The 144,179-nt window shown below is 37.3% G+C and overlaps 1 protein-coding gene across 5 annotated transcripts; it reads right to left on the reverse strand.

Annotated features, from left to right (window-relative positions):
- Positions 1 to 43,797: 43,797 nt before the first annotated feature.
- Positions 43,798 to 102,537, reverse strand: LOC105045240 (DNA polymerase zeta catalytic subunit). 5 transcript variants are annotated; one of them, XM_073257828.1, is made up of 24 exons: positions 102,110 to 102,537; positions 101,931 to 102,013; positions 91,731 to 91,788; positions 86,882 to 86,931; positions 86,652 to 86,764; positions 83,780 to 83,822; positions 69,274 to 69,342; positions 67,264 to 67,371; positions 66,978 to 67,146; positions 66,779 to 66,870; positions 66,223 to 66,669; positions 62,881 to 64,174; positions 61,202 to 61,456; positions 60,697 to 61,121; positions 60,346 to 60,491; positions 54,543 to 54,715; positions 54,127 to 54,434; positions 52,739 to 52,885; positions 47,490 to 47,765; positions 46,627 to 46,734; positions 45,858 to 46,063; positions 45,465 to 45,768; positions 44,586 to 45,257; positions 43,798 to 44,130 (listed from the first exon to the last, which is right to left on the reverse strand). In XM_073257828.1, the coding sequence occupies exons 1-24, from the start codon at positions 102,222 to 102,224 to the stop codon at positions 43,957 to 43,959; spliced, it is 5,835 nt and encodes a 1,944-aa protein (XP_073113929.1). In that variant the 5' UTR covers positions 102,225 to 102,537; the 3' UTR covers positions 43,798 to 43,956. The 5 variants fall into 5 exon arrangements, with proteins under 5 accessions (XP_073113929.1, XP_073113928.1, XP_073113931.1 ...); XM_073257827.1 differs by having other exon boundaries at positions 54,127 to 54,715; XM_073257830.1 differs by lacking the exon at positions 60,346 to 60,491 and having other exon boundaries at positions 54,127 to 54,715; positions 61,040 to 61,121; positions 102,110 to 102,536.
- Positions 102,538 to 144,179: the final 41,642 nt, after the last annotated feature.

Genomic DNA, 144,179 nt, shown 5'->3' on the forward strand with positions numbered 1-144,179 from the left:
AGAGAAACAATCTTCTCTCTTACCTTTTGTCTCTACAAGACATCAACTTTTGATGTCTCGATAGAAGACTCTCCTCCAAGGAAACTGGTGCCTCAAAACACCCATGCCATCCTCTTTCTTCTCTGCCTTTTTTATGAAAAAATCACAGATTTCTGACTCCCACCTACAATCTTCTCTCTTACCATTTGTCTCTACAAGACATCAACTTTTGATGTCTTGATAGAAGACTCTCCTCCAAGAAAACTGGTGCCTCAAAACACCCATGCCATCCTCTTTCTTTCTGCCTTTTTTATGAAAAAATCATAGATTTCTGACTCCACCTACTATCATATAGGAGGCACCACTAGATAAGGTAGACTAGATCAAATGACAAGTCAAACAAGAAAACCATGGGGCGTCCAACTCTTGGATCCCCTTTCCTTATTATGTGCATGGAGATCAAAAAACCATGCACAAAAGAGGTGACAAAAAGAAAAGGTAGGCATGGAGAAAGTTGGCGCAAGAGAGGGGAGAGGAGTTTTTGTCAAGAGAGACTTTTTCAAAAGAAATAAACCCAAACCACTTTCCATAATGAACCAAATCAAATCTGATTCAAATCTCTAGAATAAGTAGTATGAGATAACATTCCTTAGACATAGATATCATAGAAAAAATATCTGAAAATAAATATGTGGATGTGGGCTTTCTTAGGTGGCGTAAGGGAGAAGATGGAATCCTAGTCTAACTAGGATTCTCATGTAGACTAGGTCAAACTCTTTGAACCCAATCCAGATTAATTGCAACCTAATTAAAGATGATCCTAGTCCAACTAGGAGCCCAATTAAATTAGATTAAACTATATTTAATTCTGATTTAAATCCTAACTTAATTAAAAATTAGGTGCATACAAGTCCTAGTCGAATAGGGACTTGTTCTCCCTCGCAACTGGCTTATCCAATAAACCAATTAGACTTAATCTAATTAAGTCCAAACTAATTCTAATTGAATCAAATTCAATTAGACTTGATCTCAGCCAATTGCTCAATCAGATTGAGCCAAGTAGCAATCTAATTGCTAATTGATCCTCCTGCAACACTTGCATCAGGTCAAACATCAATCACATTGATCATTTAACCTTAGAACAATTCTCAATCATCGATTAACCATCTGATTAGGTTACAACTCTTATGTGTATGACCTTATAGGTTCGAACCTAAACCGATAGCATAGAAATCAATTTTGTACCAGTCGAAGTAACCATCTAGCAATGGTTCCCGACGTCCAGATAGGTTGAATGTATGCAAAGCAACATTCTAAGAACCCTAACCCATGATTATCGTATAATTCATCCCTTTGATCAATAATGCTCAAGATGACTTCGAGTATGCTGTCAACACTCATACAAGTCATCTCTATTATGTCTCAAAATTTTGCAAATCTCGTGACTCCTTACGAGGATTACCCAGGCCTAGGTTTTGCTAAATTGAAACACAGCGAGACATTCTCTTCCTAAAGTTAATCAGGAGTGGTCAATCCCATCTTGACTCACACACTGACTTTACAAGTACTTGACTGTATCCAGAAACCTTTCGAACCTATATTAAAAATACAGGCAGTCCGACATCAAAGTACAGTGAGTTACTTGCAAGTCACCGTGGTGATCTCAGGTCGAAGGGACACTTATACCATTGGCCTTAGCTAGCTACTCTTGACAGTAGAATATTATATTGGTCAGTTCAGTCAGATGTACTCCTACATCTCACTTGGATGCCATACCAGTGTCTCCACATCACTTGGTTATGAGGACAATTAACGCATATGGCATACAGCGACCTACACTTGAAAAGTTATCATCCTTGTTAATAACTTATCATTTGGTCGTGAACAATTTAAGAACCATCCGATAAATCCTCTTTTATCGATTGATTGTGGTTCTAAGGACTTCATCATAATTTAAGAGTTCATTTAAGGAAGATAGAATTTTTATGATGAAAATGTCAAATAACTATTATTATTAGATAATTCATATACTAATTCAATCATCTACCACTTAGATGATTGACTTTAGGATATATTTTTCAACAACTCACACTTGTACTAAAGCCAATCAGAATGATATCAAATATCCTATCTTCTACTTGAGTTCGTAGAATGCTTAGTTTCGAGGCCTTAGCAAATGGGTCGGTCAAGTTCTCCTTTTTCATCGATCTTCCAAAGATCGATGTCACCCTGATCTAAAATCAAAGGTGATAGAATACAGAGTATGCTGGTCCTTCGATTCTTTAGCCAGAGCTTTGGCTCCAGTGCTACATAGGATTGGACCATCGGTGAAGGGTGCCACTCCCAACCTGCTAATGAAGCTCAGCAACTACACAGCTTACATGGCAGCATCATATGCTACGATATACTCTACATCACTAACTGAGTAGGCTAAAGTATCTTGCTTGAAACCTTTCCAGTAGATTACTCCTACAATTAGGGTATGATCTGACACTTTCTTATTGTCATTTGATCTGACTGAAATCGAAACATCCACATGTTTAAAGTCAGTATTTTTATATTTGAGTCACTGGACCTTAGTATTTCTCAAATACTTAAGGATTGTCTATACAATCTTCAGTAGTTTTTACTTAGATCAGACTGGTATCTGCTCACTACCATTAGTGAGTATACCATATCTGATCTTGAACATGAAGAAATTAGATGACACCCAAACTTTTATTCCTTACAATGCTGGAATGCCATTTCCGAATAAGAGAATTTCATCCACAGATAACACAAGAAATAATACTACAGAATATTTTGTCTACTTATAAATGCAGGATTCTTCTTTATTCATAACAAAGATATATGTTCAAAACGTATGTTCCAACTCTGGGATAATAGTGAAACGGCTTTATAGATCTCACCTTTCCGTCTACGCAACTCTGATCCTTTTAAAAAATTTATTTATACCCAATGGGTTTTATCCCTTTAGGTGAATCATCTCGTGTCTATACACTATTGATTTTCATAGACTTCAATTTGAATTTAATGGCTCCAAGCCACTTCTCAAAGTTAGAACACTGCATTGCATCCCTACAGGTGATCGGATCCTTGTTAATCTCATCGAGCTCAAAAGGATCGCCGTCCCAGACCTAGACACTGAAGTGTCTGTCCAGCTAACGCGGTACTCTACCAGATCTCTTTAAAGGTGTTACTTTAATGGGCTCTGAGTTTGATCTAATCAAATCTAGTTCTATAGGTTTACTAGATTATGTCGGTTCATTTTTTATCAGTCAAACTTTCAAGTTCAACTTGATAGGCATCAGTTCCTTCTCTAAAAAACTCCTTTTCAAAAGGAATGCCCTACTGCTGATGAGCATCTTATGTTCTTCAGCATGTTAGAATTAGTAACCCTTAAATACCTATTGGACCAAGAACAAGTTTATCTGTATGCAAACTTTTGACATAGGCCGATCAACTCCAAACCCAAAGGTGAGAGAGTCTAGGTCTATGTCCAATCCATATCTCATATGGAATCTGCACAACAGACTTACTCAGTATATTTTCAGAGTAAAACAGGTAGTCACACAAGAGCACAATCTTGAAACAGGCTGAGAAGTGAACCCTATCGTGGATTGAACCATGTCTAACAAAGTTCAACTTCTCCTTTCAGATACACTGTGTTCCAAAAAGAAATCCACTGAGAGAGAATTAATTCTCTCCTAGATATGTCACAAACTCACTGGATAAGTATTCACCTCCTCGATCTGATCGAAGAGTTCTAACACTTTATCCAGTTTGTTTCTATCTTTCATTATTGAATCATTCGAACATTTCAAATGATTCAGGCTAGATGCACCCATGCCTAGATAGGTTGTCTATAATGAAATATTAATATCTTCCTCTGGCACTTAAGTTACAGGTCCATATACATCACTATGTATGAGACTTAGAACTTTATCAGCTCCTTCATCTTTTTCATTAAAAGGTGACTTTGTCATCTTTCCAAGAAGAAAGACTCACAGGCTATCAATGATTCACAATCATTGATGTCAAGATTTTCCTCTCAAGCTAATCTATTTATCCTATTCTTGTCAAGGTGACTAAGCCCATAATGCCAAAGATAGACATCCATGATATTATTTAACTTGGATGTGTACATTACACTTAACAGACTGTGTAAATATTAAATATTATTTTCTTATTATCATATATTATTGTAACATTATTCATAATAATATCATAATAATCTTTCTTTATTAATGAATGATGATCATCTTTGGCCAAAAGGCCAACAAAGATTACATTCATCATAAACAATGGACAATAGTAACAATTACTCTAAATGATAATATTTGAAAATAAGCTCTACAATTCCTAAAGTTAGGATTGGAATAAGACTTCCATCCCTAACATTCAAGAATCTCTCACCATTTTCAAACATTCTACTTACTTGTAGTCCTAGCAATAAATTACATAAGACCAATACCTAGGTAGTAGAATTACATAGAGAAACTTTAAGGTGTTATCATATAACATCTTTGATGAGCAACTCTTGCTCCTTTCTCTTGTTCAACCTATTATGATCAAGAAAACAAGACAATTCTTCCTATGACCCTGCTTCTAATAGTAGAAGCAACATGCCTAATTTGGATCAATTTTGGACTAATTGTTTTGACTGGACTAAGAAGCCCCAATACAAACCCATTCATACTACTGAACCAAATTCAACTTTCGATACTAATTATCGAAGTTGGGACCTATAAGTCATCACTATCTAACAACGATTGGAGCAATTAAGGTTTAGCCTTATTTTGAGAAAAGAAAACAATGACATAAAGTATATGAATTATTTTAAGCCTAGAGACTTGGATTTTAGTCTCAAGATTCTTCCACTATTTTATTCAAATTGGTAGCCTCTACCTTCAATTTGGAGAATTACTTTAATTTTCTAGTAGGTACTAGAATCCACATAGACTACACACAAGCCCGACTTTGGTCGGCCAACCCATCTGTATCTACGGGTAGGTTTATTAACCAATTATTTCTCCAAACAACTTCTAGTAATTTAATTTTAACCCAAAAACCTAATCAGTAGGCTTTGGCCTCTACTGTAAGGATCCGTTAGGTCTAACCATTAACATGACCATACTTGGTGCATCTAACCAACGAATGATTAAGTCCAACTTTGGTTGGCCAACCTAACCACCATTAGAGAGACACTTCTAAGTCATCATATGATGAGTGATAATTCTATTAGTCAACAAGCACCAGGCTTTGGATCTGCAATGATTATTAAGTTAGTGGACCCATTATCAAACACCTTAATGGGAGGCTATGACTTAGTTATCTCCGTAACTTTATCATTTTAAGGACCTAATAATTTTAGAGGATTTAAAACTATTAGTGATTTAAGGATAGAAAGGATATGGATCAATTTGCTCCCACTGACTTCACCAAGTCAAGTCCTCCCACTGACTTCTCAAGTCATTAACAAGGATTAGGATCAAATTTGGTCCATGGGCACCTAGATCAGTCCCACTGAATGAAATCAACTCACTGATTTTTATGTGACATGGGTTAGCATGAATCAATGAGCGACCTAATTAAGACCTGATTAACCACATTGGCCAGGTAAGTATGATCGATGGGAGGGTCTGCCAAAGCTTGCCTTAGACACCATAAGAAATGGCCAGGTAAGCGGGCTGCCAATTAAAATCCATCAGTCTGGTTTATCTTAGACACCAACTAGTTTATCAGTTTTGATTTGGTCTGCCTAAAGACTCGACTCAGCGCTGAGCCATGATCAATGCCTATTTGCTAGATATATGGACTTTGATTAACTACAACTATTGAAGTGATCTATAGAAATGACCTAATCCTAATTAACTTTTAATTAGGTTGGATCAATTTCTTAACTTAGGCCATATTTAATCTAACCCTAGGTCTAACCCAGTTAATGACCTGATCAAAGCTAACCCATTATCCTTTAACCCATGTTTTATGAAATTATCTTAGGATCTTTAAATCACAAACCTAGATTCTAAACAATCACTTAATTCTTTTAATTAAGTTCATGACTGAGGGTTGGGGTTTGGTATTTCAAAATTATTTTCAACTTTTGTAAGGTTTAATACAATCTAATATTGTTTCACTAAATAGGTCGACCCATTTCAAAAATGGGTTGGCTTATTTCACCAACAAATATTAATTGTAGGTTAAAATAATTAAAATTAGTCAGAAAAATAATTCAGCCAATTTTTCAGTCGAGCTGGCTCGGATCCTATCCGAGTCGGCCCAATTTTCAAGCGAGCCGGCTCGATTCCTAATCGAGCTGGCCCAAGTAGCATTCTACAATGTTGTTTCAAGCTGGCATGCTGGTCGAGCCGGCCCGATTCCTGAGAGCGCCGGCTCGATCAGCAAACAGAACCTTCGTAAGATCTGTTCTTGGCTGATTTTAATCTATGTACATTACATAAAAATTTATGAAATAAAATAGACCTAATCTAAAACATTCATGACAAATTTATTTAAACTTTTTTTAATTTTTTAGATCGCAACATACCAGGACAACCTTTGCACTGTAAGGGGTAAACCTTACAGCAAGACAACCTACAGTCCGTGCGATCATTATTTTATTTTTTAGATTTATTTTAATGCAATCATGAACATGTTATAGAAGAACCTAGATGCTCTGATATCACTGAAGAAAAAAAGTGCAGGGTTTCATGCATGAATTTCAAAATATTTTTGAAATGTAACGCAGTGACATATATAAATTAAATAATTTAATCTACAAATGCATGTAATCGATTACTAAATCCTACCCTATAACATGTCATATTGCATTTATAAGTTAGAAAATAAATGCTTTGGTATTGATCAAATCAATACCCTAGATCTAAAACAGTTTTAGATCTAAAACCTAGATCACATCTAGGTAAGAGAAGAGATCAGATCTCTTACCTTCGCGTGGGTCGAAAACTCCATGATTGATTTTCTTTGTTATCATTGAGCCGCACACACGTCCGACCTCTACAGGAGATCCACACGAGGCTACAACAAAATTAAAAATTTATCGAACGAATATCCGCTCGAAGTGCTAGCTTCTTGCGGATCCTTCCAGATGGTTCATCTAAAAATATTCTTCGGATCTCTTGGACATTTTAAGAGATGAAGAATATGAGGAGGAATGAGGGAGAAGTCAAATCCTTGGACCTCTTTAAAATCAAAATAATATATAATAGAAAAAGTTCTAAGAGAAGACAGATCTTTCCTTTCAGGACATCAATGATTGATGTCCTGAGAAATCTCTATGCTAGGACATGAGGAGACCTTCTCCTCTAGATGTTTCTCAAACTTCTAGATCTTATGTTATCTGATTTTTCTCATAAAAAAATCTCATGATTGATGGAGAAGAAGGTTCTAAAAGAAACCTTAAGAGATGACTTTCTTTTCTTCTTCTTCTCTCATAAGGACATGATCAGATCATGTCCAAAATCAGATCATCATGCCCCAACTCATTGAAGCATAGATCCACCACGCCACCCCTCTTTCTCTCTTACCTTTTGTCTCTACAAGACATCAACTTTTGATGTCCTGATAGAAGACTCTTCTCCAAGAAACTGGTGCCTCAAAACACCCATGTCATCCTCTTTCTTCTTTGCCTTTTCTATAAAAAAACCATAGATTTCTGACTCCCACCTACTATCATATTGGAGGCACCAGTAGATAAGGTAGACTAGGTCAAATGACCTAGTCAAACAAGGAAACCATGGGGCATCCAACTCTTGGATGCCCCTTCCCTTATTATCTGCATGGAGATCAGGAAACCACACACAAAAGAGGTGATAAAAAGAAAAAGTAGGCAGGGAGAAAGTTGGCGCAAGAGAGGAGAGAGGAGTTTTTGTCAAGAGAGACTTTTTCAAAAGAAATAAACCCAAACCACTTCATAATGAACCAAATCAAATCTGATTCAAATCTCTAGAATAAGTGGTGTGAGATAACATTCCTTAGATGTGGATTTGCAAAGAAAAAATATCTGAAAATAAATATGTGGGCGTGGGCTTTCTTAGATGGCACAAGGAGAAGATGAATCCTAGTCTAATAGGATTCTCATGTAGACTAGGTCAAACTCTTTGAACTAATCCAGATTAATTATAACCTAATTAAGGGTGATCCTAGTCTAACTAGGAGTTCAATTAAATCAATTAAATTATATTTAATTTTGATTTAAATTCTAACTTAATTAGGAATTAGGTGCATACAAGTCCTAGTCGAATAGGACTTGTTCTCTCTTGCAACTGGCTTATCTAATAAATCAATTAGACTTAATCCAATTAAGTTCAAACTAATTCTAATTGAATCAAATTCAATTAAACTTGATCTCAGTCTAATTGCTCAATCAGATTGAGCCAATTAGCAATCCAATTACTAATTGATCCTCTTGCAACACTTGCATTAGGTCAAACATCAATCACATTGATCGTTTAACCTTAGAATGATTCTCAATCATCGATTAACCATCTGATTAGGTTACAATCTCTTATGTGTGTAACCCTATAGGTTTGAACCTAAGTCAATAGCACAGAAACTAATTTCTGTACCAGTCGAAGTAACCATCTAGCAATGATTTCCGACGTCCAGATAGATCGAATGTATGCAAAGCAACATTCTAAGAATCCTGACGCATGGTTATCGTATAATTATCTCTTTGACCAATAATGCTTAAGACAACTTCGAGTATGCTGTCAGCACTCATACAAGTCATCTCTATTGTGTCTCAAAATTTTACAAATCTCATGACTCCTCACGAGGATTACCTAGACCTAGATTTTGCTAAATTGAAACACAACGAGACATTCTCTTCCTGAAGTTAATCAGAAGTGGTCAATCCCATCTTGACTCTCACACCAACTTCATAAGTACTTAACTATATTCAAAAATCTTTCAAACTTATATTAAAAATACAGGCAGTCCGGCATCAAAGTATAGTGAGTTGCTTGCAAGTCACCGTAGTGATCTCAGATCGGAGGGACACTTATACCTATTGGCCTTAGCTAGCTACTCTTGACAGTAGAGTGTTATATTGGTCATGTTCAGTACAGATGTACTCTACATCTCACTGGATGCCATACCAGTATCTCCACACCACTTGATTACGAGGACAACCAACGCATATGGCATACACGACCTACACTTGATAAGTTATCATCCTTGTTAATAACTTATCATTTGATAATGAACAATTAAAGAACCATCCAATAAATCCTCTTTTATTGATTGATTGTGGTTCTAAGGACTTCATCATAATTTAGAAATTTATTTAAGGAAGATAGAACTTTTATGATAAACCTGCCAAATAACTATTATTATTAGATAATTCATATACTAATTTCAATTATCTATCACTTAGATGATTGACTTTAGAACATATTTTCCAACACAGACTATATAGCTATTTCTTCAACCATTGCTTATTCATCATTTTCTTCTCCATGTATGTGTTTTTCAATCTCATCCAAAGCCCTTTTGCTATGGTCTTTGCACAAATCTCGGGCAACACCTAGTCAGTGAAGTAAAGAATTAGTGCTGAGGATTAGGAAGAGTTGAAAAAAATTACTAAACCAGCAAATCCTTTATCCTTTGCTGCCATAGAGTAAAGTTCTCCTTGCCATCAAATTTTTTGAAGTCTACCTTGAATCCGCTTGAAGCCATCACCACAAACTAGTGAAATTTGCATCCTAACACTCTTCTGCAATCACACACCAAAATCCTCTTTGTTGTAGATCAATCTGACCTAGATCTACCTTCCAACCTTCTCTTTCACCTCTTCCACGCATAGAACCACTCCACCTCAATCAGGAGATCATCACGAAGAAGACAAGAGGAGTTAGTGATAAAACTTGATGCGCAAAACTTGGATGCAGAAAATCCTAGGCACCTTCTTTCTTTCCTCCACATAACCTCCATTCTGATACCAAATGTTGGAGATGTTAGATGAGTGCCCTAAAAGCCAATTATTGGCTAACACATTTTATATTTTTAGGATTTAGCTTTGTACTTGTAATATTAATAAAGGATATTTTATTTCAATCATGTTTATGTGTCCATGATTTGTCCTAAAAATTAATAAAGATGATTTTGTATATTTCAAAGATGTTGAGAATTTGAGACATATATTATTAGTGGTTAATTTCTAAATACTTTCAATCAAAAGATCGTCACGAAGGATAGTGATCAATCCATTTAAGATTGGTGCACTATTCATTTCTCTTATGGGCGTATAAGTCTTGAGTTTGTAGTGTAGAGATACTGAAGTAAGAGTGCGGATGGTTGTTAGAGAATAATTTACACTGACCGTGACCAACACAAAAAACTATTTGAATGTCTACTTACTCATCAGTGGTTATCTTGATGCTGTAGTGGTGTGAGTGGTCTTTTGACCTACAGTGTCATCGACTATTCACAGCGAGGCTACTGAGTTTGACTGCATATTTTTTTAGCCCCTATCCATTCAGATTCTTGCTGTGTATGTTGGCTACAGTAGGTTCAGATTCACTGTTAGGAGTAGGATGCATCTAGAATAAATCTATCGGCTTTGATTGAAAAGAAGAAGTCCTATGCGATTTATGAGACTGAGTTCAGAAAGTTTTTGATCAAAATAAATGTAAATACTGAAAAAAAGTTTTCACGGGATTCACAAGTGAACTCAAGTCGAGTCAATCTAGTATATGACTGATGATGGGATCTGATAAATTTTTTATAACCTCTATCAAGTCGAGACTCATGATAGAAGGACTGAATCATACGATAACTATACTTAGAGTTCATATTTTTATTTTACTAGATTGTCACTGCATATTGCTAGATGTTACTGGTGGATTATGAGACTCATCGGATGTCATCTTGATGATCGATGACCCTCGAAGGATAGAGTTGAAATTATTCCGATCCACTGAAAGGAGTTTCGATGATATGGTGATGGAGATCACAATATATCTCACTACGACATAGAATGAATATATGGAGTCACACATTAAGAGATTTAATCTTGATTTTAATCAATTAGACTTGTAAAGTTTTAATTAGGTTAGGATTTAGTGAAATCTTATTGAATTTAGGAGAATAATGCTAGCATATGGTTAAACCTAATTCTTCTCAAAATTTTGATTTCTTATTAGATAAGAATTGGATCAAGTCCATATCCTTGAACCTAATCTAAATTTATTTTTATTTGGATTTAGCTAGGCACCTATTTGTGGACCCAAAAAGATTGCATCAAACCAATTAGTTGGCAAACAAATCTCCTTATCTTCTCTCTTGATTTTTCTTTTTGTAGCGAGGATTAATTGGAAAGCAAGAGGAGGTGCATGCCTCCCTTTTTGGAAAGATCAAGGGCGCATATTCTTGGAGTGGGTGAATGAAAGAAAGAGAGGCCCACCCCTTTTTTGTTTGGGCATGGAAAGAGAGAGAGAGAGGGGCCACACCCCCTCTCTTGTGCACTTAAAACCCTAAGGGGGCACCAAGAGTTGGCACCCCAACTAGCAGCCTTAAACATCATGTAGCACCTCCTCATCTTGCCTTATAAGATAAGGGGGCCACATCCACTTGACTTTTGAGGCAAAGATCTTTCCAATTATATCTGATTTTCTTAGAAAGAAAATCAGATTAAAAGACAAGTGATCTTATGAGATAAGAACTAATCTTTTTAGCTTGATTGGATAATGATTTAGAATCAAGAAAAGGCCTATTTAAGAAGATAGTCTCTTAGGATTTTAAAAAAAATAATTTTTTATGATTTTAGCTCTCTCTCTCCTTCTCCATGCCATCTCCCCTTCTTCCTCTCTTTTCAATGCCCAAGTGTTGGGTGTCCTATCTTCTCACATGTCCAAAGTTGAGGGTGATTGCTTCTACATCAAGAATGAGGAGAAAGGCTGCTGTTCAAGTGTTGAGTTCACAGTCAAAGATCAAAAGTTGATCAAAGATTTAAAAGACTGAGATCCTACTAGAGAAGAAGGATCTATAATGAGAAAAAAAGGTTCAAAATTGATTTCGATGAATATCTGTAGAAGTCGGATACGTATGCGACTTAAGAATCTTCAGATCCAAGATTATCGATTGTCATGTATTCCAACCCACGCAAGGTATTGAGATCTGATCTTAATTTTAATTTTTAATTTTTAGATTATATGCATGCCTTAGTTTTAGGCTCCGGGTAGATGTAGATTAGATCTATAGCATGTGGGGTTAAAAGATTTAACCTAGATCTATTTTTTCTGCTATTTTAAAATATTTTAAAATCTATGCATGCTAGTCTATTCGATTTTCTAACAGGTGAAACTAGGACCGGCGTGAGAACCTGATGATTAGCCAGCAACCAAAGAGATAACACCTAGATGCAGAAGCACAAACAATGAAGATCAAGGGCAATCAATGATGCCCTAGCTTCGAGAGAAAAGAGGGAGAAGAGAGTTCTTAGGAGAAAGAGCTTTTATTGATTTATGGTATTCAGCATACATCAAATCCTTCACCTAATTACATGTATACATACCTATATAAAAAAGGGTCAAGCCCAAAGCTCAACAAAACTCTCAATAGCTAACTCAATATGATTGCACACCCCAAGCCCATGTACACCTATGTCTTGCCATGCACTCACCCCCTTGGACTTAATCCCAGTCCAAATCATGAATTAGCTCCTTAAGACCTCTTTAACCCAGACCTTAAATCACCTAAAATCAAACCAGACCCTAGCCCCAAATAGAAATTTGATACAGCTTCTGCCCGAAAATTGAGTCGACTCTTACTGAGATCGAGTCGACTCGACTAGAATGAGTTGACTCATACTAAGATCAAGTCCGCTCGACAGCGTGCCAGCCATAGGTTTTCAAAACATAGCTCTCTGTCTGGTTGCTTCTTTGAGATTATGAGTCGACTTTTATTGAGACCGAATTGACTCGTCTAGAACAAAGTCGACTCTTACTAAGATCGAGTCAACTCGGATAACCCCTTTGGCTGAACCTTCTGCTAGCTGGCTCTCTTGACCCCTTGGTCTCTTTCTAACTGTTTCTAAGATTTGGGAGTGCCACACCTGAGCTCACAAATATCAAGATTCTTTTCTTAATATTCAATCAATTATACATTATAGATCTAAAGTTTATCATTAAGTGTATTAAAATATGTCAAATATCATACAATAAAAATTCTTCATATACTTATAAAAGTGTACTACATATGTCTAAAATATCAAATATCTAATCAATTAGCAATTGAAGGACCGTTGCCATCAAAAGGGGGAGGCAAAAATTGGTCTGAAGGTGGTACCTCTGTACCCCTTGAACGTGCCTAAACTTCAAACAAGTGAAGAATCTAGGCCATCATCGAATTGCAACTCGTGCCTTAACTCATGACTCTATCCCGACAATCTTTATCTACAAGTGCTCTACCCGTTTATTAAGCAACTCCTCAAATTACTTTGGTGTCCAATTAGGCTGTGGAATGAAGAGCTATCTGACTGCATGCAGGAGTAGGATGCGGAGGACCTGTAACTATAGATGTTGCTTTTGTTATGGACCCAAAGCCATATAATCGATTCTTATTAGGGCCCTTAGTTGTTTTCACCAATGCATCAGCATAAAAAAATGGATGCAACTAGATATCATCACCATACTTGGCCGACTATCATCATCATACTTGGTCAAAATAGTCGGTGCATAAGACTTTTACAAGTATAATAAATATATAAATTTTTAAGTATTAAGTAGCGTATTGTATGTGGATTGGGCCTTATTAGTTAAGATAGTGGTTAGGTTATCCAAAAATTTGGAGTTTAAATTTTTTTATCCTTTTATTATATATATATATATTAATTTTTATAAAAATATATATATAATCAAGTTCGGGTAGCAAGGAACTCCTTATGCATGATAGAGCGTAGGATACCTAAAATAAGAGAATGGTTGATTCCATTATTTTTTTTGTTTATTAAGTAAAATATTAATTAGAGGTAGGAGTGCGGATATAAATTTTTTTTTATGTATATGGTTTTAAGATTGGCTAACATTAATATATATTTATAGCTAATATTTTCATTTCATATCAGCTAAATATAGTATGTATTTCTCATTTATCGACCTCTCCAGCAACAATATCTATGAACTTGTATTTAGCATTTTATCATAAATATGGGACAAATATAATTTTATAGTAGTTTTAGAAAATATGGCTAAATTAATGTCACAGAAAAATTTATACCCAATATTTTATTACAAATGCGGGGAAAAATGTAATTTTTCAGTATTTTTTAGAAATGTGGTTGAATTAATGTCACAAAAATTTTTTGTGGTATTTTATCATAAATGCTGGGCAAAATCAAATTTTTCAATATTTTCAAAAATATGGCTAAATTAATGGTGTAGAAAATAGAATTTCTTGTAGTGCTTTCATTAGGTTTGAGGATTTTTTACTTTAGGATTTGAAAAAAAAAAAGCACAAAAAAGAAAGACATTCAAACTCTAATACCAAATATTTCCATTGATGAAACCCCTAAGAATGAGAACTTTGAGAGGATGAAAATCTCATTCAGAGGAAAAAAAACAAAGAAAAAGTTTTGAGAAAGGTCTTGTCTTTTAATTTTTCTTATCCTTGTTTTCCTTTAAATTTTTCAAATTTTTTCTCTGATTTTTCTAGAGTTTTTCACTATTTTTTCTCTATTTCTTCTATTCTCAATATCCTTAATCAAGTGTAGTTGGTGTGGCCAAATAGGAAACATGGTGGCCGAATAGGGAAGCTTAGTCAGTGGGGTAAGGGTTTTGAGTTGGATTTTTATGTAAGGGTTTAAATGGTATAAATAGTTTGTCAACCATCACATAAATAAGGCATGGTTAGGCTTGGGTGGCTAAAGTAGCAGATAGGTTATTCAAGGATTTAGAGTTCAAATCGTTCAATCCATATATTATAAATTAATTTTATAAAAAATTAGAAAAAATATCTTAGATTTTATTTTTAAAGTTGTGACATCAATTTTTGACAGATTATCCATCATAAAATCTACTCCTATTTGTTAAAATATTTTTGACAATCTTTCCATCTAAAACAACTATTCCAATAATTTAAAAATTATTGAAATTATGCTTCTGATGGAAGTTTTTGTCAAAAAAGTTACTGACAAATAATTTATCACAAAATCAGTCACAAATATTCTTTTATATTTTTAATTTATTTTAAAAAAGTTTCTAACAGATTTTCTAACGGAGTTGCTTCTGACAAATAATTCATTAGCAAATTGCCAGGGATTTTGAAACATATCAATTATGTTTTGTTGCTTCTTTTTTGATGGAAATCTGTTGGTGATTTGTCAAAATTTCTGATGGATCACATCTATTAGAAAATTTCATCAGTGAAGTCCTTATTTTTAGTAGTGCTTGGGAATGTGATGCAATAATATAGTGCACTATCACAGGTATTCCTGCCTACATAAATGAGACACTTATTTGGCATTGTGGAGGTTATCTACCAACCTAATATTCTCTCCTCGGATTACAACTGAGTGCTCATCGATGGGACGCCTCAAAGATAAAAAAAAGATCCAAAGAGTCATGACAAAGCCACAGTATGTCATCAACTTTCATCCAATCTTTGGATCAAACATTTGTCAACCTCGAGATTGGGATCCATCCGATGATAGAGAATGGTGCTCAATGGACTATGTAGGCATTGGTGTGTTCAAGCCAGAGCATCAGTCCTCCTCCAACCTCAGGCCATCGTCCTATTTGGTCATGTGGATAATCCTTGAAATCTTTCAGAAACTTGCAGAACATGGGCATGACCTGCAACTGCCGCCCATAACTAACAAACCTAATCGATAGATATGACTTGCTACTGACATCCACAACTAATAATCCTGATCATCGAGTTAGTGGGCGAACCTCTCACCCCAACGGCCTATCAGATCGTGGCCTAGCAACCTCAGGGGTTAGGGGCTGAATAACCTACCAGGTTCTGGCATGATAATTTATTACACCATCCCCATATAAAAAGAGGTAACAAGGGGATCCTTGGATAAGCTAAACTCTAGAGAATATCTCGATGCTCTTGTTCTTCCACTCTTCTTTCTCCACTATTCTCAAGCTCTGGTTGACTTAAGCATTGAAGGATTCTTCCATCAAAAAAATCTCGATGAGTGTGGACTTCTCCTCCAAATTTTTCTTTGGTGCTTTGATCCTCGGATGATGCCCGACCCTAGCTGCATTTATTTTGAACCAGAGCCTTACAGCAACAGATTGGCATTAGAGGAAAGGTCACCAACTTGATCAAAGAGGAAAGAGAGCATGGAAAGAATAGGAGTACACAACTTTGCCACCTCCTATCGATGATCCTCTCCTCACAACCAATGTGGCACCGCTCGAGAATCTGCCTTTGTGCAACCCCCTGCCACGATCAATCCCAACCATTAGAGGCCCTAGCCCAATAGATCCAAATGCTGACCTATGCAATGCAGTAGCTCCAATAAGTGGTGGAGTGGCCTCGATCCCTAGAGCTGCCACTCAAAAAGTTTTTTCTTGGCATAGTCGCCAATCATGCCTTGAGAGCTCAGCGTTGGCTCCCTAACATGCCCTCCCCTCCACCCTTGCCTTTGCACCCCATCAATCACCTTCCCATCATAACCTGAGGGAGGAACACCAACACTAATGATCCTCCTTCTTCAATAGAGCTTCCACCTGGAGCTACTCCCCACCTCTCGAAAAGTCTCATCGAAAAAAGGACCTCAAGCAGAAGGTCTAGGATATTGGGAGCTATCTTAGCAAAGTCTACAAGGGGAATCAGTAAAATGACGATGGTCCCAGCTTCAATTTCCAAACCACCTTCTCCCTCAACATCCTGAGAGAATCGATTCTGAGTTGGTTCAACATGCCTCAGGTTGAGCCATATGATAGCTCTTCGGACCTTCTTGATCATCTAGAAGGTAATAAAGTCCTCATGATGCTCCAGGGTGCCTTCGACATCCTTCTCTATCTCGCCTTCATAGCCACACTCAAGAAGTCAGTGTGCATGTGGTATTTGGGACTCCAGCCAAAGTCCGTCTACTTCTTTTAATAGCTTGAAAGGCTATTCCTCACCTACTTCAGCAATAATCGAGCCCCACCAAAAATATTGATAGTCTTTTCTCGATCCAATAGAAAGAGGGTGAGTCACAGTGCAACTATATGCTACACTTTAATACTGCCATGCTTAAGGTGTGCAATCTCGACATGTTGGTGGTGACGTCGGTGCTCAACTGGAGATCACAAAATGAGCACCTTATCTTCTCTCTTGACAAAACATTCCCAAGGGACTATCTCGACTTGTTCTTGTGAGCCCAAAAATATGCATAGACAGAAGAAGCCTAGGCCGTGTAGAAGCAAGCCAAGGGGAAGAAGACCCTCAATAAGAAGGTCAGGAAGAACCTCGTGCAGACCAACTGGATTCTTCCCAGCTGATGAAGAGCTCCAGGATGACGAGTCCCCCTTAGTGCTTCAATAACTATACTCTCCTATCTATTCTCTGGGCCTAGATCTTGATAGAAATCGAGGGCCCAAGATATCTTCATCGACCCCAACTAATGAAGGCCTTGCTGATGAAGAGGAGCAAGAAGAAATAGTGTCACTTCCACCATAACCATGATCACAATACCAAAGAATACCTCCAACTTGAGGATGAGATTGAAGATCTAATTTGAAGAGGCTACCTCAGAAAGTATGTATAGGGGTGACAGGTCCAAGCGCCCGAAGAGCCACTTCAGCACTAGCCTGATGAGAAGAATATCAATAACCGACCCATGGCTGGTGTCATCAACATGATCTCTGGATCCACAAGTAGTTGGGGGTTAGAAGATCTGTCAGGCGTGCAAAGGAATGATGTGTAGGAAACTCCATTTCCCCCTCCAATGAAAAATACCCCCAATAAGTCCGACACCTTTTGGTTATATTAATAAAGATATTTTTTCTTTAGACCCTACTACAAGTTTTCTGTTAAAGCAAACACACAAAATGTTCAATTGATAACGGCAATTGAGAACAACCAAAAATGTCACGAGGAGTATATCTGAGACAATCGAGTCCAGCCTCAACCCTTGGGATGACTATTGGAGGAAATCCAATGTAGGATATTTGGGCCCTAGCGACTAGGTTGGAAAGCACCGATCTCATGGAGATATCTCAGCTATGGCTAAGATCTCCATAATGGTGATCAGCAAGGCTCCAGTCACACTACAACAAAATTGATTATTAGCGATAACTAAATATCATCGTTAATATTCAAAAAGTTGTTGCTAATTATTTAGCGATGGACCATCGTCACCAATAAACCATCAAAAAATGTTAGACGCTGAAAACCATTATTAGCAATGGCAGAAACAACAGTCGCTAATAGTCATATTAGCAATGGGAAGTCTGTCGCTTATAATATTTTTTTTGATTATTTTTAATTTAAATTAAAAAATATATTAGGAATGAAATATCATCACTAGTGAATCATACACCATCACTAATAATTGGGACACATGTCAATTGTCTATGGTTTTAAGTTTTAGCGACTGCGTAGCTCGATCGCTAATAATTCTAGTTGTCGCTAATAGTAGCTTTAGCGATGGAGTTGCTGTTAGCATTATCATCGCTAATAATAGATTTTTTTTAAAAAAATTAGTAATTATATTTGTTAAAATCTATTTAATTATATTAATAAGTAATTATATTTACTAAAATCTATTATAACTAAATTAACAAGCAACATATATTTACAGATACTATAATAACTAACAATTAACTATCACCATCATAAATAAAAAATTAATATTATATGAAAAATATGAATTATCCAATTGTATAAGATAACACTACTTAAATATCAAAATTAAATACATTACATCAAAACTAAAAATAATCAACGGAGATCATCGTCCTCCTCCCCTTGTACGTCATCTACAGCAGCAAGTGGATGAGAGTCGGATGTCCCAGCATCCTATAATGAAAAAATAAAATATTATTAATAACTTTAGAATTAAATTTTAATATTTAATATGGAGGGATATATTTGATATACTCCTCTGATTCTCAGATGGATTATTTCTATATATTTTATTTGATGATATGGAGTTATAAATACTCCTGATCCATCTATCAAATAGTTAGATTGAATTTTGATTCTTTAGATCTCCTTTCTCCATCTAAAGCCTAACTATATGAAGCTTCTAAATATAAAAATTTAAAACAAGTAAAAAAATTTATTAATACTGCTTGATTTATCTAATGTGATGGCTGTGACAATGAGCTCAACTGATTGTGTATATGCGGATCTCGAAGAATCTCAACAACCATATCATGGATGGTATCTCGAAAGCTCAAAGGTCACTAGCAAAAAAGCCTCTATACGACCTCCTCGACATGTGCATCACACCACGTCTAGATCATTAAAACCCAGAGAAGGACATCGACGACCAGCGAGCTGCTGAGAGTCGAAGCTATGCGCAAACCCTATGATCCGACTCTTACTCACCTCTTTGGTGGCCTTGAACCATCCTTTAAGGTCAAAGAGGGACTGAGAGGATGGATCCTCACCATGCTACGCTATGATGTACTCTGCATAATCTATCTATATAGTTAAAAATTTATTAGTACTATTATACATATCAATATATATAAAAATTTAATAAATAATATTTTAAGTTACTGCAATCCATTTGGATCTAGAATCTAAGCAATCATCAGTCCTCCTAAACTGGTATGTGGCCTCTCACAACTGCAGCTATCTTGGTACATGATCGAGCTGTCATGTCTATAATAAATAATAAAATTAAGTTAATAAAAATATATATATGATCAATTCGATATGAGATTAATATAAGTTTAAAATTTTAATCAATCTATCTATATAACATGTGTGCCAATGGAGCCGTCAGTATGCTTGATCAGATTCTACTAGATGATTCGATTCTACCATGTTCTCTGCCGCCTATCAGAGTAGTCCTCACTGCTCCACTGGTCATAAAGAGCCTCTTATACGTCCCCCCGCATCTAGTGATCCATGAAAGACCTCCAATCTGATAGTGATTCAAAACTGAAGAACTCTATGGTAGATTACCTAATGTTGTACAGCCCATCTCGGAACCTACGTGTGGCCACCTCCTCGAAGATCCAACAGTCAGCCTCCTCATCTTGAGGTGTCTCGAATTAGTAGTACTCCTATAATTAAAGCAAGCATGTATTAATAAATAGAATATAAATATATTATCAATTTAAAAATTAAATACCTTTACTTATCAGAAACATCTTCCAGGTTGCGTCACAAGCCCCTAACAGCCAACTGGAGAACTCATTCACTGGTCTTGGCATTAATCATCGGATGATCCTGATAACCACATGGGACATCCTAGACTCCCTAAATGTGCTGTAAAATTAATTTTAAGCAATAAATATTGATTCTAAAATGGCTAAACTGTAAATAAATTTTATGAAGATCTAGTATTTACCAACAGCTCTGAATGTGGATGAGCTCTCTATCCTCCGATCGAGTCAAAGGTGCTGTGAGTTGGGCGGATCCTCTATCATGGCACTGAGGCTAAGAGCTAGTCATTGCTCCATGTGACTGTAGGGTCAATGGTGAGTAATCATTGCATGAAGATATGGCAGTCATGGCTCTTTAGCCCATAAAATCTGCAATCTTTGATATTGACGTATCGAGCTAGATTACTTGTATAACTATCTAAAAATTTAAGCCTTTTATACCATTCACATATGTCTTTCAACTACTCCCTCGTTAAGGTATAACATGTTTTCAGCTTTAGAAATTTCTTTCATGACACCTCAACCAGCTCTACAGAGGATGCTTACATATGTTCTTCATATTTGCTTGGGCTTTGAGGTTGTCCTTCAAATTATCCTTGACATCCATAATAGTGTAGAAAATATTATTGAATACATTCTTCTCAATATGCATGACGTCAAGATTATGATAGATCAAATTGGTAGACTAGTATGGTAATTTTCAAAAGATGTTGCACTTCACCCAGTTATGAGTACTACCGAATCTATGAGATTTCTGTTTGTCAAATAGTATGCCAAACTAGACTTCATCCAATTGGATATCCTTTAAAACACTTCATACCACTGAGTTGTGGGGGTGCATGATTCTTCTCTATTTTATTCCTCTTGAAATTGTTCTCCTGCTTTTGAAAAGGATGACGCTTGGGGAGAAATTGATGATGATAATTGAACCAGCAGGACTTACGACCATGCTCAAGTTGAAATGATTATGTATTCTTCATGCAATAGGGATATGCTAGCTTTCCAAGTGCTCCATCCTGATAGCATCTCATAAGTAAAAAAATTGCTAATGGTCTACATCAATGCAGCCTTGATTACAAAATTCTACTTCTTAAATACATCAAAAGTACATGTGCCATCAAATCATAAAAATTTTAACTCATCAATAAGAGGCCTTAGATATACATCAATGCTTCTACCAGGATATCATAATCCAGAAATGACTAATGTAAGAAAGATATTATGTTCTTTCATGCACATTCCAGACACCAAATTATATGGAGTAATAAAGATTGACCAACATACATAAGGGGCTGCTGCATGACTGAACGGTGTAAACCCATCGATAGATAGATCCAATCAGGCATTGCGTGATCCTTGAGAAAATAAAGAGTGGCAAGCATCAAATTTTTTCTATGCCTCATTGTCCGATGAATGACTCATCTCTTTGGAGTACTTACGAATCTTTTTTTTTATGCCATCTCATCTGTCTAACAGTACTCTTGGATAAATAGAGCCTTCGAAGCCTAGAAGTGAGGGAAAGGTATTGAAGAACCTTGTATAGTATGTTTTTCAGATTTCTACCCTTTTGCCTCGACTTAAATTGGCTTTCACCGCATACATCACATGAGCTTTTTAGTTGGCCCTCCTCATAAAAAAGCATGCAATCATTACGACATGCATCTACCTTCTTGTATCCCATGCCTAATCTTTTTACCATTTTTTTTGAAGCGTAGATGCTCCCAACAAGCTTCTCATCCTTCGATAGTATTTTCTTTATGATTGCTACCATCCTATCATAACAACTGACCATCATATTAAACTCGACCTTCAAATTCAATGACTCTGACATAGCTAATAATATAATGAGTGTTTCATATCCCAACTATAGTGGTTCATCAGTATCTTTCAGCATACGATAGAAATCATCGCTGTCATCTTCTAGATCATCCTTCACATCCCAATTAAATTCAGGACCAGCCACATCAATAACCATATCTACCATTCATCTGTGTCCCTGTCCTGCTTACTTCTAATCCTTATAACTATCTCCCACATCTCTCCATGTAGGTACCAATGCTTGTAGTCGGACAAAAATCTACTGCTATATAAATGGATAGTCATTGTATTCCTATCAAGCATTTTTCTATTGCCACATCTCTTACAAAGATAATGAGTCCATCCTTGATGTAACATTGTCATATTTCTAAAGACATAATCACAAAAGTACTCTACACCCTCTCTATATTCAATAGATATCATCTCATCGACTACTCGACGATCCATCCAACTATAGTCTATAGAACACTACCTAAGGATTCTGCATATACAAATGCAAGATAATTACTAAATAATTATTTTATCATTTTCAATGGCTTATATCATAAATACATCTTACCATCAACTAATAGGCATAGAAGGTTTTATTTTATTAAAAATTATATTAATTCTATAGATCAATTATAGTAATCAAACGATATACAATAGGACTAAAAAAAATTTTGATAGTATTTTTTCTTAGTTCTCCATATATGACTTAAGATATGTGAGAAAAACTAAAGATAAATACTGTTCAAAAATTTTTTGAACCCTTAACATACCGTTTGATTACTGTAATGACTCATAGAATTAATTATATTTTTCAAACTATCCACACTGAAAATCAATTGATCAATATACATAATTCTTCCATTTATATAAAAATATATAAATGTATAGATATCGTAGAATATGTATATTAATCAAAAAATAGATCTATGGTTCTATGCAATGTAATATTTTTAAAATTTTTAAATTAGAAGATTCCAAAGTATCAAGCAGTATTGCAAATGGGAAGGGTCGAGACATGTGTCCCACACATGCGAACTTGGGGAGCCAGACAATTAGGCTGCACACCTGCGCACCAAGGATTGCCGTCAAGACAACCGGGTCATAAATCCCATACTGATGGGTCGAGCTGGGGCAACTGCGGAGGTAGCCCCGTAGCACCCTAGCAGGGCATCCTAGCAAATTCCACCCCAGGGGTTCCAAAATAGCGAGCAGCTTTGCAAATGAGGAGGATCGGAACGCACATCCCAAACATGTAGGCTTCGACCACAAGATGATCAGACCATGTGACTCACACACAAGGGACTGTTGCCCAAGGCAACCAGGTCATGCATCCCATGCCGATGGGCCACGTTGGGGCATCCATGGAGGTGGCACTCCTACCACCCTAGCAGAGCATCCAGGCAAATTCCATCTCGAGGGTTTCAAAGTATCGAGCAGTATTGCAAATGGAGAGGGTCAGGCATGCATCTCGTGCATGTGGCCTTGAGGCATCGGATGATCGAGTAGCACTGTAAATTAAATTCAAACATCATAAATTAAAATAAACATCAATATATGTTAAATAAACATCTATATCACAAATTTAAATGAATGTCTACATGTTAAAGAAATAGCTAATTAATCTTAATTAATTAAGCTTAATTAGCAACAACATGTGCCAAAGCTCTATCGCGTCGATGCCGCCATCACTACTACTCACCAGAGGATGGGAAAAGAGGAGGGAACAGCAAGGGAAAATGTTGATCTGGTGCGGGGATGGTGGTAGTAGGGGAACCATCATGATGGGAGAAGAAGAGGGGAGGCTGGGGTGTGGGGATGGCAGATCTGATGGGGAAGGAAGGGGGAGGTGGTGGGGACAGTGAGGAACTATCATGTGGAAGAAGAGGGGAGATGAGGGTGCAAGGGATGATAGATCCAGCATGGGGACAGTGGATCCGATGTGGGAATGGGGGCGGTGGGAAAGAAGAGAGGAGGCAGGGGCACGAGGATGATGGTGCAAGGATGAGGGTGCGGGGATGGCGAATCCAGTGGGGGAAGAAGGGGGGAGGTGGTGGGGATACTGGATCTGGCGGGGGAAGAAGGGGGAGATGGCAGGGACTGCAGATCCGACAGGAGAAGAAGGGGGGAGGCGCTGGGGTAAGAATGGGGAGGCGGTGGCAAAAAGTGATGACTGGAAAGGGATTTCGAATTTTAGGGCACCTATTAGCGACGATAATCAGTTGCACCGCTAATAAGGATTACATCATTACCAACATATTTTTTAAAATAAATAAATAATAAATAAATAAAATTTAAGATTTTTAACGATGGCGTTACGAAATATTCCATCGCTAATAGTTGTCTAAACTTTAACAACTGGTTTCTTATCCATCGTAATAAGTTATCGTTACATATAGTTATTAGTGATGGCTAATGGCCGTCACTAATAGTGAATATTCTTGTAATGTCATAAGGAGATATCCTAACATAATTGGAACCTCCATAATGAGACCTCGTCGAGATCTTCCTGAACATCCCCCTAAAAATTGGGTAAAGACGATGATGGTGACTTGACAAAAATTATCACAGATCGACTTGGCATTAACTGCAGATGAGACCTTATCGAGATCTTCCCAAACATCCCCCAGGGATTGGGTTAAGATGATGATAGTGACTTGACAAAATTTATCATGGATCAACTTGGTATCAACTTCAGATGAGATTTGTCGAGATCTTCCTGAACATCCCCCCAAGGATCAGGTTAAGACGATGATGGCGACTTGATGACAAAATTTTCCATAGATTGACTTGGCATCGACTTCGTAACAAACCTCATCGAGATCTCCCCCCAAGGTTCGGATTAAGATGATGAAGGTGACTTAGCAAAAATGGCCATGGATCGATTTGGCATTGACTTCGGATGAGATCTCGTTGGGATTTCTCCGAACATCTCTACAGGGATCGGGTTAAGATGACAATGGCGATCTGACAAAAATTACAATAGATCAACTTGGCATCAACTTCAGACAAGACCTCATTGAAATCTTCCTGGACATTTCTTAAGAAATGTGTTAAGAGGATGATGGTGACTTGGCAATAATGCTGCCATCGAATGACTTCGGATCGACTACTGATAACACAACTCTAGACCAACTCCAAGCACCAAGGCCTTAGACTGCGATCCCAACTAAGGACCCCTGCCTCATGGGTAGTCAACCAAAGCTACGACTATGCCGGCCAAGATTCAAGCCCTACACCATCAAATTCTAACACGTGGCACACATCAGAGCCATTGAGTCGCATGACTCTTCATCACACCTCTTCTAGATCGAGTTGTGTAGGCTAATCTGTGGGATGCAATGTGGGACCAACCAACATATGACATGTCGCAGTCCCCGACAAGCCCAAAGATGATTTTTGAATCCCCTTTTTTGGCTCATTATGGTGTGACACCTCGAGCTGACCATCTCTCATAAATGCAGCAAGATTCACAAAACAGTACATTCATGACATCTCGAGATTTTCTCCACCAAATGCTACCAAATAAATATCTAAGAGAAAAGATTGGGTCAGCAATTGAAGACCAGTCCAAAGATCGGCTACTCCCTTATCCCAAAGAGACAAGGCCACTTTAGACTTGAGAGTGGGGGACAAGTATTGTGAATGTTATCTGCCACCCAACTTGATATCCTCTCCTCAAATTACAATTGAGCACTTGCTGGTGGGACAGCCTCAAAGACCAAAGAAAGATCCAAGGAACCATGGCGAAGCCACCGTACATCATCAACTTTCACCTGATCTCCAGATCGGATATTTACTGACCTCAAGAATGGGATCCATCCGACGATAGAGAACTATGCTCAACGGACTGCATAGGCATTGGTATTCTCGAGGTAGAGCCTCAATCCTCTCTCAAGCCTAGGTTGTCGACCTATTCGGCCATGTGGATGATCCTTGAAATCTTCCACAAACTTGCAAAATGTAGGCACAACCTACAACTGCCACCCACAACTAACAAACTTGATCCATGAGCATGACTCACTACTGACACCCATGACTAACAACCCTGATCTCCAAATTAGTGGGTGGACCTCTCACCCCAATGCCCTATCAGATCATGGCCTAACAACCTAAAGGATTAGGGGCTGAATGACTTACTAGATTCTAGTGTGACAACTTATCGCACCACCTCCGCCTCCATATAAAAAGAGATAACAAGGGGATCCTTAGGTAAGCTAAACTCCAAAGAGCATCCTAATGCTCTTGTTCTCTCACTCTTTTTTTTCACTGTTCTTAAGCTCTAATTGACTTAGGCATCAGATGGTCCCCCATCGGAGAAACTCCGATAAGTGTAGAATTCTCTTGCAGGTTTCTTTTTGGCACTTCAATCATTGGATGATGCCCGATTTCAATCGTATTTGCTTTGAGCTAAAGCCTTGTAGCAACAGATTAGCACTAGAGGAAGGATCACCAACCTAATCAAAGAGGAAAGAGAGCATGGCAAGAATGGAAAAATATGATTACGCCACCTCTTGCCAACAATCCTGTTGCCATAGCCAAAGTGGTGCTGCCTGAGAATTTGCCATTGCACAATCCCCTGCAATGGCTGATCCCCAACCGTTAGAGTCCCTAGCCAAGCAAATCCAAACACTGACCTACATGGTGAGCAACTCCAACAAGTGATGGAGCAGCCTCGATCCCCAGAGCTACCACCTTGGATGGCTCCTTCTCAGCATAGTCTCTGATTACACCCTAAGAGCCCGAAGTTGGCTCCCCAGTGTACCCTCCATGCTGCCCTTGCCTCTACCCCCTTGGTCACCTTTCCATCAGAGCCTGAGGGAGAAGTCCGATGCCAACGATCCTCCTCCAACTTTGATTACACCCTGAGCTACTCCCCACCTCTTGGAAAGTCTCGTTGGAAAAAGGGCCTCAAGAGGAAGGTTGGGACATTGAGTGCTGTCTTGATGAAGTCCGGAGTGAGAGTCATCAAAATGATGATGGTCTTAACTTCAGTTCTCAACCACACTTCTCCTACAACATTATGAGAGAACCGATTTCGAATCAGTTCAAGATGCCTTAGGAGGAGCCATATGATGGCTCTTTGATCTCTCTAGATCATCTGGAGGGCTATAAAGCACTCATGATGCTCTAGGATGCCTCCAACACCCCTCTCTGCCTCTCCTTCCTGGCAACACTCAAGAAATTGGCATGGGCCCAAATCTTAATGAAAATCAAGGATCTAGGATATGTTCGCTGACCCAAACCGATGAAGGCCCTACCGACGAAGAGCAAGGAGAAATATTGCTGCTTCCATCGTGACTATGGTCATGATACCATGGAATGCCTCCAGCTCAAGAATGAGATCAAAGCTCTATCTAGAGAGGTTACATCAAAAAGTATGTATGGGGGCGATAGATCTAAGCACCTAAAGAGCCGCTTCAGCCTAGACCAATGAGGAAAACAACAACAACCAACCCATGATTGGTGTCATCAATATGATCTCTGAATTTGTAGGTAGTTGGGGATAGAATATCTGCTAGGAGTGTAGAGGAATGGCATTGGAGAAATTCCATTTTTCCCCTCTAGTGAAAATGTACCCCCACTGAGTTCGACATCTTTTGGTTGCATCATTAAAGATGCTTTTTCTAAACCCTACTGTAGGTTTTCTGTTAAAATGAACACATGAAATATTTGACTGAAAACGGCTACTGGGAATGATCAAAAACTTCACAAGGAGTATATCCAAGACAACCGAGTCCAGCCTCAATCCTTGGGATGACTAGCGGAGGAAATCCGATGCGAGATATTTGGACCTCGATCTGAAACTCGACGGTTAGGTCGGAAAGCACCGACCTTATGGAGATATCTCAACTATGGCTAAGACCTCCATAACAATGATCAACAAGTATTACAAGAATTTGTAATACTAGCGACGATTTTAGCAACAAAAAACAAATCCATCGCTAATAATAGTCTTTAATCATCAAAAAAATGATCTAAAAAATTAGTCGTCGCTAATACTACTAGTGACAGAATTCTGACAATTAGCGACGACAAAAGCCATCGCTAATAAATTTAAATTTTTTTAAAAAAATTAGTTATAATTATAATTAAATTAATTACCGACTGCTATTAGCGATGAAAAGAATTACTGTCACTAATAATTTTGAAAAAAATATTTTAAAAATTATGAAAAAATATTTTTTCTGATAACAGTATTGGCGCGGTGACTAATTTTTAGAGACGGAAGATTGTCGTCACTAATACCCTGACCAAAACTATGATATACCGATGGCATTAGCGATGGACACCTTTGCAGTTGCTAATAGTCTGCCAAAAATACCCTTCCGGTCTGTGGGAGAAAAAAAAATTTTTGCGCCTCATCCCCTCCCCTTCCCGCTATTCCCCCCTCACCGGCGGCTCCTCCTTCCTGGCTTCCACCCCTCACCGATGCCTCCTTCTCGATGGTTCCCCCCTCCCTAGCACCACCTTCCCGATGGTTCCCCCCTCTCTATGCCCCGACATCTTGCGGCCCCGAGCTCACACTTTGGCCATGCTCGCGGCCACCCCAACCCTGCCAGCCTCAACCTCGCCACCCTGGCCCCACTGGCCTGACCCCGCAGCCTCGACCTACCACCCCCAGCCCCGACCCTATGGCCCTTGCCCTGCCGGCTCGATCCCACAGCCCCGACCCACACTGCCTTCCCGCGGTCCTATCCCCATGCCTTCGTCTTCATGGCCGCATACCAAGCCGGCATCCCATCCCCGAGCCATCCCCTCGTGCCTCAGTCCCGTTCCCCCCTCCCTGGTGCCTCCTTCCTGACGGTTCTCCCCTCTCAACGCTTTGGCATCCCGCAGCCCTGAGCCCGCATGGCTTTTCCCCTCCTCACCATGCCTCCTTCCTGACGGTTCCCCCCTCCCTACTCTCTGGCATCTCATAGCCCCGAGCCCATGCTTCGGCCACCGACCCCAACCTCGCCGCCTCGGCCCACTAGCCCGACCCCGTGGCCCTTGCCCCGTTGCCCCCAGCCCGCATCCCCGACCCTACGGCCCCTGCCCCACTGGCCCGACCTCGCGACCCCGACCCATGCCGCCTTCTCGTGGCCCCATCCCCACATCCTCGTCTCAACAGCTACATTCTCGAGCTGGCATCCCGTCTCCTAGCCATCCTCTCGTGCCTCAGTCCCTGTGCACCAGCCCGTGCTTCAGTCCCTGTGTGGTAGCTCGCCTTCTATTATGAGTATTAGCAATGACATTAGCGACAGCTAATGCCATCACTAAAAGTTAATTTTTTTATTTAAATTATGTTAATTAAGTATAATTAGGTATTAAAAATTAATTAATTAAATATTAATTTAATTAATTAGTTAGATGTTTAATTAATTAATTAATTAATTAGAAGCACAGGACTTGGATCTCGACATGTAGAGTGCTCGAACCAGGGAAAGTACCAGACAGCATTGCAAACACAGAGTCGGGGCATGCCTTGTGTGTTTAGGCCTCGGATCTCAGCAAGCGTCCAAGACATAAAGCCCCCACACACCCTGCATGCTTCGGTAAAGAGAAGGTGCTGGTCAGCATTGTGAACATGGAACTGGGGCATGCCCTCCCAGCTGGCGTCCAAGGCATCTAGCCCTCGCACGCCTTGCGTGCTCAGGCCGATGGAAGGTGCCAGGCAGCATTACAAACGCAGGGCCAGGGCGTGCCCAGTGTGCTCGAGCCTCAGGTCCCGATCGGTGTCTAGGGCAGCCAGTCCTCATGCAAGGGCTGAATGCATATTCCATGGCATCCCATAATTGGATGTTAATTTAAGTAATTAATTAGGTGTTAATTTTAAAAAAAATTACATTGCATAGAATTATAGACCCATCTTTTGATTAATGTACATATTCTACTGTATTCATATATTTATTATTTTTGTATGGATGGAAAAATTATGTACATTGATCAATTGATTGTCCAATATGGACAGTTTGAAAAATATAAGTAATTCTATAGGTGATTACATTAATCAAACAGTATGATGAGAGTTCAAAAAAATTTTGGATAGTATTTTTATTTAGTTCTCTCCACACATCTTCAACCATATGGAGAGAACTAAGAAAAAATACTATCAAAATCTCTTTCGGCCCCTGTTGCATATCATTTAATTATTGTAATTGACCTATAGAATTAATACATTTTCTGAATGGGATAGGACCTTCTATATCTATTAGTTGATGATAGGATGTATTTACTATGCAAGTCATTTTGAATGATAAAATAATTAATTAGCAGTTATCTTATATTTATGTATATGTAAAATTCTTAGATAGTGTGCCATGGATCGTAGTTGGATAGACCATCGAGTAGTCGACAGAGTGGTTTCTACTGAATATAGAAAGGGTGTAGAGTACTTCTACAATTTTTTTTTTAAAAATGTAGCACTCTTACATCAAGGATGGGCTCGTTGCCCTTATAACAGATGTGGCAATAGAAAAATATTTGATAGAGATATAATTACTGTCTATTTGTATAAGAGTTAATTTATGCCTAACTATAACACATGTTGTGGCCGACGGACTGGTAAAAGATCTATACCAAAAGTCTTCACTAGAACTGTATAAACTCTTATATGTATATTTTAATTAATTTAATTTTATTATTTACTTATTGTAGAAAAGGTAGCTGAGTCATCCACCAGGCCGGCTGTGGTTGTAGGAGGCCACACACCAGTCTAGAAGGACTGGTGATTACTTAGATTCCAGATCATGACAGATCGTGGTAAGAATGTCAAACTGTATTTATTAAGTTATTATAGGATCTGATATGTATATTAGAAATAATATATTTCTAAACTGTGTTGGCAGATTATGCAGAGTACGTCATTGCGTAGCACGATAATGACCCATCCACTCAGCCCCTCCTTGACCTTGAAGGATGGCTCAGGGTCACCGAAGGGGTGAGTAGGAGCCGGGTCATAGGATTCGGCCATAGCTTTGACCCTCTAGTGGCTTGATACTCTTCGACATCCTCACAGACCTCGATGTTTTAGACTTAGAGCAATGCGCATGTGGAGGAGGTCATGCGGAGGCTTCTGAGCCAGAGACCTCAGAGTTTTCGGGATGCCATCCATGATACAGTCATGGAGATTCTCCGAGATCCATAGCTGTGCGACCAGCTGGACTTGTTGTCCCAACCATCACATCAGATAATTCTATTAATAATTTTTTTTATTTATTTTAAGATTTTCATATTTAGAAACTTCACATATTTAGGCTTGAGTCGGAGAAGGAGATATAGGGGCTAAAAATTCAATCTAACCATCCAATTGATGGGTTGGAGGTGTCTATAGCTCCATATCATTGAATGAAATGTATAAAAATAATATGTTCAAGAATTGAAGGAGTATATCGAAAGATATACTTCCATATCGAAAGATACACCTCCATATCGAAACTTATTAATAAAATTTTATTTTTTTTGTTTCAATATGCTTAGACATCCAGCTCTCATCCACCAGCTGTTGGAGAGAAGCAGGAGGACGACAAGGAGGATCTGACCTGATTTTTTTTATTTTGATGTATTGTATTTTTTTTATATTGCTTGTAAAATTATATAATTTATATTTTTAATATAATATAATTATTTTTTTATTTATAATTATCATATTATCTTTGAATTTTAATTATAACAAGTGTTAGAAACCATAATTGATTATGATTAATTAAAATAAATTTAAAAAATATTATTATAATTTTTTTAAAAAAATAAAATTAACTATCACCGACGATATTAGCAACGGCTTTAGCGATTGCTAATACTTATTAGCGACGGTATTAGCAACAAAATAGCAGTTGCTAATTTTTAAAAAAAAATTTAAAATTTGATTTAAAAATAAAAAATAAATAATGATCGAATTTGGCCATCATAAATGCCGTCACTAATAGTGGTTATTAGCGATAGTTAAAAAATCGATCGCTAATAGGGGCAATTAGCAACAAGGGTTATTTCGACCATCAATTAGCAACAGTGTTCCATTGCTAATACTATTACCGATTGCAAAATCACTATTAGCGATGACAATTAGCTGTCTCTAATAGTGAAATTTTTTATAGTGAAGATCTCAATCACAAGAAGATATCCTGATCCAGGTTGGGACCTCCATGATGAGACCTCCTTGGGATCTTTCCGAACATCCCCCCAGGAATCGAGTTAAGACAACAATGGCAACTTAGCAAAAATTATCATGAATTGACTTGGCACAGACTTCGGATGAGACCTCATCAAGATCTTCTTGAGCATCCCCTAGGGATCGAGTTAAGATGATGATGGCCACTTGGCAAAAATTATCACAGATCAACTTGGCATCGATTTCGAATGAGACCTCATCGGGATCTTCCCGAATATCCCTCCAAGGATCGATTTAAGATGATGATGGCGACTTGACAAAAATTACTACAGATCGACTTGGCATTGACTTGGGATGAAATCTCATCAGGATCTTCCTGAACATCACCCCAGGGATCGGGTTAAGATGATAATGGCGACTTGGCAAAAATGTCATAGATCGACTTGGCATTGACTTCGAACGAGACCTTATCGGGATCTTTCCGAACATTCCCCAAGGATTGGGTTAAGATGATGATGGCAACTTGGCAAAATATATCACCAATCAACTTGGCATCGACTTCGGATGAGACCTCATAGGGATCTTTTCAAACATTCCCCCCAAGATCAGGTTAAGACGATGATGGTGTCTTGGCAAAAATCAGTATGGATGAACTTGGTATTGACTTCAGATAAGATCTCATAAGAATCTTCCCAAACATCCCTATAAGGATCGAGTTAAGATGACAATGGCAACCTGGCTAAAATTACCACAGATCGACTTGTCATCAACTTCGGATGAGACTTCATTGGGATCTTCTCGAATATCCCCTTAAGAATCTGATTAAGACAACGATGATGACTTAGCAATAATGCTGCCATCGAATGACTTCGGATTGACTACCGATAGCATGACTCCAAACCAACTCTAAACACCAAAGCCTCAGATCATGGTCCGGGCCAAGGACCCCCGCCTCATGGGTAATCAACCAAAGTTACAACTAAACCAGTCGAGATTCAAACCCCACACTATCAGATTCCGACATGTGGCATGCATTAGAGCCACTGAGTTATGTGACTCTTCATCGCACCTCCTCCAGATCAAGTCATATAGGCTAATCCACAGGATTCAATATGGGACCTACCAATGTATGACATATGGCAGTCCTCAACAAGCGAAAAGATGATTTTTGAATCCCTTTTTTTCAGGTCATTATGGCACGATGCCTTGAGCTAATAGTTTCTCATAAAGATGGTGAGATTCATGAAGTGGCACATTCATGACACCCTGAGATTTTCTCCGCCAAATGCTACCAATTAAATATGTGGGAGGAAAGGTCAGATCGGCGATTGAAAACCAGTCTAATGATTGGCTACTCCCTTTGCCCAAAGTAACAAGGCCACTTTGGGCTTCAAAGTGGAGGACAAGTATTATGGAGGTTATCCATCATTCGATCTGACATCCTCTCCTCGGGGTAAGTGTTGTGGAGGTTATCCGCCATCGGATCCGATATCCTCATCTCAGATTACAACTGAGCGCTTGCCAATGGGGTAGCCTTAGAGGCCAAACGAAGATCTAAGGAACTACAACAAAGCCACCGGTTATTTGCCATCCAATCCGACATCTTCTCCTAGGATTACAACTGAGCGCTTGCCGAGGGGGCAGCCTCAGAGGCCAAAGGAAGATCTAAGAAACTACGACAAAGCCACTAGTTATCCACCATCCGATCTGACATCCTCTCCTCAGATTACAACTGAATGCTTGCCAACGGGGCAGCCTCAGAGGCCAAAGAAAGATCTAAGGAACTATGACAAAGCCACCGTATGTCATCATCCTTTACCCAATCTCCAAATCAGATATTTACCGACCTCGAGGTCGAGACCCATCCAATGACAAAGAATAGTGCTCAATGGACCGTGTAGGTGCTGGTATGCTCGAGGCAGAGCCTTAGTCCTCCCCGACCTTGGGCCATCGGCCTATTCGGCCATATGGATGATCCTTCGAATCTTCCAGAAACTTGTAGAATGTGGGTACAACTACAATGCCATCCATGACTAACAAACCTAATCTATAGGTACAATTCACTGCTGACACCCATAACTATTAACTTTGATTCTCGACTTAGTAGATGGACCTCTCACCCCAATAGTTTGTCAGATTGTAGCCTAGCAACCTAAGAGATTAGGGGCTAAACGATCAATTAGATTCTGACGTAATAAGAGGTAACAAGAAAACCCTTGGATAAGTTAAACTGCAAAGAACATCCCGATGCTCTTGTTCTTCTATTCTCCTTTCTTCACTGTTCCCAAACTCTAATTGACTTAAGCATAGAAGGATCCCCCACAAAAAAAATTTCGATGAGTATGGACTTCTCTTGTAGGTCCCTTTTGGTGTTTTGATCCTCAGACAACAGCCGATCCTAGCCACATCTGCTTTGAACCGAAGTCTTGCAACAATATTTGGTAATTTGTTAGTAATGATACAGACAAACATTTCTTTTGTGATCAATATGCATATATCTAGATACAAATTGCATGACAAAATAAAATTGCAAATAAGATTTACTGTGGAAGCCCGTCTAATTCAAAATTGAAACCAAGAGGATGGAGTAATTCTTTGTGCATCACATGTGGTACAGTAAAATTGATGTGGAGCACACCATCCAATCATATTGGACTATATAGCACAATTAATAATGGATAGACATTCAATACCACTTAACTTTTTTTCATCAGATTTTTTTTGACGAAAATATACTTTTTCATCGTAGAATAAAGAAAGAACAGTACTATTACTTTCTGATATCTTATATGACTCTCTGTGGTATATATGACATTTTAAATAATATATATAATTTTTTATATTTTTATATGATATTTTATTAGTTATTATGACTTTCTAATGTCTTATATGACTTCATGTGTCTTTATATGACATTTTGAATAATATATATGACTTTCTAATATCTTATATGACTTCCTATAAATATATATAACATCCTGAATAATATATATAACTTCTTGTGAATAAATATAATATCTGAATAATATATATAATTTTTTATATTTTTATATGATATTTTGAATAATATATATAGCTTTCTGATATCTTATATAATTTTCTGTGAATATATATAACATTCTGCATAATATATATAACTTCTTGCATCTTTATATAACATCCTAAGCAATATATATGACTTCCGATTACATTATATGACTTTCTGAAAATATATATGTCACGTCCCGAACTCAACACCCGGGTCGGATACGTGATGGCCGCATACTCCTTAGAGCAAGCCCTAAAGAATATGCAAGGCCAAAATAAATCATTAAATCTTAACATCCATAATAATTAATTTCAACAATAATTCATAAAATCTTACATAATTACAAATTAAATTTCTTCAATTCTCTGATCAGATACTATGACACTCTATTTATCCTTTTATTCACCCGTAAATCCAAGCTATAGCCAATCAGAAGCATCCTGTAACTCTGAGAAGAAAAAAAAAATGAAGGGGTGTGGCTTTACAGCCCAGTAAGAATTTCATATCACACTGATATAGTAATATAGTCTGAAAATAAGGATAAGTAATAAAATATAATGCAAACATTCATAAATTTTCTGTCTTGTTAAAATAGATGCATCATCATATGTTAACAGATGAACCACTTTTGTTCAACAATTATTTCATGTCTTATCTTTCATTTCTCTTTTCATAATCACATGATTTTTAACATTTTCTTTCTGGCTCTGGACTATCCAAGTCTATACCTCAGTCATCATCCGGATCGAATCCACTTAAAAAAAAGCCTTTCAAGGCTGTCCCAGGATGAGCTCCTGACCGGCTGTCCCACGTATGAAAGCCCGTGAGAGGCTGTCCCAGGCATAAGCTCCTGGCGGGTTGTCCCAGACATGAGCTCCTGGCCGGCTGATCCACCTGTAAGCCAGTGGGGGCTGTCCCAGGCACAAGCTCCTAGCGGACTGTCCCAGGCATAAGCTCCTAGCTGGCTGTTCCACATGATAAGGGTAGTCCATACCATATATCTCTTTCTTTTCATTTAATCATTATGTGTTAATTTCATCAAATCAATTCTGTCTTGCATTATGATCAATTCAGATATATCATATCCATATAATCATGCCATCAATCTCTGTTACATATATATTGACATAACATACTCATGCTCAAAATCAAATAACAGTATCTCAGGTATAATAAATTCATCGATCTCAAATCCGACGATGCAAAACCAACGATGCAAGACCAACAGTAAAATAGCATATATATAATAGTGATCATGTACACGGATTCTTATCTTTACCGGTGACTGATCCAAGCACAGAAATCAATATTTTTCTTTGATTTATGAATGTCTTTAATAAAATATTCCACTCGATATCATATGCAGACAATCATCTCTTCATAACCCTAATCAAATATAAAAATCATATATAGAGAAATTACCGATAATCGATCCTGATAACACAAATCTAGACCTCTCTCAGGATTAACCAAAATTAAGATTTGTTTAAGTATCTGGACCCTCCACTGATCCATAAGACTTCTAGAGAGAGAAATCCATGAAGAAGAGAAAATTCTAGAGAGAGAAAATAGAGAGAGAAAGTGGAGAGAGAATCTTCATATCCTTCTGATGAGGCAATCATGGTCGAGATTATCAGAGATCCTATCAGGGTGACTCAATATGAATCAAGTGTTACAAATTTCGAATAGGATCGGACTGGGATCAGATCTACCGCATGAATTTCGGAGCAATCTCAAATCATCATATTTTTATTTCAAATTTATCCTAGGGTCTGTGATACAATCAGAGAGAGAGTAGAAAGATTCTAGAGAGATAAAATTCACAAAAAGAGAGAAAGATCTAGAGAGAGAAAATAGAGAGAGAATCTAGAGAGAGAAAATATAGAGAGAAGGTAGAGAGAGGAGAGAGGAAAGAGAGAGAAAGGAGAGAGAGGAAAATTCTCTCTCTTCTTCTTCTTCTTCTTTTCTATTTTTTTTGTTTTTTTATTTTTATTTTTCTCTTTCTCTTTTTCTTTTCTTTTTTTTTTCTTTCTTTTTCTTTTTCCTTTTTCTTTTCTTTTCACGGGAGCAGAGGACTTGTGTGGTTCTCTTCTTCACGGAACAGGGGAGGTCCTTCCTCCCCCTTGTTCCCGAACTAAGGGCCTCCCCCCCAACTGACCACCACTCCGATCGGTGGAGCAGTCCCGATGACGTCAAGAGATCGGGTCTGGTGACCGACGACGGCAACTAGTGACGGAAAGAAAAAAAACAAGGTAACATGGAGAAAATAGGGGATCTTCTTTGAAATTTATTTCCAGCAAAATTGATGGCCGCGGTGAGGTCTGGGGTTGTGAGAAGATGAGCAAGAGAGAGAAAAGGAAGGATTGGGATCTTACCTTGGTTCCGGTGGCATCTCCGGTCTTGATTTTCGGTGGGCATGGTGAAGGCAATCAACGACTCCATCGAAAGAAAAGAGGGAGATAGAAGAGAGAGGAAGCCTGATATTTTTATGGCTTGCTTAAGATAAAGAAGAGGGAATTTATAGATGGGATCTAGGGCTCCTAGAGTCCCAATCCCATTCTGATTCAAAGAGGAAAGACGGACTCTATCAGGAGTCCTCTTCCATTCTCTTCTTTCTTCTTATTTTTTTTTTTAAATCTGGATTATTACATTCTCCCCTCCTTAAAATAATTTCATCCTCGAAATTTAAGTTATGTCGTTCGAGATACATATTTCAAAATATACATTCTTCATGTCATTCACAAGCTTACGATAATGTCATATATATATTATTTATTTCTCATGATCTTGTTATAACAAAAATTATTTGAAATTTCAAATTCATCTTCTCTTATTGATTTCTCAACTTTTTGAAGAACTGTAACATTTTGGACTTGTATTAATATACCACCGTTATTTGTCTAATATATTCCACTCGAAATTCATAATTATTTCAGACTACCCTTGATAGAAAAATAAATAAAGGTCAAACATCGGGCACTCTTCACAATCATCGATTTTTTTCTTCTCTTGACCTTCCAACAAATTTTATATGTAGACTCTCATCTTAAGATAACCTCAATCTTCTATATCAGTCCAAGTAATAATATTATATTTTAAAAAAATATGAGATCTATGTCAGGACATTCTAAGTTTGAACTAATATCAGAACTATCAAGCTGTTAATAAACTTGAGATATCTAGAATTTCTTGGTATTATCTACAATGAAGCAACCTACTGATAAAAATTATCCAGCTATGATCAGATTAGATCAAAATTTATAGCATCCTTTCATTATCAATAAAATCCTTCCTTATTTGCAACTAATGTATTTTATCATAATATCTTTTAATTTAAAATATTAATATTTCTAATCAATTTAATCCACCACACTTTTGCTGTGCACTCTGATCTTAATTTATCAAATTATATAAGTCTATCAAGATAAAAATATTCTTATATGTTAGATCAATCCAGGATAGATCTAATCTTCAAATTTCATATAAGACTTAGGACAAAATTTTAAGTTTCTTTATCTTTACTACCTTTGGGTATAGCATATAAAATTTAAATCTTGATTTACTTCCTATGTTTGAAATCATTGCATAAGTTTCATCACTCTTCAAAAATCCAACATATCTAGAATTAATTGGAGTTAACCTTAGATTTATTTTACAATCATTTAGATGATTTCTAAATCAATCTTTCTTTTTAAAAGAATTAATTCTAACTTGACAAACTAGAAGAACTCAAGCCAACATCCTTAAATAGAATCAACTTGATTATTTCTTATAGAGCTCTGTTCATCACAACCTTAATATTAATCAATAAATCCATACAAAATCTTGTCCCTTATATAAATCATTCAAAATTTAACACTAGCAAGATGTCTTAGTTCAATTCAGAAATTCGAACTCTGACTTGAATAATTAGTACACTCCACTATCTTCAATAATTATAAAAAAATTAAAGAATCTAATCCAAAGATGGTAATATGAATTATTAAAGATTTCATCATAACCTGTATATCATACTCTGACAAAATAAATTTTCTTTTTAATTTAACAACAATATCAAAATACTTTTGATCCACTTAGAAAAATAAACTTTTGACTTGAAATTCAATACAACTTGAAAGATCAAGGAATCATATTCAGAATATGATATTTTGAGTAACCAAATATTTCACCAAGATGTGTATCTCATATTCTCATAATAAAATTCAAGTATATTTTTCATCTAAGATTGAGTTTCATATATGACCTCTTATAGGTTCAGTGTTCAAAAATATTTCTCTCTCATATGATGTAATTTCTTCTTAGACCATATCCTAATTAATTTCTTTTGATAAGTCCAAAATTCATAATGCTCAGACAATTATCATCGAAATTAAAAAAAAAATATCATGATCTTCAATCATGTAAGTTTTACATTTTAAAATCATCTAGTATACTCAACATAACTTATCAATACCTCCTACTTTATTCCAAGGTCAACTCTTTTCATACCTAGTTCAACCTTACTAATTGAAATCTAAGATATAGCTCGTCAATTCTATTATAGACATCATACGCCACTTATGCATAAATTTCATCTTAATATCTAAATATTGAATCTTTTCTTTTATATCTATCATGTTCCTCATGATCATAACCTAAGTTTAAATATCACTAAAGTTATAATTTCAAATAATTATAATCTTAAGCTTAAATACTACTTAAATCATATTCTCTAATGATCATAACCTAAATTGTAATATCATTCTATTACATCCTTAATGATTATAACCTTAAACTCTGATATTATCTATCATACTCTATTGATTAAAATCTCAAAGTTTTGATATCACTTATATGACAATCCCTAGTGACCTAAAACTTGGGCTCTAGTACTATTCTGTCATATCCTCATCACTTATATCATTGTCTCCAAATAAATGTAACCTAAGCTCTAAGCTCAAATGCTACTCTGTCACATCCTACTGATCTTACATAAAGTTTTAATATCTCTTCATAATCTCTGGTGATCTTAAACCTAAGCTCTGATACCATTCTGTCACGCCCCGAACCTAACACCCAGGTCGGATACGTGATGGCCGCACACTCCTTAGAGCAAGCCCTAAAGAATATGCAAGGCCAAAATAAATCATTAAATCTTAAGATCCATAATAATTAATTTCAATAATAATAATAAAATCTTACATAATTACAAATTAAATTTCTTCAATTCTCTGATCAGATACTATGACGCTCTATTTATCCTTCTGTTCACCCGTAAATCCAAGCTATAGCCAATCATAAGCTCCTGTAACTCTGAGAAGGAAAAAAAATGAAGGGGTGTGAGCTTTACAGTCCAGTAAGAATTTCCATATCACACTGATATAGTAATATAGTCTGAAAATAAGAATAAACAATAAAATATAAAATCTCATGTTCAATGTCCAGAATAATGCAAACATTCATAAATTTTCTGTCTTGTTAAAATAGATGCATCATCATATGTTAACAGGTGAACCACTTTTGTTCAACAATTGTTTCATGTCTTATCTTCATTTCTCTTTTCATAATCACATAATTTTTAACATTTTCTTTCTGGCTCTGGACTATCCAATTCTATACCTCAGTCATCATCCGGATCGAATCCACTTAAAAAAAAAAGCCTTTCAAGGCTGTCCCAAGATGAGCTCCTGGCCGGCTGTCCCACGTATGAAAGTCTGTGAGAGGCTGTCCGAGGCATAAGCTCCTGACGGGCTGTCCCAGGCATGAGCTCCTGGCCGGCTGATCCATCTGTAAGCCAGTGGGGCTGTCCCAGGCATAAGCTCCTGGCGGGCTGTCCCAGCATAAGCTCCTAGCCGGCTGTTCCACATGACAAGGGTAGTCCATACCATATATCTCTTTCTTTTCATTTAATCATTATGTTTGATTTCATCAAATCAATTCTGTCTTGCATTATGATCAATTCAGATATGTCATATCCATATAATCATGCCATCAATCTCTTTACATATATATTGAAATAACATACTCATGCTCAAAATCAAATAACAGTATCTCAGGTATAATAAATTCATCGATCTCAAATCTGACGATGCAAAACCAACGATGCAAGACAACAGTAAAATAGCATATATATATAATAGTGATCATGTACAGGGATTCTTACCTTTACCGGTGACTGATCCAAGCACAGAAATCAATGTTCTTCTTTGATTTATGAATGTCTTTAATAAAATATTCCACTCGATATCATATGCAGACAATCATCTCTTCATAACCCTAATCAAATATAAAAATATATATAGAGAAATTACCGATAATCGATCCTATAACATAAATCTAGGACCTCTCTCAGGATTAACCAAAATTAGGATTTGTTTAAGTATCTGGACCCTCCACTGATCCATAAGACTTCTAGAGAGGAAATCCATGAAGAGAGAGAAATTTTAGAGAGAGAAAGTGGAGAGAATCTTCGTATCCTTCTGATGAGGCAATCATGGTCGAGATCATCAGAGATCCTATCAGGATGACTCAATATGAATCAAGTGTTATAAATTTGAATAGGATCGGACTGGGATCAGATCTACCGCACGAATTTCGAAGCAATCTCAAATCATCATATTTTTATTTCAAATTTATTCTAGGGTCTGTGATACAATCAGAGAGAGAGTAGAAAGATTCTAGAGAGATAAAATTCACAAAAAGAGAAAGATCTAGAGAGAGAAAATAGAGAGAGAATCTAGAGAGAGAAAATAGAGAGAGAAGTAGAGAGAGGAGAGAGGAAAGAGAGAGAAAGGAGAGAGAGGAAAATTTCTCTCTTCTTCTTCTTCTTCTTTCTATTTTTTTTATTTTCTTTATTTTTATTTTTCTCTTTCTCTTTTTCTTTTCTTTTTTTTTCTTTCTTTTTCTTTTTCCTTTTTCTTTTCTTTCACGGGAGCAGAGGACTTGTGTGGTTCTCTTCTTCACAGAATAGGGGAGGTCTTTCCTCCCCTTTGTTCCTGAACTAAGGGCCTCCCCCCAACTGACCACCACTCCGATCGGTGGAGCAATCCCGACAACGTCAAGAGATCGGGTCTGGTGACCGACGACGGCAACCAGTGACGGAAAGAAAAAAAACAAGATAACATGGAGAAAATAGGGATCTTCTTTGAAATTTATTTCCAGCAAAATCGATGGCTGACGTGAGATCTGGGGTTTGAGAAGATGAGCAAGAGAGAGAAAAGGATTGGGACCTTACCTTGATTCCAATGGCATCTCCGATCTTGATTTTCGGTGGGCACGATGAAGGCAATCAACGACTCCATCGAAAGAAAAGAGGGAGACAGAAGAGAGAGGAAGCCTGATGTTTTCATGGCTTGCTTAAGATAAAGAAGAGAAATTTATAGATGGGATCTAGACTCCTAGAGTCCCAATCCCATTCTGATTCAAAGAGGAAAGACTGACTCTATCAGGAGTCCTCTTCCGTTCTCTTCTTTCTTTTTTTTTTTTTTAAATCTGAATTATTACAATATAAGATATTCTGAATAACATATATAGCTTCTTAATACCTTATATGATTTCATATCACTATATATGATACCGTAAATAATATATATATGACATCCTGAACAATATATATGACTTTCTATGCCTTTATATAATACTCTGTTGATTATTATAACTTTCTGTTGGTTATTATGACTTTATGATACCTTATATGACTTCTTGTTGATTATAATAACCAACAGAATACTATATAAAGATATAAGAAGTCATATATTTGCTCAGGATATCATATATATTTATAAAAAATTATATATATTATTCAAAATATCATATATATTAACAAAAAACATATAAACATCAGAAAATCATATATATTATTCAAAATACCATATATATTCATATAAAATCATATATATTATTTAAAATATCATATATATTTACAAAAAATCATATAAAACATCAGAAAGCTATATATGTTATTTAGGATGTCATATAAAAATATCAAAAATTATATATATTATTCAAAATATCATATATATTCACAGAAAATCATATAAGATATTAAAAAATAATATTATTATTCTTTCTTTGTTTTACAAAAGAAAAAAATATTTTCATCTAAAAAAAATTTAATAAAAAAATTTAATGATACTAAATGTCTGCCTTATTATTAATTATGCTATATTATCCAATATGATTAAATGACATACTCTATATCAATTTTACTTACCACATACGGTGCACAAAAAATTTCTTGGTGCATAAATTTGTCAAACCAAATCCGAACATCCACATTATACAGACGGCCAAAAAAACAACTAGAACAAGTCAAAGCCACACGGCCACACCCCCACCACAACATACGGCTGTCCCATCCTGGTCTCGACACCTGCTGTACACTGGATTGCTTCCGGTGGGATTTCACATCTCTGATGACTGCTACCCTTCTTGAGACCCAGATCTTTTAGAACGATCCCTTATCAGAAGAGGCGATCGAGAGAGATGATGTGATAAGCTAGTTACCATTACACATTTTCTTCTCTGCTACTTTAATAATAGTGCGATGGTTCAACCCAGAGGACTCTTTTGCCACATTCCAAATCATCTCCCGCCATCTGGACATATGCATTGCAACAGCAAAATGCAATTTTTGAATAAATGAAACTGTCTTATTTGGTATATTGCCAGTATTAATACAACACATATTTTACATATTGTACATAAGATACATTTCTCAAACAATATATACATATCTGAATTACAACCTCATTGGAAATTACAGATTAGAACCACTCAGCCCTGCAACTTGGATACAGTCCAGCTTCTGCTGCAAATGTGGAGAGAGCTTGTAATTCTTTCTGAACTTTACGCCTCTCGTAGAAGACTGAGCATGCAAGAGAAGTGCACTTTACCCCACTCTCCAGAATCCAGTCACCGCCACCACATTGTCGGCAGATCTGCAATATCAAATATAGCAGTCAGCCCTTCCGCATCATACGGTTGAGTACACATGTTGGTACATTTTTACTGGGACCAACAAACAACTAAGCCATTGGACGAGTGCCTTGTATCAGACGGTTGTTGCTACACTTCCATACTGAAAGACTGGAGATACAGATCTGTGACCTTGGAAGTTTGCATAAAACGCAGAATATTGGGAAAACATGGAAAGAAAGATTACAAGCTGACTCTAAACAATGAAGGCTTCATGGTTATGGTTATGGTTTTATACTTGAAAGTCTATGATATCAATTTTCTTAAGTTGACTAAGACATTTTATCTATTTTTCTCAAGTCAAATACTGCACCAGGTATTCTGCATAAATTATTAAATTATTAAATTTTGAAAACATTAACATGCAAGCACCATGGGACGGCGTCTGAGGATACAAAAAAAATTAAATAACACTTACAGCGGTAAGATGTTGGATCTCTCTCTCTGACTTTGCAGTTTTTCCAACCACAGCTGTTGGAAGAAGTGCTTCCTTCTCTGAGCATTTATCACACAAATATTCTTTTCTTTGAACCAGCTCACCACACAGAATACAATTCTTTGAGACATAATAGGTATCTATCCTGCTTCTTTTTGTCTGTGCCTTTCTACAAATCCCTTGTCTATTATCATCAATATCATGAGAAGACCATGAATGAGACACATAATAATGACTTTTAGCCAGTGTTGGTCTTAGTGGGCGAGGCATTTCCAAAAACCACTGGTTCAGGTCAGCGCCAAGAAGTCCAAATGCCCGTTGCAGTGCAGGAATGATCTGCTTATTGATGTAATACAGATCATTCAATCTATATGGAGAGTTGATCTCCAGAAGATTAGATGGATCAACAACCATGTCAATAAGACGGGCTCCAGGTTCTCCATGAATTACAACATATGGTATTCGCTCTCCATAGCGTGGCTCTGCCCTGGGATCTGCATTCATTGCTTTGATAGCCACTATTGCAGCTGGCGGAAGGGAAGAAGCCCTAACACTGTAAGTACCCAAGCGAACCTCTTTTGCAAAAATAAAATCCTGAATAGACACTTTTCCAGATAATATTCGTGTCCATTGACGCTGCAAATAGGATTTCACCTGCACCACACAAAAAAAAAAAAAAAAAAAAAGAAAAGAAAAAAAATACAAGAAAAAAATTACACCTATTATGAAAGTACCTACATAAGAAATGTACAGATGTACCTAAAATATTTAAAAAAAAAAAAAGGTCGGTCTACCTGCCCACAAACATAACATGGAAATGGAAATCAGAATAAATTGCATTCAATGAACCAAAAATCTTACTCTAGATATATTCCGATGCTCAAATATCAACCTTATAGACTGTTCCAGGGTCTTTGCAACAGCTGGGCATGTATCCCTGCGTACTGTTTCAATACCTTTTGCGTCAAAAGTCGGCTTTTTTTGGTCAGGACTCTCATAGCTATAGCCAACATAGCGTTTTTTCGAAAGAAGAAAACACGGTTGATAGACCTTTTCCAATTTCAATGTAACTGGATTTGGATTCATTGCAGTAACTGCAGATGCAATCTCGTTTCCAATCCTAAATGCCTCTTCCATTGAACGTCCTTTCAGGAGAACAAACATACTGTACAGAAAAGTAATCATTGGCATCAATATTAAACTTCCAGCCAACAATAAAAACAAGGGGGAAAAGGTGAACCATGCAAAGAATACCTATCAGTATCACCATATACAACCCTGGCTTTCCACTTAGGATTTGCATTTACATATGAGATTGCTGTTTCAAGTGTTCTGCGACCACACTGTACAATACTGTCTGCAAGTTCGGCACAAGGCATGCGGCCACTAAAGCCCGCAGCTGTGTAACCATAAGTAACGTTGGCTATAAGCTTCAGAGCTAGCTGCCTTGCATTAAATATCTGAAAAAGGCAATTATCAGTGCACAAATTTGTATAGTTAATCTCAAATGGCCTCCTTTTTTAACATGTGCAATTCAGCTAATAGAAATTCCACGCATGCACACTAGAACTGAGGATCAAGGTGCATTAAGCCCTCTCAAATCTGGCCAAGAATCAGAAAACAAGGATACTATGTACATATCAAATCTGTCAAAAAAACATCATTGTCCTGCAACCAGATGCAGGTGAAGTACGAACTTCAAAGGGATGATGGAACTTAATAGCTTCATAGATTTACTGGGAGCATCAATAACTTACCAAGGGATGATGAAACTTAATACCTCCATGGATTTGCGGAGAACATCAATAACTTACCAATTTTTTCAAAAATAAATCCCTATAGAGATTTTTCTCGATTTTTACTTCAAAATTTCTAGTTTTTATTAAATAATCTTAATAATCTTCTGCTGGTAACCAAATTTCAAATGTGCATAATCCATATCAATTTTCTGACAATATATGCATGAGTCAGAAACAATCGTGATGCTTCCAGGATACATGCAATTTTAGATTAAGAAAAATACCCTTTGCAAAACTTGCTGTGAAGGCCTCAATTTTTTCATAGCTTGCTTCACCATTATCCTAGTTGATAATATTTCCTCCAACAGACGGGGTAGCACGCCTTTACGGACCTGCATTACTCACAGAAAATAACAGAAGGCTAGATATGGTAAGGAATTGAAGATTGGCAAAGTGTTACCATGCTTCTGGATATTTCATTTCTGGTAATCATTAGGGTGAAAAAAGTGAATGCCTAAAAAATCTATACATGTTGAGCAGGAAGAGAGGAAAGTCATTTTAAATCTAGATATGTCAATAGTGTTATAGCTCAGCCTTGATGTATCCACTTGTTAGGCTCTTGTTTTAATGGCCTCATATAAAAGAACTCCATTAATAGAAATGTTTGACCTTAATTACATCATGTTTTGTGGTTTGCCCTAACACATGCAAATTGACACAGGGCTCAGCGGTTCTATCCTAGAATGCTCATATCAGTGCTCATAATCTGGGTATCACTCATTATCTGATGATGTATCTGACATCTCTTACAAGCTGATATCCTATTGGGGTTTAACAACTCTTTCTTTTCAGCACTCAAGAAGATTGTGACATTTGTTTGAATGGATGAAGATTTTTCTCTATCGTGAAGATAAAGGGAAAACAACTAGTGAAAACAACTTACTAATGAGAAAACTATTTCAAATAGAATGACAACACATCAACATGCAAACAAGATCAAGATAATATGCTTCCAATTCATAATCACAAGAAACATATCACATAAGCAGTCAACTACCAAGAGTAACAGTAGTCAAACAAACTATAAATAGAACAATCTCATACAGATAAAGAAGGAAATTGAAGCATACGATTAGCAATACATCACCTTTGAGGGAATATACATAACCCCATTTGGAGTTAGCAGAAGCTGTTCTTTTAAATCCCTCAAAAGATTTGGATCTGGTGAATAAGAGCTGACACCAAGCACATTTGATTTTGAAGGAACGACTTTCCCCAAGCATGTACAGAAGCAGAGATTGTATGCTATTATCATTGATGGATAAAGGGATTGGAAATCCAGTACAACCACTGGGTCAACATAGAACCCAGATTCTGGCTCCATAACAAGTGGTAAACACTCCATTGCAGGCTGCGAGGCTACCTGCACAGAACATTGTGGCTCATAGCTTCAGAAGTCATGCAAGTTACAACATAGATAATGCATATGCTAGATGAGGCATGGGAAATGCTAGAAAATACAATGACCACTCTATATACTTGCCAATGCATTCATCCAGAGAAACAAAAAAAGATACATAAACAGCTGACAAGGAATTCCTAACCATTCTCAATTAGCCTTCAACTAGGTTATACAAATCTATAGACATCAATTTTTAACAGTAATCCTAATATCCTGTTCATTTGTATCAAGTCAGTGCATTTTATGAGAGTCATCATCTTGGCCATAGTCAGCCACTGCAGTATTGCATTCATCCAACACACGATCTTCAGGTAATATGGAATCTAAGCTCTGCAGTGATTCTTTTAGGTCCTGAGTGACAACTTCACGGCGACAATATGGAATCAATGTAGGGGTCACTGCTTGTTGAAATGGTAAAAAGCTTGCGCTGACAAGGGCAATAGCATAGGTTTGAGTCCTGGGCCACCCACTTTGTGCTGCAAAAAGAATAAAAAAGGGCCAAAGGTTAGGACTGTCTGCACTCTGCAGTTTGGCCCTCCTAGGACCTTGGATCACTGGGACATAACTGGATAACGTCCACATGTCCACAAGTGACAACTTCACAGACCTGAAGCACAATGACAACACTTTTTTTGCCCATCTCCACCTGATGGATCACAGCTTCATATCATCCTTTATGTGCTTATGCAGTCAACAGAAACTATTGTTACACATGCTAAATCCAATTAGATGTTCATAAAGCTGCCAGATAAGAAAAAGCAAACTAACACCACAACATATGATTGGAAACAGTCACCAATGTTAGCTAGATTTTGTAGGCTCCAGCAGAACCTAGTCACAACATTTTTCTTTGAGCGTCCTCTGGCTAACTTAACTCAAAGAATCAATGTTGTTGTTCCATCCTTTTTAATTCTTCATGACCACTACCAACAAAATCAGAACCAATCATCACCAATTTTACAAGTTCCCATCCCTTATTAATACTGCTCAGACTGTTCATGTACAATAAGCATCAGATCATCTTCCATTTGTATAACTGCCAGCCTCTTTCATTTGCACTTGTTTTGATCCAGTTGCAACCCGCATTTGTCACAATACTGTGAAGTAAAGGGAGTATGCCGAACCACTAGTAATATTACAAAAAGGAACTTCCCATAATACTAGCAGCAAGTGTATAAGACATGTATTATTAATATGTAAGCGTGCTTGTATGTATTCTTCTGGTTTTTACATGAACTGAAGTCCTAAGTGGAGCTGTTAGTGTGGAAAAAAGTACACTGTTAGTAATTCTTATGATAAGCAATTTGAAAATATGCAACACTTTTTAAACAATCGATACATGTATGGTTAGCAATCCTGGATTTTTATAGATTGGTCTGAAAATATGCTTACTCGTTCCTTTGTATGCAAGAGTGAAGGATTTTTGGTTGGTTTTGCTTTTTGGTTTTCAAGAAAGATTTCTCAGTGTACTAGTTGCAAATCTGATAATAAACTTGGATCCTCCAAATGGTGTTTGCTATATTGGCCAAGAGGTAGACAAACACGATACATATACCTTAATCTTTAGGCATCACCAAACACCGACTGTCAAACCATGAATTTCACAAAAGTCAAAACAGTTGAATGGATCAAAATTTAACATGTAGCCTGCCTCAATTAAGAAACATGTTCGCTAGGGTGTTAATGAGCCAGTATAGAGCAAGCTAGGCCAGCTAAAGCTTAGCTTGGTGGTCCATGAGCTCAATCAGTCTCAACACGAGCTTGACCAAGTTGAGCTCATGGAGCAAGCATGGGCATAAAAACCACTCCGGAGCAAATAAACTTAGAAGACTATAGTATTGTTTCCTAATCCCTAAATATAAAGACATGAAAATAATCAAAATGACCTTCAATGGCATCACAACGAACAAAACTACTTTATTAGGAAAAAAAGAAGATAATGATATAAAGCTAGAATATGCTATACACTTGCATACAGATAAAGAACATGTTAAACTATCATTACATTATATGCTTGTTTAAGCTTGAATCCTGTTGTTTAAAAGCATGCGATCAACCATCTAAAACAAAAATTGACATCACTGATCATGACAGACCCTAGAAACCAAAACCTTTATGTTTTAGAAGCTTCTTATATTTCATCAAGAGGCAACAGAATGGATATAGCTTATGACAGATATTCCATTTGCTTATGGGTTAAATTGTCCAAACCCATTTAGTTTTGCTTGTATGCATTTATAGATGTAGAAATAATGATCAAAAATGTGATTTCCATGCATTTTGGCACCTTATGTCTACCAGTACCATCCAATTTGTGTCAATCCTAAGGAAGAGACCCCCAAAAAAATCATGATCAACAATGTAAGTTCTCAATGTACAACACATTTATATGTTTTGAATTGACAAGATGTAATCTAAATTCTCTTGACAAGCATGGAGCACCACCCACTTGTCTCTCTATCCATAAAAAAATGTTGTAAACCCTTTTATGCTAAAAACAAATGATGACACCATAAAACTATGCAAAACTTCCTAAATGATGGCAATAAACTAATGAATGTTTAAGCACCATGTACAGGAGAGTTAATATTCAGTAAAGTGTTAACCTCTTACAATGCAATAAAAGGAGTGCTTGACATTTAAATATGTGCACATATGAAGATTTTCTTTTTGGGGGGTATGCTTGAGAAAATTTGTTGGATTCCTAATAAACTTCATCTATGAAAACCAAGCGCTGAATCTTGTAAATGGATTAAGGCACAAAATGGGATAATAACAAAAAAGAAAGTCTTGAAAACATTATTCAATACTAAAATATAAAGCAATTAAGACAGCATAATAATGCTGTCCGTGTCTTAGTTTCTCCGTTTTAACAATATTGCAATTCTTACATATATTTTGGGGCAATTTTACCTAAATAATGTTAACTTAAAAAAAATTACGAAAATAATGCTCTTTACAAAATATTTATCAGAATACTATCCAAAATAAAGTCGCCTTATCGTAGGACGACTTTATATGCTGACTCACCACAACTCACGCCATACGGATGGCTGAGTCAACAATGTAGAGTCGCTCTATAAAAGAGCGACTCTATAAGTCGCCCTATGATAGAGTGACTTTGACCTCGGACTTGCATCAAGAGATCACTAGACTCTCCAACCACCGAGAGGAAAGTTGAGGGGGGGGAACAGGGAGGGGTGGTGCGGACCGAGAGGGAGAGGGTCGAGGGACCGAGAGGGAGAGGGGTGGGTGTTTGATTTTTTTTTTTTTTTTCTAAGTGACGAAGAGAGGGGAGAGAGGAGTTTAATCTCCCCTCTCTCCTGACTAAACCTCTCTCTACCCTCTCTCTGTCACTTAGAAAAAAAAAACAAACACCCCACCCCTCGGTCCCCGCCGCCTCTCCCTCTCCCTACCCCCCCCCAACCTCCCTCTCAGTGGTTGGAGAGTCTAGTGGTCTCTCGGTGTAGGATCAGTGGTTACTTAAGTCGCCTTATCATAGGGTGACTTATAGAGTCGCTCTATCATAGGGCAACTTATGTTCCTGACTCCACTCACATGGCGTGAGTTATGGTGAGTCAGCACATAAAGTCGCCCTATGATAGGGCGACTTTATTTTGGACAGTATTTTGGTAAATATTTTGTAAATAGCATTATTTTCATAACTTTTTTTAAAATAACATTATTTAGGTAAAATTGCAATATTTTGGAGATAAGTGGTGTAGAGATAATAAGATTCAAAACTTATTAAGTTCTTAATGATTTCTAGGTCTCTGGAATATAATTTTCAATATAGAAAATCTAGAAGAATGCCTCTACTATTAAATTAATAAAAGCACTTATACAACTCTAGTGATACTCAAACCAAGCAACAAATTGTATTTACTAATGCTGCAGGGTTTTTAATTTGCAGATATTCTATTTAGAACTGCATAAGATGAAATTTTAACAAAGAACCATTAGAAATGCCAATAAAGGCAACTTCTTTTACGTGAATGTGCATTCTTGAAAATGTTCTATCCTTCTAACTTGAAAGCTTTTCTTTAGTTTGAAGATATTGTGCTTGACAGTTGAAACAAGTTAAAATGTCTTTCGGCATGGAATATGATTAGGACAAAAGGCCATTTATCTGTGAATGTTTCCAACCAGCCAAATATTGAATAAGAATCTCAATGCATACATACTTCAAGGGGGCTGAAGGGTAGGAAGCGGAGGCTGCTGGTCTATTAATGAGTCACTGTTTGGCTTGGGATGTGTGATGCATGTGAGACAGCCTTTTACCTTACATCCTTGAGCAAGAGCTCAGCTAGTTGAGGTGTGCACTTATTATGAAAAAAGGTATATGTAGGAGTTAGGACTTAGAACTCTTCTTGATAAGATGGGCAACACCTCACAATGGAATATGGATGGAGGTTCAAGACCATGCACAAGGCATGGGTAAAACTCCTAAAGCCCATAGTTGCTAATTGAATTATTTGAAAACTTCTATTTGGACTCCACTAATATTTATCACCATTGGTCATTTAAAATGTCAAGTTGCAGGAATGTAAACTGAAGACAGACACCCAAAGGGAAAAAAACACTATAGATTCACAATTTACCCATCAAAAGTGTTGGAAGGCTAAAACCAAAGGTAAACCAAGAAAATGATGCCACCATGATACCACAGAACAATAAAATAAATAAACCATAAGTTAGCCAAAATCAGTAGCTTTCTTTTTCCAACTCGTTGCCCCAATCAGCAGCGAAATAACTTATTACAGTGACGTCACAAATTATCAAGCAATAGCTCATTGTACAGTTATTAGCACAGAACATTACAAGAATCCTCTGAAAGAAGCAAAACAAGTACTTCTACATGCATCAGCAATGAGCATTATCAATGGAATAAAATTTATTTAAAAAATAAGGGGCTGACAGGAACGGCAGTAGACCTGATGGTTTCCTGGAGATATTGTGAGATAGTTTTGTGTATGTGCTAATCTTAGGAGCATAGATTCAACACGAAATTGTGAACCTCGTGATAGAACAGAGAAGAAGTCAATGCCAAAAACACGAGCTAGCTCAGATGTCCTATTAATCTGCAAAAGATAATAGTTCAGTCAGCCATAAGACAAAATCCTGTAAAGTAAATCAAACACTTGAATTTATATTGTTGATCATATAAGATTAAAATGTGGTTCCATAACTTACATTCTTTCTCACTCTTCAATGAAAATTAAATGACAAAATCACCAAAGTTATCTAATTGTTAAGATCATGGTTTGCAGTACTGCCCCATAATGGGCCCAATCTCATATTGGTACGTTGTCTCCGACCATAGCAGCACTCGGTATACTGTCTCATACCGTACCAAGTCACGTACTGACACTATAATAGGATAATACCAATATAGAGTCTAGTGTAGAGATGGCGAACCTTGGTTAAAATGGATTCGAATCAGAACAAAACTCAATCAAGAGCTACATTCAGCCCAGTGCTAAAGAGTAATAACTTGGCTATGGGCCTTCTAGTTAGAAAACAAAACAAAATAAAACTGCTTTAGATTGGCATGATCTTTCTTGAAACAAACATGGACTAGACTTGGGCTAAAATTCCATGCATGAATCCTTGTCATAACAAGTATGCACCATGTTGGACTAAAACCCCATCCAAAGTTGTTCATGACCTAAAAAGCAATTATATAGGTGATGAATCATTAATAAGGTAAGAAATAAAATTTTCATCAACTTCCAAGAGTTCATTGGAGTACATGTTAAATTGGGTTTAACAATATTTTTTATCAAAAACATAAAAGCAATCTCAATCTTTCTTAAAAACACAAATTATATTCGTCTCTATAAACAGAAGCAAGGTTCGCCGTCTTGGTACAAGACTTTATACCGGTACTATCCTATTACAATATCAGTATATGGTACCGTACGAGATGGTGAAGCATACTAAATATCAATATGGTACAAGACTACAAACTAGTTCAGTACCGATACGATATGGTACATCTGACATGGTATAGTGCACCCAACATGATATAGTACGGTACTAGCCAGTATAGCAAATCTTGAATAGAAGGTTAATCCAAGTTAGAAAATTAACAGTCAACTAAAAACAATCGATCATATGTTATGTAATGCAGTATATGATTAATTGGGAATGCTTGCTAGAATCGGAAGCATAGTCTATGGATTGGCAATTGAACTTTTACAAGAACAATAAAACCAAAGCATTACTCCAATTCTAATTGAGGTGACCATCAGTGAGGAAACAACATGGGCTACAGTTGCAGATCTTTGGTATGTACTACTTGGCATAGAAGGCCACTTACCATATCCAATTGATTCATAATTTGAAGATTAAGCTTTGCCCTCTCCATGACATAATCTATACATCGATGTCTTGCTCTGCCAGGACCACTTGAAAACCAATTATTCAATACTTTACATGGAATTGACGGAATCTTTCGCCTCAAAACTTCTTCAGCCACAGCTTCAACAGTGTACATATTAAGCTTAACTTCTGCACGCATGAGTCGCCATATATTAAGCACAATCCGTCCACCGACATGTATACCACTAGCATGGGTACGACCCCATTCATCTTCAGTTATAGCATCCTCAAGAACAGTATCAGCAACTGAAGATTCAGGAAGTACATTGAACGATTCAAGGTTTGCTGAGTTCTGGATGCTTTTTTGCATCTCATATGCTGGTGTACGAGAAATGTTCTTAAGCAAGCTAATACCTAGATGTGCTGCTCTTTCAGCAAGAAAACCGAGAGAGCCACCTTGAATCTCCCATCCCATCAGAATATCTGGATCAACTGAAGAAACGATCTTCACAAAATGGTTCAGAAGAAGTTTTTCTTCAGATATTACAACAATATTGCAACCAGAAACTCCATCAATATTTCTGCATCTGAAATAATTATAACAATCAGTTTACAGAAACAAGAGTAAGTTTTTCGTTTCATGTGTAAACAAATTCGAAAAATCAAAACAGTATCAGTAAAGAGTAGGTAAACTTAATCAACAAGCCTGGTCCCATCTATATGCTGTTAGTTTTGAAAAGCAAGAAATGATACAACAAAGAATTTGATCGTCCATCGAGGAAATTATCAAGGGTCACCAACAAATCGACAGGTCAAACATAAGGACATAGATTTTTATATTAAATGATATATGATTGTTTTTGCTTACTAGCATTCATTCCACAGAGACTGTAACCTTAATCTCACCATAACAGCATGTCATATGATCACTAGTTTGGCATTAGGGATGGAATAGCTAGAAACAAACTTGAAATTCGAGAAAAAAGAGAAAAATTATCAATGTTATTAAAATAATTTAGGAAAAATAACTTGAAAAAGGAAACACATGTTCAAACATGGCGGAGGCCAAAAGAGCACATAATAGCCACAAGAAAACATATTATCATTAATCAATAGTCTATGAAATATGGATACTTCATGAGTTGCAAAATTCAGGAATTCAGAAAAGTTAAAAAGCATATAATAGTTCATTAATAACTTAGGCTAATGAGGAAGCAGATTCAGCCAACAAATATAGTATGAGAAATTAAACATTTTTAAAAGTTCGAATGTTTTTTGTGACAATTCCATGTCAGAAAGCAATTGCCAACATTATTTATCAATACTAAGCTTCATTTCTATTAGGCATGAAGTATATTCTTGCTATTTGTAATTTTGATCTTTTTTTTCAAAAAAATGTAACAGTTCTTTTTTTTTTTTGAGGGAAGGTTAGGCTCGAAGAGCCTAACAAATTTCATTAGGACAATGAAATAAAGAAACAAAAACAGAAGAAAACAAAAAGGCCCACATAATACAAAAATCCAGCATCTCAACCAACAACAAATCCATTACAATTTCAATTCCCACAAACTTCTTGACAACATAACCTTGAGTATCTTCTGTTTACTTAGGACTTTGTCCACATGGCTTTGAGCTCTTGGTCTCACCATGCATACCAGTCTTTAAGCCATCTTCTGAGCAATGTCCCAGATTGTTTCTTGCTACCAAAAACTTCAGAATTTCCCTCAAGCCACACAGCCCAACAGACTGCAATAACAATCAAATCCCATCCAGCTCCCCAAGACGTCTTGAGATTATTCCATCACCACTGAACCCGCAAATCCACAACATCCTCAAGGAAGGGTCCAATATTAAAACAGAGACCAAATTGTTACCACACAGCCTAGACATAACCACATTTCAGGAATGAAAGCTTAACCATTTGCTCAAGTCATCCACAAAATTGACACCCAATGGGTGCTGGCCGCACACTTTATCTATCTTTAGCAAAAACCTTCTCAGGAGCACTACATTTCCATAAAGGTCTAGTAAATGGAGAGAGGATCCCACCATGGTGAATGGAGAGAGGTTCCATCTCCAAAGAAAGTATAGAAGTTCTTCACTAAGAATGACCCTCTTCTTCCCCACCACCATATTATGGGGGCTTCGTTCAACATGGTTAATAGGTTGTTGTAGTCCAAAGCTTCCTTTATTATGACCAAGGTTAGCTGTCTTGGTTCCAGGCACTATGACAGTAACATGCTAGTACAGCGTCAGTATGTCCCCTATGGGGTTTCGTTCAACATATGGAAACTCGGTATGCCTCTTGTATCAGGTCTCAGCACATTACGATATGCTAAGTACAGGTCAGTATGTGTTGGTATCATACTATCATGAACCTTGTTTATAAATTATAACATATTTGAACAGAGGGCCAGAGTACCATATCGCCTCTTATCTCCACATGGAAAAGTCTTTTGAAAAATTCACAAAGTGGATGGTCTCCAGCCAAGTCCTTCCAAAATCTAGTGCTTCGGCCATTACCACCCTCCTTGAGTCCACTGAAAAATTGTCTTAGAACCCATCTCCAGAATGGTGAAGCAGCAGCTCTTAGTAGTCACCGCTTCTCCCTGGGGTCCTTCTCTTCTAGTTCTAAAAAAAATTAGGTTCTTCCATGGTGCTGCACCTTGTTGAAGAGGATGCTGCCAGGCACCAGCACTTGTACAATAGTGCTTTGTTGAAGAGCTTCAAGTTGGTTACACCCAGTCCCACCTGCTACTTAGTTCCCACATGATGTCCCATGTGGACAAGCATAGCCCTACCAAAATGTTACTTCTTCCGTTCTTCGCTTCCACAAGAAGCTGCATTGTATTCTATCAATCCTTTTCAATACCCAACTAAGTATCTCAAACACTGATAAATAATAGAGCAACAATGCTGAAAGTAATGACTTCATTAGTGTAAGTCAACTTCCCAGAGAAAGAAACCAGTTCTTCCATCCCACAAATTGTTTTCAAATTTATCAACCATCAGTCTCTAACAGCTGCCTTAGATGATGGGTGTAAAACAGAATCCCTGAGTACCTTATACAAAATGCCTCAACCCCACATCCAAGATTCTAGCACAGTCTCAAATTTGTGGGGATCATCACCAGGTTAAGAAAGAGAGCACTTAGCCAGATTGATCCCAAGTCCTGATAAGAGTTTGAAGCTTATAGAATAAACTGCTACTCTGCTTTATAGAAAATAATTATGTCATCTGCAAACTGAATATGGAGAATGCCAAGGGCATCGCCATAATCTCAGATGCCCTCAATCAGACCTTCTGTCTTGGCTTCGCTAATAATTCTACTAAACACATCTCCCACAATCACAAACAAGAGGACAAAAGGTCACCTTGCTGCAATCCCCTTCTACATTAGACAGTTTTGCTATTTGTTGAATCTATATTGTATAAAGTTTTTCCAAATATGACCACCCAGAAAAGTTTGGTAGTTTTATGCAAGGTTTTAAATCTCATGGGAGGGCTGTCCCATTTTTCTCATGGAACAAAGTGAGCCGCCGTCCTGACCCTTGGAACAGTTCATATCCCAAGACATCCCATTCAGGATGCTGGGATGAGGGTGAGACGGTCCCGTCCCCACACATGGGATAGCACCTTATCCCAATGTCCCGCAAGACGTCCCATCGGGATCTGAATCTTTGATTCTATGCAACAAAATGGTGTCATATGTGTATAGAAATACTCAACACACTAGATTATATCAGTGAACATGACTACAAGTCGCCATTATTAATACTAAATCTTCCTTGAAAATTTCAAGTATTCTGTATTTGATGTAGGTGTAAAAACTTCACGCATTACCACAAAAGGCTTGTCCTGAAGCTAAACATCAATGACTGAGCCCCTTGTTCTTGCTTAATTTCCTTCTATACATCTTCTTCAGCTTTATTTGTGACCATAACTTCCACACTGGCCTTTGCTTTGCAGCTTATCTCAACTGGATACTTAGAAGGAATATTGGAAACCCATTTATCTTCAAATTTTTCTTAAAAAAACTCAAATAGTCTTCAATGGCTTAAGAGATAGCATGGCAACTGTTCCACATTTAAATCATCTGGTATTCCATTCTTTATCACAGTCAGCCAAATAGATTTGAGGTCTTCATGTTAGCCACTTTCACAGCAGTTGTCACAATCTCACATTTAGAAGACAAAAGAATCACTTAGCACCACTGTACCATGGAATCTTGCGGTGATCGAGATGCATCTTCATCTCAACCAATAACTAAGTTTGTTGATCATCTCTAGATGCATAATTCATGCTGATGCACTAAAATGGATCAAGTTCTGCTCACTTCTAAAATGGTGATGTACAAAAGTTACAATCCTCCAATATGGACAACCATAGTTTGATCCCAAATGTTTACTATTGATTGTTTCATCATCACCAACTACAATGCAACAATGCAATTTGGAATAAAAAAAAAAACATTTGAGTGTTAATGAATGCCAGAGATTCATCTTGAATCTTATGGCCATGATGAACCTAACTGAAGTTTTCACAGGTTTTGAGCTTAAACTGAACCAGTGCAAAATACACCATAGACCATTTATAATGAAAAATATGGCTTTAATCATGCTCTACAATATTCAAATGCCTAAATGCTAAAAAAAAAAAAAAGAAGATGTTTTGGAGATTTGACAGGTGACACCTATGGATCAAGCAGACGATATGCTATTCTTTTGGTAGTTCTAGAGTGACCTAATGCATGCAAAGAAACTAAAAGGTGATAAATTAATCAATTCATCCTAAACTGATTAAGATTCACTAGTCCTGTATTCTTCTAAAACATATATCAAAGCAATATCTATATCTTACCACTGAAATAGTTCATTTGTGAAACAAAATTCTAAGAAACATCTAAACATTCAAGTTTTTGTTTCTTGGTATCTTTATGAGCTTCATATCATGATTAATGATGTGTAAACTTTTATTTTAAGCTTCCCCTCACAAAATTTGCATATATAAGATTTGGGATCAAATAATATACATGAGATATAATCCCACTATATAGGGAGTACCAAATAGTGACAAAAATAACCAATTGCAGTACAAAGAATAATAACTATATGCACATAGACTGCATGTGCAAGTACATCTCGACTCTACAAATGTGGACTAAGATTCAATATTTCTGAGTCGTTCTAAACCATAATCAAATATGGAAATTGTCTTACCACTGGAATAGTACATTTGTAATGACTCACTTAATAAGACAATTCTCAGAACATTTGGTTTTTGTTTTTCAAACATTTTTAAAGTTGTATCGTGAATTTTTTACTTTAAGCTTCCTATTACCGGACCTGTATTGGTAGGATTTGGCCTCAAACCATATTCATAAGTTTGGTTGTCAAAAGAGATGCAACACCCCATGATAATTAGATATTGATATGTAGGATGAAGATTACACATGCAGTCACAATGAAATATGACTCCACATAAAATCACCCAAAAAAGAAGAAATCATCATTTAAAGCCATGGATTGTTTTCACTGTGAAGAGGAAAAAAGAACACAATTTTCCTTCAGTCATAAAGTGTGACATATGACTGAAATGCATGAACTACTAGGGCCTCAAAAAAAAACCCTCAGTTCCACTTTTATCATGATTCTAGTTATGCTATGGTCAAGTAGCAGCAACAGAAAAGGATGATAGAGGATTCAACACAATTGGAATAGCACAAAGAAGAAAATTAACATAGAGAAAAAGCACCTAAAAAACATGCTGGCCCGGGTAAAGAAGAAAGAAAAACAACAAATAGCAAGGTCATTGAGCAAACTGGTTTGCTTATAGAAACACCTACAGCTTAGAGAATCTTAGTTAAGAACAAGGATTTTTAATTACAATACAGGGTGCCATATTGACCCTGTATCTACCAATATCAATGCAGGTGCACATTCCAATCTGGCTGAACAATGAGCAGATACTGGCCTATACCATGGTACTGCGATACCAACCATCACCAGAATGGGCTGTACTACAATTTTTAGAACCTTGAATTCAAGACTAGACAAAATGAAGATGTAAATGCAAAGCAAGCTCAAGGATTAAATCAAGAACTTCCTGAGTTTTGCCTTTTGATCAAGAAGATTCATAGGCATGAAATCCACTGCTTTATTGTGATCAATCTCAAAAAACAACAAAAACAGACAGAATATATAAATAGATCAAACACCTCCTATATAAGTCGTCATCGTTATCACGCATAAGGACATAAACGTCAAAAGCAGCACTCGTATCCTCCAGAACTGCGACAGATATAATGTTTATGGAATCAAATTGGGGATCAGGCCGTAGATCTCCTCTAGATTCTGCCTGAACCTGTTATCAAATGGAACAGCAGAGTTTATTTATTTATTTATTTGGGAAAAGTTCTACCATCATGAAGAACATTATTAAGGCTTTCCACTATGAAGGAATGTATAGTTGTGGAGCAAATCGCTCAAAACAGCACAAAACAACTAATAGCATGAATGGCCATAGCAATGATGAAGTAAAAAAGAAAAGAAGAAACAAAGGGAGGGACCTCCAGACTCATTATTGTCAGTTGTTGTCCACAACCAACACTTGCAGGATCGCGAAAACCAATTTGACTGAGAGGGGTAAGATCTGATTTCCCATCTGGACCTGAAATCTGAGAGGCATCATTAAAACTATTGGTAACCACATTTTCTTTCATATGATTGCCAGCTAATTTCGTATGATTAGAAAGAACATCAACTACAGGCAAGTGTATTTTCTTCTCCTGACTTGATGGGGAGAAATCTGCCTTCAAATGAAAAGCAACTTTAGATTCTGGCAAGGCACCATCACAAGCATCTACTAAAATATCTTGTGCATGACATGATGCTTTTTCATTATGGAAATACCCTTTAACAGTGTCCTCCAGGCCATTACCGAGCTTGAAAGAAGGATTTGGTGACGATAATGGCAGGTTCCATTCAGAGTGACCTAATATTCCAAAGACTTTAGGATTAGATCAAAATGGTCTATCAGAAATATGATGAAAAATTATTGTACATTACTCATACCAGTGGCATCATCTGAATGACCGCCGGGCACTTCTTCCAAAAGCCATTGACAAACAGAGTATGAAGTTGGTGGTGAAAATGCATGAGTCAGCAAGTATAAAACTGAACCATCATTTTGGAAGTGAGTTGGGGCACCTGCTGCAGAATCTTGAACAAAATTAGGATTTTCTACACTAAGCAACAATTTACATGGTGTTGTATCAACAGAGGTCCTTTCAAAAAATGGGAGGATGTCGTTCTTTCCCTGCCTCTCAACTGAAACAGTAGAATAAGAAATTAGGAGGATTAGAAACAACAAAAGAATAGAGGAAAACAACAATGCGTCAGCAGATCATAACTGCTAAGAAACAGAAGGAAATGCACAAATTAAAAACAAATATTACATGATATAAAAAATAAAAGCACACAAACAGTGAAATACACTTATCAAAAATAACTTATATAGATACCAGTATATCCAGCATAGCTCCATAGGAAGTTCATACTATGTGCATGACATGCACATAAATAATAAATAGTGTAAATAACAATACACAGAACAAAAAACAGCAAATCAGAGATAGTACAGAGAAATACATTTGTCATTGAAAAATACATGTGCAAATGCAACTCCATGAGACCAAAACATTTTTTAGTGCAGGAATAAATTAAATGTAGGCAAGTGGTACTTACAACCCACATAATGTGCACCGACAATTCTGATGCGCTATACTTGTTCTCAAGTTGATTATGAATGTGGCCGATACATATTTGCAAAAAATAAAAGCATGACACAAGCTGAAATTAATTAATCTTGCAACAAGCTCTCTTTTGCAGTCGTTGACAGAATCATGTCATCCCAGTGATTGTAGTAGGACCACAACCACCAATTTTGCATATCTAAATCCTTAAAAGGGTCCAGTATCCACCTTTGACTGGGAAACAGCATAAATTAGAATTGTCATCTTAGTACCTCTGCAGTTCCTCTTTATGTTAAAGATACCAAGGTTCACAATCTCTATACCAGACTTTATACTGGTATCATCATGGTACAGTGTTGGTATACCCAAGATGGGGGTCGGTTCAGCATACTAATACTCGATACACCCTCCATGCCACATATCAGTCCAGTACGAGCATGGTATGGTCAAGGATTTAAATCTCATGAGATGGGGCTGTCCCGATTTTCTCATGAAATGAGATGCACCATTGTCCCATCCCATCCTGACACTTAGGACAAGAGATGGCCCAAGACGTCCCGACCAGGATACTAGGACAATAGTGGAATGATCCTATCCCAACACATGAGATGGTACCCCATCCTGGTATCCTACGGGATGTCCCGCTAGACATGAATTCTTGGGTATGGTATGCCTAGCACTGTAGTACATACCAATACGGACTAGTATGGCGCAACCTAAAAGATACATTAAATAGTAAGAAGCCAAGTTCCCAAAATGATCATATGTGATAAGATTCTATCAAGTCAAAAATTGATCCTCTTAGAGGTTCCTCTCATTCACCATGTAAAACACTTTATTTAGATTTCTAGACACATCGTATTGGTATATGAAAAGAAAAACTACTATGAGATGGACCTTTACAAGGCAAACAGGCAGTGCAAAATCAATCCATGATAATTAAGCATCGTTCAAGCTGATATAAAAAATGTTTTAAAACGAATGTAAAAAATAACATACAGTCCATGGAGCAAGAATTGAAGGCTGATGATTCATCATGAGCATTTACAGGCCCAACAAGCTGCCCAGTAGCCCCAGGAGAATCCTCTGAAATCATCTCAATCTGATCTTTAGAGGGTGGTTTCCTGCCGAAAGTCATCTCAATATATTCTACAGGAGTCTTTTCCATATTCGAGCCACTGCAGATTTTGCAATCAGGGTAAGCTGAGCTGTTTCCTGCACCCCCTTCTCCACTGACAAGATCATTAGTTTGCAGAACGTTTGTATCAAATGCAGAATATGAATCTGTATGGCTGCTAATGTGTGCTTCAACAAAGCCCTCTGGAGCAATCTCATCATCATGTTCACTAATGTGCTTGCTATCACTATGCAAAATTACTTGTTCTTCATTCAGAATGTTGGATGTGCATACATCGTGCTTGCAACCTTCCCAGGACATTATATTCTCTTGAACAATTTCAGATGACCTTACCTGTAAAATGTCATGGGGCAAGACATGATAGTTTGACCCGTCTGAAATCATTTTCTTTTTCACCTTAGTTAATGACTTAATGAAAGGTCTATCAGATTCAGACTGCCCACCCAGGAAGCAACGCTTTTTCCTCATCAAATCTCTCACAGAGCATGCAGCCAATGCCTTTCTTACCTTTTCATCAGAAGTCTCTATGCCTGCATCAACTTTCGCAGCATTGTAACCCTTCTCCCCTTTGCTCCCAGATGAGGTGCAATGCTCAGTACTATTTTTCATCAAATCATCAGAAGGAGAATCAACAGAGCCAGGTTCGAAATCTTCATGCTTGTTTTCTTTAACAGAGAATGGCAAAGGGCCCCATAGAAGTTTGTTTCTACTGTGAATGCTGTCTTCCCTTGTATTTGTGCACTTTGCCATCACACAGGTGGGTGATCTCTCCCTTTCACTACTTGCATTCATCTCAGAAAGATTGGCTCTGTAAGGAATTTTAAAATTATCATCAGATGATCCATCAACTTGAGGAATTGTATCACCTGATGAAACACTGGCCATATGCTCATGATCCCCAGCACAAGAACTCTGTTCCTTCAGCGCCTCAGACTTGATGGCACCTTCAACAGAATCAAGAATATCCTGGCATTCCTGCTGAGAAGTACTCAGATAATCTTGATGAGCCATCTCTAAAGCCTTTTGGTAGGATTTTGTAGGAAATAAGGGACTGAGAATTGCTTCATGGACTAATGCATCGTCAGTAGTCAAGTCTTCTACAGCTTGTGAAGATGCAAGCCAGCTTAAAAGCCCAAGCGCTTCAGTATCTAAACTCTACCAAAGAACAATTGGCACAACATCAATAGAAAACAAGTAAAACAATAGTTGCACAAAAATCAACTATCATGAGACAAATTTTCATAAATCTAATAATGCTAACAAAAATAGGCAAAAAAATAAGATAAGATTTACAAGTTGAACCCAAATGTAGATAGCATATAGTTCAAGTTAGAATCCACTCACCCAGTACATAATTCCTGGGAAAATACTTAAAAACAATAACTTAAACTAATAATTGAAAAATAAAAACCATCCAACTGATTTAATGATATCTAAAAGGGTAATCTTAATTCATATTTACTTTTAGAATTGTAAAATAGAGTAAATAATCATAAAGTAGTAGCAACAGTACAGTATATCTTAAGCTGTAGTCATAAATTTCTTCTGATTAATTTTAGAGAAGATAGCCAAGCCTTTAGACTTGAGGCAGCATTTGGCTGTGGAACAAGTTAACCCAGAAATGGAGTAACTTGCTCCTGACCCTCTTACTCTGAAATAAACCACTCCAACCTAAGGAAGAATAGTTTAATGATTTAAATCCGTGTTCTGTAGAAAAGGTAGCTTCATAAACTTCTAAATGTCCGTTTTAACCTTTAAATAAATTGGTCAACTTTCTGAAATTTGGCAGGTTAAATGGAATAAATGGGTTGAAGGGGTCATTAATCCATTTAATCCTCATCTAAAAACAACAACCAAACAAAGCCAAAGAGAGTGAAAATCTAAATAGTTATTTGGTTCGACACTAGAGACTGCAAAAGCTTGTCACCAAAAGTTGCAATAGTAAGTCATTATTTTAATTTGATGCTGAAATTGCAGTTCACGACTGATGTAATAGTCAAAAGGTAAAGATCAAGCAGCATCTTAAGGGAAGTATTCAACACAAAGTGTATAAATGGATGATGAGACAAAAGCATGTAATAAACTGCCATAAAAAAAAATTTGGAAAAAATACAAGAGTACCAATTGCATATAAGTTCTAATACTAAGATTCTCAAATTACTAAAGATATCCCTATTCAATCAATAAGGTGAATGCTTGGAAGGGGGGAGGGCATCAAAAACTTAATTTTGCAAATGTAAACATCAAAAACTAGACCAGAAGACTTTTGTATGGTACGTTATTTAGTATGAACCAACTACCAAAGATCTGTTTATTGTTCCTTTTCTTCCACTTATACCTCTGAGATTCAAGCAGTCTGATTCAGAGTTCAGGAAAGAGATGAGTTCCTCAAACACATTTAGTTTTGTTAAAACACATTACACAGGATGACCAAACAAGTACAGATGAGACCAAATGCATTGGCAGTTCTGAAAATACTGATACAACTAAAAGAAATTCTAATACCCTAGAATATCCATTTTGATGGCCTTCCCTAGAATATCTTGAAATATATTTTCATCACATGCAGAGATTGCTTTTTGGTCATTGCCTCCAGACCTATCATGGGAATAGGCACAAAAATTTTTTTTTTTTTTTTTTTTTGAAAAGACAAAAAATCCCAGTATAATAATACTGACTCTGTCCTTATTTATTTAACTTGAACAATACCCTATAATTTCTATCATTATATATATAAAGATTTATCACTTTACCTACTGCAAAGGGCCAAAGGCCTCGATGACCTAAGTCCAAATTCTAACTAACTAATTTTGTCCTTTAGTTGTTGTCTTTTCTTGGTCAAATACATGTAAATACATGAATACAAACATAAATGGTCAATGATCCTAAAAGGAAACTTCAGGTAACATAAATTCACTGCAAATAAAATAAAGAATATCAAGCAACTTACTAAGCACAACCTTGCATATATATGAAAGACTGCTTCCAAAGAGAACAACATGCACAATCTAGATATGTGGATCCATAAAGTTCTAAACAAGCAAATCAAATTTCTGAAAAATACAGAAAATACAATTTTAAGGCAGTGCCACCAACAATCAAGGTCTAAAACACAGTAAAGTCAAACAGACAGAGAAAATACAAAATGAATACTAGATTGAGGGATAAAAGTAGATCAGACTAGCTCAACAATAACATGATACCTTCAGATCTTCAGATGCAATCATCTGTGATGATGATGATGACCTGATGACTGTAGGTGTCAATTCATGAAACTCACAGTTTTCCGCATAAGGTAGAGTATCCTCATTTTTCTGGGAAGAGGGTTCAGATGAAGACATTCCTTTATCATTTTTTTTTTCAGAATGCTTCAAAGGTCCACTGCACGGACTGCTTAGTCTCTGATGTTCTATTGGAGTGAGTGTTTTGGCAATGTCACTAAATGATGTAATGTACTCCTCTAACCTCTTATCCTCCTTGACTGCAGAAATATTTAAGGGAAAGGATTTTTGTGCTTCTAAGAATAAATTGGAGAGTGCATTCTCATGTTCAAGTCCAAGTAAAAAGCCTTTCAATACATCTTCAGGATGAGGTTTGCTAGCATCAGCAAAATTTACTGCCTCCTGTGGTCCTGACCGTTCATACTCTTCCTAAATTAAAGCCAAAAAAATCAAACTTAGCAGGCTAATTAAAGAACTGCATTTACATTGGAAAAAGAAATGCATTGCTCAGAATCTAGGCAATTTAAGAAGCAACTACCTCCCAAATTGGTATAAGTGACTGAACCATTTTAACATCTGATTTAGTCTGCGAAAGAGATGTATACATTTTATGTCTCTCATTTAGAATGTCTGCAAGTCAAAAAAATGAGTCACCAGCATAACCACTTGTATACATGCATGCATGCATATATATGCAGATTAGTGTTCCACCATTTTCTTTCTAAGAAGATACAAACCATCCACACTCAAATCTGCCTCAAGCATACAGATACTTTGACGTCTAATGAAGTTAATGGCGTTATTCTCCAAGATAACTCCAATAGCTGAATCAGGCCAAATTAAAGCACTTGGAACTGTAGAAGAAAGCCAAATGGCTGAATTACAAACTGCATCAGCTGTACCTGCCTAGTGTCGAAATGATTATATGATTGATAGGAACAATCAATTATTGAAATCCAATGTTCTGATAATTAAATGTAAAGTGAACAATCTGTGAACTAGCAGAAACAGAGGTTGACTTACCCCAATATCATGACATGCTGCCTTAGGAATGAAGCTATCTGGTAATGGAGGACGAAATCTAACATTTGAGGTATGTATATGGCTCATTCCATATAAGTTGTAGTCAACCTGCAACATCAATCAGAATAAGGACCCTGCTAGTAAGATTCAGAAAAGATGAAAGTAGGAGCGAGTGGGGAAAACCATTAATCAGAAGATTCAGAACTACCACTCTGACCTTAAGGCTGTCAAGACATTTAATATTGTCACAATAAAAAGAAAATCAGATCATTGGACAGTAGCAACAGGCAAGGTAATCAATAAGCTAATATTCCTTTCTGCATAATACCACTTGATTATAAACAAAAATGGCGAAATAACTTAAATATTTCAAAAAACCCAAATATTTACATTGATACAGGGAAACACCAATAAAGGTGCACATTCCCACAAATGTACAATAATGTACCAGGAGAGGAATCATACATTTCATTTAAATTGTTTTTCTCTCTTTTTATGAGGGAGATGAAAGTTACCTTATTACACATAATTTTTCTTCTTTTTTTTTTTTCTAAGGGGGGAAGATGATTTTTTTTTTTTTTGGCTTTTTTGTGTGCATACCTGTGTTTGTTGGGAAAGGAAGAGCACAGGAGTCTTGATGCACATTCCCTCACTGGAGGAAACATGCTGGGGTCTAGTACAGGGTGCACACCACTTGCATGCAAACAATGTCAGATTTAATTATAATGCATGAAATGCTGCAGTAGCTTCTGGAAATCCACATAATTCATAAATATCACCATCCTTCACCAAAAGCACATTATCTTATTTGGTATATTCCATTCACCAAAAGCAAAGATCTTTCTTCTCAGTGTATACCTAATCTCTCAATCAATTTATATAGAAAGTATCAACTCCAAATACATATATCTCATAACTTAAAGGACAAGTTCTATGGGCAAATGTCCAACTTGTGCCTCAATTATAATGTAAAAAACAAGTGTATTAGCATAAAATTTGTCAATCAGTTGCATATGTTGTGCAAACAGATAGGATTTAAATCTTGTGCCTGTCAGTCCTGTATTAGCTAGCAAATATTTTACCGACCATGTGATGGCACACCTCAATTTGGCTGAATCCGACTGAAATTGCCCAGATTAAGACAGATGGGGCCTCATCAAAGTGGACCTGAATCATTGGTATCACCCAGTATGGGCCGAAAAGCCTTTTAAACCATTTTTCTCTATAAATTCCACCATTTGAAGGTGGGAACAATCAAGGAGCAGGCAAACTTCTAACAAGCAGAAATATGACCTACTCAACACCATTCTATTTACATCAATATCATTTAAACATATATCTTACTTAAGATATTACAAACAAATAAGGAACAACTCCTTATTTGAGTTCAATAAAAATACTGAAAATGCCTTGAGAACAAAAAGTTGATTTCTTATATCAAGAAAAGAAAAGTTGTTTTCTCAGCTTAAGCTCAAATTCTAGATTTTTGGTATTGCAACAATGCTAGAACTTTTAAATGCTAAAGAATTTCTAAATCAAGTCATAAAATCTTCTTTTACCTAAACATTGCTAAAACCCAAAAGTTCAGTAAGACTTTAATACGGTAAATTAATTCTTTCTTTGTTCCTTTGTCAAATTAGCACTGGAAGTAGACTGTCATCTTGAGTAAACTACAATCTTTAGACTCATGCATTAATTCCACTGATTTCCAATAATGTTATATTTCAATTGTCAATGTACACCTATAGTTTTTCAAAGTGATTATGGTTGCAAGTTATATATTGAATAAGCAGTAAATAAACCAGAAAATATTGAATAGGATGAGTAGGGCATGTAAATCAAAACACTGCATTTACAGACACCACTAACATGAAAAGGAACATACCATACAGTACTGCAATATATATAGAAACATCTACCTGCATGCCTGCAGGCATCCATGCAACCATGCATGTTCATATGTATAAATGTATTTATGTATATAAAATATTGAAAAGTAGAATTTCTTACCAAAAAATGAAGAAGATAAGGGATATGAACTTCATAGGGCTGGAAGTTTCTATTAAGAATGGCACCACCCTAAATAGAATCACACAAAGTTTATCATCAGCTATATGTCATGAGCATTCTATTGACATGCAGAGTAAACAAGTTAGATTAAAATCATCACATAAATAACTCTTTTATTACTACTATGAGAGTTTCTGGCCTTCACATATCTAATGGTAAAATGGAGAATTCTAGAAATACACATACAGTACATTAGTTTTCCAACTACCAAGTAAGATATACATCCCAGCATACAAAAGAGAGCTAGATGAATCAAAGTAACCACTAATGCCCGGATCAAGCTTTCAATGCAGGCAAGGCATATCAGGTTAAAATTTAAAAAAGAAGACCAGTTATATAGGGACATCAGATCCAAGTTGAAAAATCATGGAAACAGATAAAGGAGCAGAAAGATGTGTTCTAACAAATTTACTAAACCAGAACTTAAGTTTTAGTAAGTAGAAAAATGTAAATTCGATAAATGCCAAAGCAATAGAGCAAAAGAATTACTAAGTGCAGTCCAACAGTAAAGAATATCAGTTAAACCAAGTATTCAACTCTCCTTATTTTAAGAGAGAAGCAGCAGAAGAAGCAGAAAGTGGGGAAGGAATAGAAAGCAAGGACAATAAGAACCAGAAATAGCAGAAAAATAAATGAGATTACATTTCAATTCTGCATCAGATTTGAATAAGAAAATGAGGTAGTTGAAAAATTATAGATGGTTGTCTTCCAAAATCCAAGTGCAATCGCATGCACTGATTCATTAAATTCATGATGATCAAATTCCACATTTGTGTTTGTCTATTTATTCCATCAAAACAGCTTCTTACCCCAATGAAAAAAATAGTGAATTAACTAAAAAGGCAACTAGTGTAATCCAAATTTGAGCAATAATGATTTGAAAGACCCTGTATTCACCTTCTAAAAAATACTTTGCATCATCTTTCAAAAAAAAAAAAAGAAAAATAAGAACAAGAAAACAAATGAAAGTGCAACTTATGCTCCATCTAAATTTTAATTTATATCACAATCTAAGCAAATTTTGATTTTCACCATCACTGTCTTCCTATCCTCTAGGACCCACTCCATATAGGACATATAGAAGGCATCCTTAATTTGAAAAGTCTAAATAAGGCCTGAGGAAATTCTTGAAAGGACATATGAAAAACAGTCCCATTTCATGTTATAGTATTCCTATTCTTGAATAGAATATACATACATTGAATATCACCGTACTGGTACACTCATATTCCTTCCTAAGCCGCTGAAACCATCCAGATTCCAGACTAGCACATATTCCCTACAAAGAATGCACTCTGGCCGGAAGAGGTTCAACTTCGCAAGTGACTTCACAAATGCTCATCACAATTGATTTTAAACAAATTTAAAACATGTACAGAACTTATCCAACATCAAAGATTGGAAGTGGTCTTCTAGGACATCAACATCATGTACGTTGCATTCAGGATTCAACTCTTTATAGATGGTTGAGTTCAATGAAAAGCTCTGAAAATAATTATAAAAGACTAGCAAACTGAGTTGGGCCTATGCAAATGGAACATTATTTCAACCAGGATTCATTTGTTAATAATTTGTGCCCTGTCAGTTGAACAAACTTCCCTATATCAAACTTTGTTATCTTCCCCCTTTGTCCAGATTCTTTCCAAGTCTACATGAACTCTGGAGGAACATGAGGTGCAAGAACTTAAACTGCAACAGATTAGGTAGGTCTCAAAACCCGCCAGCTAATCTTCTACTTTGCATGGCAGACTCCCACCTTGCCTAATGTTATCTGAGCCAGGATTTGCACCAAACTAAATTCCGGTGTAGATCTTTGCAGTTTTCACAATTCTTCTAGGCAATAGTTCTTCTCCATAGATGACCCATAAAAATGAATTTGGACGAGGATCATGGGCATGATCATGATGGCTTGGTTGACGAAGCTTGTCTACATCCAGCTTAAAAACTGCTTCATAAAGCCTTCAGAGTTGAGGCCAATGGTGCACCAAAAGAGATTTTCTTTTCTAGAAGAGTTTTCAGCCACCATAAGGAATTTCAGCCCAACCAAATGGATCCTCCAAGATGTTCTCATGAAAAGTGACCTCAAGGCACATCAAGCAACAGAACAAACAGCTAGAAACTACACACATCCCTGCAGAATCAAATAGCTAGAAACTACATGTCCCCTTTTGTCAAAGCTAAGTGTCCACCCCAAATAACCTACCAAAACACCTAAAACAATCCAATGACAACACCCAATGGTCTATACCCAATCCTTATTCTGCCTCAACCCTAGGACTACCAAAGCTAACAACATCTCAAAGGAGGCATTGGCAAATTGTATAGTTTATGTCTTTATGAGCCCCAACAACTTTAGAATGTCCCTACTACAAGAACTCAGCACAAACAAATTCTCCATTCAAAAGCACTCACGCAACGCATGACTGCCAACACTAGCTTTAATAATCCACTCAAAATGATCTCAAGCTTGCAAAAGGGATTTTCGGATACCCAAGTTAGACCATATTGGATCTAACCAGAAAACAATGGATCAAGATACGTCATCTTAGCACCGGCCCGATGCCATATTAGGTACAGGGGCCAATTCTACATAACAAGTGTCGGTATGCCCTTGTATCAGATGCCGGTATCGAACCAATATGATATGATCATGGTATTCCGTACCGATCTGAACCAGCCGGTACACCCCGTACCGTACCGTACCGATGGAAAACAATTCGGTTCAGGCCGATTTTTCGGAAAATGGTTTAAACCGGACCAAACCGATCGGTTCAGTATGGTATCAGTCCGAACCACCTGATACAGTGTGGTACAGTACCAATTCGGTTTGATTCGGATTGGTTTTCTTTTTTTTTTGGCTATTGGGTGAATTTTTTTTTGAATTTTTTTATTGTCAGTACGGTCCGACACCTTACCGTACCGTACCGATCAGGAACCAATACCGGCCTCAGTATCAATTCCTGAAACCTTGGGTACGATACAAATCAAGGTCTATGGAACCGATACCAGTGGCCGGATCGGCCGGCTGGCAGTACTGTTCGGCACACCTCCGTTCCATTCCGAACCGAGGTGAACCGACGAAGGAAAACGGAGCCGAACCGGAGAAGAAAGAGAGAAATAGAGAGAGAGGGAGGAAGAAAGAAAAAGAGGGAGGGGGTCTGCCGGAGTGGCCATCGGAGGGCCTCCGGCGGACCGCCGTGGCCCGCAGGCAGCGTTTACGGCCCCTACGGCTCCACGACATGAAACAGGACGATCCGCCCCTGTTTTCGTATTTTTTTTAAAAATATTTTTAAAACGAAGCTGGCACTGGGTTTGCCGACATCACTTAAGTGAAGCCGGTAAACCCCATGTCGGCTTCATTTAAAAAAATATTTTTTTAAAAAAAATTAGAAACAAGGGCAGATCGTCCCTATTTCACGTCGCGGAGCCGCGGAAGGCGTTTATGCCGCCTGATGGCCACGACGGCTCGTCGAAGGCCCTCTGACGGCCCCTTCGGCAGACCTCCCACCCTCTTTTTTCTCCTTCTCTTTCTCTTCCTCTCTTTTCCTCGTTTTCTCTCTTTTCTTCCCCGGCACCGACATGTGCCGTTTCCATACCAGAACCATCTCGGTTCTCCGTCGGGACGGTTCGGCACGCCCCGTACCGGACGGTTCGACACGGTACGACATTCCTTGATACAAACTGTACCATCCGATTCAATATAGTATGATATATCTTGCAATGGATAGCATGTTGTATATGTAGAAGAATGAATTTAAGGTGAAAAGAATAGATCAAAGAGGCTAAAGATCCCACGAACCCTTGAAATTCAGTGCGCCACATCAGGCAATATGACAATGCCATATTAGCTCTAACTGAAAAACAAAAGATATTGTGTTGTATGAGTAAAATAATGAACCAGGGAAACACAAAAGAGATCAAAGAGGTTGGAGATGCCGCAAACTCTAACATATTATATAAAATAAAACATCATTCAAACTAATAAGTGTATCTTGCATATGGAAGAATTTGGATAACCTTATTTCCACAATGAAAAGATATGATCCCCTTGAGCTGTAAAGGTTATAGTGTATGATCTAATGCCTAACTAAATGTCCACTAGCATAATGCAGCATCATAACAATTCATACAAGCACATAGTTGAGTGTCATATGTGCATGTCAACAGCATGCCACAAATTGTGGTGAATGCCTCACCACCATATAGCACTCATGTGGCGCCAACCACATGCTAGTGTTTCAAAATAAGATTTTAAATCCTATGAGATGGGGGCATCCCAGTCTGCCAATGGAACGAGATGCCATGCATCTCACCCTATCTGTGTGGCCATCCCAATCATGGTTTTGGAAATCGGACTGAACCGCCCAGTTCAAGGCGTACCGAGTCAGATCAGTGCAGAACCGGATCGATTCGACCCTAATTTTCGGCACCATATGATTTCAGTTTGAACCGAGCGGTGTGCAACTTACTGAGCCGAACTGTCCGGTTTGGCTTCATTTTTATCTTTTGAGATAAAGAAGTCTTTCGACTTCTCCATTTCTCAATCTCTCTCTCCCCCTTTCTCACTCCCTAATACCGAGAGCGGCAGAAAGACTCCAGAAATACGTGGATTAAAGTCCTTTAAAGTATGTTTCTCCTATCTCTCTTTCCTCTCTTCCTCTTTTTTTTTTGAAAAATTCGTGAAAAATGGAAAAACAAGGGGAAGCCATGTCAAAAAAAAATTTTTGACATGATTTTAATATATGTTATAGATCTATGGATGATCTACACAATGACACTAAAATCATTAATTTTTGTTAAATATATAATTTTTTAAATTTAAAAATATTTTTAAAATAAAAATTATTTTAAAAATAAATTTTAAAAAATAACTGTCAAATTAGATTATTGTTTAGAGACTTGCAAGCTATTTTGACATAAATTTGGTGCCTATTTATCAACATTTCAACACATCTTGCGCGTGATAGCCTAGGCCTAAATTTGAAAAAAAATAATATTTCATGCATGTCCACTGTTTAAGAAAATTATATGTAGTATCTATGGTAAAATTCTACATAGATCTAAGATCAAGTTATTTTTTCATAATTTTTAAAATTTTAAAATATTTTATTTTAAAAAATAATAAATAATAAATAAATAATTTTAAAAATATATAAAATTTGATAAACAAAATATATCATTTTTACATAATTATTGAAGTGATGTGCTTATCAATTTTCAGGAATGGATCTATCAAAGAAGAAAAAGGATCCAGAACGTGATATTGGTTAGAAGCATGGGGAGATGCTCTCAGGTCAGCATCATTAGAGATGTAAATATAGCATAAAATTCAAGAAAAGAGTTATATGATTGAAGCAACATTTAGCTGACGGCTATCCGAATGTAGCTATGTGCCGCAAGTGTCTACAAGAGATCCGTCAGTTAATGAAGAAATATTTCGCTGATTTTAAAGCAGCGAAGGAAAGAAATTTGATGAAAAAGACAAAGGTGGACCGTCAAGCAGCAGAGCCACCTTCTTATCACTCTAAAAAATCAGATGAAAGATATGTTCCAGATAATGAGCAAGCACAGATCGAGACTGCCATTCACACGAGCTTGGATGATTAGTGGTAGCTAGATGAGGTAGCTAGGCATAAAGCTCAATTTGGACCGTCAGTTTATAAGGGCAGATCAAGCTCAGGGAGTACTACAGTAGAGTCTGAGTCACGATTTAGGAGGACATCCTCAGTTAGAGAGCCCGTCAGTAGAGGCACCACCCATCTTGCATCCATTTTGGGAGCATTTGGCAGTAGAAAGAAATCCTTTACAAAGATTCTAATAGGAGCCACTATCCATGATTAGGTTCCACATGCATTTTCTAGCAGAGATTCCAAGCAACAGAGGATGGATACTATATTGAGGAAAGATAAAAAAGATATGTGGTGAGCTATTAGATCTTGATTTCACTTCAATCACATCCCAACGAACACAACAGACAACCCATATTATCGCTTTGCCATTTCATCTATACAGACTGCCGGTCCAGCTGTAGATCCTCCAAGATCAAGAGATATCCATGATGAGCTTCTTGATCAGAATAAGAAGGATCTTGAAAAATGAATTGCCTCGTATCAGAGCAAGTGGCCTGTGTATGGGTTGACTGTGATGTGTGATGGTTAAACTGATCCTACTAGACGAAGCATCATCAACTTCTTGACATATTGTGATGGAAAAATATTTTTTCACAAATCTGTTGATGCTTCAGCTAAGATGCACGATGCCAGCTACATCCTCAGATTGATGGAAGAGATGATTGATCAGGTAGGAGAGCGGAATGTCGTGCAGATTATCACAGATAATGGACCACAGTATAAGATTCATAGGGTGCACATTTTCTATACCCCATGTGCTGCATATTGTATCGATCTGATATTGATGGATATTGAAAAGATTCATAGGGTGCAGAAGATAGTGGAGTCGGTGCAGAGCATCACCAAATTCATCTACACCATACATGGGTCCTATCATTGATGCGGCAGTTTGCTGAGAATGATATATTGAGATTAGTATCACACGATTTGCTACTAATTATATAGTACCTGATAGTCTGATTAATAAGAAAGTACATCTACATTAGATGTTTGTCAGGCCTGAGTGGCAACAGAACAGATATGCCAAGACAGATACTGAGAGGAGCAATGTGGAGAGCTTAATGACAAGACAGTCATTCTGGCAGTGGATCGAGAAGATAGTGGCGGCAATCAAGCCTTTATATGAAGTACTTCGAGCCATGATGGTGAGCGATATCTCCAGATAAACTTTTTATATTATATGATGGAGAGGATAAAGAAACAAATCAAGATGGCAGATCCATAACATGCCGATGAGTACATCAAGATCATCGACCATCGATGGGGCTATTAAATGGATAGGAAGTTGCATTTAGCAGATAAATAGCAAATCAAAGTCTTTCAAAATTTATATAAATAAACTTAATCAATTATGAAAATCTATGTGCAGCTTATTATTTAAACCCAAGGTTCCAGTACTCCATACCTGAGATTGACATGGATGAAGAGCTTTTGTCCACCCTACGAAATGTAATAGACAAGATGGAGCCCGATCCAGACATTGCGGCAATGTAACTTGAACAAGTTAAGTTCAATGATATTTATTAACTTAGCTGTATCTTCAACAAGACATTATAACAAATATTTTTTTATAGAGAAAAATATTTAGGGAGGGCACAGAATCATGTCAAAGTAACGTAGCGATTAGAAGCAAATCAAAATGAATCCAGGTATATATTAATAAATCTATTACCATATTGACATATTCAATCTTCTTTTTGATTTTGCTAAATTTCAATGATTTTACAGCTGAATGGTGGGTGCATTTTGGTGAATCCACAAAAAATCTGAAGGATCTTGCTATTAAGATCCTCTCCCAGATGGTTTCATCGAGTGGATGTAAGCGCAACTGATCAACCTTATCTACAGCAAGCAGAGGAACCATCTAAAACAAAAATGCATTAATGATCTTGTGTATGTACACTATAATTTGAAGCTGAGGCTCAAATGTATTGAGGAAGTTCAGCTGAAGTACTCAGATCCGATTATGAGTGATTTTATTGATGAAGATGAAGATCCGATGATCGAATAGATTATGAGTTAGCAGCAGAAGCCAGAACTTAACGAGCCTCGATCGCCTCCACGACCTATCAGTTTTGTTGCTAGCAAGGCTGGGATGGATGCCTCTCAATGGGCAAGTAGAAACATTTCACATACGCCTCCAGCCGATATGCCACAGCATCCATCCTTGCAGCCTAGACAGCCAGAGCAGGGCATAACAAAAGGGCAGGCAGCTGCTATGTACAGAAATAAAAGAAAAGAAAAGATAGTTTCAGCCCCAGTAAAGAGAGCATTCAGTTCACTTAGATTCAGACACCAGACAGAGCAGTGATGATAGTTCTTCAACTACATGGATCTGATGATCATTGAGGGACCGGAGGATAGGAGACGCAGCTGGCTGGTAGTCTTTAATTGACTGATGAGTCTCAGTTTACACACGCCATGCAGGATAGGAACCATGGTGTACAAGCTGATAGAGCCCGTGACGATATGATTTCATATAGACGACGAGCTCTGCGAGATCATTCAACATATGATGCAACTACAAATGACCTCATACGTGGAGTAGGATCCATAGATGTATCAGATTCGTCCTCGTATTCTGGATCCTCTTACCTACAGCCACAAGCAGCCTATGATCCTTATGGATATGAATATGAATATGGTGTATCGGAGACATCGTCTTCTAATGACTACTGTCTTGTGCAGCCCGGAGTGTCTTATGGATCGGAATATGCTGCCGATATATTTGGATGGACCCCTTCACAATCAAGCTATCAGCCAAACGATACCTCTCAGAGCCAGAACCTCAGTGAGAAATCGAAGATAAGTTATAATCCAACGCGCTTACCTTATAGAATGAGCACAGAATTATAATGCTATATGGCTAGAGGGATTGACTAATGTTCCTCCTGACTATGTAAATGATCCAGATATTTATGGACATCGACGATTGACCAGATTCTGATGATCGATACGTATTGAGTATTTTTAGATTTTTTAATTGATTTAAGCATTTTAATAATATCTAATCCATGTATTGATTATTTAGGATGCTAAATAACAAAATATCATACTTAGATTCGTGTCACATGCAATTAAAGATGTATCGGATTGATACGAATATTAATGAATACCACTAAATATTAATTTAGACTTTAAAATATTAAATAGTCAATAAAAACTTGATTGGACACCCCCTCCCCAAAAAAAAGAAAAAAGTAAAAAAAATTGACATGTCGATTCAGCCGACATGCCCGCCATACCGTGTCGGTACAGTACCGAACCAATATCGTACAGAATCGGCCAATGACCATTTTCGATCATCGATACCGATTTTCAAAATCTTGATCACAATTAAGCATCCTAAATTCCTAATACTCATCTGGGACATCCTTTTTATATTTTTCAAAATTTTAAATTTATGTTGAATTTTTACTATCCTATTTATTTTTTAAAACATATTTGTACTTCAAAAGTAATATATTTATGATAAATTAGCCCTATTTAAAACTAACACTATAATACATTATCGCCTTATAGGTTATTAGAGATCCTTCCTTGATTACCAAGCAATGATCTCATATAATTGATGTTGCATAAGTCCTTGATAAAGCAAAAATGATGCAGTTTGATAAAGACTTATAACTTTTGCTATGCTTACACCAAAATTGATCGCTTATAAATGAAAATATAATTATGCGAGTATGACCTAATACATCATATTTCAACATATTTCAGTACCACACAAAGTGGATTCATCTATTCAAGACAAACATATCAAACTTACTGCTTATCCCATGTGGAATCTCTACAATGCTCATAAACATTAGGGTTTTATTCATAATCAAATCCTTGAATATGATGCTGGCCTGGATGCTAGAACCATCCCTATTGCTCGTATTGTGTGTGGTACTATTGGAACAACCATCCTAATTGTATATTGGGTAAAAGACTAGCCATCCTTGCTCAAGATAATGTAAGGCAGCACCATACTGTGGCCCTGGAACATACTCAGATAAAGTTGGATACTTTGTAAGAGTGTACTCCTCAAGATATGACCATTGGAGTGTAAATCTGAATCATATGTACAAGGAGAATAGATTTTGAAAATAATTTTAAAAATATTTTAAAGATAATTCAAAAATCATTAAAATTTAGAAAAAATAATCATCCATGCATCTAAATTACTTGGGGATGTAGTATCTTAATTTTCCTCAAATTTATATTCATTATGTTCATCGATTTTCCAATCTTTAATCAATTAGCTAATTAATAATTGTAATTTTACTTTTATTGTTCTGTATAATTATTAAAATTCACAATAGATACCTAGAAATTGGATTTAAGTGCCTACATTATTTCCAATTTTTCTGCATTTATTATAATTTCTTGGTAAGTTTTAACAATTTTTATTAAAAATCTGAAAATTTTGAAAAATAAGCATTCATGCATCTAAATTACTTGGAATATATCTTAATTTTCCCCAACTTTACATTCAATATGTTCATTAATTTTCTAAAACTTTTATCAATTATCTAATTAATAACTATAATTTAATTTTTTTGTTTCATATAATTTTTAAAATTCATGTTAAGTACCCAGAAGTTGGATTTAAATTGACTAAACTATTTAACCCTTTTCTACATTTCTTATAACTTTTCTAAATTTTTAAATATTTTTGTTTGTAAATTTTAAAAATTATTAAAATTTTGGAAAATAATCATCCACGCATCTAGATTACTTGAGATATATCTTAATTTTCCTCAACTTCACATTCATTCATGTTCATTAATTTTCCAAATTTTAAGCAATTATATAATTAATAATTATAATTTAATTTCTTTGTTTCGTGTAGTTATTAAAATTCATGATAATTACCTAGAAATTGGATTTAACTTGCCTACAATATTTCCACCCTTTTCTATTTTTATTATATTTTTTTTCATTTTACATATTTTTAAAAAAATAAAAATAACTTATAATTATTAAAATTTCAAAAATAATCATCTAGGCATCTAAATTACCTGGGATGTATTTTAATTTTTCTCAACTTTACGTTCATTATGTTTATTGATTTTTCAAATTTTAATCATTTATCTAATTAATAATTATAATTAATTTTATTATTTTGAATAATTATTAAAATTCATGGTAAGTACACAACCATCCGGTCATATCCGTTTTAGGCCTTATTTGGATAGAATAGGATTTAGGCTAATCCCATAGGATTTAACAATCCCAAGATAAACATTTCGTAGAGACTTAAGGTTAAGTATTTGGATGATTACATCCAAGGATGGCTAATCTATGCGAATGTACGTATCCAATAGGATAAAAATAAAGCCCTCAGAGGACACAATTTTTAACCTATGGTTATTAGGCTCCTCTTCTCAGTCTCTCTTGTGCTTCTTGATGGACATCAATCTCTCCTACTGCCTCCAACGTCATCATTTCTGACCACCTCCTCCATCCTCCATCCGACTGCTCTGACCTCTCTCTCTCTCTGTGTGTGTATCTTTATCTCTTATCGCTACCCACCGCTCGCCTCCTCTCTCCGTATCACACAGTCAATCCCTTCTCTATGTCCCTTAACAGCTCACCCTCCCAAGTTGGCCACTAGCCAAGGCCCAACTCCACCTCTCCCTTTTCTCCTCTTGATCTCCTACATCTTTGTTCATATAGAAGCTTGTTTGCTTCATGCCTGCCACTTCTTTGATAAAATGTTGTTGACAGTCAAGGCCAAGGTTTGCCATACTTGTCGATACTGTACCATACTGAAAGTATTATACTGTACTAGTACTAAATTGGTACATAGTCTTGTACCATACCGACACTCGATACATCTCATTGTCTCATATTGTACCGCATACTGACATTGTAATAGGATGGTACCAGTACCGAAACACCAAACCGTGGTCAAGTCCCTACCAGGCTAGCTAATTCATATGCTTTGACTCAAGCTAAGGACAGTGATTTTGCTTGTTTGGTTAATAACTTCACAACTGTGATCTAATTCTAAAGGAAAACCACAGAGAAATGCTGGTCAGTCCCATTAGACTTGTGACCTTTTGCTTGGATGAGCCATGGCCATGATAATTAGTTCATTTCGAAATATCCCAAGCACATTTATGTTTACAGAAAGCTTTGACAGCATAAGGATATTGTATAGGCAAAGGCACATCAAAGTGTAATGGATTAATTTGAAGCAAGCATGCACTTTATATATAATTATGAGAATACTAGAAGGGCTTGCACCTGGCTTTCCGGCACTGATTGCAAAGCCCACTTACCAAGCCCACGAGCATCAAAGGTCCTCATGATTCTAAATCTATTGACAGTGTCTAAGAACATTATGTATTTCATACACAAATTAGAATTAGAAATTGCATAATGGGCACTGGCATTTGATAGGAACACCACACACCCAAATCCTGTCTTTCATGAGGTTTAGCAACAAAACAGACTTAACGATCATATCAAGGTAAGAGAGCTTGAGATTATATTCCTGAGCTTTGGCACTCTTGTTAATGCAACAGACTGAAAAATGAAACTCATTAGTTTATGAGACCAATACTACATGTGTTCTTGTCTCTTGCTGGATGCCATGCTGTCACCTGATATGGAGTTTCACAATTGAGTGGTGGTATAGAGGCGCCAAAAGCGTTGGACCAAAGACCAGCTGGATGATTCTGATATCCAACATATGTGAACAAGAATTGTGCATGTTTGGAGAATGGGATATGAAACACGGATGGATATGAAATACATCTGATTAATTTTTTTTATTTTTGTCATTTGAGTAACTTAATGATGTAGAAGTTTCATCTTTCAGAAATCTTCAAATTTCAACTACTAAATTTTGGGGATCATCAGTTCAAGTGCAAGGAAGTGGTCATTGAAGTGTTGGGTTTTCTATTTACCTATGTAGAGAATTCTACCATCATGAGGAATTCTTGAGGTACTAGAATGCTGACTAAATAAAGAGCACTATATGCTTTTACTGATTTTCTAAGAGAGAACTCTTTCTTGTGTCTGTAACTCGTTCAAAATTTGCTCTTCAATGGATCTTTGCTTTTATGTTAGAGCTACCTTTGTCCACATATTCAGTGTTACTCCTTCAGATTTATGTGCTATATGTCAAATATCAGATGTCTAATAGTTGTTTAATACTCAAAAGAATGTTAAAGACGTGGATACTATTTCCTATTGCAATGTATTATTTCCTTCTGCCAGTCTAGCAAAAGAAGAGATATAGTGGAGCTGAATGAAAGCCTTCCTCCCTACTCCCTGTGACCGACCGAAGGCATCTTCCCTCCCCATGACCAATTGAAGTCCCTCCTGCGACCTCAATCCCCGCCGAGATGGCCATATCAATGCATGTCTCAACCAAGATGGAGGCAGGCCAGCCAAGGTGGTGGATGGCAGTGCTTTTTTGGGTCCCACACATGTCCAAGGTGCCGTAATCTCACAGGAATAGGATAGGATGGCTAGGGTGGCCCCATCTCGCCGGGAGCTCAACCCTTGTTTTAAGCACCATGGTGCCTATGCATGCCAAGCAATAGCTTAACACAATATGCACCATGCCAGTACCAAGCTAGCATGGCACCATAGTATTATCTTATTATTTTTCTATTTGAGGAGCTCTAATATATTTGATTTAGTACCTAATCATTGATCAATCAAAATATGCCAAAACTCTATTCTCTTAATATGCAATGTTGATGCAAGAAGAACAGCATGCCACTTTGATTCTAAGATTGACATGCCACGAAAACTTATTAACCAAGTTCAGATAACCACTTGAAGAATCTAGAAACAATCAGCTCCATGTTTAAAAATGCAGAAGCTGAGGCCACGATGCAATGCATGAATAATCAGTCCATTGTCTCCATCATCTTTGTATTTCTAATATACACACCCTTAATGTCCCAAGGCTTGCAATACTTATAAAAATTAACCATGACCAATATTTGCCAACTTGGTACCAGGCCCCGTACTGGTGCCAACCTGTTACTGTATCAATACGAGGCACTCGGTACCAACACCCCCTATACCACAAACAGCGCATGCCGTACCGTACCACATACCACCCAATTCAGAATGGGAAAACAAACCTTGGCTATGACAATATTATTAAAAAAAAGGATGTGATATAGTGGCTGCTTGAAAAGGTTATCAGATTCTGGCTCAAACCAAGGCCTAAGAAATAATTTTGGAAATGATGTTGTTAAGTCACATCTACAGATACAGATTTTCTCCCTGTTCATTTTTAGTGGATTACACTTCAGCAGCTGCCAAGGCAAAGACCTTAACAGCTGTAACTACCATACTGATGCAGTAAAATGGAAGTGCACAATGAGCTCTGTCCATGTCAATTTTTGGTGTTAATCCATTAAGTAGAAACTAAATAACAACATCTCTTCTGAATATTATTCTAGTTGATCTTCATCTACTTCCTACATGCATCAAATTTAATATATATACCAAGAGAATTCATTGAATCACAAAACCACATAAGATTGGCATATGGAAGCAATACATGATAAAACAACAGCATCCAGGCATGTCAAACAACTCCAGAAAGAAGAGACAACGTAAGTTAACTCAGGAGAACTTGACCAATAGCTATAAAAGAAAGAAGCAAGATTGCTATGCAAGCCCTCATACATCAGAGCTCTAGGGACAGATATCAGGAACATAAGGTGTGATCAACCAAGTATCGCAAATGTTTTGAGCTCTATTGCACCAAAAACAAGTATCAAATTGAACATATGAAGCAAGAAAATTCTAAATATCACAGCATACATAAATAACAAGTTAAATAATTAGCATACCAAAAGCAGAGCAGCAGCACGGGCTACCTCATGAGGATAATATCTTTGATTCCCATCAAGGAATTCTATTGAAAGTTGAAACCATTAAAAAAAAAAAACAGAGAAATGCAAAAGATACAACAGAAATAACAAAAGAGATGGAAAAGATCCAAGTATCCAACGAAAGTTATTATGTATACATCATAGAGGCATTCCATCAGAACTACTTCACTGGTGCAGACACCAATCCCTTAAATGGACACGAAATAGAGCACATAACACTGATACGTTAATATCACTCTAAATTTCAGGGAAAAAAGGGGAGCTTTTGCCTAAGACTATGAACAGGAGCCCATGCCAAAAACCAAAAAAAGATTGTTTCAGGGATCTTTTTGACACTTGAGGCAATATGAAGTCTGTTTAGTCTGAAACAGCATTGTTTTGAGAAGAAAATCATATGCCATCCAGAATGACACGAAATGTGTTCACCTCCTTCACCCAACAACCCAAGTACTTTACTACCAAAAGCACTACCTAAGTACTTCTTTCAAACCCCCTTTAGGAAAGGAATAAAGAAAAGCGTAATTCAATGGTCATACAGACTACATAACAGATATGTAACACAACAGCAAACAGAATTCAAGACATCATTTCAATCATAATATCTGATACATAAATTTTTCAATAATAAATAGACACATACTTTAAAAACCTGGAGACTACTTTCTCAGTTAACCCACCTTTTTATTTTGGACCATCCTAGCAGAAATTAATGAAATAATCTCATTCTCAAATGATATGATTCTGATGAGTACTAGGCAAAAGGTTTGCATTATGTGTATATGGCTGGCCCCAATAATATATCACTTCAAAATCAAGTATTCCTAAGTACTGTAGAAATATTTACCTTGTGATTGAGTTATGGGATGCATAAAGTTGGTGGTAAATACCAAGCTTGTTCTGATTCACACTCAACATGATAAAGTTGCAGTTATGAAAAAGATGGCATCAAAGTGATTGGTTTTTAATCTATGATTAACATTTAATGAATTTGACGAAACTTGTAGCTTGTGTTAATCTTTAATGTCAATATCACCTTATCATTGCAGAAATTATGTATGAAGATGATGAGCACAAAAAATTTATAGGCATGAGCATCTCAAATCATCAAAAACAATAGGTTTCTTTCTCTTGGTTTACTTCATAAACACAAAAAGCGCTTTTGTGAAGTTTAATATTCACAACTTGGAGATGTGCAAGAGTGTATTAAATGTATTTGCAGAATAACATGTCGGAATGACATGATAATCAATCATCACAAGTAGGAGTGTAGATGTGCTGAACTCGCATGAGCCAAGCCATGCTCACACTTGACACATACTATCATTAAAAGTTCAAGACAAGCTCAACCTCAACTCAATTAATTTCAAGCTAAGCTTAAAATATCTCAAATAGTTTAGAAATGCATACAAGCTATTCATGTACGAATTGTCCAAACAAAGTGAGAGCTTTGGGTCCATGAGGCTTTCAAATATTTATTTTGAGCATGTCTTTGTGTTAGATCACTATTAGCAGCTAAAAAATTAATAGCAATTAAAAAATGACCTAATGCTTAATATATATTCTTCATTGTACAAAATGTATTAGTACTATAATATAAAAAAACATTATAAATAAGAAAGTACAATAATATAATTCTCAAGTTTGGCTTCTATAAATTTCAATTTTCAAGCTCACACTATGTATTCAAGCATGGCTTGTTAAACAATTGACCAAACCTTTGTTGAGCTAATATCTGGCCAAACTACTAGCGAATGGCCTGTTGAACTGAAAACCCCACTCTTGATTTGCCAAACACCTCCATATGAAGCAAAAGATCAGTTATTGTTGTTATTTAATTAACCTACTAAGTTCTTAAATTCTTGGATCCTACAATATATCTAATTTCAAATTTGTGACTCTCTAGCATGTAATATTATAGTTATACATAAATCAAGATTACAGTAAAAAACTATGACCGCTTGTGAGACTGGAATAGTAAAATGTGTTGCAATCTTGAAAAGTACTACAATGCAACTTGTGAGATTAACATGGTGAAGAATATTTGATAGAAAAACATGATCTCATCAACCAGCAATATGCTTTGAAGTACTAATTATTTTATTGTGTATGCACTCCAACAATTGCTTAATTTACCTTTCTCATTTATCAAATAAATAGGAGAAAAATCAAAAGTGTACATATATCAAAAGGAGTGTACATAGTCCTAGGCACCACAGTAGCACAGCCTGATTGTTTGCACAGAACTCCCAAAAGGTTAGCCTTTTCCCTCTTTGCTTTCATCAAATTTTATTGATTGACTATCATAATTAAGATACAAAATCTTTTTACTATTTTTTTATATTTTTCAAGTTTTTGCATTATTGGACCACGACTAACTGTTTGGAACTTAAATGATAGATGCAGTCCATTTCATCAAAACACTCACAAACAGAGCAGAATTAATTCAATCTCATACAGAAATACTTATGGTCCTGTACTAATATTTCACATAGATGGAACGTGACTGTATCCATTGCTTTGAAAACAAAACAGTTGTTGCATAATGTATAAGATTGAACACCAACATTCATGAAAATTTGTGAAGAATTCAAGTCAACTTTTAAACCAAAATCTAGATGTTATCTTAAGTTGTACTTTCAGCTTCAATGGCATGCAAAAGCCTGAGCATGAGAACGACAAAAATCATGGCCACATTCAGCCAATAACACTACTCAAGAAAACCATGCATCTGGAAACATGATCAACAACCACAACCTGCTCAAAAAGATTATCAAGAACAAGTTCCTGAGCTAGGTGTAATTTAAGTCAAAAACAACAAAAATGTGGATACAAATAAATCTTCATGAAGAGCTTCTCTGACGAATGGTAGCCATAAAATTTCTTTGCCCGAACAAGGCTGCAACCATGTATGTGTTGTCTTTTGGAGACAGAAGTACTTCGACTCTGAAACAGTAAAAAGACAGTGGCACAGTTTTCAAGGAAATCACAACAGCAAAAGATTGTATGGGAAAACATTTACATGATCATTTGGGAACATTAGGAGGAAGATGCTAGGCATACTTTTAAAGCTTTCTCAATAGCCTTCACTAGATCATGAAGATATGCATTGCCTGCACAGGACAAATATAAACAAAATCATTAGATACTGCAAGATAGATTGCATGGTAACAGTTGAGAAGAACATGTATAACTGATAACTGTGTAATCAACAATAGAATCAATTTATCTGAAAAGCATATATCAGTAAATTTGACCATGATACAGTACCACATTCACATAGAAAAAATGGGAAAAGGAACTGCTAAAACGAGAAAGCACGAGTCCCATTATTACATCATCTTCAACAGGTAATATTTGTATTATAAGAACAAATAGCATCACTGCTAACCAATGCTTGAAAATTTATTAGAAGAATATGAACGACTATAAGGTTATCATAAACCATGGATCAGTCTTCAAATTACATACATGATTATGGTTGTAGACTAAAAGAGGAAAGCTAGTTCAGCCACATGCAATGCATGAGAAAGGGGGAAAGAAACAAATGAAGAACATGCTTTCTTACAGAAGATACAAAGCAACAAAATCAAAATACCCACCACCAAGATTGCACATTTGGTGGCTATGAATTGATCCACCAAAAGAAAAAAAGACATACCTGATCATCATTTTCGGTCTGACCTATAGCCTGAGGTTCATGACCCACCTAATAGGCCCTGCTAAATATCTAGTAGATGTCTCTCTAAAATTAGGTGGCAGCGCTTATGTGCAACTGGTGTTCTAAAATGCCTCATATAAGACCAGATAAACGGACAAAATTATAACTAACTAGACAGGAAATGGCAACCGACCTATTTTGTCAGTAGACAAAACCTAGAATTAATGCAAAACCCACCAAGCAAACCCCACTTCTTAGGTTTGGTGCTAGATAGATAACTAAAGCATAGGACTCAACCTAGCGATGCTTCACACAAATGATGGGAAAGTCAGCAGTTAAGGTTTGCTAGAAAACAAATATAAGAATATAAAAAGATAAAATCAAGAATAAGAAAGATAATAACAAAGGTGGAAAAATACAATAGGCCAAAAGTTAATACGCATGCGGAAGAAGGGAAGGAAGAGGACCACCTGCAAGCAAAGTTATGTAAGGTGATGGAAAGAAAGTCTGAGAACTCACTGGAATGGTTTTTCTAGAAAGCTGATACCTCGATATATGTTGCCTGGAAAAGTTCTTTTTGTATGTTAAAATAGCACATTCTACAGTGGCTTATATTTGGTTAAGCATCTACTTTCTCAAAAAAGTTGGGTAAAATATCTATTTTGCCCTTAATAAAGGAAAAATCTTACCCCATTCTATCTAAAAGCTTAAGGGTACTTTTGGAAAAAAAATTACCCCAATTCCCAACCCATGGGCAAGTGACTTCCCATGTCCCGCATAGGTTTTTCTTTCCCATTAAATGTGGGAATCATATTTCCATGGAAAAGCTACTTTTCCCTCTCTTCATTTGAAAATTCCAACCAAATATGAGGTATTTCTCCATTTTCCTATTGATCACACCCCCCCCCTTCCTGCGAACCAAATGAGTCTTAAGAGTAGATGTACAAGAGATGTGGACGGTGGACACCTCCAACCCAAATTGACTTGGCTCAGAGGGCATCCATAGTTGCACAATTAAAGACAAAAAACAGTGGAATTACGTGCACAAGAAGTGATCTAGGGTAACTTAAGGGTGGAATGAGCAAAAGCACAAGAGATTGAGACACCACCGTCCCTACATTCCACCTCCTGATGTAAACACCATACATAACTGTGCATGTAATAAATGAAAAAGATGTGGGCATCAGAGTATAACTTAACATATAAATTATTTGAACAAACAAGATTATATTGTGTTAGCAAAAAAAAAATAAAGATTAATCATGTTTTACAATATAATCCATTATGTGATAAGAGACTATTGTCATCCTTGCACTGACAAATTAAATTAAATTTAATGAATGTAAAAAGAATACATAGATAAAATGACAAAAGTCTGATTAATTTAATGAATGTGAAAACGTAGAATTTCAACTTTATGCGTTTCAGAGTTATACTTCATGATCAACAACAGAAATTGTCAAGACCATCGTATATTGAACCAGAGCAAACTGCTTGGTTCACCCCGTACCTGCAGGGTTGGGTCAATTCAGCCCTATTTTTTGAAACCACCAAACCAAACCACCCGTACTAAGGCATACTGCCCTATACCAAGGCATATAGCCCCCATACTGTACTGAACCGAAGTGTACCAACCTGTACCAAAATAAAAATTGGAAAAAAATGGTTTGACTTAGTCTGCTAAACTGGAAGGAACCGTCTGGTTCCCCCCATACTAAGCCAACCGGCCGCCAACCGATACGGGTCCTAGTATCGGTTCTGTAGACCTTGGTCAAGACAGTCAACCATGCTAGCACCAGATGATAACTGCTTATTATCCATGTTCATACATAAAGAGAGCAGGAACAGAACATATTTACATATGTAATATACAAAAATTACAGGAGACAACATGAAACTCTACAAACAAGACAATAAGAGTAAGAAGAAAGATTAAATAATAAAGATGGTATAAGAAATAGGACAAAAAAGGAAGCATCAAGTGTATTCAGTACAAGCACCCCTTTTCAAAACATTTATCACACACTTGAGTGGCAAGTATACAAATGTACTTCTGCATCCTTTGGTATATAAACAAAAAATTGAAACTTAGTAAGAGCAGAGATACAAGGTGGCTAACCTCACAACTTAACACTTCTCCTTATTTATTTATTTACTTTTTTTTTTTTCTAAAGAGGATCAATGAAAGTGGTGATTTATTTCTTAGGAAGTCCATGACATCTTGGTAACTCCATTTAATTAGTGGACTCACGAACATTTGTTTTCAAAGAAATTTAAATTTCAACTTGTCTATAATGAAACAGGTGAAAATATCAGTTTGTCCGCTCATCCTTTTCATTAATCCTTACCAAAAATCAGTCCACAAGATGCATGTATCAAAGCCATATTTCTATTTCAATTAAATTATACGCCAAAATGAAAAACACACAAGACTTGTTTAGTTTTACAACTCATTAAACAAATCAAAGTCCTAAAAATTTCCAATATGTAAAAGCAAGAAAGCTTTTTCAAGAATCACATTCCCAAACAATGTTGTTTAGCGGCTGAACAGAAGCACTAAATGCAAGCATATTTCCTCCATGAGGTGAAAGTCTAGTGTGAAGAGGATACTTTTTGCAACTTTGTTATAGCAGGTCTCAAGTTTCTAAAAAGCAGTTGTCTTATGTTACGCGTGAGCAGCTAGGGAGCTGCATAGCAATTAGGAGAAAGCCAAATGCATAAGCAGATGCCTCAACAAAGTGTGTAAAAATATTAAAAAACATTCATAATACATAAAATACATAAATTAAAACACCTATAAATTAAAGTTTAAATAAATTAAAATAAGAAATACATGATAGTAATTTACATGATAAGATTATAATTAGTGAAATGAAAACGGTTGCATAACTCATAAAATAATGCTGGTCGTTCATTTAGAGAAAAATCCTGAATAATTCAAGTCAATGCAACAAGCAAATCTGTCAAATGATGATTAATCCATAAAAAGATAAATATAAAAATAATCAAGAATTAGTGAAACTTGTGACTAGCAAAATAATTCAAGAGGCTTATATAACACAGAGAAAAGCAAGTTATTCTGTGTCCACACAAACTGCAATTTAGCTAGAATTTTTTTTTTTTTGGCACTACCCCAAAGTTAGTCCAAACTTGACCTTCCAATGCTAGGCAGATCCCTTGGGTTCCCACTATGCAGAAGGATAACATAACTGCCTAGGAAGCTAGGCAGAAAGCAGAGTAGTCGAGAGGCCTGCCTAAGACTCAACACCTGAGGCAGCTACATTTTAAAACAGTGAAAGTCTGTGTGAACAATGAAAACATAATCTTAGTTTTCTATCCATATAAGTTCATATATAGTGATGGTAAAGTAAAAGAATAACCCAATACTGTCTCTTTAAAACACAATGATACAGGGCAAAGCAGATGGTACATAGGTATTTTACCCAAGACCATGACCATTCAATGTCAGCACGATATATGTCATAGATATTGCAATAAAAGGATGGGCGCTTTGATTTTTGGCCTTGTCAATGCACAGCTCTAGGAGCAAGAGGAACAAACATAAGCTGAGTAATAAATCAAATAAAACCTGAATCACAAATAAAATACCACAGGCTGGAAGAAATCAGAAAAGAAAAAGACAAGAAAAAATAAATTTGGAATATTTATTGTGTTCAAGCCTATCTGTTGGGGGGTGATATGCATGAAAAAGGATGCAAGAAACATCATGATTCAGTTTTATAATCACATCGACAGATAAAAACATGCATACATTCTTGATGCTATGTAATATGACTGGCTCCTAAAGTCAACAAAGTAGCTCTCATATCTAAATTATGATACTCATAAACAAGAACTAAAAAATCAGAAAGCAGGACTTTCAAGATATAAACAAGCATGCTGATTGGAAAAAAAAAATCTCCAACCTTGCCTAACAAGCCTTATGTTCTCTTCAATAATTAAGCTTGATAGTTTCAGCTTAATGGGAACCTCTGCTCATTGGTGTCTTATGCCTGGACAAAGTAACCATGCCTACCACAATATATTATAACAGTTGGCTGGTAAAGAAACTACCTGATGGTTATACACTAAGCAGATGCAATCAAGGAGCATTACATGTAACAGCTATTAAATTCTAGAGTCCAGACATCTTCAAAATAAATTACTGAAGTACAAAAACGTCTATTGAACATTCAACAACCATATAATTAATATTCTGATTGCTAGAAAATACTAAGCTGCATTAATTACCCTCCTCAGGATTTTGAAGCTGCTCAACAGGAAAAGGAATGTACAAGTAAGGCAAGGCCTGCAGAATCCAATAAAAAAGCAGTTAGAATGCAATACGAATGATGATGGTTAATAATTTCATTAAGTTATTATGCATGATTTTGAACAACACAAAATCACAAATTTAATCAAAAATATGATGCTGATCTCATTAACTTGATATATAAATAAAATTGGAACTATAATTGTACAGTAGATGAGTAGAAAGCATCTCAATTTTCAGTAGATGAAATGCACAAATATATGAGAGCACATATGTGGTACATATTCCACAATATCATAAATCTGAAACTCAAAAACCAAAAAACAAAGAGAGAGCATTGCTTTAACAATGACCTACCAAGAACCTACTTTATATAGCCTGGGAGGGGGTAAAAAGACTACAAAACAAAAACATCTATTTTCAAGAGGACACGTGACTTATTGTGAACCAAAAAGAATGAAAGATGCCTCAAATTAAGGATTTAAGTACTGGTCTGTACTTTTCCATACAGCTGCATAAGATTGTACATGATTATGCCAGTAAGGTACCACTACAACCTTTTAAAATTACCATATCAAGAGAGGGAATTTCACCGCTATTTCATTATTCTAGTATCAAAGGCTTGCCATGCATGCATATAATACTAGCATTCACCAAACCATCCCGAACCAGGCAGTTCAGTGCATTTCGAGCTGTACAGGCCGCAAACCAAGATGGTTCAACCTTCTGAATCGAAACACTGGACGAAGAAAAGGGAAAGAGAGGAAGAGAGAGAGAGAAAGGAGGGGAGGGAAAGAGAGGATGACGATGCCAGAGGGCATCGGGGGGCTGCGGAGGCCTTTAGGCTCTGTATCACTTGATAGAGCATTTAATTGAGAGAGATAGAGAGAAGAGAAGCAAGAGTAACAAAGAAAAATACAGCCAACGAAGAGGCCACCAAAGGGCGCTAGATGGCCGCCATAGCCATGGGCAATGGAAAAGGCATGGGACTACGGCCGCGGAACAGAGGCAACCGTCCCTGTTCATCACATTTTTTTTACAATGACGATGAACAGTGAAGGCTTCATTGTGATCGAAATTTTTTTAAAAAAAAAAACCTGTAACACAGCAGCAATCGCCCCTGTTTTACACCCACGGAGCCATGAGCTGCGATTCCGCTATCCGACGACGGCCAGCAAAGGCCTTCTAACGGCCTCTCCACCGGCTTCCCCTCCTTTTCTTTCCCTCCCCCCTCTCTCTATCTCTCTCTCTCAGCCGTGATTTGATGGAGGAAGAGGAGACCTGGGCGCCCACCGAGCACTCGCGCAGTTTGCCTGTGGCCACCGTCGGCATCTGCTCCGACCACCCTCTACCTCTCTCCCCCCTTCTCCCTCCCCCTCCCCTCTTTCTCTCTTTTCCTCTTCCCCGATTCCTTTCTTCGATTCCATCGCTTCGCGCCAGTCCAGTTCAGTAAAGATCCCTACCAACTTGTACCACTGGCCGGCCGGCATGGGTCCTGATATCAGCTCTGCAGATCTTGTATGGTGCTATACAAGATTATTGGAATGATATCGAGATCCATAGTGATTCCAAACTCGTACAGTATGGTACCGATATCACATCGACACTCGGTACAGTCAGGCATGCCAGTTAGGTACCGACATGCAATTTTTTTTTATTTTTTCAGTTTCTTTTCAATCCAATCAATTTTTTTTAATTATTGAATTATTTTAGATCCAAATTAGTCTTCATTTATGTCATATAATTTTCTATCACTTTGAAATAAAATAGAACAAATCTAAAAAAAATACATTAAATGTATTTAAAGTACAAATTATAAACTATAAAGAACAATGTACTAACTTCAAAATCTATGCTAATCTAATTTTTAATGGAGTGTCTATGATGCTCATAGATATTAAAATCATTCACATAATCAGGAGGAACATCAATCCATCCTTCTAATCAAACAGCATTATAGTCTTGAATACTCATCCCATAAGGTATCTACGCTGGATTATAAGACATCTCAATCTCTCACTCAAGCTCTAGCTCTGAGAGGTTCTTCAGGATGATCATACAGCTATGGAAGGGCAGAGATATCCCATAAGAGATTTTTTTAAATTGATTACATATTTTTTATTATTTAATTAATTAAAAAATATTTTTTAATTTCAAAAATTTTAAAAACTTAATTGAGTTAGATCCAAGTATAAACATATCATAAATGCTACATATATTTTTCTAAACCCATGAACATGCATTAAAGGCTATTTATTTTTTAATTTTATTCAAAATTAGGCTTAGAATACTATGCACATTATGCATCAAAATCTTCGTAATTGAACATCAATTTTATACTGAAAGTAGCTTGAATCGTCCTAAACAATATTCTGATTTTACAATTATTTTTTGAATTTTTTTGTAATTTTTTTAAAAATATATTTTTTATTTTAAAAAATATATAATTAACGAAAATTAATGATTTTAGCGTTTTCGTGTAAATGATCCAAAGATTTACAACATATAATGAAATCATACCAAAATAAAAAAATTTGGCATGATTTCCCCCTATTTTTCTATTTGTTGCCGTTTTTCGGCCATAAAAATGCGAAAAAAAATAATTGAGTGAGAAAATGTTGAATTATCTTGAATTCGATTGAAATATGTAGATTCCTCAATGAAATTCTGAAAAAAACAGATCATTGGGGTGGTCTCCTCTTTTTCGTCGGCTCAAAACCAAACGAAAGAAAGATAGAGAAGCACATGCTTCCCTGTCTTTCCATCGAAAGGCTATCCATCTAGAGATTCTAAACACCCTTATCCCCCACCCCACCCACCCCCGCCCCACCCATGTGTGAGAACCAACTCGAACTGTGCAGTTTCGTGCGGCTTAGGTCTGTACAGCACCGAACCAATCGTTCGGTGCGGTTTGGAGCCTTATTCAAATTTTTGGGCCAAATCAGACCAGCTCCCAGCCTGTCCAATTTGGTATGGGGTGTACCGGCCAATTCAAGCCGGTACAAATTCCATGGTGCTATACCATACAAGTCCATACCATACCAAAAGAGCAGTGGTATTGATACCACTACATCCTTCGCACTTGTCAGAAACAAGTACACCAATGAGTGAAGATCAACTCTATTGACAATATCTTCATCTTGGCCGCATATCGAGCGCATCAAAGATATATGGCACTCCTGATTTATGTTGATGACATTATTTTTACTGGCACTTTTACTATCTATTGGATGAGTGGATAACATTATTGCTTCTCTACAAACTAAATTTGCCATAAAGGATTTACGCCCTCTTCATTACTTTTTAGGTATTGAAGCTAAGACCACTACTTCTGGACTTCATCTGCTCAATCAAGATATATTTTTAATCTTTTTCTCAAAACTAACATGAATGGTTCTAAGCTGGTCTTGATACCTATATCTAATGAGTCCCAAGTCTCTTATTCTAATGGTTCATCACTTTTTGATCCAACTTAATATTATAATGTAGTGGATACTCTTTAGTACCTTACTCTTATACATCCTAACATTGCCTTTACAGTCGACCAAGTACGTTAGTTCACGAACGGGCCCACTTCCAAACACTAGATTGCAATCATGCGTATACTTCACTACTTGAAGCATACTATTGACAATGGACTTATTTAACCAAAGACCCATCCTCTTCTCTTCATGCCAATTCCAACACCAATTGGATAGGTAATCTTGATGACCAGTATTCTGTAAGTGGCTTCAAGATTTCTCTTGACTCTAATCTCATATTCTGGAGTGCTAACAAGCGAGGCATTATGGCACATTCAAGTATCGAATCTGAATACAAAGGGCTTGCCAAGGCTGCTGCTAAACTAATTTGGATTTAGTCCTTAATACAGGTATTGGGTATCTCACTCTCTCAATGCCCTCCCTATTCTTTGGTGTGAGAACTTATCTGCTATATATCTCACTGCCAATCCATGTGTTTTATGCTCAGGCCAAGCATATCGAAATTGATTTTCATTTCGTTCGAGAGTGAGTAGCTCATCATCAGCTTCATATCTGATTCATCTCCTTGAACAACCAACTTGTGAATATATTCACTTAAGAACTTGCCTCCTAGTGCTTTCAATACTTGCATTCCAAGCTCTTGGTGGTATCCACCTCAAATTGTGAGGGGGGAGGGTGTTGACAGTATCTTCATCTTGGCCCCATATTAAGCCATATATCAAGGATCCGTGATTTGAGGAATTTTGAATTTTAAATTCTAAATTCTAAATGTTGAATTTCAAATAGTATAAATTTAGGATTGATCCTAGGATTCATCTATTATTTCTTTCTATCTTTGTCTCATCCTAATTGTAATCTCTTGTACGTTTTCAACTATAACTATACATGATGACCATCACAAGATTGAGGTAGGAAAAGAGTCCCACAATATTTTTCTTTCCCGCATTTTCTTCTTTCCCACAAATTCAAAATAACAATACAAAACTTGAACAAAGAATTTGGTTATACTAGATATATGCCCCTACCTTAATCCAATTAAAGCAAAGAAATAGGACCCACTATGAGGTATGACAAGCTAAGTGAAATATTTATAACTAGAGATCGTTGGACCATCCCAAATCAAGTGGTTTCGGGGCGTATCAAACCGGATCAATCTCTAATCGATATAGTTTGGCTGTTCGAAATGGTTTAAGAGCTAAGATTCAGCCATTCTCTTTCCCAATCTTGAACCAAGAGCTCCTCTCCCCTCCCCTCTCTCTCCCTCTATCCGATCCTCCTCTCCCCTCCCCACTCTCTCCCTCTCTTCGATCCTCTCTCTCCCATCTCCCTTTCTCTCCCTCTTTACCTCTTCAATCATCTTCTCCCCTTCCCTCTCTCTAATCTCCTCCTCCCATCCTGTTCGACAATAGTGTCTATTTTGCTCTCCAAAGGAAAGCTCCAAATCAAGCCTCCTCTCATCTGCATCCGACAATGATGCCTCTCCCACTCTCTGGAAGAAAACCCTAGAACTCTCATTTGACGACAATGCAATCCATGGTGAGGGCCAAGTGAGTCCTCTCCTTCTCTCTGTCTCTCTCCCCCCTCCCTCCCCACTCCCTCTCTCTATTCTAATATGCATAGGGTTGGTATGGTATGCACCAGTACTATACTGAACTAGTCGTCAACCAGTACAACCCTCAATATTGGCTTGGTGAATGTTGTTTATAACAACCAAGTGATTTCAATATAAGCTAAAAAAACTCTTAGTTGAAAACTAGAATTATTTGTTCAGCAAACATGGATTTTCATTTCTTCGCATTGGATGATGCATGGGATGATCATGGTCCAATGATATCCCATAGCACCCAAGCAATAAATAGTGACAACGAACACAAACAACATATTAAAAACCTATTATTTTACTATGTGTTTTGAACGGCTGATCTCATTCAATCATGATCAATTCTACCAAGTGGAAAATTGTTAATGGCTTTTTCATTGAGGGGTCTTGATACCCTGTCACAATTCTTTTTCCCAATACAAAAGGCAAAAATAGTCCCTCCCATCACAAAAAATTGTAGCCAACAATTTAAACATGGTATGCTAGACAAAGTAGCTATCCACTAAAATATATCACCTTGTCACTTTTCTTCACTAGATGACCTTTACAACTTGCCCTTCACTTCCTTCTAAAATTCCCTCTTTCCCATGATGCCAGGTGATGATGTGGTTTAAACCCAAGACCCTTTGACTGGCTAGCTTACCACCTCTATAGTTTTACTTGAAACCCTTCTCTCCCAAACAATAGCATTACCATCTAGTTGGTAGATATATAATCAAGGATAAAGTCCTAGTGGGATATCCTGTAGGATGTTAGGATGGGGCGGGATATCCTGTAGGACGTTAGGATGGGGCACCATCTCAAGTGTCTGGGTAGGCCACCATCTCAAGTGTCTGGGTAGGCCACCATCCCAAGTGTCGAGATAAGACTATCCCGCCATCATCCTAGCATCCTATTCGGTGTGTCCCAGTGTTAAGATGGAGTGGGTAGCAACACATCCCATTCCAAAAAAAACCAAAATAGCCGCATCCCACAAGATTTGAATTATTGTATACAATAACATATAGATTTTTATTTTTTTTCAAAACAAAATCAAACCAGTAGATAAGTAAACATTTATTTTGCATTAGTTGGAAGTGCTTACAAACTACAGATTTCATGGCAATATATAAAACAATGATTCAACTAGCAAGTAATAAAAAACATATTTGGTGGTTACCAAACAAAAATTTTTAAAAGAGAGAATGGTAAGGTCATGAGACTTTGTTGGAACATACTGCAAGGTGCATATATAGGATAAGGAGGGGTTCATGTGGTAGAAGCAATGAAGGTGCTCTTGAAGCAAGGGGGGTGACCTTGAAACCAGAAAGTTTAGTTACAAGGAGGTTGAGGGGCACGGTGGGCACTTATCAGAGAGAGCCAAGCAAGCAATAAGTTTAGTAAAAAGTGGGTATTGTTTTCTTAATGGCACTAAAATCCAGATTTTACATCCTGATGGGATGGAAATTGTTCCGACTGTCCCATCCCATTCCTGTGAGAAAACCGGACCAGGATGGGGTCGGAAGTCCAAAACCCACCCATGCAAGGAAAAAAGAAGAAAGATTAAAGAAAAAAAGGAAGATGAATAGAAGGAAAAGTGAAACGAAAGAAGAAGAAGAAAAAAGAAAGAAAGAAAGAAAGGGAGAAGAAAAAGAAAGAAAAAAAGAAGAAAAAAGAAGGGATGACAAAAAGAAAGAAAAAAAGGAAAGAAAGAAAGCTAGAAGGAAAAGAAGAAGAAAATAAAAGAAAAAAGAAAGAAAGAAAGAAAAGGAAAAAAGAAGAGGAGAGAGATAGAGGATATCTACCGAAATGCATGACCGGGACATTTGTTGGGACGGCCATTAGGACAGGGCGAGATGGGAAGCGAAGCATCCAATTCCATGGAGAGATTCCAGGACACCTCTGCCCCACGGGATGTTGAACCTTGCCAAAATCCAACATAAACTATGATAAATGAGGGACCATTTCAGCAAAAGGGGATTATGGCAGCAATTTCACCTTGGTTGTAGAAGAATGAACCTATACTTAAAAGTCTTATTACATAGGACTCAATATGAAAACTTGTTCTGAAAAGGATTTCAAATAAACTTGTTAGGTTTCCATGAACATTCCAATTTTTTGATCTTGTAGCAAGGTCTATACCAACAAAGCTATTGCAAGTTTTAAGGTTGGACATTTTAAGCAAGGATTTAAGTGCCCATTAGTACCATACATATCTATTTAGATTTCCTTGAATTCTCCTATTACATCATTTTTTGCCTCATTAATAAGCCCCTAATTAAGTATATGCTTCAGAACTGCAAGTGCCTGTAACAAGGCCTACAGCAAAAGAGCCCTGTAGAGGTTCTTAGGTAAACAACTTAAACAACAATTTAAATGCCAATTACATCAAAATACATACAATGGTAGCAAGTCATCGGCGTTATACAAGAGTTTGTACCAAGGTCTGCTGTACCTGCTTGTACCACCCTGTACCCACAGTACCATACCTTACCAGAAATGTACTGTTAGGCTACCTAGATTCAATTTGGCATGAGTTGAACCAGTCCATATCAGCCCAAACCGAGTAAAACCACCACGTAGCACCTAGTACTAGCCCATAGCGCCCAATCGCATGCAGTACCATAATTGGGAATAAGAAAAAAATGTTGGAAGCCTCTCTTAGTATGGAGTTCGTGCCACACTGAATGGATAATGTATTGATATGGTTCTTGGTACCAATTTTGTGAATCTTGGTGTTTGTACCTATGTTCCATCATGAACATTACTATTTTTAGATATTATCAAGATATATCATTTTTTCTGCATGACTTAAATTCTCCTATAACATCATTTTTCCCAAATTAACAAGTCTCTAAGTTTATGTTTCAGAATTGCAAGATTCTCTAACAAGGTCTGTTGGTGCAAAAATCTGCTTGCGCCGGAGAAGCTGGAGTCGGGAAAGCCGCGGTCGCCGTCGGGACCTGCAAAGGAAGTCTAAACCGGAGGTGGGGTTGCTCCGGCAAGACCCTCCGACGCTCAAGTGGACTCCGCCCGGACTCCTACGGGAGCCGGGCTCCGCCGCCGACATCGACTACAGGTAGACTCCGCCCGAACTCCTACGGGAGCCGGGCTCCGTCCTCAACATCAACCGCTGGTAAGCCTTGTCCGGACTCCTACGGGAGCCGGACTCCGCCAACGACTTCCATAGCAGACAGACTTTGTCCGGACTCCTACGGGAGCCGGACTCCGCCAACGACTTCAACAGCAGGTAGACTCCGCCCGAACTCCTACGGGAGTCGAGCTCCGTCCTCAACATCAACCGCTGGTAAGCCTTGTCCGAACTCCTACGGGAGCCGGACTCCGCCCTTAACTTTAAATTGCAGGAAGACTCCGCCCGGACTCCTACGAGAGCCGGGCTTCATCCTCGACCCCTACGGCTGCAAGACAGACTTCGTCCGGACTCCTACGGGAGCCGAACTCCGTCACCAGCCCCGACCACTGCCGAGCTTCGGCCGATGGATCTACATTCCCAAGCTGTATCAACAGCCATGATTCTGCTCCACTCATTGCGGCAGACCCTACGCGACTCCATTATTCTCTGACAGGCTGTATCAACGGCCATGATTCTGCTCCACTCATTGCGGCAGACCCTACGCGACTCCATTATTCTCTGACAGGCTGTATCAACGGCCATGATTCTGCTCCACTCCCTGCGGCGGGCACCGCGTGACTCCACTGCCTATAACAGATTCCACGTGGCGAGCTACGGCGATAGCCACGACTCCGCTCCACTACTCTTCGCAGTAAATTCCTCCTGACTGTGGGCGGCCCACTACCTGACGGTTACAAACGTCGCCATCGATCCATTACCTCCCCCGCCTATAAAAAGGGGACCCAGATACGTTATTCTATAAGCTCATTTCTTATCTCAAAACTCTGCTAAATTCTCCGTTCGAGCCCTCCATTCTTGTTGAGGCAGAGAACTGACTTGAGCGTCGGAGGGTCTTGCCGGAGCAACCCCACCTCCGGTTTAGACTTTCTTTGCAGGTCCCGGCGGCGACCGCGGCTTCCCCGACTCCAGCTTCTCCGGCGCAAGCAGATTTTTGCACCAACAAGGTCTATGCCAGTAGAGCCTATGGAGGTTCTAAGATAAACAACTGAAACAAGAATTTAAATGCCTATTATGTCAACATACATGCAATATCAGCAAGTCATCGGCATGATACAAGTGTATGTATGTTCCATCATGAAGATTATTGTTGATTTGTTTTTATTTAAGATAGTTTCAAGATATCTTTTCTCGGATGAATGCCTTCTCAGACCTTTTTTTTTTAATTTATGGTCAGTCAGGGGCAATCGCCCCACTACTTCACTGATCCTCCTATGGGTTCCCATGGATCTCACTTTTTGGTACTACCTCACTAAAACATTTAACCTCACACATGCCCCCCCACCCAAACACCCCACCCCCCTGGGGCCAATCACCCCACATGGCTGCCTCCATAACCCTTAACTTCATACCCTAATTATCATTATCCATGATAAGCTGCCCTTTAAAATCCTATTCAAATGTAAGAGATCTCTAATTCTTTTAAAATACCACTATTCCACTATTTCCTCAAGACCTACCCTCCACAATTCCTAACGAGATGAGAGTTTTACTCTTTTTCTCTTTATTCCGGTGGACAACTCAATTTTAATTTGTCACCCTCCCTCTCTCTCAAACTTGTTTCTTTGTCTTATAGGACTCATTTGGTTTGGCTTTGAAGACTATCTTATTGCTACCAATTTCACAAAAAAAAAAAAAAAGGTCAGTTGTTTAATTTCATATCAGAATTCCCAAGAAATGCTAGCTAACAGACAAATCATGCACAGTACCATAATAATCCCCATGACCTGCTTTGATGAAATTCTTTAGCGACATGTATTCCTTAAAGCATGAGGAATCCCAAAAAAAAACAAGAGAATTAACAAAAAAAAAAATACAAAGAACATTGAGATGAAATATATAACCTACGAAGACTTGCATACATTCAATTATTATTTTAAACTCAATCGGCAGTGTCACACTGTGAATTACATCAAAAAATTTCAAAAGCATGCCAAAAAAAATTGACAAGTAAAGAATGACAAACCCGATGAATGTGAAGGCAAGTCTTCTGTCCAGCCGGAGTAGAGCCATATATCCTGATAACAGGAACCTCCTCCACATTTCTCCCTAAAAACCAACAACGAAAGAAATCGTAACCAAACTGATCGATCCGAAACCATAACCAAGAGAGAAGGAAAGAAGAGGGTTTGTGGGGCGACCCACCATGGAAACTACTGTAGCAGAAGTCGAGATCGGGGATCGGAGGCGCCATATAGTAGTCAAGCGAGACGATCCGTACGCTGAAGACAAGGGGATTGAGCGGCGGCCGCGCGGCCATCCCCGGCGAAGGGCGGCGAGCGGGCGAGAAAGGGGCGGGAGAGTGGGGCAAGGGTAGTTGTTTGAGGGGTTTATGCTGGCGCGAGGAGGGGACGGCCCGGAGCCCCGTGCGTGGAAATCACGTGATCTCGGTTTGCTTCCGTTGTACGCCTGGCGGCGGAACGTGCCACGGTTTCTTGTGCAAGTGCAGCCATGCTTCCCCGGCATTTTGCCAAGCCGCTCTGCGAACCGGGTTTCCTGTGCGCTATACGGGTGATCATTTGGAATGAAACGCCAAGTTTCCCTTTTCTTTCTTTTTTTTTTCTTTTTTTTGTGGGAGTGGCGTGGGGGGTGGGGGGAGATGGGGAAGATCGGCTCGAGTTAATCTGAACTCATATCAGACCGTTTGGGACGACAAAAAATTTGATTATAGAAATCCAGCAAGCGCCGAAAAATTAAAAAAAAAAAAAAAAGCTTTGATGTATCTCTCTGGTGAACCCGACACACACACAAATTGAAGGTAACCTGGCGTATATGCTAAAATTATTTATTTAGACTTCCGAGGTGCTTACTTTATACTTACTAGCTTAAAACCCTTCGGACGGTATGTATTTATTTTTTCAAATAATATTTTTATAAATTAAAATTTTAATATAATATAAAAAATATAATAAATGATATCAAATAGCTTAAAGATTATAATCCCATATGACGTATAATTTTAATAAAATAATATAATTATTTTAAATTTATTATTTTTAATTATTTTTATTTTTAATTATTTTTAAATTTTTTCATCTCTTCTTTTCTTTTTTTCTCGATCTTCTTTAAAAAAAAAAAGATACATCTTAAATTTTTTTATCTTTTTTTATTTAGAATGAAAATAAATTGAATGAAAATCTGATCAAAATTCGATCCAACGGTATTTGGATCATCTCCGCCTCCCCCGCCCTCCTCCATGTCCTCAAATCCCATGTCATCGGATGCTAGTAGCAAAACAATGGAAAGTAGAGTTCTCCTGATTTTTCAACTTCCCGCAACAGTCATCCCTCTTGTCGCCCAGCCTTCGACCCCTCCCTAAGGGCAAGCTCCGATCTAATGGCACTTGGATCACTTCCGCCTCCCCCGCCCTCCTCTATATCCTCAAATCCCATGCCGCCGCTATCCGACGATAGAGAGGGGGAGGCCGCCCTAGCTTCCGTTCCCCTCTTCCCTGACTGAGGTTGCCATTGGACAGGTATCCATCTCGACAAATAAATCACCATGAATGAAATTAGAGTTTTGAAATAAAGCCATAATCTTTTATTTTTTCTTTCTTTTTCTTTCTTTCTTTTCCTCTCTTCTTCATGGAACAGAGGAAAAAACCATCCCGAGCCCCACCATCGCTGCAGCGGCTTTATGCATGCCAACCCCACCACTGCGGCACTCGTGCGGCGACGACATCGGGCCCCTCCATCTCGATCACGTCGCTGATGTCGTAGCTGCTCCATCTCTAACCATTACCATGCTCGCTCCGCTCCTCCCTACCTCATTTTTCCCTCTCTCACCCCTTCATTGCTCTCCTAGAACCCCACCTCCTCCCTCTTAAACTGCTAAATTTTTTCCTTCCCCTCATGGCTTTTCTCCACCGCCATCCGTGGCCGCCCGCCGTCGTCACTTCCACCTTTTCCTTCTTAAATCGAACGGATCGATGTAGGTAGTGGTATCGGCCAAGCTGTCTCCTTCCATGGACAGCACAGCGTCTGCGGCTGTGATGGTGTCTTCTTTGACCCGCAGGAGGTGGTAACCATTAGAGGAGATGGGGACATGGTATTGATGGCGGAGAAGAAGCACATGAGCAGTCCTAAGAAACCCCTTCGATCTTTCGTGCGAGCATTACACTCAATGGAGTTCCACTCTCTGTGTCTCTACGTGTGCTTTCCAACAGAGAATGCCCCATGGCTCTCTTCCATTCTTTTCTAGTTTAGAACCCCATGCGATGCATGGGATGCAATTTATTATTAAAATAATATTTAATTTTATTTATTTATTTTATTATATCTATTATATATATATATATATTAAAAATATCTCGTAGATCTTGCAAACTAAGAGGCATATTTTTTAAAAATTATTTTTGTATATCATGTTTATATAGAAAAAAGGTTTATATTTTTCGTTTCTGTCTTCACAAGAGTCAACATCATATAAACTATTTGGATACTAATGTTCTCTTTCACGTACCCGACATCTACAATATCATGCCTCGTAAACCTCCAGTCTGTCTTTTAAAGGTTTACACTTGCGGCCCTTCTCCCCCAACAGTTTTTGCTTCACTATCCACTTTAATGTGGATCATGGATTATCGTAAATATGCATCGAATCGGATGAAAGAAAGCTCGAAGACTCGAAAATCACTTGAAAAATAAGCATATGTGAAAGTGTTCAAAGGCATATACATAGCGATATTTTATGTGCCATATTTTAATGATCCCTGCTTAGACTATCATCAAACCTTCACCTAAAACTCGAACAGACCATTAAATCCAAGATTACCATCAAACCTTCACCTGAGCCTCAAAAAAAAAAATGCATTAAATAACACAAAACCCAAGCATCCCACGGGGTTGAAAGCATTGAGACGGAACAAACAGAGGGAAAACTGGGGGGCAAATATTGGATAAATACCCAACACAAAAAGGAAGCCATCTTCCGGGGATAATATTGGATAATAAATACCCAACATAAAATGCAAGCCATCTTCCGTGCCTGCTCTGTGCGGCTGCTCCAAGCCTCACGTCAGCGCTCCCGCAGCTCTTCCGAAATAGAAAAAATACAGAGGAAGCACAGCGAAACATAGGAAAAATTGACAAAAACAAAAGAAAGATTGAAAAAATTAAAGGGTAAACCTTTTGCATCGTCTAACCTTCCCTATTCAGCTGCTCTAAGCCTCCCAACCGATTGAGACACCTGAGAATGGAAAAAAAATCAAAAGATTTTCAGAGCTCCAAGCCCCTCACATAAATTGATTTTTTTTTTGGCTTCTTTTTTTTTTCATTTCTTTCTCTTTTTTGAAGATCTATGGGAAGGAGAGCATTTGAGGGAGATCGGAGGGGTTTCTTAGGTTCCAGTTGGGGTTTTGTTTCAAGCATATGGGAAGTTGTGGTGGTGTGAGTTGGTCCCTTGAGGTTTTGAGAGCTTCATCTTGATTTTTTTTCGATCTTTTGACTTCTTCTTCTTTTCATTTCTTTCTCTTTTCGAAGGTTTGTGGTTTTGTCTCAAGCAAATGGTATTGTGAGAGTTGTAGCAATGCGAGTTGATCCCTTGAGTTTTTGAAAGCTTCGTATTGCAACTCCCTTAATAGACTCTGTCAATTCGCAATCCACCTAAGGCCACCTCTCTGGGGCCTTCGCCACCTTCTCCCTCATCCGTGGCCTCCACTTCTCATCCCCACACCTCCTCATTCATCCCCTCACCTCCCTTTTCTCCTGCTCCACCGCTCCGAGCTTCCGCGAGCGAGCGCCACGACGTCCAGGCGGCCAATGGAGGCTTCCTGTTTTTTGCCACGTGTCAAACGGAGGTTTCTCAACGGAGAAGCCTCCGTTTATATATATATATATATATATATATATATATATTAGGTGCGTCGAGCTGTGTGATATGGACGTTTGAAATTAACATGCACAATATTTTGATTTAATTTATGGATTAGAAACATTATGGATGGTTGAAAACTTGAAATCTAGCTCAAACCTATTTATTAGATGGCTTGATCATGAATCATAGTTTCGATTCTTCGTCCATAATGCATTGTATAGAATTTTTTTTCCATTTAGGGCCTGTTTGGGAGATTTAATAAAGATTAGGCTAGATTCCCCATAGAGATCAGATTTGTTAGCATATCTAGTCTGTTTTTTCCTAAAAGCCCATCCTGGTCATGGCCTAAATCCCATTCATGGGTCAGATGAAAAATAAAAGAATTGTGAAGGTCCCTTTTTTTCTTCCACAGGATACAAGCTAAAGAGAAATTGAGTTAATATGGGTCTTACTTAAATAAACTGTGTAATCTGTTAGGAGATCATGCCATCTTGATCATTATCCTCGACGCTCGTCCTCGGACATTGCTATTTGACGTTACATTTCCTAGAAGGTTCTAGTCAGACGTGATCGTCGGTGAGAAATTGAGGTCCGTTAGTTGACCTTGGTTGCAAGCTTCATTTGGATGTCCACTCCTTCCGTGAGAGGATCCTTGTCACTATGGCTCCAACTCGAGTTTTGGAGAGCCAGGAGACACATATCACAATGGATTCTACTCCTTGGCCATGAGCCGAGGATCACATCATGCCACATCCGACCATCTAGTCGAATTTATATCGATGACTTCAGTTGAAAACTTTCAAAGAACTTAGGATCCTGAGCCATTACCAGAAAAATATGGGCCAACTCTACGTTTCTTTAATGATGAATTGTTACAACGAAACTCCCGACAATTATAGTCGAACGTGATGCACGACTTAACACCATTAATTGCCATTACTCATGACAGATCGTGAGCCATGATTCTTTGGAACAGTTACTGATGCTTAAGGTAATGTACTTCTTCCCCTTCAATAAAAGGAGAGACTGAGGACCTCTTCAATAAGTTTGGCTGGAGCTAAGAAGTCCCTACTTGTTGCTTCCCTCTTTTTCTGTTCCCAAAGATCTGACTAATTTAAGCATCAAAGAGTCTTCTACTAAAGAATCTCTTTTGATCAGACTTCTTGTAGGTTCCAGAGAGTGCCTAGATCCTCTTCGAATCATAGCCAACCAACTTCATCCTTCTCAAATCACCACCGACCACAGCTACTTCTCCTCAGTCCGAAGTATTATGACAATAGATTGACGTTAGAGAAAGGATCCAAAAATCCACTTACAAACTAAGAGAGAGAAGAATAGCAAGACATAATAACTCTGCTGCTTCCCGTCGAAGCCATGACAAAGCCACCCAGCTATCTGCTCCTCATAGGGCCGTGCAAGCAGTGCAGCCACCCACGACAGTGGATTCACAACGGTTTGACAACCTGGTCTAGTAGGTCTAGGTATTTATTGCTGTCATACATAATCTACAACAAACCATGGAGCAATGGCAACCACCGCCACTTGCTCCCCAGGTTGTTCCCTCTCGACATAGCCATCAGAATCATTCTCTAATCCTCGAGAACCTCCTTGGGGTGCGCATCGATCTACTCCTCCAAAGTGATGATCACCGTCCAGATAGGGGTCCAGGTGCGAAGAGTGGCGCTACCACTCCTCAACCTCCTCTGATAGAGATTCTATCTTGGGCTACTCTTTGCACTGTCGGGAGAAGGACCTCGAGCAGAAGGTATGGAAGATCGAGTGCCATCTAGCTGAAGTTCAGATGGGCAATAGAGGGAATGAGGAAGCCCTCAATTTTAGTTTTCAGTCGCCCTTCTCCCACACCATCCTCCAGAAACCAATCTTAGGTCAATTCAAAATGCCATAGGTAGAGTCGTATGATGGCTTTACCAATCTGCTTGATTATCTTGAGGGTTAAAAGATTCTCATGATGCTCCAGGACACCTCGAATGCCTTTCTCTACCTCCCCTTCCTCATGATTTTGAAAAAGATGGCAAGAGTCTGGTACTCTGGCCTCCAACGGGTCAATCTTTTCTTTTGAGCAACTTGGATGCCAGTTCGTTACTCATTTCGGTAACAAATGAGTTCAGTCCAAGAACTTGAATAGTCTCTTCTCCATCTACCAAGAGGAGAACAAATCATTGCGTGACTTTATGGCATATTTTAATGCTTCCATGTTGGAGGTGTGTAACTTGGATGAAGCTATCATCATGTCAGCTTTGAAGTGAGGCCACTATAACAAGTACCTCATCTATTCCCTAGACAAGACATATCCAAGAGATTACACTGATCTCTTGGCCCGAGCTCATAAGTACATGCAGGTTAAAGAGGGTCAAGTCGCATGTCGATAAGGAGGTCGGGCTCCCAGCAAAAAAAAGCATGTATGGAAGGATACGTGCCCGAATCAAGATGAATGAGAATCCTCTTAACCAGTGAAAGCCCCTCAACCAAGGAGTTCGTCTCAGCATTACAACAACTATGCTTCGCTCGTTGTCCCTCAGGCCCAAATCCTCATAGAAATTGAGGGTCAAGATTATCTTCGCCTGCCTCCATCGATGAAATCTCTATCAACCCAACAAAACAAGTGGAAGTACTGTCTCTTCCATTATAATCACAGTCATGATACTGAGGAGTGCCTCCAATTAAAGGATGAAATCGAGGTACTTATTTGACGAGGCTATCTCCGTAAATACGTCCGGGAGATGCACAGTCAAGCATCCGAGGAGTCTCTTCAGCACCAGCCTGACGAGGATAACAATAACAATCGATCAATGACTGTTGTCATCAACATAATATCAAACGTCGAAAGTAACAAGAGCCCAAAAGATCAAGCCAGAAGTCCAAAGAGGCCAAGGATGGCTTAATTTCTTTTTCTAATGATGATATCCAAGGAGTTCAAGCTCCTCATGATAATACTATCGTCGTTTCTATGATGATAGTAAATTATAATGAAAAATAAATCTTTATTAATAATGAAAGCTCTATTAATATCTTATTTTATGATACTTTTTAATGAATGAAACTACTAACTGACCAGCTAAAGCAAGTTAATACTCCCTTAGTCAAATTTTTAGGAGACTTTATGGTGGTTGAAGAAGAAATTACTTTATTGACGACTATCAGAGAGGCACCTCGGCATCGACCTGAGCAGCTGACTTTTCTCATCATCCGAGTACCTTCTACCTACAATGCAATTCTCAGACAATCCGAACTCAATACATTCTGAGCAATCATCTTCATGTACCATTTATTGGTTAAATTATCAACTTGGGGTGGAGTAGGAGAAACCAGAGGAGACCAAATACTCGCTTGATAATGCTTCCTCACCACTATCAAGGAAAGAAGCTGATGGAGGCCTTCCCAATCGAAAATCACTGGGTAGAGACCTGAAAATCATGAGGAGAGCTAGCTGAAGAGCTTGTTACCATCCCCTTTGGAGTTGATCTTACCCAAATAATTCAGATCAGCACCAAGCTCGCACCCGACTACAAGGATCAGTTGATGAATTTTTTTTAGATAAATGAGGATATCTTTGTCTGGTCGGTATCAAATATGCTAGGTATTCCTTCTAATGTTATCATTCATAAGTTGAACACAAATCTTGAATACCGACCAGTGTGATAGAAAAAGAGAAGCTTTGCCCCGAAATGACAACAAGCCATTGATAAGGAAGTGGACAAGCTGATGATGATGGGATTCATCCGAGAAGTATATTATCTAGAGTGGATCTTCAATGTTATCATGATCAAAAAAGCCAACGATAAGTGGTGAATCTGCATAGATTATACCGACCTCAACAAAGCTTGCCTTTCCACTCCTTAGGATGGATCATCTCATTGATGCCATTTCGGGATATTAGTTATTGAGCTTCATGGATGCTTATTTGAGATACAACTAAATTCAGATAGATCTCAAAGATGAGGAGAAGATTGCATTCATAATCGATAAAAATTTGTATTATTATAAAATGATATCTTTCAGTTTAAGAAATACAGGTACCATATATCAATGCTTCATCAATAAGGTATTCAAATACCAAATTGACTGCAACATAGAAATCTATGTCAATGACATGCTCGTCAAGAGCATAAAAGCAAATTGGCATATAACCAATCTAGAGCAAATTGACGAACTCAAGTGGCAACAAATGAAGCTCAACTCGAATAAGTGCGTCTTCGGTGCTACTTTGAGAAAGCTTCTTAGTTTTCTACTGACCCAGAGAGGAATCGAAGCAAACACAAAGAAGATCTGAGCTCTACTCGATATGAAGCAATTGAGTACCAAGAAGTGAAGGAAAGAAAAATAGTTTTCCTCCGGGATGTCCAGGTTGCATCTAAAATTTTTTTAATGTTCTACTTGTTTAATGAACAAATCTTTACCTAAAACATTGTAAAATCAGGGATCAAATCTCAAATTATCTGACATAAACTTTCGCAGAGGTCTGGATGTGCAGACCCTCTACTTCGTATGCACGTCAGACGCCGCAGGAAAGCAGGATGAACTCTAATCCAATTGACTTAGCAACTCAATCAATCGAGGGATGAGATGTACTAGTGTGACACCTCACACTAGTAGGTAGGATGCCCAAAGAGACCTCACACCCAAAGGAAGCAGGGCGGCAACAAGGAGAGAGGCCAAAGGGAAGATAGGACTCCTCTCTCTTCTCACACCTCTCTCTCTCTTTTCTCTTCTTTCAATCTAATTTGTTTGCTATGCTATTGCTATTCATCCATAGATAGAGACCCTCTCTATTTATAGATGATTCTTATAATTCAATGAGATTAGGACTCTTAATTCAAATCTGATTTAAATTGATCCAATACTCGTGAAAGAAAGATTCCTATATGAGATATAATTGTCATCACATATGATAATCAACTTGCACCCAATCTCTCATCCACTTGAAACGCCCCAAATAAGCATCAAACTAGATTTTGATTATACTTCATGAGGGGGTATTCCCAGTGCAAATAGAAATACTCATATCTCATCCAAAAAAAGTCCAATTCGAATCCGATTCGAAGCTGATTCGAAATAATTTTGAAAGACTGTCAATCCCAAACTCTTTAGAACTTTTGTACCTAGTCTAACTTGAATTTTGAATCCATTTAAGTCTAATTAATTCAGATCTAATCTAAAATTAATCAACAATTAAATTCAATCTTTCATATACTCCATGAATCATAGATCATAAATTGTTCATCTCTGGGATCGAACTTGAACCTCATGTGTAGTGCTAGTTAGATATAGTCAACTCTTCAATCCCATTTTATCCATAACTTAATTCTCAATCAAGTTAGCTTATATGTTCAATCAAGTTAAGTACTTCCAAATTGGACATATAAACATAGGTCAATTCCTTCCTACTTTGTCTAACTTATGTGCGTGACTCCATAGGTTCAAACACTAAGTCGGTAGCACATGAACCAATTTTTACACTCATCGAGATACCATCTAGCAATAGTTTTCGATATCTAGATAGGTCGAATTATTATAAAAAAATATTTCAGAATCCATACACATGGTTACCGCATAATTCATCTTTTTGACCCTGGATGCTCTAGGATGGTCTCAGGTTCACTGTCAACTGAGATTGCTTCATCGGCATTATATTTCAACCTTCAAATCCATCTCATGGATAATCCTGACCAAAACTTTACTAAATTGAAATACAGTGATATATCAACTCCAATAATCTGGAGGGATCAATCCCATCTTGATCCACACATAGACTTCGTAAGTATTTAACTGTACCTAGTAGCCTTCCGTCACTGCATTAGAAATTCTGGTAGTCCGGCACCAAAGTACAGTGAGTTGCGTACAAGTCACTATGGTGATCTCAGGTCTGAAAGATACTTATACCCATGTGTTTCGCGAGCAACTCTTGACAGCAGAACGCTCAGCAGGTGAGTCACTTGTTCAGTGATGATGTACCCTTACATCTCACCTGTATGCCATACTAATATCACCACACTCCTTGGTTAAGAGGACAACCAACCCATATGGCATATAATGACCTTCACTCGATAAATGTCATTGTCTTGTAATGACATATCATTTGGTTGCAAACATATTTAAGAACTATACGATAAATCCTCTCTTTATCATACACTAGCATAGTTCTAGGGACTTCATCACAGTACAAGAGTTCAAAAAAAATATCACTTTATGATAAAAAATATCAGAATAACTATTATTCAATTGATCAATAATTCATATATAAGGATGAACTCAATCATCACACGATTGATTTTAGGACACAATTCCCAACAACTTCCACTTGAACTAAAGTCAATCGGGGCAGTATCTTATACCCATCTTCCATTTGAAGTTATCGAACTCTTTGATCCCGAGAGCTTTAGTAAAGGGTCGGCTAGGTTCTTCTTTCTGTCGATCTTCTGAAGCTCGATGTTACCTCGATTCACGATCTCTCGTACCAGATGATAGCGGCACAGAATATGCTTGGTGTGATGGTTCGACTTGAGTTCTTTCACTTGAGCTATGACAATAGAGCTGTCACAGTACAGCAGGACAGGACTATCAATGGAAGGTATAACTCCCAGCTCGATGATAAACTTTCACAATAACATCACCTCCTTTGCAGCATCCGATGCAGCAATATATTCTACTTCACATATAAAATCGGCCACTGTATGTTGCTTGAAACTCTTCCAGCAAACAGCTCCTCCATTCAAGGTAAATACGTAGTCCGACATGCTTATATTGTCATCACAATCTGATTAAAAATTGAAATTAGTATATCCCATAAGTTTCAGATCAAAGTCTCCAAAGATAAGTCATTGTCTTTAGTATTTCTCAAATACTTAAGAATTGCTTTCGCAATCTTCCAATGCTTCTCATCTGGATCTGACTGGTACCTACTCACTACCCTTAGTAAATAAGCCACATCCGGCCTCGTACATGTCACAGCATACATGATAGATCCCACTGTCGAAGCATATGGTATTCTACTCATGCGCTCTCTCTCCTCAGAAGTTGTCAGACAATCTTTCTTGGAAAGAGTAATTCCATGGCCTATCAAAAAATAGTCTTTATTGAAATTATTCATGTTGAACCGCTTCAACAAGACGTCAATATACGTGGATTGGGATAATCCAAGCAACCTTCTGGATCTATCCCTATAGATCTTCATCCCTAGGATGTAGGATGATTCTTTCAAGTCCTTTATAGAGAACTGTGATGATAACCACAGCTTCACACTTTACAAAGTTGGGATGTCATTTCTTAGTAACAGTATGTCATCCACATATAGCACAAGAAAAATGACCACAGAATCAGAAGTCCACTTGTAGATGCAAGGCTCTTCTCCGTTCCTAATGAAGCCATATGTTTTAATCACCTTATCAAAACGTATGTTCCAACTCCTCAATGCCTGCTTAAGTCTATAAATAGACCTTTTCAGCTTGCACACTTTCGACTCATGTGTGGATGTGAACCCTTCAGGTTGTATTATATACATCTCTTCTTTCGATTCTCCATTAAGAAAAGCAGTTTTGACATCTATCTGTCAGATCTCATAATCTAAGTATGCAGCGATAGCAAGCATAATCCGGATGGAATAAGCATTGCCACAGGAGAGAACATCTCATCATAGTCAATACCATAATGTTGATAGTGATCCTTGGTAACTAGATGGGCTTTATAGGTCTCTACCTTCCCGTTCGCTTCTTTTTTCCTCTTGAAAATTTATTTACATCCTATGGGTTTTATCCTTTCAGGCAGATTAACTAGTGTCCATACACTATTGATCTTCATAGACTCCATCTCAGACTTCATGGCCTCAAGCCATTTTTAGAAGTCGAGTCTTTGTATGATCTCCATATAGATGATCGAATCCTCATCATTCTCATCAAGTTCAATGGGATCACCGTCTCGGATCAAGAAACCGTAGTATCTGTCCGGCTGACGCGGTACTCTATCGGATTTCCTTAATGGTGCCTCTACTGGCTCTAAATTCGATTCACTAATCAAATCCAATACTGTGTGTCGGTCTTTCCATCTCATGAACTTTATCAAGTTTAATTTTACAGGCATTAGCTCCTTCAACAAGGAACTCCTTTTTCAAAAAGACTGTCCGACTGTTGACAAACACTTTTTGCTCTGCAGTAAGGTAGAAGTAGTACCCTTTAATTTTTTTTGGGTACCCTACAAATAAGTATTTATCAAACTTCGATCCAAGCTTATCTGTCTTTAAATACTTGACATAAGCTGGACACTCTCAGACCCTAAGGTGTGAGAGCACTGGCTTACGCCCACTCCATATCTCATATGGAGTTTTATTGACAAACTTGCTGGGCACCTTATTCAAAATGTAACAGGCAGTCTCTAGAGCATATCCTCAAAAGGAGATTGGCAGACTGAAAAAGTCCATCATGGATCGGATCATATCTAACAAGGTTTGATTCCTCCTCTCAGACACACCATTATGTTGTGATGTTTCAGAAGGGGTCTATTGTGAGAGAATTTCATTCTCTTCCAGATATATCAGGAACTCACTAGTGAGGTATTCACCTTCTCGATCTGACTGAAGGATCTTAGTACTCTTTTCAGTTTGTTTCTCTATTTCAGCACGAAATCGTTTAAATATTTCAAATGATTCTGACTTATGCTTAATAAGATAGACATACGCATACCTAAATAAGTCATCTGTAAACATAATGAAGTAGTAGTATCCTCCTCTGGCACTTATGTTCATAGGCTCATATACATCAGTATGTATTAGACCTAGGACATCGCAAGCTCTCTCACTTTTTCTTTTAAAAAGTGACTTAGTCATCTTACCAAGTAGACATGACTCATAGGTAGGCAATGATTTACAATCATCTATCTCAAGGATACGTTTCTTGATCAACCTGTTAATCTTATTCTTGTTCACATGACCAAGCCTATAATACTAAAGATAGGATTCACTGATATTATCTATTTTGAGGTATTTACTAGATATGTACATTACACTAACTGGTCATGATATTTTGTATATACCATGTTTTAATTGTCCACGTATAATTGTAGTATCATTCATAATGATATCATAAAAATCATCCTTTATTATAAACTTATAACCAAATTTGGTCAAAAGGCCTACAGAGATGACATTCATCATAAAGGAGCGATAATAATGACAATCATCCAACATGACACTACTGAACTCGAAAACAAGCCACAAAGTTTTCAAGACCAGAACTGAAACAAGACTTTCATCTCCAACGTTAAGGAACCGCTTGCCCTCTCAAAATTTTTTACTTATCTGTAGTTCCTGCAACAAATTGCATATATTAATAGGACTTTCGGTATCTAATACCCAGATAGTAGTATCACAAATAGAAAAATTACAAGGTATTATCATATAAATATCTTGTAAAGCAACTACTTACCTCTTTCTCTTGTTCTTAGACTTATTTGGGTCAAGGATGGTTATATAAGCAGGATAATTCTTTTTTAAATGATCCAGCTTTTTACAGAAGAAGCATTCTGCCTGGCTCTTATCAACTTTTGACGTTTTGCTCTGCTTGGGATCGACGGCACGAGATTTCTATATCTTTTTCTTTTTTTCTCTCCTAGAGGATCGACGCCCTGCATATGAACCTCCCACTAAATTTACTGGCTCTTTCTGGAGCTGGTGATCCTTCTCAAAAGTCTGTAATAATCCTAGCAAACCATGATAGTTTACCGCAGGCTTCGTCATTTTATAATGACTAAGAAAGAGTAGGTAAGATTTCGATAGTGAATTGAGGATAGCATTCTTGCCTAACTGTTCATGCAACGAAAAGTCAAGTTTGCTAAGACGTTCAATCTACTCAATCATATACAATACATGATCGGTGACTGAAGTCCTCTCTTGCATACGGGCATCGAACACTGCGCAGAGATTTTATGTCTCTCCGCATCCTCAGAGGTGTCGAAGGACTCATTTAACATTTGAATCATCTCCTCAGGCTACACATCCTCGAACTTACAACTAAGTTCATCGTTCATAGCTATCCTCATCACGCAACGCACAGTCGTGCGGTCATTGAGCCACTTCATGTAAATGTCTCTCGCAGCGTGAGGAGCATTGGCTGCAGGTTCTTCAGGTGCCTGATCCATAAGGACATATAAAATTCTTTCGTGCTCCAACACGATCTTCAACTTTCAATACCCGCTATCGAAGTTGGGTCTGATGAGCTTATCGCTGTCCAACAATGTACGGAGGATAGTGTGTTGGCCATAACTGCAAGGAAAAATATTGGCCTATTAGTATATGAATTATTTTTAATCCTGAAGATATAGACTTTAGTCTAAAGATTCTCTCACTATTTTTAACGAATTGATAGCCTCTACCTCCAACTTGAGAAATTACATTAATTTCTTAGTGGGTACTAGAATCCACATGGACTGTATTCAGATCCGAGTGTAGTTTGACCAACCCTAGTGCATCCATGGATGGGTTCATAATCAATTATTTCTTCAAACAACTTCTAACAATGGTTCTGCTTCAAGTGTCCCTTTAGCAGGCGTGTGGTACCTCCACTGAAAATTTTGATTAGGTCCAACCATTAATATGACATACCAAGTGCATCCAACAAACAGATGTCTAGGTTCGAGTATGGCTCAGCCAACCTGAGCATTGATCTGAAGTACATCATGATGGTCATATGATGAATGACAATTCCAATATATAATAGACACCAAGCGTGTGGCACCTCCAATGCTTATTTAGAATATTGGACTCATTATCACACACCTTAATAAGAGGTAATAATCAAGTTATCTCATAACTTTATCACTTTATGGATCTAATAATTTTGAAGATTTGATTTAATTAATCTGAAAATAAGAGAAGAAGTCGACTTGTAAGTTGCAAATCCTCCCACTAACTTCATCAAGTCATGTAAAGGATTAAGCATAAGCTGGTCTAAAGATACCTAAATCAGTCATACTGATTCACCTTGATGGCATGGGTCTGCTCAAATCGACTAGTGATCTAATCAAAACATAATCTACCATGTTGGTCAGGTAAGTGAGATCAGTGAGAGGGATATGCCCTTAACTTACCGTAGACGCATCTAGGTGAATAGCTTCCAATTAAAAATCACTTGATCGAATCTGCCAAACTTATCTTAGACACCAACTGGTTAATTAGTTTCGATTGGGCACACTAGAAGATTCGGACTCAACCACAGAGCCATGATCATGGTTCATTTATTAGGGTCAAGACTTGATCAAACTATAACTATTGAGATTGATCTAGAGAAACACTAATCTGATCTAATTCAACACTTGATAGATTTAATCAATTTCTCTACTTGGCCCATATGTGTTTCTAATCCTAGGTCTAATCCATTAGAAGGACTTGATTCATACTAACCCATTGCCCATCATATTATGTAGTGTCTTAATGATCTTAATTCTCAAATCTAGATCATTCAAACTTAATTCAAAATTAAGTATGTGAAACGTGTATTTCAGTTTGTAGAACTATTCTACAAGGGTTTCAGATGAAGCATACCATATATTTTAACACATAAAAATAATTTTCATAATATATTTAATAATTAAACATACATAGGTATGATCTAAACTTCATTCGTACATCTCATGTATCATGACAACTTTTAGATCAATATCAATTACATCATATGCAATATGTAATTCAAATCTAAAATAATTTTATATCTGAATTTTATCCTATTGTAATGAATCATAAATTATTTTAGATTTAATCTAAATATATTATGATCAAAATAATATATAAAAATTTATTCACTTTTCTTCTTCATGAAACTGAATTACAACGACACCCCTACACGTCATAAAAGAACCCATCGAATAGGCAAAAGAGAGATTAATCTCTTCAATCTTTTATGATCAGATGGTCTGATGATCTCATCAATCTGAGTACTAGGCTACTAGAATTTAAAATCTAATTTCATATATAATTACATCAACATGTAATTATTGACAAAACTATTTTGTGTTATGAACATATCTTTAATTTTATCAATTATGTTCTTCATCTAATCTAATTAGATTTGATGCATCATATATATCATATCAAATCTGAAATATATCTTATACTGATTATAAAACATCAATTTAGATTTGATATCAAATAAAAAATTAATTAGATACAAATATGATACATAAGGAATTAATTTTGATAAAATTTGTTTTCGCACAGTGCTGAATTATGATAGGATTCAGTCTAAATATCTATCGAAACAGATTCAATTTAAATTTAAAATAAATATTATTTTATAAAAAAAAATAATATTAAAATTTTATTAAAATAAATTTAAAATAAATTTTAATTCATATTATTTTTTCATAAAAAATTCAGCAACAACAGAATTCTGTTATAACAGATTTATAACAACCTCAATAACCATCGATTAGGCACCTCTAATCCAATCAAAATCAGATAAAAATTTTTATATAAATAGATTTAAATGATATTTAATATTTTATAAAAAATATCAATTATATCTTATGTAAATAATCTCAAAAAATTTTATTTTGCATATATATATTTCAGACCTGCTCTGATATAAGTTAAAGGAAAGGGAAACAGTTTTCCTCTAAGATGCTCCGATTGTATCTAAATTTTTTTAAATTATTTTACTTATTTAATGATCAAATTTTATCTAAAATATAGTAGAACCAGAGATCAAATCTCAAATTATCTAATATAAACTTTTGCGGAGGCCTAGATATGCAGACCCTCTACTTCACATGCATGTCAGACACCGCAGGAAAGCAGGATGAACTTCAATCCAATTAGCTTAGCAACTCAATCAATCAAGGGATGAGATGTGCTAGTGTGACACCTCACACTAGTAGGTGGGATGTCGAAAGAGATCCCATGCCCAAAGGAAGAGGGGCGGCAACAAGGGGAGAGGCCAAAGGAAGATAGGACCTCTCTCTCTTTCACACCTCTCTCTCTCTTTTCTCTTCTCTTAATCTAATTTGTTTGCTATGCTATTACTTTTTATCCATAAGTAGAGATCTTCTCTATTTATAGATGATTCTCATGATCTAATGAGATTAAGACTCCTAATTCAAATCTGATTTGAATTGATCCAATACTCATGAAAGAAGGATTCATATATGAGATATAATTGTCATCACATATGATAATCAACTTGCACCCAATCTCTCATCCACTTGGGATGCTCAAATAAGCACCAAATCAGGTTTTGATCATACTTTATGAGGGGATATTCTCAGTGCAAGTAGGAATACTCATATCTCATCCAAAATAGATCCGATTCAAATCCGATTCGAAGCTGGTTCGAAATAATTTCGAAAGACTGTTAATTCCAAATCTTTAGGACTTTTGTACCAAATCTAACTTAAATTTTGAATCCATTTAAGTTTAATTAATTCAGATCTAATCTAAAATTAGTCAGTAATTAAATCTAATCTTTCATATGCTCCATGGATCATAGATCAAAAACTGTTCATCTCCGGGATCGAACTTGAACCTCATGTGTAGTGCTAGATAGACATAGTCAACTCTTCAATCCCATTTAATCCATAACTTAATTCTCCATCAAGTTAGCTTATATATTCAATCAAGTCAAGTACTTTCAAATTGGACATATAAACATAGGTCAATTTTTCCTACTTTATCTGACTTGTGTGCGTGACTCCATAGGTTCAAATACTAAGTCGGTAGCACAGGAACCAATTTCTGCACTAATCGAGATACCATCTAGCAATGATTTCGATATCCAAATAGATCAAATTATCGCAAAGAAATATTTCAGAACTCATACATATGGTTACCACATAATTCATCCTTTTAACCCTGGATGCTCTAGGATGGTCTCAGGTTAACTGTCAATCGAGATTGCTTCATCCGCATTGTATTTCAACCTTTCAAATTTATCTCATGGATTATCTTGGCCAAGGCTTTACTAAATTAAAATATAGTGATACATCAACTCTAATAATTTGGAAGGATCAATCTCATCTTGATCCACACACAGACTTCGCAAGTACTTGACTGTACTCAGTAGCCTTCTGTCACTGCATTAAAAATCAGGTAGTCTGGCACCAAAGCATAATGAGTTGCTTGCAAGTTACTATGATAATTTTAGATCTGAAGGATACTTATATCCATATGTTTCGCGAGCAGCTCTTGACAGCAGAATGCTCAGCAGGTGAGTCACTTGTTCAGTGATGATGTACTCCTACATCTCACCTGTATGCCATACCAGTGTCACCACAGTCCTTGGTAAAGAGGATAACCAACCCATATGGTACACAACGATCTCCACTCGATAAACGTCATTGTCCTGTAATGATGTATCATTTGATCGCGAATATGTTTAAGAACTATACGATAAATCCTCTCTTTATCATACACTCGCATAGTTCTAGGGACTTCATCACAGTACAAGAGTTCAAGGAAGATGTCACTTTATGATGAAAAATATCATAATAATAATTATTCAATTGATCAATAATTCATATACAATGATGAACTCAATCATCACACGATTGATTTTAGGACATAATTCCCAACAAGAAGGACATACAAAGTTTATCTAGTATGATAGCAGCCCTTAGCTAATTTGTCTTTAGGCCGGCTAAGAAGTGCCTTCCTTTCTTCAAGGTACTAAGGCAAATGAAGGTGTTCGAATAAATGGATAAATGTTGAACTACTTTCAAGTATCTCAAGTGCTACCTCAGATCCTCTCCACTTCTTTCCAAGTCGAAGGAAGGTGAGCAGTTATTATTATAGTTAGCTATCCCACTCGATGCCATAAGCTCGATTTTGGTTTGAGAAGATGCAGAACCTAGAAACTAATTTACTACATGAGCAATATTCTTCAGGATGTAGAAACCAAATATTCTAAGGTCGAAAAGATGATCTACACATTAATTACATCTATGCATCAACTCCGACCTTACTTCTAAGCCTACTCGATAGTCATCTTGATTGTTCAGTCTTTGAAGGTGACTCTTTAGAGAATGGACACCTTCAGATGCAGATGAAGTGGGCGATATAGCTTGAAGAATTTGATATCAGTATTCGACCTTAGCTTGCGATGAAAGCACAAGCTTTAGCCAATTTCTTAGTAGAATGTACTGTGCCAGACGAGGAACCATCCTCAACATAACTCGAAGAGGAAAAAAAAACTTCATTATGGATCCTGCATATCGATGGAGCCTCAAATTCATAAAGCATAGGGCCGATCTCATTTTTTTCGATCTGAAAGGAGTCATGATGGAGTACACCCTCTGATTCGATTTCAAGATTTTCAATAACAAAACCAAGTGTGAAGCACTCATCATCGGACTTCGACTCATAAAAGAGCTCGAAGTGAAGGATCTCATGGTTTTTTCTGACTCCTAGCTTATCATCAGATAAGTTCGAGATGAGTATGAAGCTCGAGATCCCATGATAATGAAGTATCTATAGAAGCTTAAGGAGGTGTCAATGGCTTTCCAAATTTGAAGGTTCAATAGATATCTAGGTCAGAAAATATATGAGCGGATGTCCTATCTCATCTCACCACCTCGGATCTGACTAACCATAATAAATGAGTCTTCATTGAGCACCTACAAATTCAGAGCATTAAAAAACCTATGGTACTGTAAGAATTGAGCTGGATGGACCCCATCATTGACTTTTTAGTCAAAGGAGAGCTCCCTACCAACCCCATCCAGGCCCTTAGTATCAAGCATCAAGTGTCATGGTATATCTACATGGATGGAAGACTTTACAAAAAATCTTTCTCATTGCTTTTACTACGCTACGTATGTTCGTCCGAGATGGATTACACTCTTCAGGAGATACATGAAGACATCTGCGGCAACTACTTGGAGGGTAAGTCTATAATATGTAAAATTATCTGATGAGGATATTACTGATCAACCTTGTAGAAAGATGCAACTAAACTTATCAAATGGTACGAGCCATATCAAAAGTACACCAACATCCAAAGAAGATTAGCGACTGAGCTCACATCGATCATCACTCTTTATCCATTCACTATATGGGGAATCTACATCCTCGGATCATTTCCTCAAGCTACTAGACAAAGAAAGTTTCTGATTATGGTAATTAGCTACTTTACCAAATGGATTGAAGATGAGCTCTTGACATAGATTATCGAGACAAAAGCTTAGGATTTTGTATGGAAATCTATCATCTGTCAATTCAAACTCCCCTAAACAATCATTACCAACAACGAACGCCAATTCAATAATCAAAAATCAGGAATTTCTGCTCAGAGCTTTACATTAACTATAGACTCACCTGGGTAGAACATCCATAGTCTAATGGAGAAGCCGAGGTGACTAATCGAATGATCCTATAAGAGTTAAAGATCAGACTCTGCCAGGCAAAAGGAATGTGGGTCGAAGAATTCTACAATATCTTATAGGCATATCAGACTACTTCTCGGATGGCAACTAGGGAACACCCTTCACCTTACTTTCAGAGCTGAAGTAGTTATCCCCATGAAGGTTGGGATACCATTGACCAGGCTCGAGCACTACGACAACGAGAAAATTTAGGTCGCCTCCAAAGAGCCTGACTTGTTTGAAGAAATGAGGGAATGAGCTCGAGCCAAGATGGTCTTGTACCAACAATAAGTAGCTTGACATTACAATATTCAGATCAAAATGAAGGCCTTCTGACCTGGAGAACTCATCCTGAGATGAGTAGAAGTATCCAAACCCATAGAACTAGAAAAGACCATATCGGATCACAAAAATCATCTGACCCAAGCATATAAGCTGGAGACTCGATGGTACTCAGATTCCTTGGACGTGAAACTCTGAGAACCTCCGAATGTATCATTAGTAAGAGGTGGAATCACTTTAGCTTCATTAATAAAATTATTCTTCTCCTAAATTCATGTGGATTTTATACAAGTCAAAAAGGTCAGACAGTACCCGACAATGATTAAATATCCTCAATCCTAGGCCAAGTATGATGATCGTGGGACATTCGGATATCAGTCTAAATCCTGACATCTGAATTAGAGGACCGATCTCTTAGAGATATCTTGATTTAGATTGAAACCTTCAAAATTTTGTTTGGCATGGCACCGATGACGAGGAGTTATCCTGACCTAAGTTAGAACCTCCATAAGCTAAATATCTCGAAAATAATCCGATGACACATTACGAAGTCTAATGTTAACCGACAAAAATGACTTGATTTAATTATTGCCAAAATAGTCAGTTCAGAATAAACCTCGGATATCTACATCAGCTAATACATAACTTCAGGAATAGTCCCCATCTATGGAGAATAACTATGGATAAAGCAATTACCAAAATACCAAACTTTGAAAAATTTCTGACCATACAAAAGAAGGTCGGTTTTTGGATGAAGCTAATGACTTGGCAAAATCTAAGCCTAAACCTACGTATAATTGACTTGGAAAAATCGACTTTGGTTGAAGGATGACTTCGACATCGATTCTAATTGAGAACTCACATTTTAATTCAGAGAGAATCGACAAGCCAACAAGTGAGTTTGCATTTTGACAAAAGAAGTTCATTTCATTTAAAAGTTTCTACAAGTCTTCGAAAAATAAAGATTTCATTACCAAGAAAGTTCAAGTACAAAAGTGAAGCCAAAAGAAAGAAAAGTATAGAGGCTCAAAACTCCTTGGATAACACTGCGGCTTTAGCGTCAACGATCGGCTCGATGGTCTTGGCTTTGACTACAGTTGGCTTGGTGGCGGGACCTTCAGCTATGGCCGGCTCATCGACTGGAGGTTCAACTATAGCAAGCTCAGTGGTAGGCTCAGTCAACTCCTTAGCTTGTGGCTGATCTTCTCCTCCGACCTCCACATTAGGGTCAAGTTGACTGACGTCGACCTTGAGAAAAAAATGTACCACCTGAGCTTTGCAAATGTTGAAGCCATATTCGTAGGCAATTGAAGAACCCTCGATGACTTTAGCCATAAACTCCAATGAGGCCTTGTACTCCTCGACGGCCTTCGACTTAGCCTCGACGACTGCCTTCGCCTTCTTAATTTCTACCCGATTGAATTTTGGCACTTCGAATTCAACCCATAGCAGCGAAATCCACAGTGTGAGGCCCAAGATAGAGAAGCTCATAGTGCAGGCCCATAGGCGCGGCATGCAGGTGCATGCAGCCTAGCTAGACATGTGGTCTACCGCGTGGTCCACCGCATGGTCTAGCATATGCAGTGCACAGTCGAGGCATAAGATGCGGTCCTCCATGGGCCTCACATGGTCCATATGCGGCAAAGGCGATCCATTCATGTGGTCCATGCACAGGTGTGCACGATCAAGTAGCACTGGTGTGTGCAGGCACGATCAAACGATCCAGGTTGATCCCGAAGTCCTAACAGAGATTTTAGGGTCTTTAAAAGTGGCCAAATGGTCTATGGAGCACAGAAAAGGGGCTAAGGATTTTGGGAGATGGTCAAAGAATCTTTTTGAGTTTTTCAAAGCTTTGTGAGGATTTATTGTACTTCTTGTTGAGAGAGAGATTGATGTATGAGGGTTAAGAGGGTGTGATCTTCTCTTATTTTTATTTTCTCTAGAAGACGGTCAGAGAATCTTCTTAAGTTTTTTGAGAGCTTTGTGAGGATTTTTTGTCTCTCTTGTTGAGAGAGATATTGATGTATGAAGGTTGAGAGGGTATGATCTCCTCTTGTATTTATTTTCTCTCATAGTGAAGCTTGCATGCCTCATGAAGGTTAGCCTTAAGCCGATCCACGTTATTTTTGATTTTGTTCTTTATACTTCTTTCTTTTTTTTTTTTCTTATGGTATCGACATTGTCATCGATGTTGAGATCTTGGACGGAGATCCATATTCCACACTCATGAGAGATCCTTTTTCAACAATTGGTATTAGAATACTAGATTGTCCAGATTGTCGTGGTATTGATCGAGATTGAAAAAAATAAAGAAGACAGGCTCAATCAAGATAGAGATCAATCGATATGATGAAAAGAGCAATTTCTCCCTACAATAAGTAAGGATGAAGGATGTGCTCATCCTATAAGGATTGATTGATACTCTCTTATATGAAGAGAAGCCGACTATTATGAAGAAGAATAGTTGGAAGTATCTCCAGATGCAGATGATAAGTACGATCCACTTATACTTGATGGATGATGTGGTGATCCATATGTTTAGCGAGACTTCTTCGACGGTGATGTGGATGAAGATTGAGAAGATATACATGACAAAATCACTCACCAATGCTCTCTTCCTCTGGAAGTAATTCTACCAGTTATTGATGAATGAGGGACAAAGCATGTAAGAGCATTTCAGTAACTTTCAGAAGATCTTTACTGATCTTCTCAGCATTGGTGAGAAGGTTGAGGAGAAGATCAAGATGTTGATCTTGCTTTCGTCGCTTCTCCCTTCATTTGTCTTTGATGATTGCTCTTCTTGTCAGGAAGAGCACCATCAAGATAGATGAGATCACTTTTGCATTACTCCAGAATAAGATTCTTAGATGAGAGAATCGAGCTTCGAGTTCAGGAAGCAACTTGACTTTGGTGGTGACTAGAGGTAGTGGTGGTAGAGGACAAAGTGGTAGAAGATTGTAAGATGGATGGTTCAGATCCAAGTCAGGGGACTTCAACAAGATCAGATGCTATCGATATGATGAGTTGGGGCATCAAGTCAGAAATTGCTCATAGTTCAGAAATTGAATGAAGGCTACTACGATAGCAGTCCAAAATAGTGACACCGAAGAATTTGATGATGTTCTTCTGGTTTCAAATGAGGTATTTATTTTTTTTCTCTAGTGAATTTTAGATTCGACATGTTTGCATCACGTTTATTGTAGAGAGAGCTATTTGACTTCCTAAAGAGTAATGAGGGTACTATTTATTTATCAAACAGATCGAACTGTGCGATCAAGGGCATTGGGATAGTCAGCTTGCAGACATATGATGGAGCAGTGAAGAAGTTGGGTGAAATTTGATATATACCTAGCTTCAAGAGTAATCTGATTTTACTTAGAAGACTAAATTCAAGCAGCTACAGATGGAGAGCTAATGATGGAATCTTAAAGATTGTGCATGGTAGTAAGGTTGTTATGAAGGAGAAGAAGTGTGCAGGATACTACCTCTTGACAGAGAGCTCAGTGCAAGGTGGAGCTTAAGGTGCCGGTGGGAGCTCAATACGAGGTGAAGCCCTAGGTATAGATAGATTGGGTATGAGACGGATGACTTGGAAAGATAACAGACGATATAGTAAAGTTTCTATTATCGCAGGAGACTACCCTAAGCAAGTCTTAGATCATATAGGTCACAGCACATGATGGAGATGAGATCGAGTGGGCTAGCTCGACTCCCATATTTATCTATCTATAAGCAGCTAGGCATTTACCCCAGGATATGGGGATGAGATCATCCAGAAGCTCTTAAAGTTATGTGGAGACTGAATGTTGAGTCGAGATGGAGATTATTGGATTTTGGCATCTTGAATTTGACCCACAGTAGTGAAGCACAAGATAGAGAAGCCCATGGTGTAGGTCTGCAGGCACGCGCAGTCCATCATGGGCCTCATGCGGTCCACGTATGGTGAAGGCAATCCATTCACACGGTCCACATGTGGGTGTGCACGATCAAGTGGCTGCTGGTGCATGTGGGCACAATCAAATGGTCCAGATTGATCTTGGAGTCCTAATAGGGGTTTTAGGGTCTTTAAAAGTAGCCTGACAACCTATGGAGCATAGAAAAGGGGTTGAGGATTTTGGGAGGCGATCAGAGAGTCTTCTTGAGTTTTTTTAGAGCTTTGTGAAGATCTTTATGCTTCTTATTGAGAGAAAGATTGATGTATGAGGATTGAGAGGATGTGATCTCCTCTTGTATTTATTTTCTCTCATAATGAAGCTTGCAGGTCCCGTGGAGGAAAGCCTTGAGCTGATCCACATTATTTTTGATTTTTTTTTTGTGCTTCTTTCTTCTTTTTTTTTTTTATAGTATCAACATCATCATCGGCATTGAGATCTTGGGTGGAGATCCGTATTCTGTACTTGTAAGGGATTCATTTTCCACATGCTCGAGTCCCCACCAACTTGATCTTATCTTCAACAGCCTTCACCACCGCCTTCTCCAGCTGAAGACTCACCTCAAGCTAGGCGATCCTTATCTGATGTGACTTCACAAGCCCGTGCTCTAAGGCCAAAAAGCCCTCAAGCTATGTGATTCGCTCCTTTGCAGCCAGAAGCTCGAACCTTGCCTGAGATGAATCATCCTCTGAGGCCTTCTTCTGAGCCTTTGCATCCTAGAGATCTCCTTCAGCTTTCTTTTGACTTGGTTGAGGTTGACGGTCGCCTTACTGAGTAAGCAACATCATGCATTAGCTATAAGGAGAAATTAAAGTCAGAAACTTCAAATATAAGAAAGAAAATCGATTAAGTCGATGATTTACCTTTCGAAGATCTTTGAATGAAGAACACAAGGTCTTGTCTAGAGATCAGGCCTTTGTCTCAGCCCAATCGATTGGCAGTAGCATCAACTTGACCATCTCCTGAGCAAGTTGGTGGTTGTGGAGAGTCGAGTCATCTCTCTGAGACCTCCTCATCAAGATGACAAACTCCTCAATCACTGACCAGGAGGGTCCTACTCCTTGCCAAGTTGCAGGAGCAGGAGCAACTGGATTGATTGAAAATGAGTCAGACCAAGTCAGAGATGAAGCTCAAGGCAGAGGTGGTGAGTCAATTCTCGAATGGACTCTAGAGTAATGGGAGCGCTACCCTGATCAGGGGTAGTGTGATGATGACTTCTTGCATGTCATCGATCTGTATAGGATTTGTGTTAGAAGTCCTAGCGATCTACTGAGGGTAGGTAAAGCCAGAGTCAAAAAAGTTGTTGGCTTCATCTTCTTGTTCAAAGAACCATCCTCCAAGGTAGAGCTCAATCATTTCTTCTAGGTAGATGATTTGATTCTCTAGGATGGGCCTCATCGCTGAAAGACCAAAGATAAAAAGCTAACACAAAAACCAAAGAAGATCAAGCAATTGGCAAAAGACTCAGACATACCTCAAGGAAGGGCTGGACTAAGGCCGACATCATAAAGATTATGCTCGGTCACCAGCTCGTTCAGCTTTGGCACCATGATGTCGAGCAATTTGTGGTAGTCCTCCTAATTTCCTCAGATGACTGACTTCTCTTTGTTCAAAGAAAGTCGAGGATCACTCCAGATCCAACTGAAGGTCCAAGGAAGATTTGAGCAAACAAAGAAGAACCGGCCTTTCTAATCATGAACGGAGGAAGGAAGGCATGTGATAAACTTGTATCCGTACTGAAAACTAAAATACCACTACCCTTTCTCATGGGATGCCTCTTTAGGATGAACAATGCCCTAAAGAGTGAAGTCCTTAGCTAGATGCCGAGCCAATTACACAAAATGATGAAGATGATGATCATTTCAATGGAGTTCAGAGTGATCTAGATCGGAAGAATTTAAAAAAACTCAAGAATATTAGAGGCGAAGGGGTGGAAAGGTAACCGAAGATCTGCTTGGAGAGTCTCCTCATACAAAATGACTCGACCCTTGGGAGCACTTGACACTCAATCTGTTCGACTTGAGACTTCGAGTCAGAAAATAGAAGGAATTGATATTGAGATTAGAGTCTTTGAAGGTTGACCTCAGTAATGGACAACTCTTGACTCCCGAGGCCGAAGAAGTCCCTGATTCCCCTAATAGAACCCTTTGCCCTGCATGCTTCGGACCTCAGTGCCTGGATGAGGAAGCAACCTTGGTAGTGGTTTAAGGACGATCCTCAGACTTGGACTAAGGAGGAGGCATCTGAGAATCCTAGCTGCCTTGATGACTTTCGTCCTAATCCTCTCTATTGGAAGACATTGTAGAAAGAAAAGAGGCTGAAAGGGGACAAATAAGAACATAGACAAAAGAAAAGAAAAGTGAAGGAAGAAGGACCAATCAAAAATAGACTTGAAGAAGGGGAACTGGAAAAATGGGGGCTTGACCAAAAATGACTGCCAAAGCTGGGAAGAAGATGGCATGGAAAGCAGCAAAAATTCTCCGACGGACAGATGCAGAAGCAGCAAGAGATAACAAAAAGAGCTGGCAACAAAAAGAATTGAAACTGAAGGAGGACAAGCCTCTATATATTGCCCATCAATGGCCTACATCGGATCCCCAAGCCGTTGGATGTCACCTACATGTCTCAGATCAAGGCCATTTGACCAGGTGACTTTTCGATGCACCACTATTTTGATCTGACCATGTAGACAATCCAAGCAAAATGCGTAGTACCAACCGACATTGTATGTATGGTGACTCCTGGTTAGCCGGCTTATAATCGGCAAAACCTCTCCAAGCTAAAATAATGATTAGCCTCAAGCTGCCCACCCCTCATAAATGCACTGGGATTTGCAAAGTGCCAAATCTTTGCAATAATTAAGGCGCAATTCACAAAGTGACTTATCAAATTGATGCCGGAATTTATGAAGCGACGTGTGATTCAGCTCCATGAAGTATGAAGCGACACATCGATTCACCCAAAATCTAGACAACTCATATTCAGTGATCTAAACAAATGCCGAAGACACATTACAAGGACTACTACTTCCTTCTCCTGAGATAATAATCTCAAGCTCAAAAGTGGGGAGCAAGTATTATGGGGTCATACCACCTCGATCATTATCTTTGGTGCTCATCTTTGGATGTTGCTACTTGATGTTATATGTCTAAAAGGTTCTGGTCATACGTGGTTGTGGCCAGAGACTGAGATCCATTAGTTGACCTCGTCGCAAGCTTCATTTGGATGTCCCACTCCTTCAGCGAGAGAATCCTCGCCATCATAGCCTTAGCTCGATTTCTCGAGAACTAGGAGGTAGGCGACCACATCAGATTCTCCTCCTCGGCCACAAGCTGAGGACCATATCATGCCATATCCGACCACCTAGTCGGATTTAGGCTGGTGACTTCAGTGATAACTTCCAAAGAACTGGGACCCTAAGCCGTTACGAGAAAAATGTGGGCCGACTTCACATCCCTTTAATAATGGACGGTTACAACGAAACTCGTGATAGCTATTGCCGAACGTGGCGTATGACTTAACACCATTAATTGTCATTACTCATGACAGATCATGAGCCACGATTCTCCAGAATGGTTACCGACGGTTAAGGTAACGTACTTCTCCCCCTTTTATAAAAAGGAGACTGAGGACCCTTCGTGACTTTTGTTTGAGCTAAGAAGCCCCTACTTGCTACTTTCTTCTTTTTTATTCCCAAAGTTCCGATCGACTTAAGCATCAAAGGATCCTCCATCAGAGAATCTCCAGTGACTGAACTTCTTGTAGGTTCCAAGGAGCACCAAGATCCTCTCAGATCATTACCAACTATCTTCACTACTCTCCTCAGTCCAAAGCATTGCGGCAATATAATTCATGATCCAATGAAAAATTCAGTCCAATCTTGCTAGATTTTTCAAGCAAGCCCTAAATCTAGAAGATTTGAGTAGGATTTCTATTAGACTCATAGAGTGGCTAGTGTATTTGAGTAGGCCCATATTAGTCCAATATCTTCTGAGCCCAAATCTTATGAAAGGAAAAAAAGACCTATGGCAGTCTATCTTTTTTCTTCCTATAGATGAATAGGCCTACAGATGGGATTCAAGCTAAATTAGGATGAGTGTTTAGAAGACTATGGGCTGGTTCGGCAATCATGCCCGATTTATGTAGGAAATTCCATCCAGTCCTGAAGTTTCCAAACATACCGTTGCACCATTCGTTTAGGATGGAATTTATGCATAAGAATATAGCTGGGCGAATATCTTACTTTTGGCCTATATCAAACATAAATATGAGGACATCTACACTTGAGCTCATGGGAATTTGTTGTCATCTTTTTTTGTTTTTTTTCTATTAGTTATTCATCTATGCTAACCAGTCATCTCACATTCAATTCTTTTAATTACCTTTTGACTATTGTTCACTGAGGCACCAGCAGAAGTATCAATTGTAATGAAACAATGAATAAAAGAGTATTACTTGCAAGGAAATCCTTGCACATCATTGTCACCCTTCAAGAAAGAATTTGAAACCCTTACTCGGTATCTTTTTCCCATTCCACTAGCATATCTTACTTACCCTCCCTACTCTGTCTAAACTCGACAACAAAGGGCCAGTTGCAACAAGTAACAAGGTCAGCTTATACCCATCCGTGGGACAAGGCCATCAAGGCCTTTATCTTTCCCCTAGTTTCTATCCCCAAATATCCAGTCAAACTAACTGTATTGAGAATGGATTGGTATCAGGGTGTTTACACCCTATATTAACAATCTAGCTAACAACTAAGAGTAAGCATTATGAGGATCGGGTTTGACAAAATCAGAGCAAATAAGACTCATGTGTAGGGTTGGAAGTGGGCTCGGGCCGGCCCTAAATATAGAGCCTATTTTTCTTTCAGACCAGGCTTGGGCCTATCTTTCGCCTAGCTTGGATCCGGCTTGGGTTCGAGCCCGAATTTAAGCCTGATTAAGGTAATCTCAAATAGGTTCAGCCATCTGAGTTGGTCCAAGTCAATTAGTCATCTGAGTTGGCCCGATCAAGCCTGATCCTCGAGAGTCCGATAAATTTTTTGTTCTGTTCCTCCGTCCGAATAACACACCATGTTAGCCCTTGTATTTCACAAATTCTCGATTGCATGCTATCCACCATGCATATGCTCCGAGATTTGCCCTGGTTCACAGTTTCACATGGATCTTGTGCCGATAGAGGGGACATAGAGAAGGGGGTTGGCATGACGGCGGTCATTGGAGAGGGGTGGGTGCTATAGTGGCAGCAGGTGGACGTGATGGCGGTCGTACAGGAGCGGCTGGGGGGATCGATGTGAGTGGCGGCCGACGGTGGTCGTCGTAGAGAGGTGGGTGCTCCAGCGGCAACAAGTGAACACGACGGCAGCCATGCAAGCACGGCTGGGGGGCTCGGCATGGGTGATGGCCAATAGAGGGGACATGAAGGAGGGGATCAGTGTAGTGCCATCCTCAGTGAGAGGTGGGTGCTCCAGCGATAGCGGATGGACTTGACGGCGACCGTGTGGGTGCAGCTGGACGGATCGACGTGGGTGGCAGCCAATGGGGTGGACATGGAAGAGGGTTCGATGCAGTGAAGGAAGGGTGTCGGGTTGGCCCAATCGGGCTCGAACCGAGTTCGAGCCTATTTTTTTTCTAAAATAATCAGACCTAAGCCTGGCCTGATGTCCGAAAAAAATTTTTCGGACCGAGCTCAGGCAAGGGGTATGGCCCAACCCAGCCCAGTCTAGTTTTAGCCCTACTCAGTGACCCTTGCTAGAATAAGGAGAGTTCGACCATGATAAATTTTACCAAATATGGAGATATAGATCAAAAACGTTCGATAAGATAATTTCAATACATGAAAATAGATTGAGATCATTGAAGTAGTCTCAATTATAATCTCAAATACAAAACTATATCCACTTAAAGATATGACCATCGACTTAATAGTTATAGAGCAACTATGCTGGGGAACGTGCACAGTGAAAAATAATTAGCAAAAGTTACTAGAACTACCAAAAGTATAGTCTAGATCTGAGAGCCAAAAGCAAGGATTATCCCCAACAATTTGGTTAACTAGGTCTATTGAGAATGGATTGGCGCCAGGATGTTTACGCCCTACATTAACAATTTAGCTAATAGACAAGAGCAAGCACCATGAGGATCGAGTTTGACAAATCAAAGTAGATAAGACTCATATACCCTTGCTAGAACTAGGAGAGCTTGACTATAATAAATTTTACCAAATATGGAGATGTAGATTGAAGAAGTTCGATCAAGGATAACTTAATACATGAAAATAGATTAAGATCATTAAAGGATAATCTCAAATATAAAACTATATCTTAGACTAAAGATATGACCATTGGCTTGATAGTTGCTGAGTAACTGTGCTGGCGAACGTGCATAGTGGAAGATAATTGACGAAAATTACTAGAACTACTAGGAGTAGAGGCTAGATCTAAGAGCATCCATCAGAGTGTATAGTTATTATATGTTAGTATAAATAAATAAAATTATACTTTATAAGGAGACCTTTCTATCAATCTAAAGCATCTTTATCTTATCTTAATTTTACTCTTCATTTTATTCTACAAGTAGGTGTAATTTAGATTTCTATCATAACCTGCTACTACATCCTTATATCATAACCTATCGCTCCATCCATATAATGTAGCCCAATGCTACACCTCTTTATCCATTAAGTAGTGATGTGATGTTAGTGAAAGTCCTTGAAGGTCAAGGCATCTTTATCCACATTATTTTTCATCCTTGAAGGTCAAGGCATCTTTATCCATATTATTTTTCATCCTTCCTTTAATCACTTTCTGACTCATTTGATACTGATGGCACACCCACATGCACCAATCCCTGCCATCTGGCTCGTCTTCACTCTCCTTCGCCACACATGGATGGGACACCATCAAGGAGATCCGTGACATGTCCAGACAAGATCCAAAAAAATATCGGTCTCGGAAAGGGAAAAACTTTGGGTTAAGTAGGGTGCTACGGAAAAGATGAGAAAGTTAATTAAGAAAAAAGCCAAACACCATCATCCCTTTCTTCATTAAGTATAATAATAATATATATTAAGAGCTTGATTTAGCTATACTCTAGTAGATCTCTATTTAGCTTTAGTAAGATCTAGATTAGATGATAGAAGTTCCATACTGATGATTTGAGCCCTTGGATATGTGGTCTATTACTCTAAACTACTCACATATCGAAAATCATATGATTTAGAGACATCTAGCCTATGCATCAAATAGTCACAAAAACATGCATCGCTTCATATTATTTAAATTGTCTAAATTTTTTAATACTTGATGAATAAGTTAAGGGTCTCCAAATCATATAATTATTTGTGTAAGTAGTTTGAGGGATTGAATCATATCCAATAACTTGGATCATCGATGTGGAACTCCTATATATCCTCCTATGAGAATTAGGGATAGCTCTAGAGTGCTCATTAAATCTAAGATGTAGGCATATAACTACAATGTGCCACCTAGAATAACCTAAGTCTGTGGTCTAGATTATGCACCTAGCTCTTAATAACACTTGCACATTAGGGTTCAAGTTCAAGACCTATGTCACTTATGACTCCATGTGACTTGAAGCTTTCTCATGCTTGATGAATGTTCAAGTTTGAAAGAACTTTTTATCGAAGACATGGTACATAATGTAACATAGTTCTCTCCCTTTCAAAATTCCAAAAACATATAGAAGATTGTTAGAATCCCTAATGATTTTGTATGTTTTAAGTTTTCTATAAATATTTTAGAAATTTTGAATTTTTAGTGTGCACCACCACATCTGCACATATATATGATGCATGTGGTATGGCATAGTGAGGATAGCCACATATGCCTATAAGAATATATCAAGCCATGGTTTTGTAGGCATGTACTTTTTCAGTGTCCTCATTATCATGTGCCTTAACTAGTTCATTTTAGTTTTATGATTTTAAGCATATTTACCTCATAAGATTCACTTAGGGGATGGCAACAAAATCTAAACCTAAGGATATCCAACCCGACCCGACCTGATTGCATCGGATAGCCAATGCATTAACTAGGTTTGGGTAAAACCCAAATGCTTAACTTTGGATTTGGGTCAGGACTGGTAGTTATTCATCCGATTCAATATCCGATCTGAATCAGACCCAAACTATTTTAATATTTTAATATATATATTATATTAAATATATTTTATTAATTACATCTACTAGTTACTAATCCTAACTTATTCATTCATTCCCATCTTTCTCCCCTTCCCTTATTCTCTTCAGCCGCCCCCCATAAGCATAAAGTATAAAATGGCAAACCAAACCCTTCTCACCCATAGTTCCATAAGGTTAGTCGGCCACACCCACACCACCATCCACCAACTGTCCCGTTGTCCTTTCTTTGGTCAGTAGTGACACCACTATCAATTTGTCAGCCAACTATCAATTCATCAGTCAGCCAGCCATCAGTCATCATCCGTTGGCTATTAGTTCAATTCTATTTGAATATTTTGTCTTTCCAGCCTCCTCTATTTCTCCAATGATGGATAATCTGATGATATTTTTAGTCTTTTTCGTCATCCATACTTCATTTTTATTATTATTTTTTCAATATTTTTTTTTTTGTTAATTTGTTGATATTTTATTTCTAGATATTGGTTGTTTTGTTCTTTTTTGTGTGGTTTGTGGTGAATATGATTTGAATTTTATTTTTATGCAATTATGCTTCTTCCTGATGTGTTAAGCTTGTATAAATAATGAGTTTTGGATGTTTTCAATTCTTAGCTAATATGATGGGTATTGTTATAGTGTGTGTGTGTATGGGGAAAAAAGAAGGAAGATACTTATATTTTTTCTCCTTTATGTAAGTTTACTTGATAAATAGAAGTTGATTAGGAAATGATTAGATAAAGTAAATTTGTGTTTATGATGTCATTTTGTTGTCTTTTGCATTTAATTAGAAAGCTGCTGCTCTTCTTGGTAATTCATTTGCTTCTGGAGTTGCTTGTTGGTCAGGTTCTATATTTATTCATACACTTATGAAATAGATATATTATTAGGGAGAAAAAGTACGAGTTATGCATGGCAACAGAAGGAGAAAGCACTACTCAAATGGGTTACCATCAGTGTCTATTAGTATTTCTACTACTACTTAAATTCAGGACAAGTCGTGTCTATTAGTATTCTACTACTACTATAAATTCAGACAGCCTATACACCCATCTGTGCTAGTATGCTGGCTACTGTTGGTGCAAATTTAGACCAGTCTATACATATGGTTGAAGCAACTAGCCAAGATCAAAGAGAAGTTGGAAACAATGACAAACTAAGAGCAGCGTTTGGAGCCATTTTGCAAAGGTTGAAGTTCACGGAGTTCTAAAGACAAAGTGCAACTATTGTACTAAGCTGCTTAGTGATGACTCAAAAAATAGAATGAGATATTTGCATAGTTACTACAAGGTATATCCGAGAAGGAGATATGGAGATATTAAATAAAAAATTTTGATGAATAACCTTACAAAGATAGAACACAAATAATATTAGCTTACTTATTGAATCAAGAAACTATAAACAGAGAGCTAACTGATATGATCCTTCTCCATGACACTACTACAAATAGAGCTATGATAGTGGTTGAAAATTGCTGTCGTAGTCCAAAAAATCACTGCCATAACCTACGGCAGTGTTAGACAACCACTGCCACTATGACCGTCGTCATAGACCTATGACAGTGATTTTTTAGGATACGACAGTGTTGTGTCAACTGCTACCATAGAAAGGTATGCAGTGGTTTTGCAACCGCTGCCATAAAGGCTATTGTAGCAGTTATCCAACTGCTGCCATAGATACTACGCAGTGGTTATCAAACCACTGCCGTAACCCCTACCATAGCCTTTGATCGGCTAAAATAGTCGGTAGGTAATGGACGGTGGTCGATCAGTGGTAGCTGATGGAGGGGCGATCGATGGTGGGCCCATCGGGCTGGCAACTGACAGGCACGTTGGGTGGTGGCGGTGGCAGGGGCAGTGGCTGGCGAGCGACAGATGGGTGGGGGCAGTGGCAGGGGGTGGCGGTCGGGCCCGAGTAGAGAAAGAGATCACAAAATGCTCAAGCCCATGCTGTTGGTAGTTGACTACTTATATCATTATATACAAATCATTCATTTCTTCCACAACAATATGAGACTATCACAATCAACCATAGGGTGGATCTATCATAATGGTTATAGATAATCACTACTACACATCAACCTATGGTAGTGGTTGGTGGTAATCACTGCCATAGGTGGAGATATAGTAGCAATTTTACCAAATCACTGCCATAAGTATGATATGATCACAGTGGTTAGTAAACTGTTGCCATAGACGTATAGCAGCAGTTATTATGCAACTGCTGTATAGAGGAAGAATATAATTTTTTTTATTTTTTCTGAATATGGTATAATTTTTAAATTTAAAACTTATATTCATCATTTATTATCTAAATAATTATTGTTAGAGTATCACCATAAAAGATCATTTTGATCCAATAGCCCTAGATATGTCGATCATTAAAATTTAATTTTGATGGCCATGAATGATCGCATGATGGTTTGATAGATAGAAATCATCAATGGATCTAAAAATTTATAATGATGATTTTAGTGATATTTTTATTATACTATTAAAATTTTACTTCAATCGAACATCATTATCATGATCAATTTAGTACGGGATGATTTAATCTATTAAATAAAAAATACATGATGAAAACACCAAACGACATCTGATTATAAGATGATTTTTTAGATAAATCATATTTGCTACTATTTTGATCATTTGTACCGTAATGATCGTAAAATTTCAAACCATTATATGATTCCAACATATATGTATGGTTTAATTTTTATGATCACCACCATACAAATGATTAAAGTACTAACAAAAATTATTTATCCAAAAAATTATCTCAATCGAACATCGATTGGCCTTATGATTACTCATTTTTTATTTAACGATCAAAATCATTTCGTGCTAAATTGACCATACTATTGATGTCCGATTGAAGTAAAATTTTATAGTATGCTACAAATTTATCGAGATCATCATCATAAATTTTAAATCAATCGATAGTCTCTATCTATCAGATCATCGTGTAGTCGTTCATGACCATCGAAATTGAATTTTAATGATCGACAAAGCTAGAGCTACCAGATCAAGATGATCTTTTGTGAAGATACTCTAACAATAATTATTTAGATAATAATGGTAAAAATATAATTGAAATTTGATTTCACTATTATAGGTTTATGTAATTATCCAAAATTATTATAAATATCAACTAAATTTTTTTAAAACTCCAATTTAAGGGGTAAAATGATATGTTTTCACAAAATCATTGTTGCAGCCATGTAGATCTCAAAAAATTATATGAAATCACAAAAAAATCATTGAAATCCAATCTCTGGATCAAAAATTATGGAATGACAAAGTTTTTACCTACGACAGCGGTTAACCTTTGCCGTAGGTCACCTACGACAACGGTTACTCATAGCAGCTACGATAGGTATAACCTACGATAGTGGTTACAGAAACCCTGTGATAGGTCTAACGTATGATGATGGTTTTCTGTAACTGCTGCCGTAGGTTATGCCTACCGCGATGGTTACAAATAACCACTGCTGTAGTTTACGCCTACCATAGTGGTTATGGATAACCACCGCTGTAGATTTTATCTACCGCTGTAGTTATTTATAACCATCACGGTAAGTAAAATCTATGGCAGTAATTATCCATAACTACTGCCGTAAGTCATACCCATCATAGCGGTTATGAATAACCACTACTGTAGGTTCTATGACAGCGGTTTTAGAAACTGCTACTGTATAAGTATTGCCATAGTCCCTTTTTGTAGTAGTGTGATTATCCTTTGAGCATGGTGGACCATGTTGAATTTAGGAGATTTTTGAATGTAGTGCAACTATTGTTCAAGATTCCTACTCGAAATACTATCAAAGATAAAATCAAGACTATTTATAGGAGGAGAAGAGACAACTAACAAATTTGATTGAGAAGAATGGAAGTATGGTAGCAATCACTACAGGTATGTGGATGGCAAGTAATTAAAAGCGAGGTTATATGGTTGTTACTGTACACTTTGTTGATTCAAGATTGGGCATTACAAAGTCAAATTCTTAGGTAAGTGATTCTTATATTATATACTTTATATTTGATGTGCTTAAGTGACTTATTTTACATAGTTGCTAATAATTTATGATTTTTAATAGGTTTGCTAATATTCCTTCTCCACATACTACAATGAACCTTGCTGAGGTACTTATTGAGTGTTTGTTGGATTGAAATATTGATACTAAATTATCGACAATTTTCTTAGATAATTGTAGCACCAATGATGCAATGGTTGATGTCTCAAGGATAAGTTGCAATTTAGTACTTAATTTATTATAGTCTGATAGATTCTTACATATGCGTTATTATGCTCACATATTGAATTTAATTATAAAGAATGGTTTAAAGGTGATTAAGAAAGGGATAGAAAATATTCATGATAGTGTGGGGTATTAGACAGCATCACCTAAGAGGTGTAAAAAGTTTGAAGAAATAGTTTGCTAAATGCGAGTTCATTATACCAAAATGATGAGTCTTGACTGTCCAACTAGGTGGAACTCAACTTTCTTAATATTGAAGACTACTTTGATGTATAAAGATATTTTTGTTAGGCTGAAATAATGTGAGATAGGATTTAAATATTGTTCTAGTTATAATGATTGGGTACTTGGTTAGGAAGTTTATCATAGATTGAAATTATATTATACAGTGGCTGAGGTATTTTTTGGTACCAAATTTTCAATAGCTAATTTGTATTTTTCAAAAATTTGTGATGTGAGATTAGAGTTGCTTAAGTGGCCTGAGTCTCTTTTTGAAGTGATTGAGAAAATGGCTAAGAAAAATATTGATTAAATTCAAAAAATATTGGGATGAGATTCATGTTTTGATGGGGTTGCTATAATTTTAGATCCGAGGTTCAAAATATCCTTGATTGAGTATTATTTTAGAAAAATTTATGAGGATATGGCTACTGAAATATGAAGTTTATTATGAATTACTTAATGAGTATCAATTTAGGGCTAATATGGAAAGGCAATATGAGAAAGACTCCTATTCAATGTAGAGTAATCATGGACCTATGAATAATCAATTGGTTGATTTTGATTTGTATGTGTAGGGGAAGAAGAAGGTCAAAAGCACTTCGGCGAAAATTGGATTGGATCACTACCTGGAGGAGGATGAAATACCTCGATCTCCTGATTTTGATATCTTGCTTTGATGGAAAATAAATAGATCTAAGTACCCAATATTACAAAAGATGGCTAAAGATTTGTTTGGCATTCCTGTGTCTATCGTGACTTCTAAATTTGCTTTTAGCACTAGTGGGAGGTTGTTGACTCTATACCACAATCGATTACATCCTAAAATTATAGAAGCCTCGGTTTGTGATAGCAATTGGTTGGATAGAGGTATTTTCATGTATTGTATGCTATTACTTTTTTTAATTGAATTTCTTTATTTGATGTGATGATTATTTATGTAAATTGATTTTTATTTTGCACGGGTATTAGTACTACACTTTCCAGAGGAGAGCAAAAGGAGATTTGTCATATTTTTGAAGATTTTGTACTTGAAGACAGTAGCTGAAGTATAAGTTTTTTATAGTAATTCTCTTAATGAATTCTATTCTTATTGATCACTATAATCAATTATTACTAATAATGATTAATTGTTTGTAGGTAGATCGGATGAAGAATGATGTTGCAACTAAGGATTAATCGAGAATTGTTGTTTAGGTCTTTTTAGAACTTGAAACTTAGATGCACTTTTAAATTATGTTTGTGCTTTTATTTACTCCAGAGATATTGGAACTAAGTGTTATTGTTGAATGTTTTGATCTATTAAATTTATATTATGTTTGAGTATAGAACTAAGTATTATGGAACTAAGCATTGTTGAATTTTATTTGCTTAAGGTAATTTGAATTTTATTTTGATTGAATATGGAACTAAGTGTTGTTGAACTAAGTATTATTGAATTTTACTAATTTAAGACAGCTATAATTTATGGAATGGTAGTATGGCTTTAGAGTTGACAAAAATGAAAAAATATTTAATGTGACTCAATTAGGTTTGAATCGTGTAAATTCGAATTATTTGATACTTGATTGAGATGGATTTGGATAAAAAAACCCGGTCTGGATAGTGTTTATGTTGGGTTTGGATAGTTTATTGGGCATTTAGGTTTGGGTTTGGATAGTTAGAAACCCATCATGAACCTAGCCCAATGCCATCCCTAAATTTCAACTTGATTTTATCACATGGTTTTAGAATTTTTGCTCCTATGAGATGACCATACTTGTGTGATGCTTGATTTGTAAAATCTACTAGCAGTTTATTCCATTTAGGGCTAGTTATTTCCTATTGAAGTGGCCTAAATCAAGGAGCGATTATGGAAGCTTTGGTAGATAAACAGGGGTGTCTTTATGAAATCCTTAATTGAAGCTTTAAGCCTTCTCTTCTCTAAACTCTATTAGAACTGAGTTTAAGATGGTTGTTGATAGTGTCCAGGTTTGAGTACCACGTAGCTATGATAATTTTATCTAAATAATATTAATTTAAAAATAATTATGAAAATAATGCTCTTTCTAAAATATTTATCAAAATACTGTCTAAAACAAAGTCACCCCATCATAGGGCGACTTTATGTGCTAACTCACTACCATTCATACCATATGGAAGGTGGAGTCAGCAACTAATAAGTCATCCTAAAATAGAACGACTCTATAAGTCATCTTATCATAGAGTAACTTATAGAGTCGTCCTATAATAAAGCAACTTTGTGCTTTTTCCAACCACAAGCCCCCATGATCCAATCAGTACCAACTTTTCTTTCTTGCATGCGATCATATGCTAACCATGTCTTTAAAATTTTACATCTCAACATTGCTTTCTATATTTAGTATTTAGATCAAATATTTTTTCATATCTTATATCCAATTTTTTAAAATAATTAATTTCTTTTTTTATCCATAAGTGCTAAGAAAATAGTCCTGATGAAACTGCAATCCTCTCAATCATCTATATTCTTCATTTGCTAAGAAGATCCATCCAAACACAAAAATCTTTTCTCGTTGCATTACAAAGGTGGCAACAAAGGAAGAAATCTTTTCTCATCCTCCCCTCCCTTCCCCCCTTCTCATTGCTAACATTAACAATCAACGCTACCCTTCTTCTTATCCTATGGAGGAGTCTATTGCCCAATAGGACAACCCAAGGGGGGGGGGTGAATTGTGTTGTTAATTTTTTTTCAATTAAAGATAATATATGCTATGCAGAAAGATAAGTAAATAGAAAATGCAGTGATTAAATGAGCTAAAACTAAATGCAGAAAGAAAAAGAGATCACAATCACACAAACAAAGCAAGTTTATAGTGGTTCGGTGCACCTCAAGCACCTACATCTACTCCCTAAACTATTCTTGAGAATTTTCACTATAATCAATCTGATTACAGCATGTTTGATTTCATCAGACTCACAAACAAATATAATTGGTTTTAGCTCAGGTCAACTAATCAAAATCTTTACAAGCCTTATCTCAAAGCTCTCCAAACTAATCCTAGTTTGGTACAAATTTATCCCTTAAAGTTTCAGTCCTAGCAAATTAGAAATAAAAAATAGAACAACAAAAGAAACCCTTAAGGAAGGTTGAATTGTTGTTGTTGAAGCTCGATGGTTGGAGACTTGAATGCCAGCAATCAATGTTCTTTGTCCCTCTTTTTTAATACTCTAAAAAATCAAGAGAAATGTAGTTGGAAGTTGGTGGACACTCTTGATTAGCTTTGAATGCAGATTTATTTTCTTTTAGCGATGAACTATTCTACTTCTTTCTTTCCTTGGCTTTTCATCTATCTCTTGATGATCTTCTCCAACCTCTGTATGATTTGAACTTGAAACTAGCCGTTGGTGACCATTGGAGGTGGAAAATAGCTGTTGGGAGCTTTTTTTGATCAAATAATCATGTCTAAAAAATTATCCATTGAGGCTGTCAGACATCGTCAAGTCAGCTCGGATTAATCTCGAGTTGGCTCGAATAGCACTTCTCAAAATTTCAACATTCTATTCGAATGAGAGAGCTGGCTTAGATTACTCTTCGAGCTGATTCAACAGCTTCTTCCAAAAATTGACGTTCTATTTTTCTGAGAGAGTCGGCTCGGATCTATCTTCAAGCTGGCTTGGCTTGTATTTCTGAAAAGTCAACTTTCTGCCGACCTAAGAGAGCTGGCTCGACTCCTTTCGAGCTAGCTTAGCTCGTAGAACCATAAAAAGGCCTTTCTGTCATCCGAAGAGAGTCAGCTCGGATCCACCTCGAGCTGGCTCGGCTGCGTACCAAGCCAAAACTTTGAAGATGTATCGTGCCAGAGCTGGCTCGAATTCTGACAGAGTTGACATGATTTTCTCAAAATAATTTTTTTATGTCAAGACTCTCCGAACTTGATTTCTCTTGGCTTAAATGATCTTCAATTAAATTTAGAGTCTCCAAATAATCTTTTTCTTCTACAAAAGTATTGTTTGCCATACATGAAAGAATATTAGTATCGAAATATACTCTAATATTTTGTGATCATCAAATTCATTTTCAGAGATAACAATCTCTTCCTTTTTGATGATGGTAAAATATTGAGCATATAGTATATATGTATAAAAAATTATTCAGTATATAGCATAAATGTAATGGCTTTTTATAATTCAATATATACTATTTGCACAAACAGTTTCAAATTTGAGAAAGTTGTATCTTTACAAAATTTACATGTGTGAACCTTTCATTTACCATTGAAATTTAAGCTCCCCCTCAATAGATGCATCTTATGAGGTGATTTTCAGGACAAAAATTTCAATAGTATCTATTCAGATTTTAACGTTTCACTTTTTATTTCATAAGAAATTGAGTTTGATGGATAATTTTAATGGATAAATTGAGTTTGATAGATATGCACAATTCAATCTTTCTCCTCCTTTTTGTCAACATCAAAAAGCTTATAATTATTTCATAAGAAAGTTATCAGAATCAATAAGACGTAAGCATGCCAAGCATATCATGAGTCTTTTGATAGCCTTTCTTCTTCAAGTTGATTTCTAGGCTTGACTTACTTTCTTAATATGATTTAATTCTAATTAAAATTTCTTATAAGATGTGTCTAAGGTATTATTTGACAGTCATTCACAAAAAATATTCACAAGAAGACACAAATTATATAGCAAGATAAAGTAAAGTAGATATTCATTAATTATTTGTATTGTTTACAAAAAGATGCTATCCAAACAATACAACATGCATTACAAAAGAAGCCAACCAAAATATAAAACTAGGTTTAACATAAGGATAACCTAAGGTAACTACTCTAGTCTTCATCTGGCACTTCCTCGATAATGGGGTCAAGAGGATAAGATGATGAGGAGGAAGAAGCTGATATCTTGCTCCAAATTCTAGCAAAAGGCTCAGAGCGAAGGGATGGAAAACCAGTGCCAGGCCTAACCGTGGCACTGAAGGGGGGTTTGGAAGAGGATGTGGGTGTAGGGGAAGGTTTGGTCTAAATGATAGAAGGAGATATCTGAGACCACAGCTGATCCAACTACATCTGAAATCGCCGAATCCTTATGACAAAAAGCTCTGTGCTGCCATGCTATGATATCATAATCTTCTCAGCCCTTCTAAGAATTTTGACAACCTCAGCTTTCACTTGATCGATCTCTTCAACTGTCCCATGCAGTCTTTTCTCCAATATATCTATAT

The sequence above is a fragment of the Elaeis guineensis genome, chromosome 5 (assembly GCF_000442705.2).
Source record: "Elaeis guineensis isolate ETL-2024a chromosome 5, EG11, whole genome shotgun sequence".
Lineage (NCBI taxonomy): Eukaryota > Viridiplantae > Streptophyta > Magnoliopsida > Arecales > Arecaceae > Elaeis > Elaeis guineensis.

Excerpts from the sequence above, each read along its gene's own strand:
- LOC105045240 (XM_073257827.1), bottom strand. The coding sequence starts at position 102,224 with ATGGCCGCGCGGCCGCCGCTCAATCCCCTTGTCTTCAGCGTACGGATC. Across the intron at positions 61,457-62,880 it reads CAATTCTTGCTCCATGGACT|TTGAGAGGCAGGGAAAGAAC; the intron begins GTATGTTATTTT and ends CTACTGTTTCAG. Across the intron at positions 52,886-54,126 it reads TTATGAATCAATTGGATATG|ATTAATAGGACATCTGAGCT; the intron begins GTAAGTGGCCTT and ends TATCTTTTGCAG.